General features: G+C 44.2%; 1 protein-coding gene across 1 annotated transcript; it reads left to right on the top strand.

Annotated features, from left to right (window-relative positions):
• Window positions 1-23,237: 23,237 nt before the first annotated feature.
• PUM2 (pumilio RNA binding family member 2) lies at window positions 23,238-115,745 on the top strand. Its single transcript, XM_077488834.1, has 22 exons — window positions 23,238-23,413; window positions 53,424-53,739; window positions 60,824-60,892; window positions 66,557-66,662; window positions 72,720-72,907; window positions 73,170-73,342; window positions 74,715-74,985; window positions 77,378-77,513; window positions 83,651-83,776; window positions 88,166-88,308; window positions 90,959-91,088; window positions 91,188-91,331; window positions 94,354-94,638; window positions 97,939-98,175; window positions 100,495-100,762; window positions 102,702-102,831; window positions 104,344-104,472; window positions 105,557-105,694; window positions 106,825-106,950; window positions 108,259-108,380; window positions 109,325-109,517; window positions 110,716-115,745. Exons 2-22 carry the CDS (start codon window positions 53,437-53,439, stop codon window positions 110,845-110,847), a joined length of 3,549 nt encoding a protein of 1,182 aa, XP_077344960.1. The 5' UTR covers window positions 23,238-23,413; window positions 53,424-53,436; the 3' UTR covers window positions 110,848-115,745.
• Window positions 115,746-144,179: the final 28,434 nt, after the last annotated feature.

The following is a 144,179-nucleotide window of genomic DNA, read 5'->3' as shown; positions in this document are numbered from 1 at the left end:
TATCGGCTCGCTCCTGTCTGCCTCTCCTTGCTGGCCTTCCAGACATGGTAATGGCCTGAAGGGAGATGGGAAAACCAGCAATTGGGTAGTGTATATTGTGCTGGAGGCACACACAACACCCACTAACTCCTGCAGATGGCAGATGGCTCAATTAGAGAAGAGCTATGTAGGTGGATATAACGGTGTATACTGTGGTCAGGGCACGCAGACAGCACGCACAATCTCCTGCAACTGACTGCAAGCTCTATTTAAAAAGAGCAAGATAGCTAGCTATGTAGGTGGATATAAGGGTGTATACTGTGGTCAGGGCACACAGACAGCACGCACAATCTCCTACAACTGACTGCAAGCTCTATTTAAAAAGAGCAAGATAGCTAGCTATGTAGGTGGATATAACGGTGTATACTGTGGTCAGGGCACGCAGACAGCATGCACAATCTCCTACAACTGACTGCAAGCTCTATTTAAAAAGAGCAAGATAGCTAGCTATGTAGGTGGATATAACGGTGTATACTGTGGTCAGGGCACGCAGACAGCACGCACAATCTCCAACAAATGACTGCAAGCTCTATTTACAAAGAGCAAGATAGCTAGCTATGTAGGTGGATATAATGGTGTATACTGTGGTCAGGGTATGCAGACAGCATGCACAATCTCCTACAACTGACTGCAAGCTCTTTTTAAAAAGAGCAATATAGCTAGCTATATATGTGGATATAATGGTGTATACTGTGGTCAGGGCACGCAGACAGAAGAGCAAGAACGCAAAATCGTCCGATAACGAACGGTGTATACTGTGTTGAAGGTACACAGAACACCCACTAACTCCTACAGACGCCAACACACTACACAAGGCCACCGTGCTGGCGGCCTTATATAGTGTGGGGTGTGTACTACACAGCCTAAGCTATGATTGGCCACAGGCATCCTGCCTGTGGCCAATCATGGCTCTCCTCGCTGACGGCGCTGTGATTGGCCAAGCATGCGGGGTCACAGTGCATGCTTGGCCAATCATGAGCCAGCAATGCACTGCGATGGCGCAGTGCATTGTGGGCCGTGAGCACCACACGAATTTGCCGCGAGCGGCCCATAACGTTCGGTATTTGCCAAACAGGCAAACGGCCGATGTTCGAGACGAACGTATGTTCAACTCTAACACGTAGCTCATCCCTATTTCTCTAGGTTCTTATATATTTCGATTTTCAGTATTATCTGTTTTCAACCACTAGATGGAAGCATTACATCGTTTACATAGTTTTTGATTAAGCTGTAAATTTTATTAGTATCCTAATGTTGCTTTTATTTAAATTTTTGGATTTCTTAAAGTGAAAAAATTTGCCTATAAAAAATAAAAATAAAAATAAAAAAAATTGGATTTTTTTTTATTCACCTCTAAATGGCTGATGCTCCCTTGTAGTCTGCCTCCTTCAGTGCCTGGGCTCTTGATGTCACTTCCCCTCGGCGCAGGAAGGGCTCAGCTCTGCTCCCTCTTGTCAATCATCTGGGACACGTGACAGGTCCTAGATGATTTTGCGGCCAATCACAGCGCACCACGCCGCTCACGCATGCGCAGTGGGTGCCCGGCTGTGAAGCCACAGCCCGGTGCCCACAGTTACAATGCTGGTGCTGCCGATCGGAGGGGGACACGAGCGGGGTTTCGATCCCCCGCATCGCTGGACCCTGGGACAAGTAAGTGTCCAATTATTAAAAGTCAGCAGCTGCAGTATTTGTAGCTGCTGACTTTTCATTTTTGTTTTTTAACTGCTAACACCTGTTTAAGTACTCTCATTTTTATTTATATATTTACTATTTTTGTTTCCAATTTGGCCCGGTTTTCTCTCCTTTCCCCTGTCAGAAACCAGATGGGCATACTGTATAATATTTTCCTATCTGGTCTCCCTAAACATGGCCACCATGGGTATATTTAGCCATGCATATCTAAGACTTGATGTAAACATCGGGTTTAGGCGTGGTTTCGCTTCCAGCAGATGGGAGAGAAGCTTGGAGTGCAGGGGAAATGGGCACTTCTATTCCGTCCTACCTCCTATATAAAGACGATACGACAAGCTCTGACCAAACCCCTGAGGACATTCTATTAGACGAAACGCTGTGTAGGGTGGATCTCTGATGTCGCTGTAACGTGTCGACCGCGGCCATCTTTGTGGTTGGAAACAAGTGCTATCCACAACAAACTGCTGCTTCTGATATGCCTGTTTTTATTTGCTAAAATGTGAGTACCCTGGCTGTTTTTAAATAAATGTGATCCTGGTTTTAACACCATCAGGAGTTGCTTTCTTGTATTATATGCATGCACCTTTGAATTTCCATTTGGTGAGACTACAAGACCCAGCCATCTATGATCCAAGTGAAGTGGTTTTGTGGCGCTGTGGATATATCATGCTTGTTTGACCACCTGTAATTCAGTGGCCCATTTTCTTTGGTAAGAGGCCATGTGTGTTAAAGAGGAAGTAAACCCTTCCAAACAACTCTGACCTATAGGTAAGCCTAGATTAAGGCTTACCTGTAGGTCCAAGCAATATCTCCTAAACCTATATGGTTTAGGAGATATTTGCCCGAAAATGGGCACCGCTGTCTACGGCGCATGCGCCGTAGACAGCGGCGCGCAGGCGCACTAAATGCGGCAAATCCAAGAATGGATTTGCCAAATTTGTCGACTCCCGTGCGCATGCGCGGGAGTGACGTCATCGCGGCTTCGCCGTATGACAGCGGCGGAGCTGCGAGGCGCGACTCCCGTGCGCATGCGCGGGAGTGACGTCATCGCGGTTGCGCCGCTGTGATTCGTCGGAGCTGCGAGACGCCACAAGCAACATGGATGCGGCGGACTACAGGGGACAGCGGCGACTTCGCTGGCTCCTGTGTCAGGTAAGTGACACATAATGAGCTACTATGCGATGCATAGTAGTCCATTATGCTTTACCTTTGCAGGGAAAAAAAGAGGAAGTAAACCCATCAGGGTTTACTTCCTCTTTAATGTTCGTGGATACGTTTGTGCTCACCTAATTGTGTCTCTGTCTACATTGTAGGTGGATCCAGTTTTTCCCTGAACAAGGACTTTATTCTACACTCTATGAACTTTTACTTTTAATGTTATGTTACTAGCACTGCATACATATATCTTTTATACCTTATGTTAATAGGTTATAATTGTGTGGTTTTTTTTTTTTTGTTTGGTTTTGTTGTTTTTTTGTTTTTTTTTATCTTTTTTTTTATTTTCAATTCAAGCCTGGGTATGCCCCATAGGCTTTGTTGATGTAATCTTATCTTCAAAAGCTTAATAAAAAGAATAACAAATAAAAAAGGGTGCTGTATGGAAGGGAAAGCTGACAAACTGCATAGTTAGAGATTAGGGTCAGGTATAGTTACATAGTTAGGTTGAAAAAAATACACAAATCCATCTAGTTCAACCAAAAAAGAAAAGAAAATGTCATACAATCCCATATACACAATCCTATACCCACAGTTGATCCAGAGGAATGTGAAAAACCCCAGCAAAGCATGATGAATTTGTTACAGCAGGGGAAAAAATTCCTTCCTGATCCCCCGAGAGGCAATCGGATTTTGTACTGAACTGGACATAACCAGCTCTGGAGGGAGTCTATTCCACATGTTCACAGCTCTGTGAAGAAAATTGGAGAAATCCTTTCCTCTAGGCGTAAAGAGTACCCTCTTGTCCTCTGTGATTGCCTTAAAGTGAATAACTCAACACCAAGTTCACTATATGGACCCCTTATGTACAATATTTACACAAGTTGATCATATCCCCCCTTAACCTCCTCTTCTCAAGAGAGAATAAATTCAGTTCCTCTAATCTATCCTCATAGCTGAGCTCTTCCATGCCTCTTATCAGTTTGATTGCCCTTCTCTGCACTTTCTCCAGTTCCCTGATATCCTTTTTGTGAACTGGTGCCCAAAACTGAACTGTGTATTCCAAATGAGGACTAATTTGTATAAGAGCAAAATTCTCTCTCTCTCTCTCTCTCTCTCTCTCTCTCTCTCTCTCTCTCTCTCTCTGCAGTCCATAACTCTTTTAAAGAGGAAGTAAACACTGATGGGTGTTACTTCCTTTTTGTTCCCCTGCAAAGTAAAAGCATAATCTGCTAGTATGCATAAGTGACACTTACCTGCAAACGAAGCCTGCGCTGTCCTCGCTGGAGGCCGCATCTCCACCCCTCTTTCTTCCAGGGCCTCGGACTTCAGCTCTGTGACTGGCCCTAGTCGCATGAGGTCACTCAGTGAAACGGCATGGGCGGCCGCTTCTTCACAACGCATGCGCTGATTACACCATCGGCGCAGTGTACAGCAAATATCTCCTAAACATTGCATGTTTAGGAGATATTTATAGTACCTATAGGCTATAGGTACAACCGTCACAGAGGTTTACAACCTCTTTAATACAAGAAAGGACTTTGCTCGCTTTGGAAACCGCAGCTTGGCATTGCATGCTATTATTAAGCTTATGATCTACCAAAACACCCAGATCCTTCTCCACTATGGATTTCCTCAGTAGTACTCCCCCTAGTATGTATGATGCATGCATAGTCTTAGCCCCTAAGTGCATAACTTTACATTTATCTACATTAAACCTCATCTGTAGTGATGAGCTTGATGTTTTTGGTTGAACATAAGTTCGACTCAAACATCAGGTGTTCGCACATTCACAGAACAGCGAACATTATGGAGTGTTCACTGCAAATTTGTGCGCCACAGAACGCCCCATAATGCACTGCGAGATCACAGTGCATTGCTGTATGATGATTGGCCACCTGACCTGCATGCTTTGGCCAATCACAGCACTCTCTGCTAAGAGAGCTGTAATTGGCCAAAGGCAGGGTACCTTTGGGCAATCATGGCTCAGGGGGGACTACATCCCTGCCCCACACTATATAAGGCAGCTTACACGGTGGCCCTGTATAGTGTTGTTGGCGTGGACAGAGAGATAGCTTGAGTTACATTAAGCAGGCAGGTTATTTGGTTAGTGCCAGTGTATTTGATATAAATATATCTCTCTCTATCTATCTATCTATCTATCTATCTATCTATCTATCTATACACACACAATCTAGTGTATCTATATATATATATATATATATATATATATATATATATACACATATACACACAGTCATATATATATATATATATATATATATATATTTATATTTAGCATAGCCTATAAATGCAGTGTTTATATATTCAGTCGGTTCAGGCAGTGTATTAATATATATATATATATTTCAGTGGTGTACTGTTTCTAATACACTTCAAGCGATGTCTTAATAAATATATATATGCCCACCACACATCAGTGCTCTTCCACCCTCACAGCATGGTGGAGTGGAGGTCATGTGCTTCCTGTCATCGGTGGAGCTCCACTCTACAGCCAGACCCCGTTGCTTCAATGTCGGAGGTGCGTCAGGGAGCAGTGAGATGACATCTCTCACTGCCTGCCCCGCATCACCGCTCTCCTGCCCTCACTAAATGGACCAGTGCTGCCAGCCTGCCACCAATGCAGTGGCAATGCATATTTGATGGCACTGGCTGGCATGGTATGTTACAATCCACATCGGTTGGCAAGTGACAATGCACATCTGGTGCCAGGTGACGTGGCCAGTGACAACCCACATCTAGTGGCAGGTGATGTGGCAAGTGACAATCTGCAAATGGTGGCAGAAGACGTGACAAGTGACAATTGGCAAATGGTGGCAGGTGACGTGGCAAGTAACAATCTGCAAATGGTGGCAGGTGATGTGTCAAGTGACAATCCACATCTGGCAGAGTATATATATATATATATATATATATATATATATATAGTGATATTTGGGGGTTCTTTAGCTTCTGTGTAGAGCACACCAGTGAGCAGAGTCCACGCCAGTCATGCCATTTAAGGGCATGTTGCCCCCACAGGGGTATCAGCTTTCCACAGCAAACACTGTAAGTTGAACAGAAAATACCAAGACACCTGACTCTCTTGAGCAGCACTGCTGCTCAGGCTTATGCTTCAGCCCTCTCGGCTCTATAGCAGAGTTCCTGTGCACTCTGCACCTCAGCACTCTTCCAGCTTCCTTGCTGTTCCAGCCCACAGGTTTGGACCCTCTGTCTGCTCTGATAGACAGAACTGTGCAGACATGCACACTTCTCCCTTGCTTGCCTGGACTCCTCGGGAGGGTGGAGCCCAGAACCCTGGTATTGGCTCTGTTATATGCCCAGGACCCAGCTGCTCAACCAGCCAGACTCCTGGCTGTTCCAAAAACCCGGTCCCAGGATTGGAGATTCCGTCCCACCCATAACGCTATGGAATCTCCGGGCTCCAGGTCCCCAACTGGATTTTTGTAAACAATGAACAAACTGAAAAGCCAGTTTCCTCCCAAACAAACAACTCCCCTGGAGCCCCTCAACCTGCTTGGTTGAGAACCCTGCATCCTTCTGCTGGTGGGGTACAACACTACCACAATATATATATACTCTGCATCCAGTGTAGCTTCACTTCAGGCGGTGTACACAGTATCTAATACAGTATGTACAGTTTCTACTACACTTCTGGTGGTGTACACAGTATAAAATACAGTGCAGCCGTAGTACAGTTGCTAATACAGTGCAGGCGGTGTACACAGTATCTAATACAGTGTGTACAGTTTCTACTACACTTCTTGTGGTGTACACAGTACACAATGCAGTGCAGCCGTAGTACAGTCTCTACTACTTTTCTGGTGGTGTACACAGTATCAAATACAGTGTGTACAGTTTCTACTACACTTCTTGTGGTGTGCACAATACACAATACAGTGCAGCCGTAGTATGGTTTCTAACACTTCTCCAGTGGTCTACACAGTATCTAATAAAGTGTATACAATTTCTACTACACTTCCGGTGGTGTACACAGTACACAATACAGTGCAGCCATAGTACAGTTGCTAATACAGTGCAAGCAATGTACACAGTGTCTAATACAGTGTGTACAGTTTCTAGTACCCTTCTTGTGGTGTACACAGCACACAATACAGTGCAGCTGTAGTACAGTTTCTACCACTTTTCTGGTAGTCTACACAGTATCGAATACAGTGTGTACAATTTCTACTACACTTCTGGTGGTGTACACAATACATTGCAGCCATAGCACATTTGCTACTAATTTTCTGGTGGTGTACACAGCATCTAATACAGCGTGTACAGTTTCTACTACACTTCTGGTGGTGTACACAGTATCTAATACATTGTAGTGTGGTGTTGCAAAACAAAATATACATCATGTCCAGAAGGCCACCTAGGAAAGGCAGACGCTCACAGTCCACTAAAAGAGGGCAAGCAGCCTCTGTGTCTACAGTCAACAGTGCTGGTCGTGGATGTGGTGCATCCCCTGCAGGTGGCCGTGGGGTACGTTTGTCCTTTTTTTCTGCTGCTGGCCATGTTATTGAGCCAGAACATGCAGAAGAGCTGGTGGCGTGGATAACAAAGCCATCCTCATCCTCCTCATCCTCTGTCACCCAGGCTCAAAGTAGTTTGCCTTCCAACGCAGCTTCCAAAGCAGCGTATTCCACCAGCTCCTTGTCCACAGTCACTCCTTGCGTAGCCCCACCATCATGCACGGAGGAGTCCCCAGAATTATTCGACCACAGTGTTGGATACATGCTGTTGGAGGATGCGCATTGATTTGAAGGCTCAGATGTTGGTTACCAGGTTGAGGAAGGGAGTAACGTGAGCAAAAGAAAAAGGGGGTGCCCAAGAAGGACAAGAAACTGGCAGTCATGTTCCCCCAGCTGCAGCATACTGCCAAGTTTGCTCCAGTGATGAGGAGGGAGGGGATGGTGAGGTCACCCACTGTACTTGGGTGCCTAAGAGAAGAGATGGAGCAGGAGGAGGAGGCATGACTCCAACGAGGCAGGATGTCCTCTAGGGGGCAGCTTAAGGGCAGCCACCCTATTGCATCACACCGCAGAGCTCTGCAAGTGCAGGGCACTGCTGACTCCACGCTGACTTATAAAAGTTCCTTGGTGTGGGCTTTTTCGACACTTGTACAGCAGATTGCACCATTGCTGTTTGCAACCTATGTCTGAAGCGGATCAAGCGTGGCCAGAACAGCAGCCGCTTGGGCACCACATGCTTGACCAGACATATGACGACCTGCCATGCAGTCCATTGGCAACAGCCCTTGAAAGACCCACATCAAAGAAAAAGGTGGACTACTCCTTGCTCCTCATCTGGGATCTCCAATCCCACTATACCTCCAGTCCTCTCAAAAACCTTCACTAAGAGCAATGAAGGTATAGCAATAGGTGTCCCAAGTATTTGCAGTCAATCTACTAGAACTACACCACCATCTGATTTTAGCAGGCAAATTTCCCTACCCCCGTTGCTGAACCGTAAAAATAAATTTGGTCTCAGCCATCCACATGCTCAGCATCTAAATGCTAACTTTTATTAAATTACTAATTACTAATTAAATTACTATCACTGCAACTGCTGCCTTTTCACCTGGTAGACTCTGCCCCTTTTGTGAATTCATTTACCTCAGTGGCAGGTTCCAAAACACCATTTCTTTTCACGGAAGCCCATTCCGGCTTACTACCGGCATGTGGAAGGCAATGTTTTGGCCTCGTTGGACAGGGCGGTCAGCAGTAAGGTGCATATTACCGCTCTTGGTCCAGCAGGCTTGGGCAGAGATGTTACCTTTCCTTCACAGCGCACTGGGTAACTCTGCTGGCAGCTGGGAAGGATGCAGGACAGGGTTCAATATTGTTGGAGCTTTTTCCCCCACCACGCCTTCAACATGCTAGTGGTGATTCTGCCACAGCTCTCTCCTCCACCCCCTCCTCTTCTTCTTCCTCTGTGGCCTTTTGCAGATTTGTCCTCTGAACCAGCGGTGCTCCGTAAGCGTTTAAGGGGCTACGCAAGCAGTCAGGCAAAAAGATACCATGCAGTGCTTGAGTTGGTCTGCTTTGGTTATCAGTGCATGGATTAATTTGTCTCAATTTACCAACCTAATAATTTTCTACATTCCTCCCTAGACCTCCTGCTCTCTGGTTCCCTTGCCACCTCTTCCCATGCTCTCCTCCAGGACTTCTCCTGAGCCTCTCCCATCCACTGGAACTCCCTACCTCATTCTGTCCAACTAAAACTCTTCTCTTCAGAGAAGCCTATCCTGCCTCCACCTAACAACTGTACTTCTAATTTCTCTATCAGCTCATCCCCCACAGTTATTACCTTTTGTATCACTTGACCTTCCCTCCTAGATTTCAAGTGCTAGCAGGGCTCTCTGATTTCTCCTGGATTGTATTGTAACTGTATTGTCTGCCCCCATGTTGTAAAGCACTGCACAAACTGTTAGCATTATACAAATCCTGTATAAGGCTGGGTTCACACCGCAGCACGGATCAGCTCACAGCGGGGGGTCTGGTACGTCCCTGTTCACCATTTCAGGTCCGATTTCAGCATACATTTTTGGCTGAATTCGGACCTGAAACAGACCAGAAGATGCACAGGACAGCATTTTTGCACCGGAGCCGCTCCGGAGATGTGTGAACTGGCTCCATAGAGAGCCAGTCACGATCTGCTGACAAATGCGAACTGGATGCAGGGAAACCCCCATCCAATTCGCAATAGTGTGAATCCAGCCTAATAATAATAATACTATTATTAAGCACATGCCGATTTACATTGGCACAATGGCATGGCAGGCAAAAAGGCGTACCCATACGTCCCTTTGAAATTCCTGCCTAGCGGGCCCGCAAACTCGATGATCGCTGGCGGCTCGCAATTGCGGTGAGGAAGATGTAAACAAGGCATTTCCCTGTTCTGCCTAGCAACATGACAGGTATCTACTCTAATGATCTCTGTCATGTTGTAGTGAGCCCACCCCCTCCCCCCACACACACACATTTAGAACACACTGAGGGAACACACTTAACCCCTTGATCGCCCCCTAGTATGTAACCCCTTCCCTGCCAGTGACATTTATACAGTAATCGGTGGCTATTTTTAGCTCTGACCGCTGTATAAATGTCAATGGTCCCAAAAAGTGTCCGATCTGTCCAGCGAAATGCTGCAGTCATGATAAAAATCGCAGATTGCTGCCATTGCTAGTAAAAGAAAACAATTATAATAAAAATGCCATAAATCTATCCCCTTCTTTGCAGACGCTATAACTTTTGCCCAAACCAATCAATATACACGTATTTTTTTATTTTTTTATTTTTTTTAACAAAAATATGTAGGAGAATGCAAATCGGCCTAAAGTGTAGAAGAAATGTTTGTTTTTTCATATTTTTTGGGGATATTTATTATATCAAAATTGACGCTCTTTTTTTGTTTATAGCGCAAAAAATAAAAACGCAGAGGTGATCAAATACCACTAAAAGAAAGATCTATTGGTAGGAAAAAAGGATGTCAATTTTGTTTGGGTAAAACGTCTCACGATGGTGAAAGTTTCAGCTAAAGCGAAGCAGTGCCGAATCGCAAAAAATGGTCAGGAAGGGGGTAAATCCTCCCGGGGCTGAAGTGGTTATAATAATAATAATAATAATCCTGTATCACATCAGCACTCTTGATAGTGAAGCATTATTATAGAATAATAATATTCCTGTGTAACATCAGGAATGGTGAGAGTAAGCATTAAAAAAATATGAAAATAATAATAATCATAATGGTACTATTAACCACTTGCTGACTGTCCCATAGCAGTTTTACAGGTGATACAGGGTGGCCGTGCTGCACAGAATCACATATATGGCTTTGTTTCTCATAAAATATGTGCAGGAACTCAACCATGACCCCCCCCCCCCCCTACAATTAATGCGAATAAATACGTGCTTCATTAATAAAAATAATAAATTAATATAATGGTGCTCTACCACGAAAATGAGACCTAAAAATTAATTGGAATAAAAATACGTGAAAAATTAATTAGTGATAAAACAAAGTGAATATAAATACAAATTACAAAAAATATCTAGTGAATAGATAAATCTCTGGTGAATAAATAAGTTCATACAGGACATACAATGATCAGTAATTAATAATAAAAAATAATAAAAAATAAAAGTCCATAGAAAAGTCCCAACTAATTCAAAGTGCAAATAAGTTCATGAGGCGTCCAGTGCAGATTAGAAACAAACAGCAATGGAAAAAAGTGCTATGAAAACCGAGGAATTACCGCCACCAATAGCTATTCTGGCAGCTTACCGGAATAATAGATCCCTATTACATGGGACCATAAAGCGCATGGATATGTTATCGGGATGAACCCTCTAGGCAGAAAACCTCTCTCTCCCAATGTGCAGGAAATATGAGCCGCAATGGATCAGTCCATATAGAAAGTCCATATAGAAAGACAAAGGAATACTCACATAGTGTAAAAATCCTTGGAGTGACAAAACGCGTAGGGCGGAACGGCGTGCTGACATCACTGTGTTCTACGCCAGTCCCGGAACTACAGGCGGTAGCCGAGAGCCGGCCGACTCGCTCATTTTATTCGTTGTTTACTGACGGAACATGTGAGTTCATATGTATTGCTTTTAATACAATAAATTATAAGGGGGTTTTACGCTATGCGAGTATTCCTTTCTATATGGACTGATCCATTGCAGCTCATATTTCCTGCACATTGGGAGAGAGAGGTTTCCTGCCTAGAGGGTTCATCCCGATAACATATCCATGCGCTTTATGGTCCCATGTAATAGGGATCTATTGTTTCGGTAAGCCAATCGGTGTTTGTTTCCAATCTGCACTGGACTCCTCATGAACTTATTTGCACTTTGAATTCGTTGGGACTTTTCTATGGACTTTTATTTGTAATTATTTTTATTATTAATTACTGATCATTGTATGTCCTGTATGAACTTATTTATTCACCAGATATTTATCTATTCATTAGATATTTTTAGTAATTTGTACCTATATTCAATTATTTTTTATTATTAAATACTGATCATTGTATGTCCTGTATGAACTTATTTATTCACCAGATATTTATCCATTCACTAGATATTTTTAGTAATTTGTATTTATATTCACTTTGTTTTATCACCAATTTATTTTTCACTTATTTTTATTTCAAATAATTTTTAGGTCTAATTTTTGTGGTAGAGCACCATTAAATTCATTTATTATTTCTATTAATGAAGCATGTATTTTTTCATTTTATTTAGCGCAGCTCTTTATGGTATAGAGTTTGTTGTGTCGTAGTATAATGATTTGAGCTGCTGCTCACTGGGGTTTTTTTTTTTAGAGTAGCGCAGTTTTGTTTTTTTACCTTTAATTGGTCAAATTTAAATAACAGTGGGAGGGTCTTAAAGGGGCATTAAATACCAGGCGTGCATTAAGTTCAGGGGGGGGGGGTCACACAGAGCGCAGAGCTCAGCCTTCTTCCACAGATGATTACCTCTGCAGTCCCCATCCACATCTCACTTTCACCTCTCTTCAGCTCTGACCTCTGCATGCTACCCCCCTCCACTGCCCCCATGCCCCCCCTTAAAAGCTCCACCATCTTCCACATGTCTTACTTTTATTACTGTATGTAAAAAATATATATATAAATAAATATCTGAAAAGCATGGCATGCATTTGTATTCAGCCCCTTTACTCTGATACCCCTAACTAAAATCTAGTGGAACTAATTGCCTTCAGAAGTCACTTGATTAGTAAATAGAGTCCCCCTGTGTGTAATTTAATCTCAGTATAAATACAGCTGTTCTGTGAAGCCCTCATAGGTTTGTTAGAGAACCTTAGTGAACAAACAGCACCATGAAGGCCAAGGAACACACCAGACAGGTCAGGGATAAGTTTGTGGAGAAGTTTAAAGCAGGGTTGGGTTATAAAAAAATATCTCAAGGTTTGAACATCTCATTGAGCACTGTTTATTCCATCATCCGAAAATGGAAAGAGTATGGCACAACTGTAAACCTACCAAGACATGGCCATCCACCTAAACTGACAGGCCAGGCAAAGAAAGCATTATATAGAGAAGCAGCCAAGAGACCCATGGTAACGCTGGAGGAGCTGCAGAGATCCACAGCTCAGTGGAAGAATCTGTCCACAGAACAATTTTATTGAGCGGCAAGAAGAAAGCCATTGTTGAAAAACAAGCCATGCCAATCAGGTGGGAGAATCTGTCCACAGGACAACTATTAGTCGTGCACTCTACAAATTTGCCCTTTGTGGAAGAGTAGCAAGAAGAAAGCCATTGTTGAAAGAAAGCCATAAGAAGTCCTGTTTGCAGTTTGCGAGAAGCCATGTGGGGTACACAGCAAATATGTAGAAGAAGGTGCTCTGATCAAATGAGACCAAAATGTTACTTTTTGGCCTAAAAGCAAAACACTATGTGTGGCGGAAAAATAACACTGCACATCACCCTGAATACACCATCCCCACTGTGAAACATGGTGGTGGCAGCATCATGTTGTGGGGATGCTTTTCTTCAGCAGGGACGGGGAAGCTGGTCAGAGTTGGTAGTGTCAGAAACCATGAAATCAGACCAAGACAAAAGTACAGTTAAATCACACTTGTTTAATAGGAGCAGGGAGAATAGATGTAACAAGGGCTACTCCAGACCCTATTAACCCTAAATCACCCAAGAGGTCTTAGGACTATTACATGATGGTACCTATATCTTCATTATGCCTTTTCTGAGGCCAACGCTTTCACACTTGTTTAATAATAAAAGTAACTAGAACAAATGTAGTCAAAACATAGCCAGAGTTCAGGAACCCGGAATGGATAGTCAGACAAGCCAAACATCAGGGAGCCAGAGATGAGCGTAGTAAAACAGCAAGCAGGATCTGGAACCAGAAGGGATGACAGCCAAGCAAGTCTTTTAACAGGAATGCAGGCGATCGCCTCTGTGATGTTGACAAAGGCGAAGGCAGAGATCTTCTGGACTGAACGGCTTAAGTAGGCAGGGCTGATGAGCAGGATATCATCAATAGCTGAGTAAGACCCCTTTCACACCCAGGGCGTTTTGCAGGCATTATAGCATTAGAAATAGCTCCTGCAATCCGCCCTCAAACTGCTGCTTCATTCCCCGAGGGCTTTCACACTGGAGCAGTGCACTGGCAGGATGTCAGGAAAAGTCCTGCCAGCAGCTTCTTTGGAGCGGTGAAGGAGCGGTGTGTTTACTGCTCCTCCACTGCTGCTCCCCATTTAAATCAATGCATTACCGCCGGCAAAACGCCGCTATTGTGGCGTATTGCGGGCGGTTTTAACCCTTTCTCAGCTGCTAGCGGGGGGTAAAAGTGCCCTGGACTGAAATGCGCTGCAAATCCGACAGTAAAACGCTGCGTTTTACCGCCGACGCTATGGGCGGCTTGGTGTGAAAGCCGTCTAACTGTGGAGAGATAGGAGCTGGAAATTAGGCGACAGCTGAGCGGGCAGCTCAGAGAAGGAAGGGCTGAGCCCAGCCCTGACAGATAGGATGGTGACAAATACAGGACAAACTTAGAAGAAAACCTGCAAAAGACTTGACTGGGGTGGAGGTCCACCTTTCAGAAGGACAACGACCCTAAACATACAACCAGAGCTACAACAGAACATGGTGATGTGTTTTGCGTACGAAGGGAAAACGTAGAGGCTAAGAGCCAATAGCTTTGGTCTTCTAATTTGATCTGAGCATGCGTGGCACTTTGTCCGTTGGAATTCTCTACAAACGATCAGAAAAAGTCTGATTGGATTTTTTTAGTCAGAAAATTTTAGATCCTGCTCTCAATTTTTTGCCGTCTGAAAAAGTCCAATAGAGCCCACACACAATCGGATTTTCCGACAATATAATCCGATCAGACCTTTTCCGTCTGAATTTCTGACCATGTGTACAGGGCATTAGTATGGCCCAGTCAAAGTCCAGACCTAAATCCAATTTAGAATCTGTGGCAAGACTTGAAAATTGCTGTTCACAGATGCTCTCCATCCAATCTGACAGATCTTTTGCTTAATTGCAAAGAAAAATGGGCAAAAATGTCGCTCTCTAGATGTGCAAAGCTGGTACAGATACCCAAAAAGACTTGCAGCTGTATTGACTCAGGGGGGGCTGAATACAAATGCACGCCACACTTTTCACATATACATACATATATATATATATATATATATATATATATATATATATATATATATATATATATATATATATATTTATTTAAAAAACATTTATCATTTTCCTTCCACTTCACAATGATGTGCCACATAAAATCCCAATAAAATACATTTACGTTTTTGGTTGTAAGATGACAAAATGTGGAAAAATTTCAAAGGGGTATGAATATTTTTTCAAGGCACTGTATGTAGCGGAATACATATTGACCTAAATTGATGAAGAAATTTGATTTTTGATTTTTTTTTTTTATTGGATATGTTTTATAGCAGAAAGTAAAAAAAAAATAGTTTTGTTTCAAAATTGTCACTCTTTTATTGTTTATAGCGCAAAAAATAGAAACTGCAGAGGTGATCAAATGCCACCAAAAGAAAGCTCTATTTCTGGGTAAAAAGAGGATGTCAATTTTATTTGAGTACACTTCGCGTGACCATGAAATTGTCAGTTAAATAATAGCAAAATATGTATCGCAAAATGTATAGCAAAAAATGGCCTGGTCATGAAGGAGGGTAAATCTTCCGGTGCTGAAGTAGATAATCATGTGTCACATCAGAACTAGTGAGCATGAAGTATAATAATAGTAATAATAATAATAATAATAATGTGTTACATCAGCACTGGTGAGCATGATGTATAATAATAATAATGTGTTACATCAGCACTAGTGAGCATGAAGTATAATAATAATAATGTTTTACATCAGCACTGGTGAGAGTAAGGCCCCTTTCACACATGCGGACATTATGTCCGTATTTCATCCATCCGTTTGCGGATGAAATACGGACATACATGCATTCCTATGGGATAGCGGGTGTCTGCGGATAAACATCCGCAGACACCCGCTATCGTCCGCCTTCGCTATTGTCCGATTCTGCAGACGGAGGAAAATCCTATTTTTCTATCCGTCTGCAGAGCGGATCGGATGAACACGGACAGACGGTCCGTGCTCATCCGATCCCCCATAGAGGAGAGCTCACAGGGCGGTCCTTGCACAGTGTGCAGAGACCACCCTGTCCGCCGTCGGCTCAGCGGGGACAACGGAGCGATCCCCGCTCAGCAAGCGCATCATCACGGGGCGGATCATTACTGATCCGTCCCGTTTGAAAGGAGCCTAAAGCATAAAACAAATAATAAAATATAAAAGTAATAATAGTAACAGGTAGGGATGAGCTGTGGCGGCCTTGTGTAGTGTGTTGGCGTCTGTAGGAGTTAGTGGGTGTTCTCTGTGTACCTTCAACACAGTATACACCGTTCGTTATCGGCCGATTTTGTGTTCTTGCTCTTCTGTAATTGACCTGTTAGCAATCTGCAGGAGTTTGTGGGTGTTGTTCTGCGTACCCTGACCGCAGTATACACCATTATATCCACCTATATAGCTAGCTATATTGCTCTCTTAATAAAGCTTGCAGTCAGTTGTAGGAGATTGTGCGTGTTGTCTGCGTGCCCTGAGCGCACTATACACCATTATATCCACCTATATAGTTAGCTATATTGCTCTTCTGTAATAGAGCTTGCAGTCAGTTGTAGGAGATTGTGCGTGTTGTCTGCGTGCCCTGACCGCACTATACACCATTATATCCACCTATATAGCTAGATATATTGCTCTTCTGTAATAGAGCTTGCAGTCAGTTGTAGGAGATTGTGCGTGTTGTCTGCTTGCCCTGATCGCACTATACACTATTATATCCACCTATATAGCTCTTCTCTAATTGAGCCATCTGCAGGAGGTAGTGGGTGTTGTGTGCCTCCAGCACAATATACACTACCCAATTGCTGGTTTTCCCATCTCCCTTCAGGCTATTACCATGTCTGGAAGGCCAACAGGGAGAGGCAGACAGGCGCGAGCCAATAAAAGAGGGCAAGCAGGCTCTGTGTCTAGAGACAACAGTGCTGGTCGTGGACACAGTGCATTGTCATCATCAGCACGTGGCCATGGGGCACGCTTGTCCTTCTTTTCGGCAGCTGAACGTGTTGAGCCGCATCATGCCGAAGACTTGGTAGAGTGGATGACCAAGCCCTCTTCATCCCCCTCATCCTCTCTCACCCAGGCTCAGGGTACTAGCAAAGCAGCTGCCAACGCATCGTCTTCCCTCATCTCAATGTCATCATCAGTGACTCCTTCCCTAGACCCACCACATCCTCCTGAGGAGTCCCCTGAGCACAGTGTTGGGTACATGCTCCAGGAGGATTTCCAGTGTTTTGTAGGCTCTGATGATGATACTCAGCTAGAGGAAGGCAGTAGCGTGAGCGCAGACAGAGGGGATGCTCAAGAAGGACAGCAATCTGGCAGTCATGTTCCACAAGCTGCAGCATACTGCCAGGTTTGCTCCAGCGATGAAGAGGGAGGGGATGATGAGGGCACTGAGTCCATGTGGGTGCCTGGTAGGAGAGAGGAGGAGGAGGCACATGTCCAACGAGGCGGGATGCCCTCCGGGGGCCAGCTTAGGGGCAGCACACCGACTGAATCACACCACAGAGCTCTGCCTGTGCAGGGCGCTGCCTCTGCGCGTTATTCTAAAAGTTCTTTGGTGTGGGCCTTTTTTGAGACGAGTGCATCAGATTGCACCGCTGCTATTTGCAACATATGTCTCAAGCGTATCTCGCGTGGCCAAAACATCAGCCACTTGGGCACCACATGCTTGACCAGACATATGTTGACCTGCCTTGCAGCTCGTTGGCAAGCGTACCTAAAAAGACCCACACCAAAGAACAAAGCGGACCTCTCCTTGCTCCTCATCAGCTGGGATCTCCAACCCCACTAGACCTTCAGTCCTCTCTGAAACCTGCTGAGAGGAATGAAGGTGTAGAATTAGGTCACAGCCAAGTGCTTCCGGGCACTCTGCTAGCAGTACACCCACGTCCGATTACAGCAGGCAAATTTCCCTGCCCCAGCTGCTGGACCATCAAAAGAAGTTCACTCCCAGCCATCCACATGCCCAGCGGTTGAATGCTAGCTTGGCTAAATGGCTAGCACTTCAACTGCTGCCTTTTCAGTTGGTAGACTCGGCCCCCTTCTGTGAGTTTGTACAATGTGCGGTTCCTCAGTGGCAGGCCCCAAACGCCACTTTTTCTCACGGAAGGCGTTTCCGGCTCTCTACCGGCATGTGGAAGGCAATGTCCTTGCCTCGCTGGACAGGGCGGTCAGCGGTAAGGTGCAAATTACCGCTGACTCATGGTCCAGCAGGCATGGACAGGGACGTTACCTGTCTTTCACGGCCCATTGGGTCACTCTTCTGGCAGCTAGGAAGGATGCAGGACAAGGTGCAGTAGTGTTGGAGGTTGTTCCGCCACCACGCCTCCAAAATGCTACTACTGGTTGTGACACACCTCTCTCCTCCACCCCCTCCTCTTCTTCTTCCTCCATGGCCTCTTCCAGTGCTCTGTCCTCAGAACCAGTGGTGCTCCGTAGGCATTCAAGGGGCTACGCAAGTACGCAGGCAAAACGATGCCATGCCATGGTTGCGCTGGTTTGTTTGGGGGACAGGAGCCACACTGGGGCAGATATTTTGTCAGCTCTGCCGGGGCAGGCCGAGAGGTGGTTGACGCCACGCCAGCTTAAGCCAGTAATGGTGGTTTGCGACAATGGCACCAACCTTCTCTCCACCAGGGACAACTGACCCATGTGCCCTGTGTGGCTCACGTCCTTAACCTGGTGGTGCAGCGGTTCTTGGGCAGGTACCCGGGCTTACAGGATGTCCTGAAGCAGGCCAGGAAAGTCTGTGTGCATTTCCGCCAATCATTTAATGCCTGTGCTCGGCTGGCTGAGCTCCAAAAGGAATTGAACCTGCCCAAGAACCGCCTTATATGTGACATGCCCACCAGGTGGAACTCAACGTTGGCCATGCTGCAGCGGCTGCACACACAGCAGAGGGCCATCAATGAGTACCTGTGCGACTATGGCACCAGGACAGGGTCAGGGGAGCTTGGTTTTTTCTCACCACGCCAGTGGGGCATGATCAGGGATGCATGCACTGTCCTGTCACCGTTTGAGGAGGCCACAAGGATGGTGAGCAGTGACAGTGCATGCATCAGTGACACTGTACCTCTTGTCCACCTGTTGGTGCATACGCTGCATGGAATAATGGACAGGGCACTTGAGGCAGAACAGAGGCAGGAAGAGGAGGACTTCCTTGCCTCTCAAGGCCCCCTTTATCCAGACAGTGTTCCTGCTGTCCCACCGATCACACAGGAAGAGGAGGAGGAGGAGGATGATTGTGTCAGCATGGAGGTGGAGGCTGGCACTCAGCATCAGCAGTCTTGTAGGGATGATTTACAGTCCCAAGAAACCTGTGGACTTGTACGTGGCTGGGAGGAAGTAGCTGCGGATCATGTTGTCCTTAGTGACCCAGAGGACTCCGAACCGAATGCCTCAGCTAACCTACGCTGCATGGCCTCCCTGATCCTGCAAAGCCTGCGGAAGGATCCTCGTATTCTTTGGATCAAGGAGAGGGACCATTACTGGCTGGCCACTCTCCTTGATCCACGGTACAAGGGTAAGAATGCCGACCTTATCTTGCCATCGCAGAGGGAGCAGAGGATGAGACATCTCCGGGAGGCCTTGCAGAAAGGTCTGTGCAACGCGTTCCCAGAGACTGGGAGATTACAAACTCCTGGTCCTGGACAACGTGTTGCTGAGGCAACGGTCAGAAGGAGTGGTGGAGAAGGTGGCCGTCTGACCGATGCGTTCAGACAATTTTTTAGTCCGCAGCCCCAAGGTATGATCGGTTCCAGCAACCATTGCCAGCATCTGATTTACATGGTGCAGGAATACCTAGGGGCAAGGTCAGACTTGGACACCTTTCCCACTGAAAATCCTCTGGCTTACTGGGTCTTCAGGATGGATCACTGGCCAGAGCTTGCACAGTATGCAATTGAGCTACTGGCCTGTCCCGCATCCAGCGTTCTTTTGGAACGCACCTTCAGTGCTGCTGGTGGCTTTGTTAGCGATCACAGGGTGTGCCTGTCCACCAACTCGGTTGATCGACTGACCTTCATAAAGATGAATCAGTCTTGGATCACCCACAGCTACCAAGCACCTGAAGCTGATGTAACCGAATAATTTTTTTTTTAAATATCACATCCCTTCAAGACTGCCTATGCTGATGCTGAGTGACTGTCCTGTTATGTTGATTGTCTATCCTCTTCCTCCTCCGCTGATATGTTGGAAGAACATTTTTGGTTCTGGGTGATGCCACCAGCCCAATTTTTCAGCCCCTGTTTAACAGGGGCATTTAATTAAAATTTTTGATGCAATGCTTTGCAGCAGGGCTCATTCCTGCACTGCAACTAGAGTATATGGGAGAGGTTGCAGTGTCGTTGCACCAGCACCAGTGCCAGCAGCCCAATTTTTATGCCCCTGTTTAACAGGGGCGTTTAATTACAATTTTTGATGCAATGCTTTGCAGCAGGGCTCATTCCTGCACTACAACTAGAGTATATGGGAGAGGTTGCAGCGTCATGGCACCAGCACCAGTGCCTAAGGACCAATTTTTCAGCCCCTGTTTAACAGGGGCATGTAATTACAATTCTTGATATAATATTTCACAGCAGTGCCCATTCCTGTGCCCACCCAGAGTAACTGTGAGGACTTATAGTGTTGTGGCACCAGCACCATAACCACCAAAGGTCAATTTTTCTACCACTGTTCAACAATGGCATGTAATTACAATTCTTGATATAATTGTTCACAACAGGGCACTCCAGCGCCCACCAAGAGTCACTTTGAGGGCTTACAATGTTGTGGCACACCAACACCTTGTTCCGCCATTTCTGCAGAGCATATAGGGCAGGCCCCTACTTTCAAACATCCAACTTACAAATGTCTCCTACTTGCAAACGGAAGGAGACAACAGGAAGTGAGATGAAAAAAGACGGACAGCAAAACAAATTATACAGGGGTGATAACCCTTCCCTATGTTTTCCAAAAAGCTTAAAAATAGATTTTTTGACTGGAGCTACACTTTAAAAATGTACCAGTTCAAAATTACAAACAGATTCTACTTAACACAACAAACCTACACAGTCCCTGTCTTGTTTGCACCGCCTGTATACTGCTGTTCTGAGTATATAGGGCCTGGGGGCCCCACGTCTTTCCTTTTTTTAATATGGGTACGGAGTTCCCCTTAATATCCGTACAAGACCCAAAGGGGCTGGTAATGGGCAGGGGGGGCTACCCATGCCATTTTTCTCAATGATTTTCATCCATATTGTCGGAACCAGATATTACATTAAAAACGCAAGCAGTTTTAAATGACTTTTTTCCGTTAAATGTAATTTTGTGCAGGGACTGTTCTAAACACAGGAAACATGTGGCACTTCACAGGCATACTATAGACACCCCCCAGGCACGATATTTAAAGGAATATTTCACTTTTTTTTCACTTTAATCGTCATTAAAATCAGTGCTCCTGCCAAAACGGACATTTTTGAAAAAATTTTAGGCATTGACCCATGTCCCCTGGGGCAGGAGCCAGGTCCCCAAACCCTTTTTAGGACAGTAACTTGCATATTAGCCACTAAAATTAGCACTTTTTATTTCGAACATTCGAGTCCCATAGACTTCAATGGGGTTCTAAAGTTCGTACGAATTTTCGGTCCGTTCGAAAGTTCTGGTGCGAACCAAACCGGGGGGGGTGTTCTGCTCATCCCTAATGACAGGTCATCGCTGGTGAGAGTAATTCAAAGATGGAAGGAGGAGTAATGCCCCTACACATGATCCAAAAATCGGAAGACAGATCATCCAACTTTTCTAGCTTACTAGTCACAAGTAGAAATTGAATAGGTTATTAAAATCGTGAAAATTCTCGTATGACAGAAAAAAATGGGGAGTGATGTCACATGTTGCAGTGTATTTGTATTGTATTTTCGGACGACAACTGTACTGACCAAAAGAACATTTTTCTTGCTTGTGCGATCGAATAATATCAGATGAACTGTCATGATCGGCTCTTGAAAGCTCTGTACTAACGATCTAATTATAGTATAATCGAATCAAAAGTGGTAATTTTTTTAAGTAATAATAATAATAAAATATAAAGTAGTAATAATAATAATGACAGGTCATAGATGGTGAGAATAATGCCGCGTACACGCCACCGGACTTTCTGGCAGACTAGGTCCGACAGTCTTCCCGACGGACATTCGGCTGAGTTCCGACGGAGTTTCCGAATGAACGGACTTGGCCATACACGAACAGACTGAGTCCGTTCATGAACGTGATGACGTAAACGGGACTAAACAAGGAAGTGTAATAGCCAGTAGCCAATAGCTTCCCTTGCGTCGTATTTGGTCTGTCGGACCAGCATACAGACTAACGGTTTTCTCGATTTTAGTCTGTTGGAATTGAGTCTGTCGGATAGAATTGAAACATGTTCTATTTCTAGGTCTGTTGGATTTTTTTTTCTCTAAAAACGATTGGATTAGCCCACACACGATCGTATTGTCTGATGGACTAATCCCTTCGGACCTAGCCTGCCGGAAAGTCCGGTCGTGTGTGCGGCATAAGGCTTCATGTACTCGGGATGTTTTTACAACCTCTCCTGAATGATTTAACTTGACATAAATTAACCAATGTTTAAAACGTCAGTTTTGCCGTTTACATGCCGCGTTTAGCTGCGTTTTACTGCGATTGCTTTTAGAAGCGTTTTTTTAAAATGGGCAATAACGAAAAACGCCTATAAACGTAACCGCTTTTAGTCACATTTGGCGTCTCAAACGTGGACATTTTTGTGTTTTTTTTTGCTTTCAAAGAAACGCTATTATGCAGAGATGCACTGAGTGGAGCAATAATAATCATCATTGTGTGTGGTCGGTGCTAGTGAGAGTGGATCAGACATGAAGAGATAGAATATTAGTGTTAGGTAGGTATGTGTGAGGTCAGTGGTTGTGATGTATGACATGCACAGTATATTGTACTATATTAATAATGATTATAATAATAATATTGTATTATAATAATAGAGTCGCGTGTGCGATGATCGCTGGTGAGGAGGGCAAAGAATGATGGGCGGGTCGGTCAGGGTAACAGTGGGCGGGGCAGAGGAAGTGCCAGACCGGATGTGGCTGTGTTGGTTCACGGCGTCGTAGTAAGGGGAAAGAGGAGGGGTCAGGTGGGGGCCGGCCCCGCCCTCTCTCGCTCTCCCATGCTGCACTGCGCCCCAGGAGGAGGAGGGGGAGAAGGAAGAGCGGCGGTAGTAGTGTTGGAGGTGGTTGTCGGGCCGCCTGTCCTCGCCATGTTGCAGTAAGTTGGGGCCTACAGCCTCCAGTCTCCGTCTATGAGGCCCGAGCCCGCGTCTGCAGCGGTCACCGATCCCGGCGGTGAGTAAGGACGAACAGGGGATTTAGGCCCGAGGTTGGGGGAGGGTAGAGTTAGTACAGGCCGCACTGGACCGGAAAGGGGGGCACACAGGATCCGGCGTGTGTGTTTGAAGGGGTGATGTTTACATTGGTGTGTCTCTGTGTACTACAAGCAACAATGTGTGTGGTCAGAGGGGTGGGTCGGGGCCTTTATATTGTGTGGAGGGGAATGGCGTGTGTGTAGGGAGGAGAGGGATCGGTCATGCCCCGCACACACGCTCAGAAAATCGGACGACAGATCGTCAGAATTTTCTCACTTAAGCCCCGTGCACACGATCAGATTTTTGTCTTCAGATTTACCAAAACCATGTAGTGCAAGGGGTCTGCCTGATTGCATACAGATTAAGGTTTGACTTCATATTATCATATGGTTTTGGTAAATCTGAAGACGAAAATCGGGGCCTCGCTAGTCGCAAGTAGAAATTGAATGAGTTACTAAAGTCACAAATTCTCGTACAACAGGGGAAAAAAAAGGGAAGTGATGTCACGTGTTGTAGTGTATGTGTATTGTATTTTCAGACGACAACTGTACTGACCCAAAGAAAAATTTTTATGCTTGTTCGATCGACTAATATTAGATGCACTGTTGTGGTTGGCTCTCAAGCTCTGTACTAACAATCCGATGATCGCGCCAAAAGCTGTCATATTTCGCTCGATTTTTCAGATCATGTGTAGGGAGGAGATGGATTAGTAAGTACGTGCAGGGAGGAGAGGGATCGGCGGCGGCGCCGTGCAGGGAGGAGAGGGATCGGTATGTGTGTAAGCTCACCCGTGCCATCGGAGACCTGGAGAGGGAATCTGCCAGCGCTGGACAATGATCATAGAGCTTTCCGGGACCAGATGGTCCCCAGTCATCTCTAACTGTCGGAGGCTCGGGTGCGACGTTATGATGTCATGTCTGGGCCGCGGAAGTAAACAAAGCCCAGATCTCGGCTGTAAACAAAGAGGTCTGTCTCCTTTTTCTATCTCAATCTTTCCAGCCTGGTTGAATGATGTGTTTTATAGACCCCACATCTCTCTATAAAGAGGACCTGTCACACACTATCCCTATTACAGGGAATGTTTACGTTCCTTGTAATGGGAGTAAAAGTGATCAAAAAATGTAATTGAAAGTGTAAAAATTAGAAAAATTTAAATAAAATAAACAATTTTAAAAAAGTAAAGTGCCACAGTCCCCGCATGCTCGCACCCGTAAGTCCCACCCACACATTTAAATGCTGTTCAAATCACACATGTCAGGTATCGCCACGTGCGTTAGAGCAAGAGCAACAATTCTAACCTCTGTAACTAAACTGGTGTCCTGTGTAAAATAAATAAAAAAAAAAAAAAGAAATGAAAAAGGTCGCCTTTGGAAATGTTTAGGTACTAAAATTTGGCGCCATTCCACAATGTGCGCAACTTTAAAGCGTGAAATGTTAGGTATCTATTTACTCAGCATAACATCGTCTTTCACATTATACAGTGGAACCTTGGATTACGAGCTTAATCCATTCCAGGAGAACGCTTGCAATCCAAAGCACTTGCATATCAAAGCGAGTTTCCCCATAGAAGTCAATGGAAACTAAGATAATGTGTTCCACACTGACTTCTATTGCATTTCAATACAGCATGTGGCCAGAGCTGGGGGCCCGTCGGAGAGACTCAGAAATAATCGGGGACCGATCGGATGCACTCGGGAATCGCGTGTCACCGGTGTCCCCGCACATCTGGCCAAATACTGTGCCAAAGTACTGTGCACACCGCAGAGGCTTGAATCCTGCTCATTTTGCGAGACAGCACTTGCAAACCGAGTCAGGATTTAAAAAAAAAAATTGCTTGTATTGCGAAATGCTCGTTAAACGCGCTACTCGTAATCTGAGGTTCCACTGTACAAAAATTGGGCTAACTTTACTGCTTTGTTTTTTAATTAATGCTGTTTTTTCCCCAAAAATGTCTGCCATTTTATTCGCTAGGGTGTCTGCTAAAAAAGTATGTAATGTTTGGGGGGATTCTGAGTAATTTTATAGAACAAAAAGATGATTTTTACATGTAGGAGAGATGTGCCAGAATAGGCCCGGTATGGAAGTGGTTAAATATTAAAAAGTGCAGAAATACTTTGAAGACCCTTCGTATTTAAATTGCCATTGTTTCTGAAAATACTAGTTGCTACTTGCTTGGCTGTCTTAAATGATCTCTGGTTTTACTTTGGGCATTGTCTGAAATAGTTTGGCGAAGTGACATAAAGTGGAACGTCACTTAAGCCTTGGTTCACACTTCTGCGATCTCAGAGATCTCATGTGATTCGGACCCTCACTGCAGGTGCCGATCACATGAGAAGTCTGAGATGTGAGTTCAGCCTTGCACTTGTATGGCTGAACTCATTATATTCGCACAGAAAATAGTGCAGGGACTTGTTTTTCCCACACTAGAATCTGATTGCATGGGTGTTCTCACCTATGCGATCCGATTTCTGTGCGAGTTCACACTGCGATCTGTGAACTAAACTGGGGGTGTCACTAACTCTGTCATTTACACCCGCAGTGGTTCGCAGTAGTCAGTGTGAACTGCCTGCAGGAGAGGAGTGATGTGGGAACCAGTGCTGGAATCGCACTGGTTCCCGCATCGCACTAGTGTGAACCCAAGCTGAAAGTGTTTTTTGAAGTGGGTATCTTTTTCTGAGCAGTGCCTGCTGCCACTTTGACATTTCTTGCCTAGATGACAAGTCACATGTCCCAGTAGGCTGCAGGACCAGTCTGCAAGCATAAAGCCCCATACACACTGTCAGATTATCTGCTGAGTTTTTCCTTCAGATTTACCAAAACCATGTAGTAGAAGGGCCTGCCTGATTGCATACACATTGAAACTCCTAAGGTTTGTCCTCCATATTATATGGTTTTGGTAAATCTGAAGGAAAAACTCATCAGAAAATCTGATAGTGTGTATGGGGCTTAAGGCGTCTTGCATATGCACAGTGGGAGCCTGTCTGTTTATTAAGCCTGGGTTCACACAGATTGCGGGTTAGAACTCGTACGAGTTGAGCTGAACTCGTACAATTTCAAACCCGCATGTCAGTCCGACTTTGGGAGCGACTTCAGAGACATCTGTGTGGTTTCCTGCACAGATGTCTATTTAAATCGCCCCTGATGTCGCCAAGAGTAGTGCAGGAACTGCTTTTGGGAATTGGTGCGGTGCCCCGAAGTAATAGCTACTGATTAGACATGCCAAATCGCCCCAATGTGAACGTGGGCTAAAAGTTAGCAGCTACAATATTTACAGCTGCTGGCTTTGAATTTTTTGAACAATGACTGTAGTTCCTCTTTATCAAATCCCTTGGATCAGTAACCAAGCAGGCTATTGGCATTTTTAGGAGCATTCACCAATGGCAGCAGCCTCCATGATTCCCATAATCTACAGGTGAATCTTTCCCTGTAGCTGCATTCACATCTCAATGTAGCATGAATGCACATATTTTCAAACTTTTTATTTTTTTGGGGCTACCCTACATGCTAGGGGTGCAACGGATCGCCACCGGTCCGTGATCTGAACGGGTCACCCCGTTTGGAACCAAGCTCCTCGGAGCTCTCCGCAGTCTCGGCCTTAGGAAAGGCTGTGGCTTCGGCCTAGCTCCGAAGCAGCGGCCATCTTTCTACACCCAGGCAGTTTTACAATGTGATCGCTCTGCCAAATGACGGAGCGATCACTTGTAAACCGGCGTCGTGTCATGGCGCCGGTTCCTCTCTCCCCTCTCTGTACTGACCTGTACAGTGGAGGGGAGAGATCGGATTGAAGCAGCGCTTTGGGCTGCATCTGTAGTGACCACAGTGCTGCTCTGTGACAGCCATCCCTCCATGCCCTGCCAATACTCTGCAGTGCCCTGCCGATACCCAGCCATACTCAGCCAATATTACAGTGGGCACTATATGATGGTGTAATTTTCACAGGTTTTTGCAAATTCAGTTATTTGCTGATCCGATCCGCTGCACCCCTACTATATGCGCTTTAATCATGCATTTTGTTGGGTGTAAAAACGTGTGTCTGCTGGGTCCTATTTAGGAGTCCGTTCCTAAAGCCTAGGAGTTCACTGCTGTCTTTGCTTGTCTTTAGATCCCCAACGCTACCATCTTGACTGCGGGAAGTGCCATTAAAGCGGAACTGAAGTTCCACTGTAACAAACAGCAAGCAGGCAGACTTTTATTGCACAGGAGACATGCACTGTTTGTTTTGTAATTGCCCCTACCTGCTTGTTCGCTGTCTTCTCTGGCACTTTAAACAGAGCTCTGCCAGTCTGAATGCCAGGATGACTGGCTCTTGCTTATGTGCAAGAGTGACATCCTCATGCACCAGCCAATGAGGGCTGAAAACTGGCACACGGAATAACATACGTGAAGGAACTTTGGAAAGGCAAGTTTAACTCCTTTAGTACTTTTAATAATGAATGGCACCGCAAATTTTATCCTATTTATGTTTTGCGTATGATGTGAACACATGGGAAAACTCCTTCTTTTGTGTACATTTGTGTATTGCTTAGATGTAAATGGAACCAGAGTGGCCAGGAAGGTTTTTAAAGGGGCATTTATTAAGCAAATTAGGGACAAATGTAGATGGAAATTAGGCTGCTTGTCAGCGAAGTTAATGCAACAGTTTTTGTTTTCAGTGTATTTGTGTTTCCTGTGAATGGCTGATCACTGCTCATCTTGACTCAGTTTTGTTCTGTGAGGGCGTATATATCAGTGACTGCAATATTCCCACTTCTTACCTGTCAGCTTTGCCCATCTGTCTGCCAGCGGATTCATAACTTTAGGGGTGCATATGACATTGGCAGTTCCTCCTGCCTCTTGCTGGCCGGCTCTGTGCATCCAAACTCAGCATCCATATCTGCGCAGCCATACCCAGTATAACCATCTAGACTCTTTGACTCTGGCCAAAATAAGAATCGCAATTTTTTTGCTTAGAATAAAAAGATCACGATTCTCGCGACATAATTTTTTTTCACATTATACAAAAAAAAAGGGATAACTTTACTGGTTAGTTTCTTTTTTTTTTTTTATTCATTAAAGTAATTTTTTTTACAAAAAAATGGCATTTGAAAGACCGCTGCGCAAATACAGTGTGACATAAAATATTTCAACAACCACCACTTTATTCTCTAGGGTGTCTACTAAAAACAATATATAATGTTTGGGGTTTCTAAGTAATTTTCTAGCCAAAAAAAAAGATTTTAACTTGAAACCAACGAATGTCAGAAAAAGGATTAAGGGTCCTTTCACACGGGGCGGATCAGTTCTGATCCGCCCCGTGGATATCCGTTTGCTCAGCGGGGGTCACTCCGTCGATCCCCGCTGAGCAGGGAGATGACCGGTCCGTCTCTGCACACTGCGCAGGGACGGATCTGTCACAGCGCCGCTCTCCCCTATGGGAGATCGGATGACGACGGACCGCAGTGCCCGTCGTCACCCGATCCGATCCGCAGACGGATGGAAAAATAGCTTTTTCCTCCGTTACACTTTTTCGGATCGGAGCGGGTCGGATGTCAGCGGACATGTCACCGCTGACATCCGACGCTCCATAGACCTCTATGGAGCACCCGTTCAGGTCCGCCTGAAAAACTGACAGGCGGGCCTGAACGGGACGTCAGTGTGAAAGAGGCCTAAGTGATTAAACTTTTTTCACTTGCACACAAAGTATTCCATTGACAAAATGTTACAATGTTTATAATTAAGTTCAACCAATAAGGAATGTTTTGATTTTTGGCAGACTGCCTGTTTTTTTCCTTCCTTACTTTTGATGGCTGTGGCTTCAGAAGAGCAGAGAGAATTTTTTGCATAGAAAGAATTTGGAAACACTTTAGTCAAGATCGTGATAACGATTCTTGACGATTAATTGTACAGCTCTACCATCTAGGCAGAGAAGAAAAGCCTGCCGGTGAAATATGGATATGTGTTGAATGGGTACAGAAAATGCTGTCAAATTTTGCATGCGTGTTTGTGACAGAAAAATGAATGTTACTACGGCAGGATTTAGAGCAAGCAATCGGCTCACCTCTAAAAGCAATCCAAGCAGCTTTTTAGCTGCTTGATCGCTTTTACAAGTAGCGAGAGGGAATCCCCCCCCCCCGCCTTCCGCTAGCTGATCATAGAGGCAGCCAAAGACTGGAAACAGGAAGCGATGAGTATACATCACTTCTGGGGCAGTGCCATTTTTTAAAATGTAAAGCATTTGATCATGCCTACCTACCTGTCTTGGTGTTTTTAATGCTTTAAAGGGAAGAGGATAGATCTGGGGTCTTATTGACCCCAGATCTCTACATAAAGTACCTGTCAGTCACAGGGGATGTTTACATTTCTTGTGACAAAAATAAGTGATAAAAAAAAAAAGTTAAAGTGTAAAAACGAAAAATAGATTTTAAAGCACCCCCATCCCTTCGTGCCTGCCTACAAAGGCGAGCATGTGTGTAGGTTCCTCATGCACGCAAACAGCGATCGTACCCCACATGTGAGGTATCGCCACAAACATCAGATCACGGGCAGTAATTATAGCACTATAGCTCCTGTGTAAATCTAAAGCAGTAACCTGTAAAGGCTTTTAAAGGGTCCGCTATGGATATTAAAAATTACAATATTTGTTGCGGTTGCATGGGCGTCCTCAATTTTAAAGCGCGACATGATTGGTATCTATTTACTCAGCATAACATTATCTTTCATATTTCACCAAAAAAAAAAATGGATCATGTATTTATTTTTTGCATTAAAATTCAAAGTGTATTTTCTACTCCAAATATTGTATGACATAAAAAATTGCAACGCCCATCATTTTATTCTCTAAGGGGTTCTACTTAATTTTCTAGCAAAAAAAAATAATTTAAAATATAAGTTGCCATAAAGTCCCTTTCATTTTTAAAAACCTCAGACATTTCTAAAAGCACCTATGTCTAATAGATCTAATCCCTTGGACAAGTAGTTTCACACACCTGAAACTAATTATGTCATGGTCAGCCTTGTTTTTCAGGAAAGTCCTTTTATCATGCTAAATACCTGGGTGAGAAGCCTTTTGATGGAAGCTGGTACTCAACACCGCTGTGGGCAAGCTAGCTGCCCTGAAACAATTCTTTATCCTAACAGTTGGATTAGATGGCAGCTTCCATCAAAGGCTTCTTGGACAAATATTTATCTTTATTGTAGAGCAACTTTATCACTTTTGGCCAAGCAAGTGCATGGTCAGATCTGTGCAACTGTGACAATGTGACACCCCTGCCAAGGCCTTTGGAGGACTAAAGAAAACTTCGCCCTGCAATCGCATGCATGATTAGATTTTCTATTCTACCAGAATGATGTGGGAGCAGACAACCATGAACATTAGACCACCTTATCTGTGTACATAGAGACATTCTACACCAGGACTTGTACCAGTGTGTACTTTATTCTGGTATGCTGTTGTCTGTCTTTGCTGGGTGGGGGCCTCGTGTCTAATGCTGGTGAAGGGAAAGTATTTGCTCTGTGTTTTTGTCTATTTACCATGTTTTAAGTGTAGAGGCTGTTCAGTGTGTTTTTATTTTTTTGAGTACCCGTATCTGCTGTAATTTTGTTTTTCACGTTTTTTAGCCCTGGTTTACATTGCAGTGATTTGACTTGTCAAATCGGTGGCTATTGCCGGTAGGGGCTCCGTCCGAATAGGAGCGCCACATTTGTGGCACCGCAGATTCCCAAAAAGTAGTTTCTGCACTACTTTTGGTGACTTTGGGGTGCAATTTCAATAAACATCTGTGTATAAACCCGCACAGATGTCTCTGAAATTGCCCCTGAAGTTCGGACTTGCGTGCGGGAATGAAATCGCGAGAGTCACTTGTTTTACAGGCCCTCATATGAGTCTAATGCAAGGTTAACATAATTCTTCATTTTTACTCTATTTGAAAATCGTGCAAGAAATGCATAGATGGGTTTTCATAAAGCAAAGCTTCACCCAAAGGGGAAGCTCCGCTTGTCCCCAGCCCTTACCACTGCCATATTTTGATATTTGGCACCTTTTGGGGGGAGGGGGAGCGGTTACCTGGTTTTGATAAATACACACTCCCACTTCTGGATCATTTTACGCCTCTTCCCCCACACTCTTCTGGAACACTTCACAAGTCCCAGAAGACTTCACCCATTCACAAAGCGCAGCACACTTGGAATCCAGCTATGAAGCTGCAAGACTTCACTGCTGTTTACCCTTAGTCAAGATGGCGGCACCAGCACCTGATAGCCAATTGAAGAATAGACTGGGCTGAGGACACCACTGGACAGGTAAGTGACCTAACATTAAAAGTCAGCAGCTGCAGTATGTGTATTTGCTGACTTATAATTTTTTTGAGGTGGGGAGCTTGTAGCTCCTATTTAAAGAGGTTCTTCACCCCAGAGAATAAAACTGTAGCTGCTGACTTTAATAAGAGAACACTCACTGATCCAGGGATCCAGCACCATGCTCATTTGGAGCTGGTTCTTTGTCGGTCTTTGGGTCCCTGGTACCGGCATGTTTACTGTGGGAAGCCGGTGGTTACTCCTTGTGGCTTCACAGCCAGTTTTCCACTGCATGTGTGAGCCACTGTGGACTTTGAATGGTCCCACAGCATCCTGTGATGTGTCCCAGAAGGCTGCAGACAAAGTGTGTGTGTGTGTGGGGGGGGGGGGGGTGCTAGGTGATCCAGGTGGGAGCAGGTACCTATCAAAACTAGATACCTACACCCCAAAATAAATCTTAATATATCAGGTGGGGGAGGAAGACATAACAGTTCCTTTAGGCTGAAGTTCTGCTTTAGTCAACATCGGAGCTGACTACTAAAACGTGTATCTAAACCCAATACAAATTTTTTACTGCTTGCCAGACCTTCAGTTTATTAGCTGCACTGAAGTGTTACTAAACCCACAACAGTAAAATCAGTCTGTTTTATATATCGAGAACCATATTAGAGAAAGTATAGGCATGAACCTAAATCGACTGAAGTTGGCTGAGCATTCTTGTTTATACCAGAGAGAGACCCCATCAGAATAGCTAGAGGAAGGGGGGCTATAACTACCTTTTTGGTGGTCCATGTCTTGGAATACAGCTGCTTCCCAGCCAGATGGGCCAATACCTGTTCTGCCCCCTTTGCACTTCATGGTTTTCCAGGGGAGCAGGCATTCCACACCCAGAAGTTAGAGTTGCCACCTCATCCCTTTAAAAACCCGAACACCTTTTGAATTACACAGGTTCTGAGGCCAATTAAATGCAGACAAGGCACCAAGTGAGTTTAATTACAACCTTAATCGGCCACAGAACCTGTGTAATTAATGTGTTCGGGTTTAAAGGGATGAGGTGGCAACCATACGAGAAGTGTGAAATGGTTGTAGCAGATGGAGAACAGCAAAGCAAGGGAAGTTTCCAGACGCATGCCACCAGAAAGGTAAGCTTTATTGCCTCTTTTAGTATGTGTACTTTTGAATACAAGTGACCATCAGAATTCACTAAGCAGAACCTATGGAGCCGACTGAGCTTTTTAGTAGTCTAAAAACACGTTGTGTCCTAGGATGAAAATGTTGATCCTCCATAGACTAGAGGAGTGAATCTTCTCAACCTAGGATAGAAGGCATGGCCATGTGAAAATAAAGTCTAACACAGCCACCACATCTAAGAACTAGTAGGCTACAATATAACATTTTTGATCATTGGTTTAGATGAGTGTTTCTCAAGTACCCAGGTCATGTTTTTAGGTTTTCCCTCAGATGAAACGGCAGTGGTAATTACTAAAGCAGTGAAACTGATCAAATCTCTTGTGCAAAATAATGGAACACAACCAGTTTGGGGTACTTGAGGACTGGAGTTGAGAAACATTGGTTTAGATGCCCTTTAAAGTCATAGTAAAAAACCTCTAACCGACAAGGCTTTGCTACTGGTTTCGCTGTACTGGCCCACTGCGAGTATCACGTGATCACTGACCAATCACAGCAGATCACATGACAATTTTAAACAATAGATAGCTGGTTTCCAGGTATCATAAATACCCTATGTATGTGTGTGTGTGCATAGAGATGTATATCTCTATCTCTGAGCTTACCTTCTTTTAATCTGGTCATGTGGTTCAGCAGCTCCAGCTTCCATGTATAAGGGAGCGCTCAACAATGGCTGCCCCACCCTCGCTGACACAGGGTAGCTGTAGCTCCCGGATCACATAACCAGGCAGAATTAAAGGTAAGCAAACTATTGTATGCCGGGGTAGCTAGGAGGGGGGAAGTGGAAGTCTTGTCTTCCACTTGAAATGTATTGGGGTTTTTCGGTACCTCAGTATTTTATTTTAGCTAGTTGAGTAGCTAATGTCTGGATTTATTGGTGGCAGACATCGGTCTAGTGTCTTCTCTTCCCATTCAGAGTAATTAGCTGTTTATAGAATTCCTGACACTCCAAGTCTTGTAAAGCTTTTGTCCTGAGCAGTTTTATTCACATTCTCTGAGCTCAGAATAGCTCACAAAGGGAGCTCGGGTGGGGGATTGTTTTTCCCAAAGACCGACAGGCTGATTTAATGTGGTCTTTTCTCTTAACTAAACTCTACTCCCTTTGCTTTCCCAAAGCATATTTATTCTAGCTCGTAGGCCAGACAAATTGCTTTTTTTTTTTTTTTTTTTTTTTTTTAACCTTAAAGTGGTGTTGCCACCAAAAATATAACCTAACTCGTATGTGCATCAAATGGTCTTCTTAAAATTAATTGGATAATAAAAAAATTTTTACTTACCTATTTCTTGCGGTTGCTAGGTGGTCCCACGAAATCTGCCTCTTCCATTGCCCGGGCTAAGAACGTCACTTCCCTCGGCAGCCCGGCTCGCTGAGGCTCCTGGGAGAAGTATGACACCATTTCCCAGGATGCCTTGGGCATCACCGAGGGCTACAATCGCGTTATTTCGAGACCGGAAGTGACGCGATTGCATGTGTAATTTGGCGCGGGACTTCCGTCGACAACAACCGTTGTCATGGCAACCGGAGCAGAAGACGGCGCTCGATATAGCGCTTACTGCGCATGCGCGAGATTTAATCGAACGGGCGGTGCATGCTGGTCTTTTATCAGCGCACTCTCCCGGAAGAGGATGCCTGTGGGCTTCACATGCTCACAGGCAAAATGACAACCGTCAGGAGACGGTTTTATAAAATCGTTTTGAATAACAAAACAACATGCTGCTGGATGTACAAAAGGAAAAAGTAAGTGTTAGATTTCATTTTAATAAGGATTGCCGGTATGCCAAAAAAAAAAAAAGGATCAAGACAGTGGAATCCCACTTTAATGCAGTGAGTGCAAGGTAAAACAGAATTTAACTTTATAACCACTTTAACTTTTATCTTGGTTTTTGTATGTTCAAACTTTTTTTTTTGAACATTATCAGTTATCTTTGAATTATCGTCATAAGACTTGTGGGCTATTGCGTAACACTAAACATTCTGAAGAGACTTTTATTAACTTGTGGGTGTAAACAAGACCCCTCAGCCCCCACCTTCCTTTTTAAAGGATAAACGCTTCAAGCCCATTCAGCTTTGTGAAGTCTTTACTAGGGCTTACCATCTGCCAGTTAGGGCTGAATGCGTAGACCAGGGGTCTCAAACTGGTGGCCCTCCAGCTGTTGCAAAACTACAAGTCCCATCATGTCTCTACTTGTGGGAGTCATGCTTGTAGCAGTCAGCCTTGCAATGCCTCATGGGATTTGTAGTTTTGAAACAGCTGGAGGGCTGCCAGTTTAAGACCGTAGACTGAGATCGGTCGATTTTGCTTCAACCCCAGTGACGGTCGGCTATTATATACAGGTGGACGTGGCTGCTTGATGTACCAACAAGAGACTATATATCTGATAAGATGCAGTCACTGTTTGGCAGATAATTCACCATACATAGCTCAAATTTTGTCTATTTCCTGTTGAATCTGCAGAAATATAAACTAGGTGTGGCCAAACAAGTACCGCCCTGATCAACAAAAGTTGAGTTGTATGATGCTTGCAGAAGCACCCACAGCTTGTGTTTGAGCCCGTTTAGCAGGAATCGGACAATGTTTGTGCCAGGGTGGATTTGATTTAAATCAAGTCGATTTAAATCACTAGTAAAAAAGCTTTATTTACATCAACTCTATTTATTTAAATCATATTTTTTAAAGAGCAACTGTCATCCTCTGACCCACTGTTGACTCACCGACAGTCCCATTCACTTTAATGGGACGGCTGGTGATGCGGCAGCAGGTGAGTGGATGCCCGCTAACAGGTGCTGCCATTATGGACCTTTTCGTAGTTAGAATCTTTAATATTTGCAAACAAAATTTAGGTTTCCTATTTAGAATAATAAGCTATCGGGTTAGTAAAACAACAATATCAGAACTTTTTTAATTATACATTTTGTAGTGTACATAGATTTACAAAACAATGGGATAAAGGAATATTCCTGAACTCTGTTTTATCTCGGGGTTACTGTGAAATTGTGTGAATGGATGGCACAGTGGTGTAGTGGTTGGCACACTCAGCAGTAAAAATGGTCGCTGGTTCTAATCCCAACCACGGTACTACCTGCCTGGAGTTTGAATGTTCTGCATTTTGTGAGTTTCCTCTGGGTACTCTGGTTTTCTCCCACACTCCAAAGACATGCTAGTGTATGAATGTGTTAGGGACCTTTAGATTGTAAGCTCCTTGAGGGTAGGGACCGATGTAAATGTACAATGTATATGTAAAGTGCTGCGTAAATTGACAGCGTGTTATAAGTACCTTTTATTATAATAATAATGCATCAATGCAGTGCATGTTAGCTTGCAGAACTTGTTGGATTCATCGAATGAGTTTACCAAGAATGAAACTATTGCTGAATATACAGCCTCATGCTACATAACGAAGCTCCATTTTATGCTGAATAAACTAAATTATTAATGTATCCTAAATAGAAAACTTTTTTTTTTTTTTAACTCCAAAAACATTTTTATTAAATTTGATAAAAAGCAAAAAAAAAATTTTTAATTTTTTTTTTTTTTTATATCCACCTTGGTTTGCGTTGTCTGTGGCTAGTCTTATGCACGCCATGCATAGGTCAAATAAAATTCCCAACTAATTTTCTTTTGAAAATCATACATTTTGTGATCCGATGGTGCCACCATTGATTTTGAAAATTGACCAACCATGCCTTCAATCTTCTTTTTCTTTCCAAACTGTTATTTTCTTTCTCGGGCGCATTTTTTTATTTTTTTTTTCAATTTTATAATTCTGGCAGGATTCTCACATCATTGATTGGAAATTCGTTTTTCTGAAAATTTTCAACATGCCCGATCACTCAAATTTGATAGCTGCACGAAAATCGCCTGTTGCTGCCGCCCACTAATGGTGTGAAATTCAAAAGCAAATTCTTAGTTACGATTTTCCTAAGAAAATTCTTTTGAAACTTGACCCACCTGTTTAGTTTAGACTTTTGGATAATATCTGCTGATTGAGCAAAAATTTGAGCTGTGGGTGAACCTTCAAGCATCATCCATCTTAATTTGACTGTTATTAGAGGGGAAAAATAGGCACTACCTTTTGATTTTCTTTCCGGCATCTATGATCTATTTACTTTGCAGCTCTATATCACAAATTCATTGTGAAGAGTGATTTGTTCCTTATCTTGGTGGGACATAGTATCAGTCATTATTAGACTTCTGGCTTCACTAAACAATCATGTGCCTTCACAGAAACTTGCATGTGACCTGGAGGACAGACGATGGGTAGCCCATCGCTTTGCTGTTTGAGTCCCTTTTAAAATTTGAACTCCAGAAAGTGTTTGCATTCCACTAGCCATGCATGCTGGAGAAAGCAAACACAGATAAAAAATCCCAACTGTTACACAAGTCTGGGACCAGCTGTTTGCCAACCATAAGCATCAATGCTGGTAAGATCCCTGTGGCTTCATAGCTGTGATCTGGTTGTGCTTGGGATCATTCAACACCTTGAGGACAGCAGTGCTGTACATAGCTATGGAATGTTAGGTCTCCCTCTGTCAGCTGTTTTGCTGATGGTGTGATTGTTGAGGCTGAAGTTGCCGTCTGCAGAGTATCTGCATCATTTCCTCCCCATCTGGCAGCGTGTGCAGGCGGAGACGTCATATCTGAGGGGTCGTGATCCTGGTGATTCAGCGTACAAACTATTTTTACAAGTCTGGTAAAAAAAGGAACTGTCCTTGGAATTTGTCTTGCTCCTACCTGTAGTGAGTGTCCTGTGGGCTACACTTGTGTAAATCAACCTGGTGTCAATGTTGTGTTTATTTTTTTTTTTTATTTTTTTTTTTATCAGCCCTTGTTCAGGGTGGGTGGGTTTGGTGAGATCAGGGGTTCAATCAGACCCCTGACATCTCCCCTTTTGAGACAGAGGGGACTGAAGATAGAGATTCCCAAGAGACAGATGCTCCTCCTCTACATTCATAAACTGAGACATCGTAAATACAGGTTACAATGTTTCAGTTATAAATGGATAGCGTCAGTGGTCACTGACTCTGCATTCGGAAAAGGAATGAGCAGGTAAATTACATTTACTGTCTCCTTCCTCCGCTCTCCATCCTGACAGATCGGGTGGGGGGGGGGGGGCAGGAGAGTGTGAGGACCATACGGGGGAACTGGTGGGGGACCCAGACAGGGTGATGACCATACGGGGGAGCTGGAGGGGGACCCGGAGAGGGTGAGGACCATACGGGGAACCCGGAGAGGGTGAGGACCATACGGGGGACCCGGAGAGGGTGAGGACCATACGGGGGACCCACTGCACCGATCACCTGTGAGGCTGCCCGGCCCTCCCTGCTATGCTGAGGATGCCTGGCCTCATACAGCAAGTATCAAATCAAGCTTCAGAGCATTTGCACGAGTACCCATACTCGTGTTGGTACTGTATCCCTATCAGTGCAGCCCTACTGATAATGAGGTGTGGATAACAGCAAGGAAAGGAGCGATATTACTTGTCTGGCAGCAGTGTGGGCTTTAGTTGAAGTATGTAATTTACTATAGCTGCCAGCTAGTCTCTTCCCCTGCAGCAGGCAGAGCTGGTACTTAACTCTGCCCCCTGTCCACCTCACTGCTGGCTACCTATGTCTGTCCCTCTATCATCCAGCTCCAGCATCCCCAGGCTCTTGCTGGAGTCTTCACTGTTTAGGAAGCTAAGATCCAGCCTGTCTGTGCCCAGGTTAGTCTTGTCTCTGGGGAAGAAGCTTCCTCTTTGGAGATCACAGGTGAAAATGGTGCCTGGAGACTTCTGCCTCAAAGCAAAGGCTTTCTGCATTGTTGGAATAGGATAAGTAGTAGTCTGTTGCTTCTTGGGCCCAGTGTTCAAGGGTCACAGTAAAGATCTGGGGGGGCCTAACCTCTTGAAGACCGTTGGCCACTTAAGTGATTTGCTAACCGATTGTGGGCCACAATGAATTATGGGGTACAAATGTAAACAAGCCCTTACTGTCCTCAGGCCCCTGTAAGGCTGCTTTCACACTGATGTGCTGTGGTTTTATCCGCACCGTGGGTGCTGCGCAGTGTACCTGTGGTTTACATGCGCGATAGCTGGTCTTTGCCATAGATGTCTACTACATCTTGCAGATGTGGTGCACTTTCTGAAAGTGCACTGAACCTGCAGGATATAAGAAGTCTATGGCTCATTGCAGCTAACTTGCATGCTGCGCTGCACCCACTATGTGGGTAAACCCCACATCATATCGGTGTGAAAGCAGTTTAATGACCCTTTTTTAAAAGTGCTTATGGCCAATGCAAAATTTTATGTGTAATATACTGACCTGTTCTGCTGGCATCACTCTCCTAAGCTGCTAGGAAGGTCACAGGCGAAGTGTCACTGTCACTAGGCAGATCGGGGAGATGTTTACATTGGCATCTCCCCGTTCTTCAGCTCTGTGACACGTTTACAGGTATCCCAGCGGCGAGTTGAGTCCATGCGCGACCACAGCGGGAAATTGAAAGTAACGTACGGGTATGTTACTTTGCCCAGTCGTGCCATTCTGCTGACGTATATTTGCTGACAACGGTCGGCAAGTGGTTAAAAAAATCAGTTTAGGGGGGAAAATCTGCACAAATATGGATCTTAGAAAAACCAGTATATATAATATTTACCGTATATACTCGAGTATAGGCCGACCCGAATATAAGCCGAGGCCCCCAATTTACCCCCAAAAAAACTGGCAAACTTATTGACTCGTGTATAAGCCGAGGGTGAGACATGCCTGTCCATCCCTGTGTGTGTGTCCGTCCATCCCTGTGTGTCCGTCCATCCCTGTGTGTCCGTCCATCCATCCCTGTGTGTGTGTGTGTCCATCCATCCATCCATCCCTGTGTGTGTGTGTCTCCATCCATCCATCCATCCATCCCTGTGTGTGTGTGTCTCCATCCATCCATCCATCCATCCATCCCTGTGTGTGTGTGTCTCCATCCATCCATCCATCCATCCATCCCTGTGTGTGTGTGTCTCCATCCATCCATCCATCCATCCATCCATCCCTGTGTGTGTGTGTCTCCATCCATCCATCCATCCATCCATCCATCCCTGTGTGTGTGTGTCTCCATCCATCCATCCATCCATCCCTGTGTGTGTGTGTCTCCATCCATCCATCCATCCATCCCTGTGTGTGTGTGTCTCCATCCATCCATCCATCCATCCATCCCTGTGTGTGTGTGTCTCCATCCATCCATCCATCCATCCATCCCTGTGTGTGTGTGTCTCCATCCATCCATCCATCCATCCATCCCTGTGTGTGTGTGTCTCCATCCGTGTGTGTGTGTGTGTGTGTGTGTGTCCAGCCTACCTGTGTCCCGAGCCTTTGTCCCGAGCCTCCGTCCCGTGTCGTGCCTTGCCTTCGTCCCGTCCCGTCCCGTCCTGTCCCGTGCCGTGCCTTGCCTTGCCTCCGTCCCGTGCCCTCTTCGTCGGCGGCCATTGTAAAATTCAAAAGCCGCGCCTCCTCCTTCGCCTGTGATAGGCGGAACACTGAATTTCCCAGCAGCCTGTGTTCCGCCTATCACGGACGTCGTATCATCCTCGTCCGTAGTACGAGGATGAGAAGATGCCCGTGATAGGCGGAACACAGGCTGCTGGGAAATTCAGTGTTCCGCCTATCACAGGCGAAGGCGGAGCCGGAGGCGCGGCTTTTGAATCATAGAATGGCCGCTGTCTGTCTGCTCGACACGCTGATCGAGCGGGCAGACAGCGATGACTCGAGTATAAGCCGAGGGGGGCACTTTCAGCCTCAAAAAAGAGGCTGAAAATCTCGGCTTATACTCGAGTATATACGGTACATTCTGCCAGTGTACAGTAGCGTGAGTGTGACTAGTTTATCTTGTGTGATGTCAAGTCAATGTAACCTTCAGACAAACTTATTAGATGCATTCTTGGCGTAAACCACACAAGTGACTCCTACACCAAACAAGATAACCTGGAGATATTTTATACAGTGTTCCAGGTGCAAACCTTGATGTACAATGCTGAAACGGTACAACAACATTGCTCTTTCAAAGCAATACTAAAATTTTTGACAATACTAAAATGGGACCAGATAAATACTAGGGACAGAGATCCGTGACCTGGGGTTGTTGGAATGAGGTGGTCTTGAGAGCATTAAGCACAGGCTGTCTTCCTCCCTCTACCCTCTCTATAGGCAAAAAACATAGCTTATCCTGGCACTTGTGTTTATGTTCCTGCTAGCCAAAGATTTGGGCCTCTTGTATTTCTTGGAAACCTGTGTGCTTTGGAATATCACTTCTAATGCTAAAGGGCCTTTCCTATTAAGAGGCCTATTCATACCAGCAGGTTTAGACTGCTTTGCCCAATGCAGTCCACGTGCAAGAGCAAGTACAAAAAAAGTAGAATAGAATATATTGCATTTTAAATTAACCTGCTGTAGCGCTTTGCAGCGTGTTCCTGAGCAGGGCAATAATTTTTGAAGGGAAAAAAAGTAACACATTGCAGCGAATATAAAAAAAATATACACCTATGTGTGCGCCCTATGCATACACTAACCCATTTACTGTGGTGTGAATGAGCCCTAATCTTGTTTCATTCAATAGAATTTTAAATCGGTACCCTTCCAATTACCTGCAACTCAAAGGGCAAAGAATGGCATGCGATTTGAACAGGAATGCGGTACGATTCTTGTCTGACTCGCATGCGGTTCCCCCAACTGTGTGTATGTATGTATGTATGTATGTATGTATCATCCAGTGGGCAGTTTATTTGCCCAGTCGGCAGATCTTTTTAGGTCGAGAGCCAGGTCCTACTCTACAGAAAATACTGACCTAGTTCAGTGGACGTTGTGCTTTCTTTATAATGGAGTAGGACTAGGTGTTTCTCATTTTTGTGGTGGTGTGGGACTGGGTTCTCTTGCAGGCTTCCAGTTCAGTGGACATTGCATTTGGCTCCTGCAGGCTCCTAGCTCAGCGGTCATTGCATTTTCTGTACAGTGGAGTAGGACTGGGCTCTCCTGCAGGCCCCTATATTAGAGAACCTTGTATTTGCTGTACAGTGGAGTAGGACTGGGCTCTCCTACTGGTTCCTAGATTGGAGAACCTTGTATTTGCTGTACAGCGGAGTAGGACTGGGCTCTCCTGCAGGCTCCTATATTAGAGAACCTTGTATTTGCTGTACAGTGGAGTAGGACTGGGCTCTCCTACTGGTTCCTAGATTAGAGAACCTTGTATTTGCTGTACAGTGGAGTAGGACTGGGCTCTCCTGCAGGCCCCTATATTAGAGAACCTTGTATTTGCTGTACAGTGGAGTAGGACTGGGCTCTCCTACTGGTTCCTAGATTGGAGAACCTTGTATTTGCTGTACAGCGGAGTAGGACTGGGCTCTCCTGCAGGCTCCTATATTAGAGAACCTTGTATTTGCTGTACAGTGGAGTAGGACTGGGCTCTCCTGCAGGCCCCTATATTAGAGAACCTTGTATTTGCTGTACAGTGGAGTAGGACTGGGCTCTCCTGCAGGCCCCTATATTAGAGAACCTTGTATTTGCTGTACAGTGGAGTAGGACTGGGCTCTCCTACTGGTTCCTAGATTGGAGAACCTTGTATTTGCTGTACAGCGGAGTAGGACTGGGCTCTCCTGCAGGCTCCTATATTAGAGAACCTTGTATTTGCTGTACAGTGGAGTAGGACTGGGCTCTCCTACTGGTTCCTAGATTAGAGAACCTTGTATTTGCTGTACAGTGGAGTAGGACTGGGCTCTCCTGCTGGCTCCTAGATTGGAGAACCTTGTATTTGCTGTACAGTGGAGTAGGACTGGGCTCTCCTGCAAGCTCCTAGCTCAGCGGACATTTAATTTGCTCCGTGAAGTAGGACTGGGCTCACCATACATATTTAGGAATGGGCCAATAAAGAGCCTGCTTTCCTAGGGTGGTATAATCATACTATGTGAACAAGGAGGGAGCTGTCCTGTACTTTGTCAGGTGTATGCAAGTAAAATATACAGCCTATATGTTGTATTTATGGGATGTAGTCACCCTTTGATCCTGGAACCTAGACACCACCCAGTGTGTATTTTCACAGGAGGTGAATGAAAACAAATTGGAGCCTGTCTGTATTAACTAACTTCATGATCCCAGCACTTTTTTTTCCCTTGTTCTAATGTACAGTGATACCCCTCTACTACATGAACTGTTGGGCTTCTTGCACAATGCTGTCTAAAAACTCAGCCCCCCCCCCCTTTTTTTTCTTGATCTAAACAATGCCCATTGTGTTCAGTGTGCCTGTACACACAGGCACGTAAACATTGGCCGTATATAGATGAGTGAAAAAAAAGAAACAGAAATCTGAGTTTCCGGTCAGTATTTTACACGCATATGCTCGGAAAATGTTTGTTATTTAAAGAGGTTAAAATTCCGTTCTGAGAGCTAGAATTTATTTTATTGCACTGTACTCGCAAAATAAACGCATGACATTTTGGCCAGGAATACTAATATTCAAGCATCAGTACCATGTGTGAGTACCCTTAGTCCTGGTTCGCACCTGTGTGACAAGTCGAACACCATTTGCAGCAATTGGGACCATTCAAATGGTTGTGGCCCAAAGATTCTTGCACTATTTCTGCAAAGCCGTGAACATGTGAAGCATTTGAAGTCACACTGGTGTCAACCAGGACTTCTAGATCATGGCTTTACCACTATCTGAACGGTGAACTGAACCTTCTTGATGCTCTTTGTGCAGTATGGTAAATGAGAGAACGGTTCTTTCTTCAGACTCTGAGGCTGATTTCATGAAAACTGAAGCTAAGGGGTTGAGAGGACAATGATGTGCAAGGCTGGAGGACTGAATTGATCAGATCTTCTAGTATGTGCAGATGCACACTGCAAGTTAAAGGAGTTTAGGGTACAGTATTTAAAAAAAAAAAAATATATATATATATATATATATGTATGTATGTGTCACATGAGCTTTGGTTGCTCAGTTCCCAGTCTCCTCTGAGTAGAGAGCGGTGACTGTCAACTGCTCTCTGCTCTGCCCCTCCAGTGTTCATTGGAGAGGAAGCGGGTGCAGCTGGCTTCATCTCTCAGCTCCATGCTGAGAGCCAGAGCCAGCTGTCAATTAGGCAGCTGGGGTGGATCCTTCCAGAGCCTGGAGCTGTTCTGTGACATCAGATAACAGCGGGCTTTAGCCCAAGATCATGAGTCATAGGAAAGCAAAAGTGCGTGTAACATCTGTGACCTTGAAGAGAACTATGACCAAAAAATGTTTTGGAGAAGATTTTGCTGCTTCTCATTTAGTAAAAAGTGTATTTATGGAAACAAAACTCTCTTTGCATGAAAGTGGTAGTGAATTTGTTACATTTGTGTGTTTTTATTTTTATCCAAGTCTCCTGCAGCTTTATGCACCAGATACCGGCACATTATGATACTTTCCTATTAACCACTTCAATACCGGGCTTATTCTGGCACTTCTCTCTTACATGTAAAAATCATAATTTTTCTATTTTTTGCTAGAAAATGACTCAGAACCCCTAAACATTGTATATATATGTGTTTTTTTTTTTTTTTTTTTTTTTTTTTTTTGCAGACGCCCATAAAATTCCGCTCATTGCAACTTATTTGTGCAATTTTTCAAACGCCTTTTTTTTTCCCAGGAAAAACCCCCCAATAAACAGTTTCATGAATTAAATAACAAAACGGTAAAGTTAGCCCAAATTTTTTGTATAACGTGAAAGATGTTACGCCAAATAAATAGATAACTAACATGTCATGCTTTAAAATTGCGCACACTCATAGGATGGCACCAAACTTCGGTACTTAAAAATCTCAATAGGTGACGCTTTGAAATTTCTTACAGGTTACCAGTTTAGCGTTACAGAGGAGGTCTAGTGCTAGAATTGTTGCACACGCTCTAACGCACATGGCGATACCTCACATGTGTGGTTTAAACGTTTACATATGTGGGCGCGACTTACATGTGCGTTTGCTTCTGAACACGAGCTATTGGGGACAGGGGCGTTATTAAATTTTTTTTTTTTTTTTAATTTAGCTTTTTTTTTATTTAGCTTTTTTTTTTTACTTATGTTTTTTTATCACTTTTATTCCTATTACAAGGAATGTAATCATCCCTTGTAATAGGAGTAGTGTGTGACAGGTCCTCTTTATGGAGAGATGCGGGCTAATAGCCCGCATCTCTCCACCAGGCTGGAAAGCATGAGGTTGAGAAAAAAATTCACAGATCTCATGCTGACAGCCACGATCGCGGCTTTGTTTACTTCCGGGAACCTGAGCGTGACGTCAACATTGCGCCCTGACCTCCAGTCATAGAGATGACTGGTGACCATCTGGTCACCAGAAATCTCTATCGTCATCTGGCACCGGGCCGATTCTTTCTCCGCACCCCCGATGGCACGGGAGAGCCCGGAGAAGCACCAGATGGCGGGAGGGGGGGATGTCCCCTTCCGTCTTCTATAAGAACAATCAAGTGGCAAAACTGCTGCTATGATCATTCTTATTGTACACAGAATTTCCGGCTTGAAAAAATTATATCTGAATGATGCCTGTAGCTGCAGGCATTCAGATATCCTCACTCAATGACGTCATATGACGCCCTAAGGCAGTGATGGCAAACCTTGGCACCCCAGATGTTTTGGAACTACATTTCCCATGATGCTCATCTACACTGCAGAGTGCATGAGGATCATGGGAAATGTAGTTCCAAAACATCTGGGGTGCCAAGGTTCGCCATCACTGCCCTAAGGTATTGAAGTGGTTAAAGAAAGCCCTCCAGTCCTGCACTCTTAGTACAGGGGTGCTTCCATTTTTACCTAATCTTCCAGCTTTGCTTCGTTCTGCTGAAATGGCCGGGCTGCAATGACGTCAACGCACAGACGCCGGCTCTCTGCTCACTGAAGATCGAGACCTGAGTGATCAGTAGTGTTTGATCTCAGTCCTAGAGACAGCGGGGGACTGATGCTGCACCCACCTAGGTAAGTATGATTGTTATTTTGAAATCCCACGCTTCTCTTTGTAGATGAATATTCAAATTCTTGGCATAAGCCCTCTTGTGATTGGTTCCAGCTGCCACTTCCCTAGGTCAGGTTAAAGAGATGTAAATGCTTGTTGTGGGCAGCGGTCCATCCTTTTTCTTTCCTGCTCAGTTTCTAAAGCCAGTGATAATGCCAGATGCCAATGATTGCATCAATAACACTCTGCACAAGGAAACCATGTATTAGAAAGCTGTGCTGGGACTTTTGTTTGTTTCAGAACGCAGCCCAAAAATAGCTCGTCAGTGATTGCCCTTGGGGCGATTGTTATTAAAACCACAGGGCCTAACATGTTGTGTAGGCAAACCCTGCCTCTACCTTATTCATGTGCAGATTAACCCTACGTCTACCTTTCATGTGCAGATACAAGACACCAGTGGTTGGTGCATCTCATTGTTGTGTACAAAAAAAATCAAATGCTTGTTATTATTAAAGTATATGTAAACCATAACAAGGAATTTTTTATTTTTGTCTATTTTATACTATTTAAAGTTGATCCTAAGAGATATACACAGCAGCCCTGTGCACTTTGCTTATCACAGGAGTCTTGGCAGCCCTGCCCAGTTCACCTTTGTTAACCACTTGCCTACAGGGCACTTACACCTCCTTCCTGCCCAGGCCAAATTTCAGTGCTGTCACATTTTGAACAACAATTGAGGATGTCCTCCCAAGTGCACACCCCTGGGGCATGCTCTGTAACTACTGTGTAGTTTATCAGTGCAGCCTTATCCGGGAAGAAGAAAAATTGACTATTTGCAAAATTTTCTAACAAACTAAAACTTTTTATTTTTTTTTGCTTAGCAAAAAATTAAAAACCACCAAAAGTCTAGAAAAAAAATAAAAATTTGATATGGGTACAGTGTTGCATCATGACCGCGCAATTGTCATTCAAAGTGTGACAGCTGAAAATTGGCCTGGGCAGGAAGGGGGTGAAGGTCAGCTGTTCGGCACCACACTTCGATTTATCCAGGCTGTGGAAGATGCTTACTCGACTCCTGCCAGCTATAACAGCCGACTGTTTTAGCTTTTTGCATTAAGCTGTTGCCAGTGAATTGTATCGTGATGCACATTCCACGATCGGTTGGCTTCAAAAGTATGCAAGGGTGACATTAGGCATCTGAAAGGCCCCGATTTATTCTTATAAAGAGCCTTTCACCTGCAGGGTACTATCACATAGAAGCTTATCAGCCCCCTGCGTTAGTAGTAAAGTAAAAACTTTATTCTTAAAAAAAAAAAAAAAAAAAAAAAAAAAAAAAATTACATTTATTATACAGGGTTTATATAGCGCCAACAGGTTTCGCATCCCTTTGCAAAATTAAAGGGAAATAGTACAGTTACAATACAATAAAATACAAACCGGTTAAGGGTGGTCTGCTCATAAGGGGTTACAGTCTAATGGGGTGGGGCAAGTGGTACAGATGGTTGTAACTGTGGGGGTTGAGCTGATGGAAGTGATGAGATTAGTTGGGGGCGTGATAGGCTTTCCTGAAGAGAGCGTAGGAAATGGCCAGACAGATTAAGGTAGAGAGTTCCTGAGGAGGGGAGAGGTTCTGGAGAAGTCCTGAAGAAAAGAGCGTGGGAGGAGGAGACTACAAGGAAGCTTGAGAGCAGGAGGTCTTGGTGAAAGTGGAGAGAATGGTTTGGGTGATATTTGGAGACAAGATTGTTGATCTAGCTTGGGGCAGAGTTGTGAATGGCTTTTTAGGTTAGTATTTTGAGTTTAATTCGCTGGGTGATCCTAAGCCAGTGGAGGGATTGGCAGAGAAGGGGAGGCAGACATGCACAATGTGCGCATTGGGTTTACAAGCGTAAACAAAAATTAAATTTTCATCATATTGGATATTGCCGTGCACACCGGAGTGGGCACAATATTTCTATGGTCATTCACTGTTAACTCAAAATTGATGACGATTAAAACCCAACTGCACATTAAATATCCCTTAAAATTGTTTGTGCTGTTGTTAACTGTATATAGCCTCAGCTACATACAGTATACAGCGCTGCGTTCCGCCAGTGGGATGAAAACATCAGTCCTGCTCCCAGAACAAAATAGAGCTGAGCTGCTCATCCATTTTACAGGGAGCTTTGTATTCTATGGAGCAGATACAAAGCTTCCTCTGGCTGAGGCAGAATCAGAGATAGCGTTGTATTCATTCATAGATTACAAAGCTTCCTGTGAATGGCCAATCAGCACTCTGTCTGACTTGACTTTGTTCTGGGAGTGGAATGGGAAATTCTTGTTCTCCTGCCAGAACACAGCTCTCTATACTGTGTAGCTGAGGCTACTTATAGCTAATACCGGCACACCCAGCAAATGCGTCTGTTAGTACAAAAAAATAGTTTGTTAGGGCACTTGGCAGCTTGGCACAAACAAACAATTTAAAAAGTACGTTAAATATGGATTGGGCTTGTAAAATGTTGCTTCTGGACAATTTTGAGTAATGCCGTTTTTTTGCGGTTTGCTGGGTAGGCACAATTTTAGGGTTGACATGTTTGATATCTATTTACTCTGCGTAATTTATACTTTACTGAAAAATCAGGTATTGTGCTTGTGTGCGAGTTGAGTGTATTTTTTATAAAAAATATAGGTTTAATAAGTAGTTGCATTTAATGTTGTGGCATAAAAAATTACAACTACCACTGTTTTAGGCTAGTTGCCTGCTTTCATGATGATCAAAATATGATGATTTTAAAGCAGGGTTCCACCCATAAATGGAACTTCCGCTGTTCGGATCCGAATCCCCCCCCCCCCCCCACACTTTTTGGTGGCACATTTCAGGAGGGGGGAGCAGATGCTTGTCAAATCCAGGTATTTTCTCCCACTTCTGGGGAAAATCGCTGCGATCTACGCATTGTCCATAGAATACCCCCACGCTGTCTTCTGGGAGACTCACAGGTCCCAGAGGACATTGCGACTCGCTCATGTGCAGTAGGGAACCAGACGTGAATCTGAACGTCCTTACTGCTTCAGGTGCCGACATTGCGGGATCCCTGGACAGGTAAGGCTCCTTATATTAAAAGTCAGCAGTGACAGTATTTATTTATTTTTTTTCGCTGGCGCAACTCCGCTTTAAGTAATCTTTTGGTCTAAAATGTGTGCTTCAAAACGTTTCTGGGGGGTAGAGAGGATTGGCATCAACAGTGAAAGGGTTAAAGTAATTTTAGTAGCTTTCTTGCAGGACTGGGTAATGCACCGGAATACAATGTTTCTCTGTGGAATGGCACATCTGGCTAAATCGGCAGAGGGGTTAAACTGGCACAAAGCGGGAGGGTTAACACAGTTTACATTCTCCGCCATGCCTTGGGAGGTTATGTTGCTGAATGGAACTGATATAAAGGAATTCTTTCCTATATCTGACATTTTTAGGTGCTGATAACATCTGGCTTAGATTGATGGCATGTAGGGAGTGGAATTCCAATATCCCTTCACCGGGGCATGTAATGACTCATGTAACCGGGCATCCATGCTGATATTCAGCGTCGTACTTCTCTCTGCATTGTTCTCCTCTCCTGTGAACTAGTCCCTGCAAGACTGGAACACGGCTTTGTCTTCTCTCACTTGGGTCTTTTCCAGCCAGTCTGCGGCTTCACGCTTTACTTCCTCTTTCCAACATAATGGATGCTGAAATGATGTTCTGCAGCACTGTTCTATGTCACCAAACACAGTTACAAAGTCCTTTGCAATAAATCATGTTAAATTCTAGATAGATGTTCGTTTTTTTTTTGTTTGTTTCCTGACTGTTGGTTCTTGTATATAAAACATTTGGATGAATGAACGTTTTTCTAAAGGGCTTGTTGTCTGCTTTGACTGTGTAACCAAGTCGACAATCTAAAATACTGTGTGTATACAGCGATCACAACCTACCTGCTTAGAGAATTTGTTCCTCTTTCTTGTTCATTGATGGTTGGGACATACTGCTATCTATAGGAGTATAACCCAGTCATAATAGAGAGAGCCATGTCCACCAATGAGCTCAGAGAAAGGGATTCTCTTTCATTCATTGAAGGACACAGCCCGGTAAGTCATTTTTGACCATAAGGTTTTGTGGTGCTATAATAACCTACAGTCAAGATTCCTTATCAGGTTGTGTCCTTCAGGGAACTCAGAGAAAATGAGTGCAAAAATCCAATTTTATTGTGAGCAAAATATTTTGAATTTTTATATTTTTAGTGCTGGCACTGGGTGCAACTACAGTGCTGTGGTAGTTCATTGAAAACTACATTCCGACATCTGCAAAGGCTGCCGCAGCATGTCATTTCCCCATTTACAGAGCGCAGTGAATAAGTGACATGGCTGGGTGGGCGAAGCCCCGCACGGGTTCTTCTAAAAAAAATAAAAAAAAATAATAATTGATAGCTAGCAGATGTGGAAGAACCCACTAGCTGGCATAGCAGGGATCAGAACGTGCGGGGGCTGGTGCATTCATTAAATGTTACACCCCGAATATGGGTGTAACATGTTATGAAAAGGTGAACTTATCCTTTAAAGTGGAGGTCCACCCTAAAAAAAAAAAAAAAAAAAAAAAAAAAAGCAGCATTAATATTCTTAAAAAATTATATAAAAAATTTTTTTTTTTTAAATATTTACCTGTCCAGAAATCCCTGTTGCTAGGCAGTCTTCCTAATCTGCTTTCTTCCTGCTCCTTGGTGATCTTCGGTCTTCTCCCCTCCTCCGCGATGTCTTCTGGGTAATGGGGCGTGATGTGTACTCAAACACAGCGCGTCCCATTCACAAAGCGCCCCGCAACTCGCGCATGCTCAGTAGGAAACGGGCAGTGAAGCCGCAAGGCTCCACTGCCTGTTTCCCTTAGTTGGAATGACAGCGCTTGGAACCAAGAGCCGAGGGACATGTCAGCCTTTGCAGCCAACATCGCGGACGCCCTGGAAAGGTAAGTCTCCTTATTAAAAGTCAGCAGCTACTTTCGTTTCAGCTGCTGACTTTAAAAAAAAAAAATAATAATTTTGGGCTGAAACACAGCTTTTAAGCAAAAAAATAAATAAATGCATATATTTTTGCAAAGGAAGAAAGAGCATTGCACCCACGATCAGCAGATCTCCTGCAGACACTGCCTCCATGTTGCCTGCTCTATACCTCCATACAGGCAGACAGTTACAAAACTGGAGGAAGTGTCAGTTAAGTACAAGGGCGCTCATCAGTCGCCTCGCATTTTATTGAGAACTACAGACTGCCACCATTACAGGTGAGACTTGTAGTTCATTCATTCAGATTGTGAATGAATGACAGCTTTGTGGCCACAGCCCCACACAGCTGCCCTGTTTTTTGAAATGTGACGCTGGGCGCAGGGAGCGGATCCCCGGTCTGCTGTTAGGGAATATCAATGTTGCGCTGAGAAGCTAAGTGCTGCTGGTCAGGAATCTGGCCAGATTATGGCGTTCTTGTCAGGATTTCTGCAGTCTGGATTGGCTCTGTGGCATCGGCCAACAGCGGCCCCACTGTTACCCAAGTCTGGGTCACAGGAGTGCAGAACGAAGTATACGGCTGTGATCCACAGGGGAAGTATGGCCAAAAAAGCATTGGCCATAATTTTCCTGTAACGTTTATACATAATGTTGTGCAGAGGGATTTAAAAACTGTAAATTAACTTTATTTCTAGGTGCAGGTGGTCATTAATGTAATAGAAACAATATCTGTGTCCTGTATAGGCACTTATCACAGTTATCATGAAGAGCTAAATTTGAAGTAACCTTTACATAACCAGCTATAAATAAGGATGAGGATCATATTAACTTGGGTGTTAAGATGTATAGATGGGAAGGAGGCAAACAAACAACAAACTTGTTCATTTCAGATTTTCATGTGGGGTTGAATAGTGCTGCACCTTTCTCTTGAATTATAAAAAAAAGTTTTTTTTTTCTAAAAAAAAAAAAAAAAAGCTCAAAATGTGACTGCGAGAAGTGTGTTGTAATGATGGGGATGTGTTTTGGGCTCGGTTCACACTGATTCGACTGGAGATCCCAAGTCGCATAACATGTCAAATTTTAGTGTTTCCCTATGAGAGCCATCTTAACTGATACTGCGCAAGTCACTTTAGAAAAAATTCCTGCGCTACTTTGGTCTGACTTGGGTGCCATTTCAGCCCTTGTAAATGGCATCCAAATTGGAAGGAAGTCACAGGCAAAGTCCTCTCAGCAGTGTGAAGTGAACCAAGCCATAAAGTGGTTGTAAACCCTTACATGGCACTTTTACCTACAGGTAAGCCTATAATTTAGCCTATACCTAGTTTTTGACGGGTACCTGCTCCCATTTCTGCTTGAGGTGGCTTGAGCTGAAGTTCTCCTCTCCCCCTCCCTGCAATCTTCTGGGACACGTCACAGGTCCTAGAAGATTGCCCGACCATTGAGGACGCGCAGTGTGACTCACCTGTCTGTAATGCCACCAGCTCTCACAGCCAGGTGCCCACACTTGGAATGCTGGCACCAGGGAGAGGCGAGGGCGAGAAGCAAGGGCTCGGGCTGCTGCATTGCTGGATCGTAGGACAAGTGAGTGTGTTTATTAAAAGTCAGCAGCTACAAAAAGTGTAGCTGCTGACTTTTTTAATAAACACAAAACGTCTGGAACTCTGCGTTTTGAAAGGCCCCCCCCCCCCCTTAACAATAACATATTATTCTTGCCTGCTCAGTGCAGTGGTTTTGATGTCGCCCGCCGACACACATCTGGCCCCTCCTACCTGCCGGTTGCCCCCACATCAAGCGGCTTGCTATGGCCCCCCCCCCCCCCAAGTCCATTGAGGCGCCGAGTTGTGGCTCACCCTGCCCCCTCTCCTCCTCATTGCCTCACTGACTTTGACAGCCAATGGCACCCGCTGCTGTCAGCCAATGAGGAAGGAGAGTACCCGGACTTCGTGGCTCTTGAGCAACATTGCTGGATCGAGATGGGGGTCTGCTGCACACAGAAGGCTTCTTATCTTAATGCATAGAATGCTAGTGCCAGTATTTTTCGGACTGGACAGTCGGTGGATTCAGATATACTAGGACTGCTGTGACCTTTCTCCATAGAATCTTCCTGACATTCACTATTCATCTTTTACTTTTACTAGGTTGTAGTATTTATGTTGGTTCAAGTGATTTTTTTTTTTTTTTCAAGCCACCTTTTAAACAATGTGCAGAAAACATACCCTGTAGACTAATTGACAATTCTTGTTTGTTTTTTTTTGTTTTTTGTCCGGAATTTCTTCTTTTCCCTTGGTATATAGCCTCTCTAAAGGGAAATATCAGTGGGTTCCTCCGAAGGTTTCTGAGGGTTACTCAGCAGTGGCTGACCATGTCGGAAGAGAGACTTCTGCTTCCACACAGAGAGAAAAGGTCTCCTCTGTAGCAATCTGGCAGGGCACAGGCTGGTCAACTCTGGCTTAAAAAAAAAAAACACATAGGACTTATTTGCTCATCTTCTGCTTTGATGCTGGAATGTATTCAGCTTATAGAATGGATGTATTGGGTTTTAAGCTTTTTATTACGTTTACTTTTTTTGCTAATTTTGGCTTTTGTGTTTTTTGCAGGTGCCTATGTGGAATGAACACTCCATGTGTCGTAGGCATGAATGAAGTGGCTTGGCAAGAGACCAGAGGAATAATGCATGCAAGCAATGGGCAGGATGCACTTGGGATGGTCCCCTCTGGAGGAACAGCGTCAGGGCCCATTGGAAACCATCCACATGCCATTCCTCCCGGTGCTTCCAACGCACAGGTGCCTTTGAGCGGCCGCTCTCAGGATGATGCCACAGTGGGATATTTCTTCCAAAGACAAGCGGGTGAACATGTGAATGGCTACACTAACAAGCACCGATGGCCAACAGGAGATAGCATGGATGCTTCGGTATGTAGTCTGGGGTGTCCCCTACTTGAAATAACAGGTTCTTATTAGCTCATTGCTAAGTTTTGAATTATCTTTCTAAAGGTTACCTGGTCTATTCTCTCACTCTGTAAAAAAAAAAAATGCCATTGAAAGCTTTTTGATATGATGTTGCTGAGGAACAAGCCACAACTATCAGGACTTTAGCATTACTGAAGCCATCCTGTTATTTCAGTCCTCCCAGTTCTGTTCCTGCACTACAGAACGTCTAGTCCTTATGCTGTGGAGATGAGGGGGAAAGGGTGGAATCCATCAGTGGATAAAAGGGCAGGATGGGCTTATTTTTGCAGTTTCAGTCAAGTAAAAGGCTTGTGGTGTTCTTTCACAAATGAAAATTAGATGCAAAGTTTTCAGCATCTGACATGCTTCTGATTGTGACAGATTTCTTGGTGCCCTGCTGTGTGCTACGGTTCCTTCCTCTGGTCCCTACAATGCTATTGTATCCTGTTCTTAAGTAAGGGTGAGCTGATGAAACCACAGAGTGCAGCAGAAAAGTCTGCATCCAGCACTCTCGGAAATTTGCAGTATGCTAAAGATTATTTGGCGAGCCTTGCTTCTTAACCAGCTATTACTACAGGTAACCAATGTATTCTTTGCATAGAAGACCTTTTTTCTTTTATAAAAAAAAAAAAAACGGCAAACAAGGTCTGCTTTAACTACTTAGTCCTAGCACAGTTTTAAATCGGACTGGGAACAAGTGCTTTTTAACCACTTGATCTCTTTGGTTAAACATTCCTGTCAATGTTAACAGCCCAACTACAGCTAAACTTCTCAACTTAATCTCATCTTTTGACCTAACACAATGGACGCATACTTTCAGTCACTCAAATGGTAATACCTAGGGCCATCTTTAAGGCAGGGCAAAAGGGGCAGCTGCCCTGGGCCCTGTCATTGTTGTGGGGCCCAAAGCAGCTGCCTCATACTTGCCAACTATCCCAGTTTAAATTCCCTCGTCCCTTGAAGTTTTAGTCCTGTGCTGTGTCCTGATATCTCGGTGTGAAGTGCTTCTACTAATGCTGCCCAGCTCTGCCGTATTGTGTACAGATGACTCACCTGCAGACCCTGTGTTTACATGTAAATACCCGGCATTCATATGTAAATGGTGGCTGCATTACTAAGTAAATAGCTGCGGCCAGTGAGCCGTAATGTGCGCTGTAACCTCTAGCAACCAGTCAGTAAGCAGTAATGATATGCTGTAACTGCTGGCAACCAATCACAATCGCTGCCTGATCTCATACAGTAAACTGTTTGTTTTTAAGTCTAGCCGCTATTTATTGTATGTCTCAGAGCAGGCGGAGAGTGACATTTTATGGGGGAGGGGGTGCCCAAGAAAAATTTTGCCCAGGGTCCAATCAATGTTAGACAGCTCTGGTAATATCCTTGACCTTGTGTTCTCCCATCTCTACAACATTGGCAACCTCACAAACACCCCCTTTCCTCTCTCTGATCACAACCTCATTGGTTTCGCTGTGTCCTTGCCTCCAACCACCCATCCCTCCAAGCAGCAAACAATTACTTGTAGGAACCTTCGCCACTTTAACCCTTCTCTTTTCTATTCTGCTACTGACCACCTATATGACATGCTCTCCCCTGTCCTGACCTGGCCACCTCTGTCTACAACCGTTCACTCTCATCATCACTAGATGCACTTGCTCCTCTAACCACACACAGAATCAGGCCCCGACCGTTACAACCCTGGCAAACTGACGACACTAGAAATCTCATGAGACATTGTCATGCTCTTGAACAACTGTGGCGTAAAACCAAATGCCTGCAAGACTTCACCCTACATAAATCTGCCCTCCTAAAATACAATTCATGCCTCCATGCTGCCAAACAAGCCTACTTTGTCTCTCTTATTAATACTTTGTCATCCAGTCCCCATTGGCTCTTCTCAAACTTTTTGACTCTCTGCTTCTTCCCCCGCCCCCTCTACCCACAAATTCATTCAGTGCCCAAGAGATTGCCGATCACTTCAAAGATGAGATTGATGCAATTCATGAGGACACTTCCACTGTGCGTACATCTTCCCTACCCAACATACCTGGCCTAACAGCACATTCAACACTCTCCTCTTTTGAATTGGCTACTACTGAAGAGGTTACAAAACTTTTCTCAGATGCCAACCTAACCAATTGTCCCTTTTGGATCCTGTTCCCTCGCAACTACTACGGTCACTCTCTTCTTCTATCCTATGCTCCCTCACTCTACGATCTCTCCCTGTCTAGTGGCACCTTCGCCTCCCATCTAAAACGTGCGCAGATCACTCCCATACTTAAAAATCCCTCACTCGACCCCACCAATCTAAACAACTTAAGACCCATCTCAATGTTCCCATTCACCTCTAAACTTCTAGAATGCTTAGTTTACAACTGTCTTGGCTCCTATCTCAGTGAAAATAACCACCTTGAGCCATTACAGTCTGGTTTTCACTCGCACTCCACGGAAACTGCCTTACTTAAACTCACTAGCGATTTACTAACTGCTAAAACCAACAGCCAGTACTCCATATTCCTACTACTTGACCTCTCTGCGGCCTTTGATACTGTTGACCACCTCCGACCTCCAAGATTCTGCTCTATCCTGGTTCTATGGCTATCTATCACAGGGCACCTTCAGTATAACCTACAACTGTCTCCTCCTCTCCATTGCCCCTTCTCTCCTCTCTATCTACACCACCTCCCTTGGTCACTTGATAACCACCCGCGGCTTCTAATACCACTTATATGCCGATGACACCCAAATCTATCTGTCTACTCCACACCTCTCTACCTTAAACTAAATCTCTCTAAAACTGAGCTATTAATATTCCCCTCCCCCGGCCAGTGTCCCCATCCATGAATTTTTCATCAAAATCAACAATGCAACCATGTCCCTCCCCTCACGCCAGGGTACTAGGTGTAATCCTAGACTCTGACTTGTCATTTCAGCCCCAGGTCCAATAGTCAAAAGTTTGTAGAATTCACCGCCGTAACATCTCTAAAATGGTCCCTTTTTAACAAATGAAACCACCAAGCTCCTCATTCACTCCCTTGTTCTCTCGCCTTGACTATTGCAACTCCCTTCTCATTGGCCTGCCTCTCTATAGGCTATCCCCCATTCAGTCGATCATGAATGCTGCTGCCAGACTTATCCACCTTACCAACAGCTCAGTGTATGCCACCCTCTCCTCCAATCCCTACACTGGCTCCCAATCGCCCAGTGAATTAAATTCAAAATACTCAGCACAATACAAAGCCATTCACAACTCTGCCCCGAGCTATATCGCCAATCTTGTCTCCAAATATCACCCAAATCGTCCTCTCCGCTCTTCAAGATCTCCTCACAAGCTCTCTCGTCTCCTGCTCCCATGTTCGTCTCCAGGATTTCTCCTGAGCCTCTCCCATCCTCTGGAACTCGCTACCTCCACTGGTCTGGCTATCCCCTACTCCTGCTACCCTCAGGCGATCCCTGAAAACTCATCTCTTCAGGAAAGCCTATCACGTCACCAACTAATCTTCTACCACTTCCATCAGCTCATTCTGAATGAGGGGGGAGAGAGGCCACTGGCACGGGGAAACAACAACGCCAGTGGCCCACTTTACCACCAGATGAAAGCCCAGTTTGTCCTTAAAAAAAAAAAGCAGTATTATCTACCTGGATGCACAAAGTCGTTGTAATCTGTATGGTTTTACTAACACATGTCAAAATCGTGCTTATGCATTTAGTGTTGTTTTTTTAGCCTTGGGCATGAATGGGGTTAAAGTAATTTTTTTTTATGGATGGAGTGGAGAGGGATTAGAACCCCTGTCAGCATTTAGGGGCAATTCACAGACGTGCACTAAAATGTATGGTAAATGAAAGTACATTTCCTTCCATTTTAGTTGTGTTTTAACGCATGCTGACATCTGTTGACATACATGCTCAACGTTTGTTGTGTGAATAGAACACATTGCAAATTGTTTTCAGATGTCCTTCCATTGATCTGCATTTTACAGCAGCACTAAAACGCAGATCAACACGCTGTCAGTTGGCCCTCATTTCTCTCGCTGCCCTGTTTTAGGATTAACCATCTCTATTTGTCCTGTTTGCCATGAACATCTAAAGTGAAAGTAAAGAAAATCCCAGAATTTGGGTTGTCCCCAGAAAAGTAATAGAGGGGAAATCTTCCAATGGAGACACTAGATTCTCTTAATTTGCAGGGATTTCTTGTTGGGCAATGGGACAAGAAGTGAAGGGAAATTTCCCCAGTGGGACACAGGTGGCAAAAAATAAAATAAACTGATGGTTTATAACCCTCTTACTCTATCCAAAATGGAGGGGGGATGGAAGAGAGATTTTGTCTATAGTATAATCATTTAATCAAACATGATTGTATGTCCACCGCTAAATAGTGGTGGTAATCCAAAATATGTAAAAAGCCAAGATGAAATCGAAAACTTAAAGCCCTCCACCGCCAGTTGAAAACACACTCACCAAGGTGACCTAACCAAAATATAGTGCGTTTTGTGTATATATGCATTGGGTCTGACCAGAGGGTCGGGTCCCTGGCCTTCTGGCCTAAATTGGGGTAGCTCTAGCTCAGGTCAGTTTTTCAGGAGAGCACCGGTGGTATCCCCTCCCGCCACCTGTGAGGGCAATCAAGGGGCTGAACAGCCAATTATGATCGGTGAAGGGAATCGCTGGCTGAAAAAAAAATATCTGAATGATGAGCATCATTCAGATATCACCAACTGAAAGCCCAGGATGTCATGTGACGTTCAACGGTATGGAAGTGGTTAAAAACAAAACAGAGTACCTTTTTTGTTATATTTTGTGAAGTGCTATGGGCATATTAAGTGCTGTTTAATGCTCAGGATTGTTGCATTAGAAGCATGCTGAAATATACCAGTCACGTGAAAGTGCTTTAAAAATGGTCAGGCTTTAGCTATTGAGCTCCGTAAAATACACTTCATTCCAAAGTGAAATGTAAACTAGAGTTTACAGCTCCATCTGCTGGCTGTATGAAAGAATTAAAAATATTTATATGAAATATTTAATCTTTATCTCACAATTTTTTTATTTTTTTTATTCTTGTACTATTGTCAACAGGAAAAGGAAATCCCTGAGGCAAATTCTCTTGGACAGTTGCTCCCAAGACAGATTTCCCCTTTGGAAGGTTTCCATTCTATTTTTGTCCTATAAAAACACTTTTTTTTTTTTTTTTTTTTTTATTCTGAATCTCTCCACTATAAACAGGACAAAACCCCACTGAGGGTCTAACCCTTCCCCAGTATATCAAAGAAAATATTTTTTTTCCTGACAATAACAGGGATTTTTCTGATCCGATGCATTGAGAGTTGTGCTGTTATACCAGGAGTAGCTGTGGGGAAACTAAATCTCATGCCTCTGGGAGTCAGTCTCGGTGCCTCATGAGACTTGTAGTTCCGTGGCAGCTAGAGTGCCGAGGTGATCAACCTGCGTTGTATAGATAGTCCAAACCCCATTGACTTCGAATCGCTGTAGAAGGGTCTTCGGACTATTGCGGTACCCAATGATACAAAAATTCTTAAAGGGAATAACATTTATTAGAAAATATACAAAAACTATTTAATCAAAAATTCACAATATAAACGCACAACACAGTATTTTACAAACCGAAGACATAAAATTCTGGGTAGTGTCCCCCAAAGTGAGCTTGGGGGTATGATGTAGGTATAGACGTGGCCTCGACTAGTTTTGCGGCTAACGCCACTTCCTCAGGAGGCGTCCACCTATAAACATTTGAAGAGAAATATGGGTAGACAAATCAAAAAAAAATACATGATTAAACAGAAATACAGAACAAAGAAATGCGTTAGGAGTATTTAAGTTTTGAGCAACTTATCGACAAACCCAAAGTAGAGTAACAGACGGCAAACAATGTGACACCCGCGCAAGGGGTGTTCCCCTTGGGGGCGAGCATCGGGCGTGTATTATAATGCAGGTTCGATTCTAGGGAAACGAATAGAATGGATAAACATATGTCGGGGGGTCCTTTAAGGGGCTAGTATAAAAAAAAACTGTGCATGCGCAGTTTATTTGCATGCGCATCGAGGAGAGCCAGACCTAGAGACTTCAGACACCCAAGCGTGCGCTCGGGCACCTGGCTTCTGGACTGGGGGCTTAAATGTCTACCCATATTTCTCTTCAAATGTTTAAGTGGATGCTTCTTGAGGAAGCAGCATTTGCCGCGAAACTAGTCGAGGCCACGTTTATACCTGCATCATACCAGCTCACTTTGGGGGACTCTACCCATAATTGTAGGTCTTCATTTTGTAAAATACTGTGTTGGGCGTGTGTATTGTGAATTTTTGGTTGTTTTTGTATATTTTCTAATAAATAATGTTCCCTTTTTTAAGATTTTTTGTATTATTGGGTTCTGCAATAGTCCTAAGACCCTTCTAGGGTGATTTGGAGTAGCCCCTATTGTACCTACTCGTCCTTCCTCATCCTCAATTGAATTTTCAGGATGATGGTACCTATACTCTCAGTATACTTATTTTTGAGGCTAACCTGTTCTTTTATAGATAGTTGTAGGAAGTGAGGGCTTTTGTGTTTCTTTACTACTGATACAAATGGGGAAATTCCATCTTTCTTGGCAATCCTCTTTCAGAAAGGCTGCTGGTAACAAACACTGGTCTGCTTAGGTATAGTTTGGGGAACGATTTCCATTCAATGCTTGCTGAAGAGGCACAGAATGAAATTTTATTTATTTTTATTTTTTTGTGAAAAGCTGTTTATCGGGTTTCTGTAGTATTTCTGAAATGTCCTGCTTTCTGTTAAATCACTAAAACCACCCTAATTTTCCTGAAGTGACTAAGTGGCACCATAGAGGTGAAATCATACTGGATTCTCTTGTTTCACAAGCTACCTCTTCCATCCCTTTTGAGCGGCGGACCTCGCACATCTGACACCTGTGGACCACCTCCTACCCCTTTGTCATGTGTCTTCTTTAATTGAGGGGCCAAGTGGGGGCTTAGGCTTGTTTATCCTGTGAGTGTATAGAGACGTCCTGGATAGAATTACAGCCCTGTTTTCTCATTTCTAGGTGAGGTCTGCCGATGAGTTGAATCATGGTTTCCAGGCTCTGGCTTTGGAATCTCGAGGAATGGGAGAGGTGAGTGCTCTGTGTATGAATGTCAGCTGGGGCTGCTAATGGCTCTGCTGTCTTCACGTTTTTTTGTTTTGCTTTTTTATTTTTTTGTGTCTTGTGTTTCAGTGTATAAACGTGTCCTTTTTTTTTTTTTATACAAAAAAAAAATACATTGTGCCCTCTGCTGACAAAACATCAAATTATGCACACCCTATGAGCCTATTGTGGATACAATTGCATGTGATTCGCACTGCATTGCTGTGCAGATCACATGCGATGTCTGTGTAATGCAAATTCAGCCGTGAAGTTTTTGTATAACTGATCTCTCGTTGCATTTGCATGAAAATGCGGCAGGAACCTACTTTTTCCCACACTGGTATAAAATCACATGGGTGTTCACACAATCCAATTCTTGTCCGAATTCAGTTTCCACTGTGAACCGATATAGGGGTGTTATTCACTTTGTATTGACACCTGCAGCAGTTTGCAGAGGGCAATGGGAACTGCCTGCAAGGGAGATGCGATGCGGAAACCCGCAGTGGAATCCCGCTGGTTCCCGCATCACAGTAGTGTGAACCGGGGCTAAATGATCAAAATTGGTGGTATAAGCAGCATATCCTCAAAATATATAGAACGAATAATGAAACCAATGCAAACAATTCATAAAATATAGCCCAGAACAAGAGGTTATGTTGTAAACCTGAGATTTGATCTACCACACACCTCTGCTTCATATCAACCTTAGGAAAATGGTTCATTGTTATTATAGGAAGGTCACAATGTGCCTACAACGATGTCCAAATGTAAACTACCAACAGTGGCAGGGACAACCCAGACCTCCTCCTAATTTCCTGATAAATGCCAGCAAGAGCATGTACTCAAAGGGAGATAAAGGAATGCTTGGTACCAAAACGCCGTGCCATCATCTTAGGAAAGCAGCCTTGATGTATTGACCACTATTCATAGGAAGGTCAAACTGCCCTTTTGATGAGTGCAGATGGGCTTTGGCGAGATATGGGAATTTATGTGTGCGGTAGTGCTCAGTCTCTGGCAAAGAAAGCAACCTGAGAGCGAGGCATGCTTGCTCATAACTGTAATACGTTTTTGTTCTGCTGCCCTAACAGCATCTGAGAGACTATCAGGACTAAGACCCCTTTCACACTGAGGGAGTTTTGCAGGCACTATAGCAGTGATGGCGAACCTTAGCACTCCAGATGTTTTGGAACTACAATTCCTAGGATACTCATCTACACTGCAGAGTGCATGAGCATCATGGGAAATGTAGTTCCAAAACATCTGGGGTGCCAAGGTTAGCCATCACTGCACTATAGCATTAAAAATAGCACCTGCAGAACACCCTAAAACAGCTGCTCCATATACTCCAGTGTGAAAGCCTGAGGGCTTTCACACTGGAGCGGTGCGCTGGCAGGGAGTCCGAAAAAGTCCTGCCAGCAGCTTCTATGGAGTGGTGAACTTCCTCCCCATTGAAATCAATGGGGCAGCTCTGTGATACCGCCCCCCCTCCCCTGCTAGCGGCCGAATAGCGCCACTAAAAATAGCACCCTTTACCGCTGATGCCCTAGGCAGCTCGGTGTGAAAGGGGTCTTAATGGTTTAAGTACTTTTTTAATACTGCTTATCTGTAAGATGTCAGCATGTCATGCTCTCTCTGCCTTGCTGCTTTGCTGGAATCCATTCCCCAAAATGATCAGTTCAAAAGTCTACATCCTTTATTTTTGACGGTGAAGTCACAACCAGTGAAAGAACAGAAGCCAGAGCATTTCAGGGGCTGAAGATCTCCACTTCATCATGGCTAAAATACAAATCCATACATAATGAACTGTTCATATGGAATGCATGAATCGTATAAGTCAGGGGTGTCCAAACTTTTTTCAAAGAGGGCCAGATTTGATGAAGTGAACATGCTCGAGGGCCGACCATTTTGCCTGACATTCTTTAAACCATTAAAATTCAGTCTAAGTGTGTTCATCCGAGCACTAATACACGGCCCAACAAGAATTCTCTTGCCTTTGTGCTGTGTGTGGTGAACAGATGAGCTTGGGTGTGTTATTTGTATATACTGTATTTAATCGGCTTATACCACACACCTTAACTTTAAAAAGGAAGTCTCAGGAAAAAAAAAAAAAAATCTTACATTTTAAATAAAGACATGTGAAGCAAAATAAGGGTCAGTGCCCATCTGCAGCCCCCAGCGTATTGCCATGAATTCAGCCCCCAGCGCATTGCCATGAATTCAGCCCCCAGCGCATTGCCATGAATTCAGTCCCCCAGCGCATTGCCATGAATGCAGCCCCCCAGCGCATTGCCATGAATGCAGCCCCCCAGCGCATTGCCATGAATGCAGCCCCCCAGCGCATTGCCATGAATGCAGCCCCCCAGCGCATTGCCATGAATGCAGCCCCCCAGCGCATTGCCATGAATGCAGCCCCCCAGCGCATTGCCATGAATGCAGCCCCCCAGCGCATTGCCATGAATGCAGCCCCCCAGCGCATTGCCATGAATGCAGCCCCCCAGCGCATTGCCATGAATGCAGCCCCCCAGCGCATTGCCATGAATGCAGCCCCCCAGCGCATTGCCATGAATGCAGCCCCCCAGCGCATTGCCATGAATGCAGCCCCCCAGCGCATTGCCATGAATGCAGCCCCCCAGCGCATTGCCATGAATGCAGCCCCCCAGCGCATTGCCATGAATGCAGCCCCCCAGCGCATTGCCATGAATGCAGCCCCCCAGCGCATTGCCATGAATGCAGCCCCCCAGCGCATTGCCATGAATGCAGCCCCCCAGCGCATTGCCATGAATGCAGCCCCCCAGCGCATTGCCATGAATGCAGCCCCCCAGCGCATTGCCATGAATGCAGCCCCCCAGCGCATTGCCATGAATGCAGCCCCCCAGCGCATTGCCATGAATGCAGCCCCCCAGCGCATTGCCATGAATGCAGCCCCCCAGCGCATTGCCATGAATGCAGCCCCCCAGCGCATTGCCATGAATGCAGCCCCCCAGCGCATTGCCATGAATGCAGCCCCCCAGCGCATTGCCATCAGTGCAGCCTGATTCATGTCCCTCTGCAGCATTCGGGGAGACAGGGAGGGGGGCGGGACGAGCACCGACAGACATACAGGAGAAACTCCTGTTTCTATCGACGGCCTCTTTAATTGAAAGTCCCGCCTCCTGTGATGGACAAAACGGTTGTCCAATGGCAGCACAGGACGGGAATTCCTTTTACACAGGACGCTGTCCTGTATCCACGGCACTCATCCTGCCCCCTCCATGGCAGCCAGCATATCTATCTTTTGTGGCCCCCGGCGATCGGGGATTCGTTGGGGGCCACAAAAGATAGATATGTGAACATGACCAGACGGGCCGTCCGAAACCGGAACGCAGGCCGCGATTGGCCCGCGGGCCGGACTTTGGACATGCCTGGTATAAGTTGAAAACTTTTTTTTTTTTAACACAATTTAGAAAGATAAGTAATAAGACAATTAAGTTTATTTACTAAAGGCAAATCCATTTTGCACTACAAGTGCACTTTGTAGTGCAGTCGCTGTAAATCTGAGGGGAATATCAAAATGAGGGGAAGCTCTGCTTATTTCTATCATCCAATCATGTACAAGCAAAAATGCTGTTCATTTTCCTTGCATGTCCCCCCTCAGATTTATAGCGACTGCACTTCCAAGTGTACTTGTAGTGCAAATTGGATTTGCCTTTAGTAAATAAACCCCATTGTTTCATATAAGTTATAAAAAAAAAGAGGCTATTTTGTATGAATTTTCCTAAACTCTAAATTGTATGTATAAAGCAGAAAAAAATGGACATTGCAGTTTGTTTGAGGCTGTGTAGCTGCAGACTGGTCAGTGTGCCCATGCTGACTTATATCCACAGCTAAAAGCCTACAATGGGCATGCAAGCATCAGAACTGGCCCATGGAGCAATGGAAGAGGGTAGCCTGGTCTGAATCACAATTTTTTGCGTCATGTGGATGGCCAGGTATGTGTGCATCACTTGCCCTCGGGAATATATGGCACCGGGATGCAGTGTGGGAAGAAGACAAGCCAGTGGAGGCAGCGTGATGTTTTGGCCAATGTTCTGCTTGGAAACCTTGGATCCTGTCATTGTGGATGTTACTTTGACATGTACCACCTACCTAAACATTGTTGGAGACAAAGTATACTTCTTTGTGGAAACTGTATTCCTGATGGAAGTGGCCTCTCTCAGCAAGATAATGTGCCCTTTTACACTGCAAAAATGGTTCAGTAAAGGTTTTGGAGAACATGATGAGTTTAAGGTGTTGACTTGGCCTCCAAATTCTCCAGATCTCAGTTTAATAAAACATCTGTGGGACGTGCTGGAAAATCAAGTCTGATCCACAGAGGCCTAATTTCACAACTTGCAGGACATATAGGATCTGCTACTGACAGCTTGGTGCCAGATACGGCAGCATACCTTCAGAGGTTCAGTGGTGCCCATACCACTATGGGTTAGGGCTGTTTTGGAGACAAAACACTATTCAGTATTAGGAGGGTATTCATTGATCGAGGTGTGTTTGTATTACATACACACACTAATATTGTCAAAAGTATTGTGACACTGGGCTTTACACGCATATAGACTTTAATAGCATCTTAATCGGTAGGGTTCAATATTGAGTTGGTCCACCCACTTAAGCTAGAACAGCTTTAACTCTTCTGGGAAGGCTGTCCGCAAGGTTTAGGAGTGTGTCTATGGGAATGTTTAACCGTTCTTCCAGAGGTGCATTTGTGTGGTCAGGCACTGATGGTCAAGAAGGCCTGGCTCCCAGTCTCTGCTCTAATTCATCCCAAAGGTGTTCTATTGGGTTGAGCTCAGGACTCTGCAGGCCAGTCATGTTCCTCCACCCCAAACTCGCGTATCCATGTCTTTTTATGGACCTTGCTTCATTTAAACACCACGGCCTACCTGAGTATTGTTGCTGACCATGTCCATCCCTTTATGACTACAGTGTACACATCTTCTGATGGCTACTTCCAGCAGGATAATGCACCATGTCACAAAGCTCAAATCATCTCACCACTGGTTTCTTGAACATGACAATGAGGTCACTGTACTCCAATGGCCTCCACAGTCACCAGATCTCATCCAATAGAACACCTTTGGGATGTGGTGGAAAGGGAGGTTCGCATCATGGATGTGCAGCCGACAAATGTGCAGCAACTGCATGATGCTATCATGTCAATCTGAGGAATGTTTCCAACGCCTTGTCGTATCTATGCAATGAAGAACTAAGGCAGTACTGAAGGCAAAAGGGCAACATTTTGTGGGACTTTACTGAAGCGCATGTGAATACGTCTCCATCCCTAAATCAGTAGCTCCTTCAAAGTCCCACATATATTTTGTTTAGATCGTGCTTTATTTTTTGTGTACACGTAAACATCTCAAACCAGGCGTGTCCCACTCCTATGGCACTATCCCCCCCCCACTTTGTGTTTTCTGAGTGGCCGAGATCCATTTGCCAAAAACTACTACCAACTTCCATTTGAAGAAAGCCAAGCTTCAAGTCCTGCACCTTCTCTTTATTTCACTCCATTGCCAGAATCTGACATGGAGTGAGGTCAAAGTAAAATAAATGAATAACTCTTTATTATGTGTGTTTTTTTTTTTTTTGTGTATCACAATGTATATTTTCTTTTATTAGTTGTTACCAGCAAAAAAGTTTTGGGAGCCGGATGACCCCTCTAAAGATGGCCAGAAAGGGATGTTCCTAGCAGATGAATGGCGGGAGAATGCTTGGGGGGCGTCTCGTAAGTTCTTAACTTTCAAATTATTTTATAGTTTACATTCAACTTTTCATTTAGAATTGAATATATATATATATATATATATATATATATATATATATATATATATATATATATATATATATATATATATATATATATATATATATATATATATATATATTTTTTTTTTTTTTTAATGTGAATGCTTTATCCCTTTCTTACCCTCTCTTCATAAGTGGAGTTAACGCATGTGTCAAGGGGGAAGAAATGTAGTAGATCTGTGGAATACATGTACATTTCCCTGTGTTTTTATCCTGGTAAAATTGCTGCAAACCCAGAAAAAGAACTGTTTGTGCTTCAGAGATAGTGTGCTCGACCGTCTTCTCTTACATTAACCACACAGCTCTGAATTCCTCAGCTCAGTGTCAGCCCTGCCTACTTAATTTCTAATGACTTACAAAGAACACCGACATTTCCTTATCTCCTCCTCCCTACTCATCTCCTAACCCTCCAGCCCTCCTTCATAACACCTTGAGCACAGGAAGTTATCAGCTCACAAGAATTCTGGCCAAATCAATGAGTTTTTTTTTCTTTTATCAAACTATTACTACAAAACAATTTCATTGGTATGTTTAATATACATGTTGCATTCTGGCCATACAATCCACTTTAGATTTACCAAATCTTTTGTAATCTGAGGACCTTCATAATCTAACGGATCTATCCAATCCATCTATATGCAATCAGACGGGTTCTTGCACTAAATAAGTGTTTGTACAATCTTTTAGATCTACAATCAGATTGTAACTCGTGTTGAGCTTTAGATTTACTCAAAAATCCTCCTTTTGTGATCAGATCTCTATCAGTTGAGAAAATTTTTTGTCTTGGGTGCACTATTGTCACCAGTGTAATTGTATATTAATGGATGTTGACTTCTGATTTCCAGCCCTGTGGGTACTGAGATTGCTATATCACAATTGCCTTGATTAGTCACAGTTCAGTATACATTTTATCTGGTTCTTGATTCACCCCCTTCTACAAGCAGCTTGTATTCTAAAATGTGGATATAATTTAGAGTGGACCTGGCCCAGACTATGTGCATTTCAGAGCTGGCTTCAGGCCAGGTTTACACTATACTACATGACAGTAGTATGACTTTCATCCTACTTTGCTCTGTGACATCAGTCCTACATTGGTCCTACATCCATCCGACTTTCATGAACAGGATACTACTTTGATCCGACTTTTTAGATAGTTTTGATTGGTCAAAGGACAAGTTTTACTAACACAATGGGAGGGGCTACAGCAGGGGGCAGGAAATAACACAATGTTGGATGCCAAAGTCGAATGGTTAGGACAAGGATCCCACTTTGATCCTACTTCAATGATAGTCAATGGGCTGAAGTAGGGTCAAAGTCGGGCCAAAGTAGTACAGGGAGCATTTTCAAAGTCGGGCCAACTTGTGTCGGACCAGTTAAGATGGCTCCCATAGGGAAACATTGATTTTCTCACATCATGCGACATGAGCTCCCAATGTCGGAGCATTTGTTGTACCAGTGTGAACCCGGCCTCAATCCATTTCTAGCCGTTTACAAACACCTGCTGGTTGTTCACATTAGATGGTTGGTAGGCTGCTAAGGTCTGTTGTCATTTTGAAGATTAATTTCTCAACAGTAGATACAGAGATGAATGGGGACTTGTTTGAAAGTGCTTGTTAAGAATATGTAAGAAATGTAGTATCCATGATCTAACCAAGGGTTCTCTTTAGTCCCCATTCACACTTGAGTGGTAGCGTATGTTAAGCAATTGTGAGACTACAACTGTTTTGTACAGGAGCTTCTTTGGGGCAGAATATTTGTTTTTCAGCCCTATAGACCTATTATGGGAGCACGTTACACCCTAAATATGGGTGTAACATAACTTGCTCCCAGAGGTGAACTTTTCCTTTTAAGACAGTGGTCTCCAAACTGCAGCCCTTCGCTTGCTTTTATCTGGCCCTTTTGGGCACTTTTCCTGCCACTGATGCACTACACACTATTCCTCCCACTGACACAGAGGCATAATTCCTGTTACTAACATCAACAGGGCACTATTTCTCCCATTGACACCAATGGTGGTGCACTATTCCTTCCACTGACACTAACAGTGGGGCATTATTCCTCCTGCTGACACCAAAGATGCGTGGCCAGCCCCCAGGTCTACAGGACGGTACACTGGCCCTTTGTTTATAAAGTATGGACACCCCTCTTTTTAAAGTAAGCCTGTTAAGAATTCACTAATGTAGGAATGCTGAATGGCAACAGCACTTGGAATTATGTAATGGGCAGTTATGACCGGGTGGATGATATACTGTCCACCATAAAAATTATATATGACCTATAAATGAGTTTTTTTAATTTTTTGCACAGCTTTGGCACCAAGTATGCTTTCCAGCAGAAAATAGGGCATAGTATGTGGCAAAGCTTACAAAACTTCAATATGACCTTCTTAGTTTGAAGGGGTAGGGAGCCAGAAAACATTTTCTCGTTAGTGACTGGTTCTCTTTATTGGTATTTAATGAATAACTGGGTTATCTATTATTAGTGAAACAACATTGTGGGTCCAGGTTCTTATCTCTGCAAATGATCAGATATAATCCAGTACAAACATCTTTGTGAGTCGTTCGTGTGGAAGTATGGAAGTAGACGGGGCAATAGCATACCGGGGAAGGTCTTCTAGGGCCACCAAAGCTTATCTTCCCTGCAGAAGAAAAATCTTACAGAATTTCAGGTTACTTGTTAACCATGAATATTGAACAAAGTAACCATCCACTTCTTAAGCACTGATCAGAGTAGATAGTCATTCACTGGCAATCAGTGTGACCACTCAGACTTGTAGCGCCTGTCACATTGGGTACATTATCTGCATAATACAGAGCCAAGCTTATCTTGGTATGTAAGGGTCAGCATGTGACCGAGGTACTCAATACTGAAGTCTACTTTTCATACATGTGCTTGAAAAGGCTTTTTAGTATCAACATTAACTTGCCCTCAATACAAAGCACAAATTCCAGGGAGGAAAGCCTGTCATTTATTCATCAATTTATTTCTTCATTTTTAAGACTGAGACCCCTTTCACACTGAGGCGCTTTCACGCTAAAAAAAAAAAGTGCATGAAAACCTATTTCCATTAAAATCAATGAATGCTTTCACACTGGGGCAGTGAGCTGGCAGGGCAGTGAAAAAACACCCCTCTCCATTGAAATTAATGGAAAGCTCTTCAAAAGCGCTCAAATGTTTTACTGGCAATTTTTTTAGAAACGCCTCGGTGTGAAAGGGGCCTGAGGGTCTCCTTTCCTAGTCCTGGGACATTTACCTTTTAAAACAGGAAGTGAGGGTAAATTTTCCCAGCAAGGACAATACAATTAATATCTGATCAAGGTTCTTGTTCTCCACTCAAGAAAAAAAAGATTTCAATATAAGCACATAAATTGCAGTAGCTTTTCAATTCTAGAATATTTCTTTGTTTTACTGGTAGCTTTCAAAAATGTTGCCTTTTCTTAGTTGTACATTCTAAGGGCCGGTTCACACAGCGAGGCGCGGCGAGGCGTCTCCGACTTGCCTCGCCGCGACCTGCGTGGACCTCAGCGGCGACTTGCAGAGGACTTCTGTATAGAAGTCAATGCAAGTCGCCCCCGAAGTCGCCCAGAATTAGTACAGGAACCTTTTTTCTGAGACGGAGCGACTCGAGTCGCTCCTCTCAGAACGGTTCCATTGTACAGAACGGGGGCGACTTGCGGGAGCGAGGCGAGGCGAGCCGTGTCGCCTCGCATCGCCTCGCTGTGTGAACCGGCCCTAAGAATGAAGTGCAACTTGGAGCACCCCCAACTTTCCAGAAAGCTGCACAAGATCCAATGGGGAAAGCTTTTTGAAGCTGGCACAGAGCAGTCCGTTATGGTAATGTTGGCATATGCATGAATGGGTGGTTGTCTTTTAGATTATAAGCTTTTATCAGCCGCCTTTAGTCTTCTTGCATTGTAACTGTACGGTCTCCCTTTATTTGTAAAATGGTGTACAAGCTGTTGACACTGAATTCTGTATAATACCACAGTACAGTCCAATACAAGTGTTTTTTGAGACCTTACCACTGCTGCCATCTAGTGGTACAGTGATGTAATGTACTAGAAGCCATCAAGGCATATGTTTTAACCTTGTATTATATTGGTACTCTGGACATACTTGTGGTTGCCATACATGATATTTTTGCTAATACCAAATTGTATGTGTAATTTTCGAATCAATTTTTTTTCTTAAAGCGGTTCTGCACCTAAAACAAAAAATATTAAAAGCCAGCAGCTACTAATATTGCCACAAAATTGACACTTACCTGTCCCAGGGTCCAGCGATGTCGGCAGCATCTGCGGGGGGGTCTGCGGCGGTCTGTCCCTGAAGTGGGTGCAGATACCTGGATTATCCAGGTAACTGCACCCCCCTCCCCCCTGAAAGGTGCCGATTGTGGCACCGAAGGGGGGGAGGAATCAGATTAGTGGAACTTCCCCTTTAGGGGGGGGGGGGGGGCGGCATCTGCGGGGGTCTGCGGTGGTCTGTCCCTGAAGTGGGTGCAGATACCTGGATTATCCAGGTTACTGCACCCCCCTCCCCCCTGAAAGGTGCCGATTGTGGCACCGAAGGGGGGTAGGAATCAGATTAGTGGAACTTCCCCTTTAGGGTGAAGAACCACTTTAATTTTCCCCACATGTAGCTTGTATTATGTCACTAAAGTAATACGTATACTTTAGGGTCAGGTAGATCATGCATATTCTTGTTTAGGAGATCCTGACAAAGCTACAGTTTGCCTCACCCTTTATGTACTGGGTATACTTGAATTCTTATCTTTTACTGGGTTCCACCTCTTTCATTTTCAATTGGCAGTCATTGTGTATGATTGCATAGACCTTTATTTTTGCATTGGTAGTAGATTTTAAGTGTTTTGTGTGTGCCCCTAATAAAACTAAAATATATGGCCATAACTAGGGTTGCAAAGATACTAGTACTTTTAGGCTCTGTTCTTTGAGCTGTCAGTGGGTCTCCCTGCTGTTAAACATTGCGGGCTGTTTTTTTTGTTTTGTTTTTTATTAACCTCTCTCAGCCCTGAAACACAAAAATAAAAAACATTTTTGTATATTTGTTCATCTTCAGATCAGACGGATGAACAAATGTTCCTCAGTTTAAATGCTTAATAACCCTTAATTTACTCTAATTGGCCTTAAAGTGGTTGTATAGTATTTTTTTTTAACTTTTACCTATAGGTAAGCCTAGAATAAGGCTTACATGTAGGTAAAAAAAATCTCCTAAACCTGTACGGTTTGAGAGATTCCCCTCGCAATGCAGCTGCGCATGCGCACAGGTGATTCTCGGCTGAAAGTCCCGCAGATCCTGCCGGAAAAATCTCCCACGTGCATCCGCAGGAGTGACAATATTGCGGCTCTGGCCACTCAAAGCGCCGGAGCCGCGATATTTCAGTGGGTTTACTCCCGCTTTAACTTCCTATTCTCCTCCATTTAATTATTATTTTCCTGCTTTTTTTTATTCTTTTGTTCGTCTATTTTATAAACAATATTAACCTTTTTTTTGTTTGCTTTGTTAATAATTTTACACATTTTAACACATATTTACACATTGAAAAAGCACTAAATTAAAAAAAAAACGATTTCATTTGTAAATTACTTGTCAATGCTTTGTACCATTGTCGACAGCTGAAGTTAAAAAAACAAAAAAAAAAAAAAAAAAAAAACAGTTGCAGTTGGTATCGGTGAGTACAAAAAAAAAAAAAAGGATCAGTGCTTGTACTCCATTATTAAAAAAAAAATAAAAAATGGTATCGGTGCATCCCTAGTCGTAACCTTCTTCCTTGTGAGATGGAGAGGAACTATCATGGGGGGAGTGTGTTTAAATGTTTTATGGGTTAGCGTTTTCTGTAATATGAATTTTGGTTTGTTCATGTGCATTTAAATCCCAAGATCTCAAAGTTTAAAATTGAAGAATGCTAATCAGTCCAATGTACTATCAAAAAAATGTATTGCCATTTTTTGTATTTTAGACCACTCCATGTCCCAGCCAATCATGGTACAGCGAAGACCTGGGCAAGGCTTCCAAGGGAACCATGATGTGAACTCGGTACTCTCACCCAGGTCAGAAAGTGGTGGTCTGGGAGTAAGCATGGTGGAGTATGTTCTGAGCTCCTCGCCTGCCGACAAACTTGACCCAAGATTTCGGAAAGGAGCCTATGTAAGTGTCAGTTTCCTACTACACCTTAAGGTAGTAATTGTGCTGTTCATAGTAGCCAATATGAGTCCTGCTGTTTTCACATGATGAGTGAAGATATTCACCATTTCTGTGCTAGACCATCTTAATTTAAAAACAAAGACTTTAATGTGCTGTATAACCATATTTTGAGATGCCCTCTAAATGTAGTTGTGACTAGAGTGAAACCTCTAATTGTAATAGCAATACCTGGAAAGCAGAAGCTGAATTTTTTTGCCCTCTGTAGGGTGCTAGAGATTGTGATTTGGATGGATCAGAGAAAGGGGAACAGAAAGCAAAGGCATCTCCATTTGAAGAGGAAAAGAAGCGAGATATGATATCTGCTGATGGTGATGAGGTTTCAAAGCTGAATGGCCGAGGACTTCCAAATGGCATTGACGCTGACTGTAAAGACTTCAAGTAAGTGCGGAAAAGGTCAAAAGGGTTCTTTTACCCCTAATTATGATTTTATTGTTGTAGATTTAAAGTGTTGCTAAACCCAGGACCCTGCCTTCACTATATCTGGTCTCCCCCAGTACACAGCATGGAAATGCAATTCTTTTAGTAAATATAAACAGCTAAATACCTTTTCTCATCAGCATTATGTAGCAGTCTTGTGACTTCTATCAGTGCCTGGTTAATACTTGTAGGAGGAGTTTTCATTCTCTTCTGTTTTATGAGGCTGTAGGACCCCCTGACCCTCTGGACAGTGCTGATTGGCTCTGTGCTGATCACATGCACCCTCTAAAGAGGGGGGGAAAACACTCTAGCAATGCACACCAAACTGAGCATGTGCCGAGGGCCTCCTAATGCTCTGTACAATCAGGAGATTAATTGGGGAAAGTGGAAGAAGGGGAGAATCAGAAAGACGGCCTTTTCCACTTCCACTATACGCAGGATTAAACCCTTTGGTTCCACAGTGAGTGTAATGAGCATGATTTATTGCATATACACGCTTTTTTTTCACTGTTGTGGGTTTAGTAACACATAAAGGGGAAACAAGCTGGTTGCCCATGACTTGTTCTATGAAAGGCCATTTAGATCATTATGGGGGCTGTAAAGATGAGACTGGCTCTGTTAGTGTTGCCAATCTTAAAATGTATAAAGTCCTTTATTAAAAATTACCTATGGTGGCTGCATTCCTTTTTTTTCTTTTTTTTTTTTTTTTTTTTTTTATATATATTCCATTTACATGAGTTTGAAATGCTGTCTATGTCCGGAGCAGCGCAGAGCTGTAGTCGGGCAAGCCTGTGTTAGTAAATGGCGATGCAGCGGCTATGCATATTCCCCCACATATCTGAGTTTGACAGGTTCGCAGGGACATGTGCACAGCTGTGGATGTACTCTGATGTGCAGGCAAGTTAGTGCAGTCATTGGGTCCCTGTTGACTAACACAAGTGGCCTGCATGCAGCCACATATTGCTCCAGACACAACCAGTTCTTCAAATAGTATAGGCCTCTACCCTGTGTAAAGGAGGCCTTTTTTTCTAATACCCTAACCCTAGCGCAATTCGAAAGGAGAATGCAAAAGTGCCAGTGTTACCAGTTGAGCAGTGCCTTAGATTGTACAGCTGTGGTCTGCCAGTCCATTTCTAGAGCATATCAAAGCATCTGTTATATCTCTTGCATTCAAAATGTATCTCAACCCCAGAATATAAATGTAAGCTGATGATCGATTTAGTCCTGGCTGTGTATAGGTTCTCATATACTGTATATGTTCCTGTCATGGAAATGTTTAATACACAGAAATTGAGCCAAGTCTTTAATTTGTGCCTGTCCTCCCTCTGCACAGTCGTACTCCAGGAAGCCGCCAAGCTTCTCCCACTGAGATAGCTGAGAGAATTGGCCCGAACCACAATGTCACAGATGGACTAGGACAGCTTTCCAACCAAATGGTCAACAAGCCCCTGACAGATGAGTTTGCAACCCCTGAAAGTCAGAACCTGGATGGGATGGAGCAAGTCGGCCTGGATTCTTTGCAGTTTGACTACCCTGGCAATCCCTTACCGATGGACTCTGCCGGAGCTGGTGTTGGACTATTTGATTATGGAACCCAGCAGCAGGTTAGTCAATTGATTAATTTTTGGGCAGTTAACTTTCTGAACACTAAGGCCGCGTACACACGGGCGGACTGTTCGCCCAACTAAGTTCGTCAGACAATCCGACAAACAGTCCGTTCAAAATTTGCATGAACGGACTTGACCACACACGAGCAGACAGTCCGCTGAAAGCGTGCGCGATGACGTGAACGGCACGTACGACGGGGCGAGAAATTCGACGTCCAATACACTGCAATGCAACCTTCGCCGTGTAAATCCTTTCTGAGCATGCGCCAAACTTAGTCTGTCGAACTAGCCTACACACGAGCGGACTGTCCGCTGAAACCAAGTTTGGACGGACTGTCTTACGGAAATTCCGTAAGACTTTGTTCGTCAGACTGTCCGCTGAAACAGTCCGCTGAAGCCCACACACGAGCGGATTGTCCGCTGAAACACTGTTCAGCGGACTAAGTTGGGCGAACAGTCCGCCCGTGTGTACGCAGCCTTAGAGACCTATCTTAAGGATCGTTGGTAGACAGCTTTTGAGAGCAATCGCGACAATCCATGCAAAGTTATCCGATGGGACAAACGCAAAAAATGTTCTCATTCGATGTCAGATCGTACGATTTTCCTTTAATCAGCACAGTTGTCGTCCGAAAATACTATAAAAATGCACTACAACACATTACATCACTTCCAAATTTTTATTCTGTCTAAAGAAAATTTTGTAACTTTAGTAAATGCTTCATTTTAGATATGAGCTTAGCATGCCAAAAAAAGATCATTTGTTGATAATCTTTGTGTGTACCGGGCATTAATGACTTCCAGGCGAGGTCTTTTCTGGCACTTTTTGTTTACATGTAACGATCAGTATTTTTTGCTTGAAAAATTACTTAGAACCCCCAAACTATATATATATATATATATATATATATATATATATATATATATATATATATATATATATATATATAATATAGTTTTTTTTGGGGGGTTCTATATACGCCCAAGCTATATATATATTTATATTATTTTTTATTTTTTTTAACCCGGGTCCCTTGAGAAAAAATTGTTTTTTGCAATTTTTTTGTCGCATGGTATTTACGCAGCGTTTTTTCAAAACTCATTTTTGGGGGGGGGGGGGGGGGGGAATGAGGAAGCAGGAAACACAATACATAAACCATTTTTTTTGTAAAATATAAGATATGCCAAGTGGATTCTTTTACAACCTGGTGACTGTTTCTACAGGGGTCTTTTAAACTTTTTAAGCAAAGGGACAGTTTACTGTCATTCAAACTTTAGGGGGGCCGAGCTGTGGCCATTGGAAGTAGAAAATGCCCTAGAATCAGTGGGAGTAAACGATGCCCCATCTTTAATGTCAGTGAGAGGAATTGTGTCCCATCATCGGTGTAATTTGGTGGGAAGAATCATGCCTCATCATTGGTGTCACTGGGAGGAGCTGTGCTCCATCGTTTGTCATTGGGAGGAATTGTGCCCCTTCGTTGGGGTCAGCGGGGGGGGGCTAGTTTGCCCCAAGGTTTGTGTCAGAGGATGAAATGTTTTCCCAAGGGCCACAAAAAAGAAAGCAAAGGGGCGCAGTTTGGAGACCACTGGTCTAAAAGATCTAGCATGACTCCCCTGTGCTCAACTGAATGTAGTGCCATGCAGATCACATTGCATTGCATTCTTTCCTGGCCTTGATGGCCAGGAAAGCTGTCAACGGGAACCTGAAAGTAATGTCCTATGTCACGTCCGGGTCAACAACAAGAAAAGGAGGCAAGCAGACGTGTGTTTGCTCTCCGCCCTCCCCTCGACCTAGTGACACTCGCTGTGCTGGGCCTGCAGATGGGCAAATGTGGAGCCCCGGGATACATGGGTTGGGGGGCAGCACAGGTTGTTTGGAGCATTTGGCTGGCAGCCCAGGTGCCAGGATGAAATTTCTTGTTGTCATGGCGACCTGGAGTCCTGTTTGTTGAGCCCTGATCCAACGAATAGTTGCAGCCTTAGCTTGTTCGATCTAGGCCATGCCCCCAATGCATTGGGGACGTGGTCTAGACAGAGTGAGCTGATGCTGCTACTGTTTGTGTGATGTATGACTTGGCATGGTGTGCAGTCACCAGAATATTTTCTATGCTTCTATTGGCAGTTTGTCATTGTTTTGACACCCTAAGATCTGATTTTGCAAGTCTGTGGAATGGAAATGTATAACTGATTTGAGAACCCCAAAAGGTCTTCCAGACCACCACATCTCTTTTGATACTTTGTGATTTAACATTGCATAAATGGCTATCACTTCATATAGGAGGCACTTGCATCCTATAGATGGATCTGCCAGCAGATGTTTTGTCTATTGAACTGCATTGCCCCATGTAAACTGACTTCTGTCTTAAGTACATGTATTTTTTTCTTCCCATAGCTCTTCCAGAGACAAAATGCTTTTGCAGTGCAACAATTAAATGCAGCCCAGCAGCAGCAGCAACAACAACAACAGCAGCAGCAGCAACAGCAGCAGCAGCAGTACGCCCTAGCAGCAGCCCAACAATCTCATATCGGTAGGTGAAGCATCTCCTGGATTGTGTCTATTACCACGTGCCTTATGTTGCTTCTTTTGCAGATTTAATACCCTTTTTGATTTTATTATAAAGACGTACTAATGTTTTCTGATGCTGTCTGTATCAGTGGATGTAAACTAGCATTGTCTGTGAAGGATAACGTGAAGAAGTAACTGGGTACTAGAAGGTGAATCCACCACCTCTTGCTTTCTCCCATATCAGGTCTGCATTTAGCAGATTACATCCAGTGTATTATGATAGTGCCTTCACCCATCACACTGATGCTTCAGAAAATAGAGGTATTTACTTTCAGGTAGCATGACGTATTAAACAGATGTACAACCTGTCTGGTTTTTACTTCTCTCTGAGAAGCTGTTAGAAATTTCCCTTCAGTTAGTGGTTGTAAACCCCATTCATGAACCTTGACCTAAGCGCACATAGTGTTTACTTATCTCTTTCCAAAGCTCTAAGTGCCGTTTTGCTCTTGTGCTCCATTCCTCTGTTATCAGCATGAGTCACGTCTGACAAGTTCTCAAACACGAGATAACAGTTGAAACTTTGTGCCAGGGAGCTTAGAGGATGATGAGCACTAAGCTTGTCTGTTCAGAGTACAGATCTGCGTTTGCCTTCCTTCCACAGCCTATGTGGAGGAGGTTTGTGCCTTTCAGCCAATCAGCTCTCACATAGTGTATGCCCAGACTCCCCTCCCACGGCGAGGTTATATACAGTTAAAACGTATATAGGAGGATTTGTTAGATTGAGGGTAAAACGCCAACAGACTCTATGCAAAAATACAAATGCTTTTTTTTTCCCCCCTCGTCTTTTAGTAGAATGAGATAAGGAGAGGACCTTGTCAGCATTTTATTGGTGTCTTTCCCTGTTGGAAATTTTTCTTCACTTCCTATCGGATTCAATTATTTTCACCAGCACAGTGAGTGAGGAAAAAATCTGTAATGGAGCTCCAGACACCAAAAATAATCTGACTGGGTTACCTTTCTTGTCCTATCCAAAAAGTTTAAAGGACGTGTTGGAGTATGGAGGAATAGGAGTAAAAGCAGTTGACGTGTGAAGGAACATGCTCCTGTTAACCCTATATTTCCATACATAAGCATCTCAAAGGGACATCCATGACAGCTGCTTAGATATTTTCTTACATTCACCAACCAGCTCCTCTCTTAGCCATTTTGTTACGCTACCTTTAGGAGAGTACTAGGCATTACATATTATGTAAAACAGAACTTTGCAGTTCCGCCCAAGGGGCGGTCCTTTAGGTAACAACCCTCCAGCCTGCCATGCAGTCGTCAGTTTTATTTTGCCTAGTGAAGGAGAAGGACCTAGGAACCCTGACGGGCCCATAGATCCGTCTTTTTTTTTTTTTTCCTGCAGAAGCTTGGCTTTTTTTTTCGCAAGATGATAGATCCTGTGATCTGCTATCAACAGCGGCTGAGTGACAGGCTGGATACCCTTATCCTTGTAGTCACCCCAGCCTGGTCATCGAGCGTGTGCAGGTCGCAGCTCAGCGCTAGGCCGGCCACGACGAAACCTCAGCTCCAGAGGTGGTCGTGAAATTTTATGCTCTGGGGCACACACATGACCGGGCTACTGATGTCTGCATCAGTGTGACGGGCCAGCAGCCACCCTGTACTGATCAGAGAGTGGGTCTGTAATGGAATGTCTCCCAGCTCTTCAGGAATGGTAAGTACAGCTCTCCCTGCCTCGGTGGCGCTGACCAGCTGGGCATTCCCTTGGAGGTCGATTCGGGGGTCTCTCACCTCCCTCTCTTCTCTCCCTATCTTGAAGATTCAGGAGCCAGCAGATCCCTCTGCTGATGTAGCGGCCCATTTTGGGTCCCGTAAGCCAGCTCGTTCACCTAAGGTGTTCCCGTATCTGACTTATTTGGACAAGTTCATTTACAAGGAATGGGGTCGCCCGCAACTGACCTTTTTGGCCCCCAAATACATGGCGGTGAGTTACCCTTTTGAGGAGAGCCTTCTCAAAAAGTGGTCGGCTCCTCCGGTCGTGGGCCCCCCCCAGTATCCAGGTTAAACAAAGTAACCATGATCCTGGTAGAGGGGACTCCTGCATTTAAGGATCCCACGGACAGGAAGGCCGAGACAGTGGCTCGTTCCTTGTTTACGGTTGTGGAGTCAGCCATAAGATCAGTACTGGCATCCACCCTTGTCACACTGAGTGGGCAAAATTGTTGCACCGCGAATTGGGAGAACGGGCTTCTCCTGTCTACGTGGAACTAGCAGACCAGTTAGTGCAAGGCCTTAAGTACGTTTGTGACGCAGCCCTGGATACTCTTCCTCTATTATCCAAGGCTTCAGTGTCAGCAGTGGTGCTGAGGTGCCTGATTTGGTTGAAATGCTGGTCTGCTGACCAGGCATCCAAAAAAGCCCTGACAGTTCTTCCTTTCCTTGGCGACCGGCTCTTTGGAGCCTCCTTGGATGACATTATTAAGAATGCCACAGGTGGTAAGAGTACGTTACTCCCACAGGCTAGGAAGGCTAAGGAGCCACGTCGTAGGCAAGGGCCCTCTTTTTCTGCTCACAAACGGCTTTTTTGTCCGCCCGGAGCTTCAGCTAAACGTCCCCAGCCCGACAGGATGTCCACAGAAGGACAGAAACGTCCCTGGAACTGAAAGCCTAACAAGCCTGTGAACAAAAGTGCTACCGCATGAAGGTTTGCCTTCGGGAGTTTGCAGCCCGGTGGTCCTCTCAACGAATAGAGTTTCTCTCTTGGCCGCAAAACAGATTCTTCCCCTCCAGCATACCCATTCTCCCAGCTCGCTGGGAGCCCCTCTTAGGGGCAGTAAGGGACCTGCTGAATTGCGGGGTGATTGTACTGGTTCCAGAATCGGAATGTTTCCAGGGGTTCTACTCAAACCTGTTTGTAGTTCCCAAGAAGGAAGGGGTACGTTCAATCTTGGATCTAAAAGTCCTCAATCACTTTGTGAAAGTGCAGAGGTTCAGAATGGAATCGGTTTGCTCAGTAGTCGCTGCACTCCAAGGGGACTCCCTGGCCATCCAGGATGCATACCTGCACATACCCATATACCTCCAGCATCACAAGTTTCTGTGGTTTGCGGTCGGAGAAGCCCACTACCAATTTGTGGCTCTCCCTTTTGGTTTGGCATCAGCCCCGAGTCTTTACCAAGGTATTGGCTCCAGTTTTGGCGTTGCTGCGGCAACGTGGGATTGCGATTGTGGGGACGATCTCCCCCTGAGAGCATCTTCCACCTCAGAATTAGAAGAGGATGTGGTTATCACCATGCAGACCCTGCAAGAATTTGGGTGGCTGTTAAACCTAAAGAAGTCGGTGGTAGTACCGACCCAGCATTTGGAGTACCTAGGCTTGCTGCTGGACTCCAGGGAAGCGAGGGTTTTTCTCCCTTCAGACAAGCTGCAGACTCTCAGAGCCGCGGTAAAACTGCTGATGAACCGCAAGTGTTCGTTGCTTCGCTTCTGCATGCGAGTCCTGGGACTCGTGGCTTCCTTCAAGGCAGTACCGTATGCCCAGATCCACACCAGAATTCTGCAGTAGGAGATTTTGACAAAGTGGGACAAATCTCCGTTGTCCCTGGATCGACAGATCCAGGTGAGCCATTTAGTCAGAGATTCCCTGATCTGGAGGTCCCCGGTGCTTCAGTCCGGGAAATCGTTTCTACCTCCTGAAATGGACAAAGATCACAACGGACGCCAGCCTATCCGGCTGGGGTGGAGTGATGGGGGTTCAGTCGGGTCAGGGCCTCTGGTCAACGGAGGAATCCAAGTTGCTGATCAATCTGCTCGAGCTAAGAGCGATCAGGCTATGCCTCTCCACATGGTCGATGAGACTGCAAGGGCGTCCGATCAGGATCCAGTCAGACAATGCCACTGCGGTGGCATATGTCCATTACCAAGGAGGAACAAGAAGCTCAGCCGCCGCACGGGAGGTCACTCACATACTTCGGTGGGCAGAGTGCCATGTACCGGCCTTGATGGCCATTTACATTCCGGGTGTGGAGAACTGGCAGGCGGACTATCTAAGTCGCCAGATGCTGGAACTGGGGTCTGTCGGACTCTGATCCCCACTATGTTGAGCATGGAAATTTTTTTCTAGGAAGATATATCATCGTACCTGGAAGGCTTACATCTCCATGTGTGAGGAGAAAGGATGGCATCCGTGCTCCTTCTCTATATCCAGGATCCTGCTGTTCCTTCAGCAAGGAGTAGACCAGAAATTGGCGTTAAGCACCATTAAAGGACAAATATCAACCTTGGCTGTCTTTTTGTTTTTTTTCTTTTTCAGCGACCCTCTGGTGTCTCACTCACTAGTGCATACCTTTGTTCAAGGGGTGCAACATGTAGACCCTCCGGTGCGTCCACCGTTACCCCCATGGGATCTGAGCCTGGTGTTATTGGCGCTTCACATCAGCTAGGAGTGTTTTGGAACTGGCGGCCTTGTCCTGCAAGTTGCCCTATCTGGTTATTCACAAGGATAAGGTAGTGTTGTGTCCGCAACCGTCTTTTCTGCCCAAGGTGGTCTCGGAGTTTCACATCAATGAGGACGTTGTGTTACCATCTCTGTGTCCTAAGCCGACACATCCTAAGGAGGTGGCCCTTCACGCTCTGGACGTGGTTCGGGCTCTGAAGGTGTATTTGTCTGCTACGGCTCCTTTCCGGAAGTCAGACTCACTGTTTGTTTGTTTCGGTGGCTGGTCCAAAGAAAGGCATGGCGGTCTCGTCGGCCACCATTTCCAGGTGGATCAGACCGATTGTAGTACAAGCCTACGCCTTGAAGGGGCAGGTGCCCCCCTTTCCGGTCATGGCCCACTCCACAAGGACAAGTGGAACGTCTTGGGCCTTCCGACACCAAGCGTATGACGCTCAAACGTGTAAAGCGACGACCTGATTGTCTGTCCACACGTTTACCAAGTTCTACAAGGTAGACATCCGTGCATCGGCTGATGCCTGTTTTGGCCGCAAAGTTTTGCAGGCGGCTGTATAGTTGCAATTGTGTGTGCAATATTTTCCCTTTTCCTGGTTTTTGGGTAAAAGCGCAGTAAATTTAAGTTAATGCACTGTTGCATTAGTTTCTGCAGTTTTTGGTGCAATTGTGGGTAGTCCATCCTGTTAAGGGTACCCTGGTTTTTGTGGTGTTTTTTTTTTTCCACGCACTGCTGTTTTTGTGGTTAAAGTTACTTTAGTTCCCACTTGCCATGGTGGATGAAGTTTTTATGCTCTTTTCCCACCCATTGTTTGGCACTGCTTGGGGACGTCCCAAAGGCTAAGAGAGGAGCTGTGTCGGTCGATGAATATATAAGAAAATAGGATTTTTTTTGTACTCGCCGTAAAATCCTTTTCTCTGTAATTCACCGACCGACAAACACCCGCCCCTCCTGTTTTTTTTTCTCTACGTTATGCTGCTTGTTGACGTACTGAGGCTGCATAGTAGGCTGGAGGGTTGTTGCCTAACTGGAAAGGTCTGTGTTTTACATAACATGTAATGCCTACTATTCTCCTAAAGGTTAGCGTAATAACCCAATGGCTAAGAGAGGAGCTGTGTCGGTCGGTGAATTACAGAGAGTTCAAAAAAATACTATATTTTCATTTCCTACTTTAGCTTGGAGCTGCTTGGGGTCTTAAAGTGGAAGGTCAACTTTTCACCTTCTTCCTACAGGTAAGCTTATAATTAGGCTTACCTGTTGGTGGGTACGGTGAATATCTCCTAAACTTGTTCTGTTTTTAGGAGATATTCACACAAGATGCTGCCAGTGATGTCACTGGTGCATGCGTTCTGAAGTGACGGCATAATCGGGCCATATCTTCATAGCTCCGTGCTGGGGCTCCCACTTATTTTTGTGACTGTTTACTACCGCTTTAACCGCAAGTTTTCTGTGGCAGCAGTTTTACAAGTCTGTGTCCTCCCTGGAAAACCCCAATACCACAGAGGAGCAACAGGCTGTGGTGTATGGATGGGAAAACAGAGGTGGTTATTATTCATCAGTTTTCTGTTAATGTGTGTTTTATTAGAAACTTTGAATGTATGTTGTCTTGAGGTGAAAGCACATCTGATAAAGGAATGTTTTTCTAGTTGAACAATCTTTGTGTGAATGTCATGCCCTATTTCATAATGGTTTTTCTTTATTGCAGCCGGTATGTTTTCAGCAGGTCTAGCTCCAGCTGCCTTTATGCCAAACCCTTATATCATCAGCACGGCTCACCCTGGCACAGATCCATACACCGCGGCTGGCCTCGCTGCTGCAGCAACATTGGCAGGTATGTCCAGGGTTGCTGACCAGAGTCTTTGAAAGAGAAAATATTTTAAAACCGCTGCCGTTTTTTTTCCAATTGAAGAAATGTTGCAGAAGTGACTACCGATAGTGAGTTTAGGTGACATTTTTACTTGGTTTACTTGCAGAAGCAAAGCAAGTGACATTCAGTTCATTATCTGAGATCCCCAGATACTGTGTCCAACCCCTGCACTGCCATTCTGATTTGACCACACAGCTCACATTACATTCAGAATAGAACCGGTAAAGTGCTGGCTCTAAATCTGAAGTTCCAGATATCTGGAGTGGCATGCTGTAGTGTGGCAACAATCGAGAGTCTGGTAGAGCCTTAACCACTTGCCGACTGCAATATGTAAATATACATTGCAGCTTGCAAGTGGTTTACCGGGGCAATGGCTGGAAGCTATTAGCTATAACCTTCTTCTTTTTTTTTTTTTGTTTTTTTAAATTTAGGGTCTCTGCTAAAAAATATAGATAGATAGTTATAGTAAAATAACATTTTGGGGTTCTAGGTAATTTTCTAGCAAAAATACAGATTTTTACTTGTAAACATAAAAAGTGCCAGGAAAGGCTTCATCGGCAAGTGGTTAAAAGGGTGGCATGCAAGGATGAGCACCAAAACATGAAAATGGTTCCAGGGATAGGTTTTACGTTAAATAAAAATGATCAAGTGTACATTGTTAACTCATATTGGGGACTATGCAAGAAAATCAGCCCCTGCCCCCCCCCCCCCCATCCCCAACAGGAATAAGATAGATTGTGCATGTGTAATCTGAAGTGGCTAACCCTTAGATTTCATTCTTAAAGTGGAGGTCCACCCTAAAGTGGACCTTCCGCTCATTGGAATCCCCACCCCCCCCCTCCGGTGCCACAATTGGCACCTTTCAGGGGGCAGGGGGGGGGCAGGTACCTGTACAGTACAGGTATCTGCACCCACTTCCGGCATAGCTATCTGCGGAAAGGGGCGTAGATTCTGCAGAATCTACGCCCCTTTCCGAAAGTCCCCCGCTGCCTGCTGGGAAACGCACAGATCCCAGAGGCAGCAGGTCCATCCTTATTGCGCAGCGCGACTCGCGCTTTAAAGCGGAGTTCCACTCACTTTTGAGAAGCGGTCTTAAGTGAAAGACCACCTCTCCACCCCTCGTTTTTGGATATTTAAAACCTCAACCCCCCCCCCCCCCCTCTTCTATAGTACCTTTTTTGGAAATGCTGAGTATTTCTGATCCAGCCGGGGGCCGAGGATGTCGCATCCTCTTCTGCGGTGAGCCCCCTGTTGTCTGCTGGGACCTGTGTGTGTCCCAGAAGACAAGCTGGCCTTTCACTTAGCGCTGCGCGATTTGTGTATGTGCCGTCGGAAGCCGCAAGGGTCCACTGCTGGTTTCCCTTAGTTGGCATTGGATGGATCAGCCTGGGGTGGGGGGCGCATCGCAGGCTTACTGGACAGGTAAGTGTCCTTACTAAAAGTCAGCAGCTAGTTTTAAAGTGTATTTTTCGCGGCTGGTACACCGATTTAATTACTGTTAGGTTGCCTTCACTTTTCTTTAGCCTTACTCAGCAGCATATACTTCCAATTACAAAGGAACAGCAAGTGAATGCTGGAGATTAAAGTAAACGTGTAGCTTTGCTTGAAACCTGTAATTCTAAGTAGTGAAACAGATCTGAGAAACGCCTACAGTATTTGAGTAGTAAATTGGTTATCAAAATGAGTGCAAGAATTCAGTAGCTTCGGTTATAGTTTTCTACCATTGTCTTGGACCGTTCCTAATATTTCAATGTAAAGTAGTTGTGAAAATGATTAAAAGATTTCTCGGACTGTAAGTGTGCTTTAGTCTGAGAAGTAGTATTAGAAGTAGGGTAAATAGCCTATATATAAGTGCGAAGCTTGCATCGTTCATTGTGGTATATAAAAATGCCCTTGTATGCTCAGCAAAAGCAGCACTGAGTGCTTAGTTCCATTTTCATCCTTCCAAAAAATGTCAAGGTGCTGCTGCTTTTGAATTAATTGACATTAGTGCCGTCTACTGCCTTCCTGAACACATTATGTGGTCTTTGTGCTTTTAAACTATTACTAAACCAAGAACCTGCATTCACTAGATCTGGTCTCCCACAGTACACAGAACATGGAAATGCAATCATTTTAGTATATCTAAACTGCTAAATAACTTTTCTCATTGGCAGTATATAGCAGTCTTGTAACTTCTAACAGTGTCTGGTTAAAGCTTGTAGGAGGAGGTTTCATTTTCCTCTGACTGTCCTATGAGGTTCAATTGACCCCTGGCTTTCTACCTGGACAGTGCTGATTGGCCCTGTGCTGATCACATGCACTCTCCCAAGCGAAAAACTCTAGCATTACAAACCTAACTGAGCACGTACAGAAGGTTTGGCTGCTGAATGACCAGGCCATTTTTTGCAATACGGCACTGCGTCGCTTTAACTGACAATTGCGCAGACGTGCGACGCTGCACCCAAACAAAATTGACGTCCTTTTTTCCCCCAGAAATGGAGCTTTCTTTTGGGGGTATTTGATCGCCTCTGCAGTTTTTATTTTTTTGCACTAGAACTCCTTAAGGACCGCCTCCTGCACATATACGGTGGCAGAATGGCACGGAAGTGGCCAGCTGTGGGTCGGGAGCACAGCGTCCTGAGCTCCGACCCAAGAAATAAAAACTGCAGATCAAATACACCAAAAGAAAGCTCTATTTGTGGGGAAAAAAAGGACGCCAATTTTGTTTGGGAGCCACGTCGCACGACCGTGCAATTGTCAGTTAAAGCGACGCAGTGCCGAATTGCAAAAAGGGGCTTGGTCCTTTGGCTGCAAATTGGTCCGGGGCTTAAGTGGATAAACCCAAAAAAGCGTCTATTTTGATTTGGGGGCGGGGGGCACGATTTTGTACTTTTTGCTATAATATCCATTTTATTTTATTTTTATTTTTATATTAAAGCGCAAATTTTTTTCTCCGTTTTAGGCCAATATATATTCTTCTACATATTTTTGGTAAAGCAAAATCGCAATAAGTGTATATCGATTGGTTTGCGCAAAAGTTAGTGCCTACAAAATATGGGATAGATTTATAGCATTTTTTTTTACTAGTAATGGCAGCAATCTGCGACATTGTCGGACACATTTTTGGGACCATTGCCATTTTTACAGCGATCAGTGCTATAGAAATGCACTGATTACTGTAAAAATGTCACTGGCAGGGAAGGGGTTAACACTACGGGGCGATTAAGGGGTTAACTGTGTTCCCTGTTCTGCTTCTCGTGCCCGCGATCTCTCCTGGCTGGTGGTCATCAGCATTGGCACCCCCGCAGTGCATATACTTCGTTTACAGAGCTCAGATCTGAGATCACGTGACCCACCACCTCACTCCTCTCGCATGAGCACTGCAGCGGACAGGGCCGATTAATCCCCTGCTGACGTCATTCAGGAGGAGAGAAGAGGCTCATCCCTCTGCTGCTGTCAATGCGAGAGAGGAGAAAGACGACACGGCATATGATCACATATCTGCACTCTAAACAAGGTATATAGCTGCTTTTATTTTTTTTATTTTTTTAATAAAGCAGTCACAGGGGGACATTAGATCCATCAACCAAGAGGAAAATGGAAATTGTACCCTAATTTGAGGAGGGGAGGGGGTGGACACAGAGTAGGGCTATGGATAACGGAGGCACGTAAACTGATCCCATTGTCAGGGCTCAGCGGCAGGATCAGCTTGTTTTTTTTAGGTGATACATGGGACCAAATTACACAGCATGTTTTATAGTAGAAAGTAATAAATATTATTTTTTAAATATTTTAGTTCTCTCGTTTTATATAATAAAAAAAAAAAAAACAGTGGTGATCAAATACCACCAAAAGAGAGCTCTATCTGTTTGAGAATATATATATATATCATTTGGGTAAAGCATTGCATGACCCCGCAATCACCAGTTAAAGTAGCGCAGTGCTGAATAGCAATAAATGGCCTGGTTATGAATGGGGGGGGGGGGGACCTTCCAGAGCTGAAGTGGGTGAAGCTGCATTCCAGGTATGGAATCAATGTAAGCCAATATAAGAGAAAGGGAAAGGCTGGTTGTATATCAACACAGCCAGTGTTTACATTTGTGATCACTATGATTGGATCACAAGGTACAGGGCCACTCTAATTGGCTCCTTTCGTTATCCCTTTGATCTGTGCTGAATAAATACAGCTTGATGATGGGCATTTAAAGGTCACATTACGCATGCATGTTTTCTGCAGCACCATTTATATCCTTGATTGCACTGCTGTGTGCATTTGACAGTATACATTTTTAAAAGTGAAAGGTCTGTGCAGTGTTTGCCATAAATTATGTTTTATTACTTGCACTAATGAACCTTTTTGGACCTTTCTAGGCCCTACAGTTGTCCCTCCACAATATTACGGCGTACCGTGGGGAGTGTATCCAGCTGGATTATTTCAGCAACAAGCAGCAGCTGCATCTGCTGCCAACAGCAACCAGCAGGCAGCAACACAGGCATCCCAGGGACAACAGCAGGTGAGTAAAATGAACATGGCACATGTGATTTTAAATTGTTTATCCACTTAAAAATAATATGGTGTAGGTTTGAGTCTGAGCCTGGGTTTACACTGCTTCGGTGTTAGACGACACATGTATTTCACACAGGAATCACAGCACATTCCCATGCGGCTTACATGCAGTGTCTCTGGGGTGTGAGTTGAGCCATGGATTTGTATGGCACAAATCGTACCGCAGTCGCAATTGGGGCAGGACTTTTTTTTTTTTTGTCAGCAGAATCGGATCATGCGATTCACACCCATGCGATCTGATTCTACAAATCGTGCTGCGTTTTAAAATCTGATTGCGTGTTTCATTAGCTTAACATTTACTCTGCAATTGGTTTGCATGGTTGGGTTGCGATTTTAGATGCGGTGCCAAATTCGCAGTGCATCTAGTGTGAACCCAGGCTTAGAAGCTGAATCACCTGTAGGCTGCTTTTTTTTTAACCACTTCCCATCCAGGCCAATTCTGAAATTTCTCTCCTACATGTAAAATTCATAATTTTTTGCTAGAAAATTACATAGAACCCCCAAACGTTGTATATGTTTTTTTAGCAAAGACCCTAGAGAATACAATGGCGGTTGTTTTATCTTGCACGGTATTTGCGCAGCAATTTTTCGAACATGTTTTTTGTCAGAAAAAAAAGTTTCATGCGTAAAAAAAAAAACAGTAAAGTTAGCCCAATTTAAATAGATACCCAACATGTCACGCTTCAAAATTGCACGCGCTCGTGGAATGGCGCCAAACTTTGGTATTTAAAAATCCCCAATACGCGACTCTTTAAAAATTTTTACTGGTTACATGTTTTGCGTTACAGAGGAGGGCTAGTGCTAGAGTTATTGCTCTCGCTAACATTCGCGGCGATACCTCACAAGTGTAGTTTGCACACTGTTTTCATATGTGGGCGGGACTTACATATGCGTTCGCTTCTACGCACAAGCTCACGGGGACAGGGGCGCTTTAATTTTTTTTTTTTTTATTGTTAATTTTACTTTTATTTTTTTAGTTTGACACTTAAAAAAAAAAAATGTGATTACTTTTATTCCTATTACAAGGAATGTAAACATCCCTTGTAATAGAAATATGGCACGATCGGACCTATTTACAGTGAGATATGGGGTCAATAAGACCCCACATCTCACCTCTAGGCTGGGAAGCCTAAAATAACTAAATAAAAAAAAAACGATCCTGGCTTCCTAGCCAAATCGGCGCCGTTATTTTGAATGCAGAGGCTGGGCGTGACGTCATAACATCGCGCCCGGCCTCCGAACGATCATAGAGACTCCAGGGATGATCTGGTCCGCCGGAAATCTCCTATGGTATTATCTGGGGGCCGGCGGATCCTTTGACCGACTCGGTAGAAGCACCGGAGTGTGGCGGGAGGGGGGTCCCCCCCTCCCGTAACAACGATCAATCGGTGGAACAGCCGCTATGATCATTCTTATGGTGTAGGGAATCGCCGGCTGAAAACGCTGATATCTGAATGATGTCTGTGGCCTCAGGCATCATTCAGATATAACCACTGAAACGCGAGGCCGTCCCTGGACGTCCTACCTGCGCGAAGTGGTTAATAGGGAAGAAAAGCTCTGCAAGTAAACATTTTAAAGAAGAATTTTAAGTATGGATATTTTATACATGGATGCATTGGTCAAGCTAACTATACAATAGGGTTGCCAACTCGTTCCTTTAAAACAGAACACATAATAATTGCACAGGTTCTGTGGCTGTCTAAGGTGGTAATTAAACTCTGTGCCTTATCTGCAATAAATAAATTGGCCTCAGAACCATCATCATGTCATATGTGTTCTGTTTTAAAGGTATGAGGCGGCAACCCTACTTATATAACCATATACTATATTCATATACCATACTTGGCTGATGTCCAGACGATACCACCAAGGCCACCTCTTTACATCATCCAATCTGAAAACACTTTACATCATTTCAGAAAATGAAAAGCATTCTCTCATTGACGTCCATGCCAATCGGCCGACCTCCCATGGTAAAAATGCAGCAGAGCATCTGCTCAGCAAGGGACCCAGAAGCAAGTGGAGATCACTGGAGTAGCAGCATCTACTTCAGTGATTTCCTGGTTGGTCCAAGCTGGGCTATGTATATATAATTTCAATCCTTACGGGAAATTCTTCTTTAAAATGTCACCACTAGATGGAGCTGTTATTTTCTGTGCAATATCCCAGCCTCCCAGCTGAACCACAAACTTTACAGAGAGTGCTTTGTTTTCATGGAGTCCGCTTTGTCAAAGACTTTTCATTGACGGAAGGAAGAGTAATATACAAACTCACTATAGTACCACAATGTGGATGGCAGGATTTGCATATATAACAAGCAAATTTGGCAGCCCCATGCACATATACAATTACAAAAGATGAATACTGTAGTCTCAAGGTTTTTTAACAAAGCAACACACAGATGGACTATTAAACTGATAAAATGATTCAGGACCTGCGCCTGTTGTTCCCAAGGTACTAGAAGTTTACTTCTAGGCTTCTGTGGGGCCAAACCCTAAGCGACTAGGGATGGAGGTATGGTTTCCTGTTACCAGCATTGATGGATTCAATTTGTGCATTTACTCGATATGTAAGGATTGAGTACATTTTCATTGCAGGTTATGCGCTCTGCCACAAACCAGAGACCACTAACTCCAAACCAGGGACAGCAAGGACAACAGAATGACAATCTAGCTGCTGCTAATTCTGCCCTGGCCTTCGGGCAGGGCCTGGCCACCAGTATGTCAGGTACTGTTTAGTATTTTAGTGCAACACTTTTTTTTTTATTTATTTATTTTTTTTTTTTTTGTAGTGGCGCTGTGTGCTAATATAGTACATGTTTTTCAGGCTATCAAGTCCTCACCCCTACTGCCTATTATGATCAGAATGGTGCTTTGGTGGTTGGCCCGGGAGCGAGGGCTGGACTGGCAGCCCAAGTGCGTTTGGTGGCATCCACCCCAGTTCTCATCAGTCCTGCAGCAGCACAAGCTGGTATGTAACAAGTCGTTTTGTGTGGATGTTATCTATAGCTGCTTTACTGTTGTGATCCCAATTCTATTTACTAATAATGTTAGAATATGTACTTTAAAGAAACCCCCCCCCCCCCCCTTTTTTTTTTTTCCCAATTTTGAAATGCAGTATTAAGACTTTTTAACCATTTCCAGAGGTGGTGCTGTTCAAGTTTATTATAATTTTAGATGACGTATAATTAAGTTGTTATTCTAAAGGAATGTTTCTCAACTGCATTACTTTAACTGACAATTGCGTCACCGTGCGACGCTGTACCAAATTAAAATGTCGCACCCCCCACACACAAATAGAGCTTTCTTATTTGATTTGATCACAACTGCGATTTTATTTTTTGTGCTATAAACAAAAGGCAGACCATTTTGAATAAAATAAAATCTTTTTTGCCCTTTTTAAGTCAAATGCCTTCATAAATTTAGGCCAAAATGTACTCTGCTACATGTCTTTGGGGGGAAAAAAATCCCAAAAAGCGCATATCGATTGGTTTGTGAAAAAGTTATAGCATCTACGAACTGTGGGATATATATGGGAATTTGTATTTATTTACATATTTTTATACTAGTAAAGGTGGAGATCAGCAAATTATTATACCAGGACTGCGATATTGTGGCAAACAGTTGGACACTAACTGACACTTAATGCATTTTTTGTTCATTCTTTTAAATATACCTATGTCCACTAAATGATTTATCGGCCATTACATGATGGCACTATTGTTTGCGCTCACGGCCTAATGGTTGCCTTTCGTAAATGGGTTCGGCCGAGTTTTTGTATAGCGTATGTCCTGCATAAAAAATCCATCACTTCCCCCCTGTCAGAACAGAGCTCTGCCTTGTTTTACATAGGCAGAGCTCTGTTCTGTGTTTTCCCGACCATTGGTGGGTGCCAGTGGACATCCATTCGCTAGCACCCACTGATCAGCTTCTTCTGTGACAGATCACAGCAGAAGCTTTGTGTGCATGCGCCCCCTACCCAGAAGTTCAGAATAATGTATGTATGTTTCTGCGCAGTGTCGCCACCCTGTAGCAGTGAATCTGCTATGAGGCGGTCGGCAAGTGGTTAAAGAAACTTGCAGGACTCACAGGTATTTATGAAATGTCTACACGCACCAATATCCTTTTACATTTAGGGCCAGTTCACACCACAGTCCAGTGCGTTCTTTTCTGCATCAAAAATGCATGGAAAGTAGGTTATATGGTTTCCAATGGCATAATTCAGACCAGTGCTTGCAGTTCCATAAAAAAAAACCATGATGCTTTTTTCCTGCACTGGACTGTACTGGAACGCTGTAAAATGCATCAAAAATGCACTGGAACACACGTGTCCTTATTTAAAGTTAAGAAAAGGGGGGGGGCCCGACGCACTGGAATGTATCAAAAATGCGTCAAGCATGCTGAAAAGCATCTGTAACTCATCCGGACTGAACTTCTATGGTGTGAACTGGCCCTTACCGTTAAGGCCGCAGTGCGACAAGCATTGGTGTCAATCTGCTGCTGGGATGTTTGCGATGAGCCTAAGCCAGCAATCCTGTAACCATATTGGTGACCAGTGATGCAGCTGTTCACACCTAACCAAAAATTCAAGGGATTACATGCGATTAGGGACAGATGAGTGGTAGATGGCAAACACCCACTACACTCGCTGTAGATTTTTGCTGAATCTTGCTGCACTATGCACCTAATCAGTCATCTGAATAATGCCTAACGCTTCCACTTGTGCCTGCCTGTTAAAGCCATGAGAATCTTATAAACCACAGTTTGTTAATCTGGAAAACGTTCTTGGAAATGTTTGGTTTTTGCACGCTTTTGTTCCTAGTATATTAGTAAGCATTCGGTGCTTCCTTCTTGGCCGAACAGCACGTTTATTACACCTAATGCAGCTTAGTCAGAATAAATGCTTATGGACAGCCCAAGCCTTAAAGAGGAAGTAAACCCTGATGGTATGCATTGTATAGTAGTCCATTATGTGTCACTTACCTGACACAGGAGCCAGCAAAGTCACCGCTGTCCCCTGCAGTCCGGCGCATCCATCTTCTTGGTGGGTCTCGCGTGCGCACGGGAGCCGCCACTCGCGGCATATCGCTGTTGACCGTGGCACGCTCAGTGCGCCTGCGCGCCGCTGTTTACGGCACAGCGGTGCCTGTCTTTCGGCAAATATCTTCTAAACTGTGTAGGTTTAGGAGATATTTCTTGGACCTACAGGTAAGCCTTAATCTAAGCTTACCTGTAGGTCAAAGTGTGTTGTAAGGGTTTACAACCACTTTAAAAGCCTTAGAAGTACAGCCAAAGCGGGTAGTCGCCAGCTCTCTGCTTAGGATGCTCTGAGAACCGAGCTATTGGCAGTGTTTGATCACTCAGTTTTCAACCTTCTAGCTGGTGGGGGGCAGATGCAGCATCCACCTAGGCAAGTATGACTCCGGAAAAAAAATAAACTCCCAGATTTCTTTTATAGGAGTGTCTATTATAGTATAAACATCAGAGCTGCATCTGCTGACCTGTTTGTGAAGGTGCAAACTCCAAGCATTTCTCTTCACCAATTTGTAAGGTACTGACCTGAAACAAGTATGTGTGTATCAGGAGTCCCAACACTTCACTACAGCATACTTCAGGTCAGCGACTTACCAGTTTAGTTAATGCAAGAATGACTGACAGCCCTGGAACCAAGTTTATTTCAGCAATTATTTGAAATATACTTGCACATGGCCAGAAAAGCACCATACATTTTTCACAGCAGTCATTTGACAAGGGTGCTAGTCAGTTTATGCTAGTATGTCATCTAGTTGCAAGCCTTGAGATATGTTAAATGTTACAGGCTATCAGTGGTGGGGTTTATATACAGATATATACCTCTCATAGATGCTTATGTATTTTATATGTATAATATACATTGCATATGCATTCTAAAACAGGTTTAAAAAGGTTTTAAGTTATAAAAAGTAAAATTGCCACACAAACCACTTTTTAAATGTATTTTTTTTTTTCTCCAGCTGCAGCAGTATCGGCAGCTAATAACAACAGCCTTACAGCAGCCGCAAATGGTATCTTCCGCCCTATGGCTCCTCAGCAGCAACAGCCACAGCAGCAGTCGCAGCCAAACACCAACCTCCATTCCAGTTCATTTTATGGGAATAACTCTCTGACCAACAATTCCCAGAGCAGTTCTTTATTTTCACATGGCCCGGGGCAACCTGGAAACACTTCGCTGGGATTCGGCAGCAGTAGCTCTCTGGGAGCCGCCATTGGCTCGGCCTTTGGAGGCTTTGGATCATCAGGTAGGTCACACACTGAACGCCTTTCATTCCCGATCTTTCAAAAAATGTCTTGCTGCAGAAAGGAGAGGCCAGGCACAGCACCCATTCCTTGTAAACAATGAACTGACTTAAAACCTTGGCTACTCTGATTTGGTGACAATCCATGCATTTTCCTGTTGGGGGGGGTAGAGAAATCACTGCATCGCGTTTACCCAGGCAAGTTAGAAGATTTCAGCCATTTTTGTAGGATGCACTTACACTGGGCACGTGTAAACTGAACCGTGCGATCCCCGCTGATCTGCTATCTCCCTGGACTATAAGCTAGTTCTCCCAGGCATACGTATATATCATTACCTGGGCCAACCAGACCACTGTGATCCGCTCCTTCTATGCTCAGTGATCTATGGCGATTTCTGTGCTAAAGCATGGTTTGCCATCGCACTGAATTGAATCTTATCGCACCACAAGTGAACCTGAACCATCCCCGGGACCACCTCTACCAAGTGGCTAGCCCTTATAGCCCTGATTATTGCATTAAGTTTTCTTTTCATGCTTTTCAATACTTCCCCCGATACTTTTAATAGCTCCCCACTTTACATGATGCGTTTCATTCAAAAATGCACCGAATCTCAGAGCATGCTTCAAATGTTCTCAGAGTGCCTTGTGCTGTAGTCCCCAACCCACTGGCATCCACAGGGTTAACTAGAAAGCTGTCCTGTCCCATGGACTTCAAAAAGTATTCAGTAAAAAAAAAAAATAGCTTTTTCATTTAAAAACAGCAACGTAGTTTAAAATCTGAAAATAATGGTGTTTTGAGCCCACACTACTAGCTGTTTCAAGCCTAACATGTTCCACCCTATCTTTTTTTTTTTTTTTTTTTTTCAACCAAGCGAGTATGTATGTATGTCAAAAAAATTTCAGATTATGTGAAGTACTTTTTTTAAGCGGTACACCTTTTACAGCAATAGTTTCTTCATAAATGTGCTCTAATCAATAATGAGGGCCTTATTTGTTTTTTGCACACAGGGGAACATCATTTAATTGTATAATCTCAAAGTATTTGCTTGCACGTAGTTATAGAAATATTTCTGCCAGTGTGACATTTTTTGTTACATTTGTGTGTAGTTCTTTGACATAAAATTCTTAATCCATTTTAATTCCAGGCTTTAACTGTTAAATGTACACGAGTCCCCAGTTAACCCCAGTACATGAGTCCACAGTTTTAGACCAGCTTCACATCTGCACAGGCACTATAATGTGAATGTGTTTTGGGGGTGCTTCTATTCCCCAAAATATGCAGTAAATACACAGGATCTTCAGTGCATCAAAAAGCATATATCTGAACTCATGCACTGTGTGTTGCAGTGCATCGAATCTTTTTTTATTTTTTAATATAGCTTAAAGGCTCACTGTGGACCCATTAAAAATAAACGCAGGTACCACATGTTGACAAATTGGGCAACATGCATGCATTGGTTTACCGGATCTGCTGCAATATCACCTACAGCATTCCCTGCTGGTACAGTCTAGTGTTGCCACAAAAATCAAATTAAGAGAAAATGGAATGTAATGGGGGAGCCATTTTATACCTATAGTTGGTTCCTAATGCACATCTGCCAGGTGTGTTACTGTATGGATGTTACCCAACATAATTCATTTAATTCTTCAGTCTGAGGAAGCCAGATGTGTGTTTTTTTTCTTTTTTATGATGATGCATCCATAATATTACAATTAAGTTACTTATGATGTTGCCATGTTGACTGTACCCTGCATTCCCTCTAATGGTGAATTCTAGTACTGTAATCCAGTATTTAGACTAAAATTATCTTCTTTCTATTAGGGCTTAGTGTTCTTACTTTGGATAAAGGAGACTTGTTGAAGCTGAAATCCAGGAATTCAGCTACTTTGTAAAAAGTGCAGGCATACTATGAGTTAAGTCCAACCAGTGCCTACCACCTCCAGAACTTATCTGTTATTTACATCTGACAAGTTTTTTGGCACTCCAGGAGGAGACAGTGGACCTCTGAGAGGAGACAAGCTCATGGAGCAGCTAGATCCCACATCCCCCCCACGCTGTGTCCATTCATGGAAGCCTATGTATTTTGTGACTGCATTCACAGAATACAAAGGGTTCTGTGATTGAGCAGGAGGGGGGCAGGGACTGGCGTAGCCGCTGCAGCGACTCTAAACTTGAGGCGTCACATGCACACTGGACGTTTTTACAGCTGCTGTTTTTGGCTTTAGGCGTGTTTTTTGTTTTGTTTTCCCTGCAGCCACTAAACTCCCAAGTATATTGTCCATGCACACATAGGCTGTTATCAGCAGTTTTTGGCAGGGACGTGAAAAACCCCCCAGAACTAGCGTTTTTGAGCCATAAGCTTTTGTGGGAGTATAATTTTGTTAAAAAATGCTCCTGCAAAAATTATGACACTCATTCTACAGCTAACACTACTAGCTTTTTTTTTTTTTTTAATAACATCCAGTGTGCAAGAGGCCTGAAGATACTAAGACCAGAGCATCCAGCATTGGAACTATCTTGCTGTGCTGGGGCACAGAGGTAAGTCCAGGAGGTGGCATGCACCTCATTGGACTTAACAAGAAGTGGAGAAAAAATAAACATCCATGCATACTCAATTAGGTGGTTGAAGTATGGATCTGATGCTGCAGCTGTCCCCTGCTGGCTCTACACCGAGAACTGAGCTACCAAAGACTGCTGATCATTCAGTTCTCGGTCTTCAGCGGGTACCCAAATTCTGGGAAGCATTTTGACACCCACTCAAATGGGGCACACCTTCTTAATGTCATTGAAGCCAACCATTAAGGAAAGGGCATGTTCTAGTTGCTACTAGGAAAGTCATATGAGACTGCTTAGGGGGGCTCTTAATCATATCTGGTCTGGTGCAAACCCCGCTGGGAAGGTATGTAGGTATATATGGGGGGGGGGGGGGGTAGCAAATGGTCTGGTTAGAAAATCTTGTCTAGTTCTCATGTCTCTTCTCCAATGCCATAGGTGTTTGGGGCACTTGGCTCTTCACTTTTTAATAGGTTAGATATAACAGGCTGGTTTATGAATTGTTCCACAAGATAAGTGCAAGTTGGAATGTGTATCAGATCCTTTATTAGGCTTTGACACATTCTGAACTTTTTGGTACATCTTGTTATATAAATACCTGTTTGTGCTCATATTCCTTTCTTTTTTTTTTTTTTTTTTTCTAATTGCTTGTTTGTTTTCATAATGTGTTTCCCAGAAGTGAGTTTGAGATGTCCTTTTTTTCGATCACTGTGTTTTAATTGGTTTTTGTTTGTCTTATTTTTATTCAGTTGGCAATTCCACGGGTAGTAGTGGCTCAAGGAGAGATTCCTTGTCTGCTAGCTCAGACTTGTACAAAAGGTCTAGCAGCAGCCTGGCACCCATAGGGCAGCCCTTTTACAATAGCCTGGGCTTCTCATCCTCTCCGAGTCCAATAGGCATGCCTCTTCCAAGCCAAACGCCAGGACATTCACTAACACCACCACCATCCCTCCCATCACACGGATCTTCATCCAGTTTGCATTTAGGTAAAGCAAAAAAAAGTTTATATTTGTGTAGTTTTGTGGCTGTGTGTGTTCTGATTTGAATGTAATTTTTTAATTGTCCTAGATTCATGTAAACTTTCCATTTGTCACGTAATGTTCTTTTGGAACAAATATTTTCGTATATGAGAAGGTACTGTAGTAGGTATGGGTGTGACTACATAAGCTAGTACTGAGAGCAGGCAGAGGCCATGGGAATCTTGTCAGCTAGCTTCCCATTTATATCACTGGATTTCAGTTTTCCAGATACCACCCACCTCTCTGCCTGTCCATGTTCATCACCTTCTTCCTCTGATATTACATTACCAAGTTTTCACATGTACCCCCTGCATCCACTCCTAGGATTGGGCTGTCCCAACACTCCTAACCATACCCACACGTCTCTTGCCTGAGTTTCTACACCCCTTTCTGTCCATGTTCTTTTCCATGTTACCGCATTGCTGATGACCTTTTCTTCTCTTCTACTCCCTGATTTGTTTCTCTCGCACATGCCCCACTCTGATATTCCTCTCCTCTGTTCCTGTCACACATGTTGGTAAGTAATATGCCTGTCGACTGTCCTCCTACTCCCTTTGGCGTGGCTCATTTCATGGGCATGTGGACTGTGCAAGCGTCTCATGGATAGCGATGCCCCCTGCTTCTCTTCAGTGAGGAAATGTACTTGATTTTTGTAAGTGAGCCTAGCATGATGGGTATATGTTAGCCACTGTTTTTCCCTTTTAAGAAATACTACATGCTTTCCCAAGGTGAACCTCGGACTGCACAGCAACCATTGTATTGCCTGGATGAGTAAAGGCAATAAAGAGAGTGATGCCTTCCTGTATCCATGGATCCATCATGTGTGCAGTGAACACGAGCATACTGCTGCTGGTTATTCAGCTGCCTCACAGCCACATACCGCCACCCTTATAAACAAGACGCACCTGCGTGCTACTTGCGCAATGATCAAAGCAGTTGTCCCTAGATTAAACTTTTCACATTAAAGTGGTTGTAATCCTAAGACATGAAATATGAACAAAGCATATCCCTCTGTAGTGTGTGTACTTGTCTCAATCCAGAGCACTAAGGGGTTGATTTACTAAAACTGGAGAGTGCAAAATCTGGTTCAGCTGTACATGGTAGCCAATCGGCTTCCAACTTCAGCTTGTTCAATTAAGCTTTGACAAAAACTAGAAGTTGATTGGTTTCTCTGCAGAACTGCACCAGATTTGGCTCGCTCCAGTTTTAGTAAATCGACCCCTTTTGTTTGCTGCTTCGTCCCTCTATCTGCATGAATCTCTTCTGACAAGTTTTCCTGACTCCAAGGGAAAAATGGTAACACGGGAGGGATCTCCAGCTCATTGACGGGTTGCTGTGAGCTGTGTGAAGGAGCTTGTGTCCCTTCATCCAATCGGCCACTAGGGCTCTCCTTACTGAGCTCTGTAGTGTAACTTCAGCCATTTGCCCCCTTTTTTCAGAACTCTCAGACAAGCTTTAAAATTCAGCACTTGAAAAGATATAGAGACAAAAGGGCTGAAGATAGACCGATACAACTTATGTAGTAGATTGTTTCATCTTTGCATCACCTAATGCCAGTCACTTCACTGGGTATATGTGAGGGTTTACAACCACTTTTAATGTACTTTGAGCTCTAGATATAGTAATTAGCAGGGCAACCCTGAGATCAGAAGACTATTTCAAGGGTTCCTCTCTGTTTTAAAGGGGCTGGTCTAGAATTGTAAGTACAATTACAAGGTAACCATTCCCCGCAACTCATAGCGGACTATGGGCTATTCTAAACTACGGTCAAAAAACGCAAAGAATGAAGCCCATCTCCAGCATTTGGCGTGTGGCCTACAACAGGATAATCTTTTTATGCAGAATGCATTTCCAGAAATCAACCCCTGCTCCAACTGCATATGTTGAAAACAGATTTATATGCTTCAGTATAGGCACTCCCATGACTTGTGACAAAAAAAAGCTGTGCATGCCCTGCAAATTGAAGCACAACACTGACCTACTACAACACTGACAAGCACTACCCCGAATCATGCAATGATACCAAGTGGCACATGCTGGAGCTATGACTTTGGTATCAAGTCTATAATTTAGAAGAGGCATATAGCAAGTTCTGTTTAGTTTGATACTGAAGTTTCTTATTAATGGCCTATATAGTACAATGTTTATTAGCTACTCATTTGCCGAATGCCTAGAACCACACATCATGGATTTCTCTGGAAGAATGCTTTTAACAAATATTTTATCCTTTGCTGTTTATCAGAGTTTAACATGCGGAAACTAATGAAATATTGCTTATTCTTTCAGGCGGGCTGACCAATGGCAGCGGGCGCTATATATCTGCTGCCCCTGGAGCCGAGGCCAAGTACCGCAGTGCTGCTAGCACATCTAGCTTCTTCAGCTCCAGCAGCCAGCTTTTTCCACCCTCCCGTTTGCGATACAGCCGATCTGACATCATGCCCTCTGGGCGCAGCAGACTGCTAGAAGATTTCCGCAACAACCGCTTCCCCAATTTACAGCTCAGGGATCTGATTGGGCATATTGTTGAGTTTTCCCAAGACCAGCATGGCTCCAGGTGGGTCTATATATATGTGCCATTTACAGCAAGATTAGACCAGTGCCTAGTGAAGACATTAATATAAACATAGGGGGTGATCATGCACTCGCCGCATTTTAAAAGGATTGTAAAATGGGAAGAGATCCCTGGTAATATAAATAGATAATGGTCCTCTGCTGTTTATTATTACTGGTCAGGGAATTTAAAGCTGTGCTATATCTCATTTAACCAGTTGTGGACCTTGGACTTGCTGCACAGGCTCCCCCTCACAGGATTTGATTGACAGCCGGAGCCAATTGCTGTTTCTACATAGCTAGCCATTTTAAAGCAAAGCAATTGTAGAATAAAATGGTATATTTTATCTACAGTAAAACACTTTGTTTAGGGATAATAATGTTTCTGTACCATTGGTCTATCAAAGCAATATTTGAACTTTTGCTAGGAAATTGCTTTAAAAAAAAAAAAACAAACATGTCAAGGCCTAAAATTGTCCACTCCTATGAAATCGCAATAAAAAAAAAAACCTGTGGTACCTAAAATTTTCTAAAGGTGATGCTTTAAAACCTTTAGAGTTAACCATGAAACCTTCAGTGCCCCATAAAAGTCATCAGGCAGCTCTAGAAGCCATTTGCCAGCTGCTTCTCTTCTGTAACTCCTTTCATACCATGGTGTTTATAAATGCACCTTTGTAGACAGGGTTAAATGAACACAGATCAAGGTAGAAATAAAGTATTTTTTTTTGTTCAGTTTTTTAGCCTATGGATTACAAAAAGAAAATTTATTTTTTGCAAGACAATATGACACTAAAGTCTTTGTTTCTTCCCTTCATAATAACTTTTTCAGCAACATGCTGTCATTTAGTTTTTGATGGAGGGGTGCATACTGTCTGCCATCCACAAAAGGCTACAGAATTGTTATGGAGGTGACATCGTTGACAAGAGCAATGTCTTGTCATTGGTGAGTCTTGCCAATGGTGACATTTTCGTAAACATTCTGTAGTCTTCTGTGGATGTCAGCTGCACCCCTCCTCCTTTTAGGAACTCAGCAAGGGCACATTGCTTCTGTTTGGAATCTATTATTTACCTGAAAATTGTGTCTTGGTAAATGTTCATAACCTGGGGTGCTACTGGCCATTTCTAATTAACACAAAACAAGAGACTTACCTGGGTGATTTTAGTGCTTGTTGTGGAGCAGGCCTGTGAAGGACAATTGACTTTCTACATTTTAGTGCTGTATGTTCATTCCAGCACGACCCATTTTCGCCCATATGTTTACTGCAATTTGTAGCATGGTCCTTAGTTTTTCTCCTTTTTCAGCCTGCTGCCACAAATGCTGTCATGAATCAAATCTAAGAAACTTCCCGTAATTGAACAAACAACTGAACGAGAACAACATTTTTGTGCAGGGATTTTAATAGTTATGGCATTCTGAAGGGGTCTTGGGTGTCTTTAAAGGAGACGTCCAGCCAAAGCTCATTTGGCTGGACTTCTCCTGTGGATCACAGGAGTGCAGTTAGTTTTTCACTCCTGTGACCCGTTTTCAGCAGAGAGTGAAAGTCGGCTCTCTGCTAACATCACGGATGTCGGTCCGGGCACCGCGTCGTCACAACAAAGTCTGGATCTGCCAGGTGCCTGGACTAACACCCGGCTCAGCCTGTGACAGTGGAATAAAGTGATGCCAGATAATAGCTGTGTATTAAGGACACTGGGAAGTTTGAAACAATGCATTGATTCACCTTGCTGTTTCCACTATTTTCCGCCTTGTCAAAGACAAGAAGTAATTTATCTTCTGGCCATTCTGTCTCTTGCTGAAGGATCCTGTGTCTTATCTCAGTTATTGGTGTCTGGTATGACAGTAAAAGCCATGAGCTAGAAGTGGTTTCCAGATGTAACAGAAAAGATGTTTGAGTGAGCGCACACATATATACCATATTCATAACATTTTATTTGACCTCCAGGTTCATTCAGCAGAAGCTGGAAAGGGCCACTCCAGCAGAACGCCAGGTAGTGTTTGGGGAAATCCTCCAGGCTGCCTATCAGCTGATGACAGATGTCTTTGGAAATTATGTCATCCAAAAGTTTTTTGAGGTAAGTCATTTTCCATGGTTTTTAAAGCATTGTGATGTGTTTTTTTTGTTATCCTTTGAGTACCATTCAGAACTGTTTTGGTATTAGTGAACATGTTTTCACAAGGCCAGTTGTGGAAACACACCTTCCTGAGCCCAGTAGGCTTCAAATTAATTTACATCTGGACAAGGACGATCCTTCTAGTATCGAATGGGTAGACTGAATGTGCCCAAATTGATCAATCAACTTGGGTACAACCAGCCTTACAGATTTTACTTGCGATTATTGCTAGCAGCTATTATAGCCACTAACACTGATCGCTGTGTTCTCCTGGCGGGAACGGCTTCCCCTGCCAGGAGAGCACCTTGGCTCCGCAGAGGGGATTCCCCCATCAACACTGAAATTTCAAATGGCAACACAGGGTGCCAGCTAAGTGTAGCATCAATTGGTTTATTACTGACAAAAATATAAAGATTTATATTTCTGTGAGTTTGCATTTTGCTTTTTAATCATAATAAACCCATTGATGCTGCACTAAGCTGGTACCCCCTTGGGTTTCTTTCTGTAAATTCAGATATTCATTCCTATCTCAGGTGGAGCTGCCTACTGAAGTACAACACCCTTCCTTTGGGATTTTTATGAGCTACTTATGCTCCACATGTGTATCACCCACATTTGTCTAGGGGGGTAGAGGCTAACGTATGTGGATGGTGCATTAGCATTTGTCCGCACCAACATTTAATTTATTGTTTCCCCATCAACATTGACTCAACTTGATGGGAGAATCGGGTGATTTTCTTTCTTGCAAGAATAACGCTCCATCTACGGGTGGAATTGCAATATAGTAAAGCCAGCCAAAGTTTTTCCAAGTTTTGATTAGAGTGGGGGAAGGCTTAAAACTTCTTTTGAAGTTTTAATGGTGTCTAGGGGGGAGTGGGGGTTGATTGCTGCTCTGAATGTTTTTCAACAAAAAGTGAGTGAGTATATTTTGTCTATGGACTACTCTCCTTTGCACATAGTTTGGAAGTTAAAGGGGTTGTAAACCCTCATGTTTTTTCAACTTAATGCATCAAGGTGAAAAAACTTCTGATAGTGACCGGCCCACCAGCCCCCCACGTTTTACTCACCTGACCCCCTTCGTTCCCTCGGTGGAGACGCACTGTTCCTCTCTGCCTGGGGTTCTCAGTTCTTGATTGGATAGATAGCAGCGCAGTCATTGGCTCCTGCTGCTGTCAATCAAATTGAATGGGGTGGGGCAGAACCCTACATTCTGTGTCTATAGATGCAAATGCTGAACTCGGGAGTGCACTTGCAAGGTAAACCCCCAGGAGAATGGTTCTCCTAGGGGGGTTATACGATGTGCGGAGGAGCTGATGGCACCACCAAGGTGCCTGAAGAGGATGATCAGGGCCACTCAAACTGCACAGTGGAGGTAAGTATGACATGTTTAAAAAAAGCAAGAAAAAAAGCTTTACAACCACTTTAAGCATGCTTAAGTCAAATCCAGTATCAGCATCTAAACTTTTCTTTCAGTTTGGCAGCATGGATCAGAAGTTGGCACTGGCAACACGAATACGCGGACATGTACTTCCTTTGGCTTTACAGATGTACGGGTGCCGTGTTATTCAGAAAGCACTGGAATCCATATCTCCGGATCAGCAGGTATGTTTTTTTGCCTTCATCACTTAGACTACTTTCACACTGAGGCAATTTACAGACTTTTTAGCGGTAAAAATAGCACCCGCAAAACGCATCTCCTGTGTGAAAGCCAGTGCTTTCACACTGAAGCGGTGCGCTTGCGGGACGTTAAAAGTCCTGCAATTAGCATCTTTGGGGCGCTTTAGGAGCGGTGTATAAAATCAATGAGCAGCGCTGCCAAAGCGCTTTGGCCATACACGGGCACTATTAGCCCCTTAATCGGCCACTAAAACGACGATAAAGCACTGATAAAAATAGTGGCACTTTACAGTCGACGCCCCTTACCGCCCCAGTGTGAAAGTGCCCTTAGAATTAAATTTGGCAACCTTCATTGAATACGCAATTTTATTTGAACAAACTTTAAAAAATTTGTATTATTGAAGGTGCACATTTACTAAATTGTCAAGGGTGCAATTGCAGACGGGTCACCGTGTCTCCTTAAAGGATAACTGCTAAGAGAAGCCACTCTCCTTCTGAAGTTGGTCATTGCTTGACTCGTGCTGATCTTGTAGCTTTAGGTCACTAACACAGATTAAGTATGCAGATGGAGTTTTGATTTTAATGGCTGCATGCTTGTTATGGGTCACAATGAATTTGCAGTGACAGCCCTTGCATTTCTCTCCTTTGAATTTGGCAAAGTGTAAAGCTAAGCACATCTTATCTCATTAGTATGACTAGGGCTAGGTTCACACCATCATGTTTCCTTCAACATTTGTGCGGACACAGCAGCTCATTCATTTGAATGGACAGCTGTACCTGCAGGAAATCTCAGGAAATGGGTCCCTGCGTCTTTTCAAAATGGCTGCCGCACTGAAACCACATGGTGCTTTTTAACCATGCAGTATCATGCACATGAATACGTCTGCAAAAGAGCGGCTTATTTTGTCCGCAGGTGCGGGAACGTGTGCGATTTAAACGCTGTCTTGCAACAGTGTGAACCCAAGGTAAATTATACCCCTAAAAGAGTCTGAGATTGATCAGCACGTCTAGCATCATGAAGCTGAATGAAGTCTTTAGTGAGTAATTTTCTTTCTTTTATTTTTTGCAGAGTGAGATGGTGAGGGAGCTGGATGGACATGTACTGAAGTGTGTAAAAGATCAGAACGGAAACCATGTGGTACAAAAATGTATTGAATGTGTGCAGCCACAGGCTCTCCAGTTCATCATTGATGCCTTCAAAGGACAGGTGGGTTTGTATACATGTTGGTGTATAAACTTCCAGTTGGGTTGAGAACAATCTCTTCAAAGTAGGAAGCAAAACGGTTTTAAGCAATAACGTTCATATTAATTCCCTGGATAAACTTGCATATAGCACAGTTCTAGCAGAGCAGGTATCCAGCTCACATGTGCTGTTGTCCTTCAACACCTCTGTTGGCAGGAACAGTAAAGGCAGCTCATCCTTGCAGTGACAACCCCTCCTCTGTGCGGCAGATGAAACTGCTTTTCAGCAAAGGAAAGTTGGTCCCCTTGTTTTTTTTTTGTACGGTCATGAATACATAAAAAAATTTTTTATGAGAATTGGAGGTGCATACAGACTATAACAGCTGACCCTCCTTATGAAAATGCTAATTGACTGGCTTTTCAGCTGAGTTGTTTTTTTTATTATTATTATTATTACATTCTGGCAAAAAAGACAAGACTAGATTTGTATTGCGGTGTAGTTTTTTTACTTTTATTAAGACTGATAAAAATAAGGCCTGCTTTGTAGCTAAACTTTGGGAAAATTGAAAACTGCCACTGCAGTGGGTCGCCCACCCCCCTCCCCACTACAAGGATTAAATATTTGTAATTGTTTTGGATACCATTTTATAAGCAGATTCACCTTAACCCTTCCTCCCCCAGCCGCTTGGCTTTTCACTGCATTGCTCTGGGCTGTGAGTGGGCCTTTGGGGGCCTCCCTTACAGTGCAGGACTGTTGGTTGCATGTGATGATGGCTTCAGATGCATAGAGAGCCAAAATAAGCAGCTTCAGGAGGATGGTCACACGGAGAGGAGAACCTGCCGGAGTGAAGGATAAGGGTATAAAACTATTTAATAGTACCTTAGACAAAAATGAGCATTTAACGGGGGAGCCTCACTGCAAGGCTAGTTTTGAATTTTTCCCAAAGTCTGGCTTCACACAGCGCAATTTAAAGTGCTGCATTAATGTGAGCGGGCCCTTAAGAATATTGAATGAAAAAGATCAGGATAACTAAAAAAGTAGCATTTTCAGTAGGCAGTCTTCACTTAAGTCAATTGTGATTTCACTGTGGCTTTGGACAGTTTCTGATTGTGTTTGTGTGTTTTTTTTTTTTTTTTTTTTTTTTTATCTATCAGGTGTATGTACTCTCCACCCACCCCTATGGCTGCAGAGTAATACAGCGCATACTGGAGCATTGCACTGTGGAACAGACTATGCCTATTCTGGAGGAGTTACATCAAAGCACAGAGCAGCTAGTGCAGGTAAAACTTCATTAACCTAAAGGAAGATCCTGGTACTTTTATTCCTTTATTTTCAGAGATAAATATTTAAAATGGTATGCCTATTAGCATAATTAGAGGACCTATGCTATGAAGGGTGTGCCCTAAAAAGGCAAGTGTACAGAAAATAACTTGTCACTAGTATTCTTTGTAGGCTCCCTTAAGCTGATTTTTTTTTCCTCACTACTGAATAATGCCTTGGGGGGGGGGGGGGCAGGGGTGTGCTTCCTCATGTCAGTCCCCCCCAACCCCCACCCCACCCCCCATGACTACTGGGATATAGCTCAAGAAGCAGCAGGAGTGCTGTCAGAAGCACAGATTGAATGAAGCAGGGAGATGCCTGCACCTACAGTACACTTACACTGCAGATTAAAGGCTTCCCAACATAAACTTGTACCTCTATACACTAGTGATGCACCAAAACATAGCAATTTGTCAAAGTAAAATATGCCCCTAATGGCACCGAAAACGCGCACTATTTTACTGTGCTTCTGTGTTTTTCATAGGTCATGTGACTCAAAAATGCATCAAAAAATTAAGGGCTGCATTATTGATGTGTTCTTGCTGTGTTTTCGATGCATTTCAGTGGGAAGGTACGATTTTGGTGCATTTTTTTTTTTTTTTCTGACCAAAAATGCAGCAAAAAAGATTAACACCACAGAGGCACAATGGACCAGTACTTTTGACATACGTAGAATTTAAAGTGATTTATCTTTCTTGCGCTAAAGGTACTGATTATTAGATTTAGGATATTAAATAAAAAGTTGAATATAATACAATTGTATTAAAAAATATATATATATATTTTTTTTAAAAACTGATTTTCGGCTAAGTGCATCCTGAATTTTCAGTTTCGGCATCAAAATTTCCATTAGGGGCACCTCTACTATACACCCACTCAGAGTTGGTTTTAATGCCACCAGTTTTGTAATATGATTTGAGAATCTCGCTGCCAAGAGCGCAGGTTCTTAAAGTGGTGGTGGAAAGAACAAACTGAATTAGGCACATTTGTCCCTAATGTACCAAAACTGGATTGCCGGAATTAAAAGCAGGTAGTTCTTAGGGAAAATTGACATTAACGCTTTATTGAATTCCTCCATTCATGTTTGATGGATTGAGTCATGCTTGGGTCTGAGGTCACCTGAAACCCTATCAACTGCTTGACCTCACACTCCATCTCCTGGCTTTTTGAGTATACGTAATGTAAGAGTGAGAGCATAGTTGTTGGTGCACACCAACTGCAAAGAATTGCATATTTATCTGTTTTTATGGTTTGCTTTCTTCCTACAGGATCAGTATGGTAATTATGTCATTCAGCATGTATTGGAACATGGCCGAACTGAAGACAAGAGCAAGATTGTTTCTGAGATAAGAGGAAAGGTTTTAGCCCTCAGTCAGCACAAATTTGCAAGGTAAATGGTCTATGGTCTTAATGTCTGTTACTTCCCACCTGTAAATATAGTCTATTGATTGTGTCTTCATGAACAGTTACTTATTTACTTGACAGACAAGTTATCTCTGCAGGCTTTTTCTATTTTACAAATGAATGCACCTGCTTTTTTTTTTTTTTGTGGCAAATGTGGATTTTAGGAAAATGATGGCCTTGTCTTCTCTAATAAATCGGACTACAGAATTTTGCTTTTTTTTCCCCGGAGTGTTATTGAGCTCTTCTCTTTTGTGCTGCCCCAACTGTTTGTGCCTTAAATGGTTAGTTGGAAATAAAGGTGTGTTTGGAGCAGGTTTTAGCCCCAATTCACACTTATGCAAATTCTATGCAGATCAGATGCAATCCGAAAAGGATAGATTCGCATGTCAATTAAAAAAAAGCGTTATTTCCAGTGAGGGCTGTTCACATATATGCAGTGTGAATTTCATCTGGGTCTTAAAAAGGTCCTACGTGAGTTAGATGCAGTGCCAATTTCAGTTCCATAGACTACTAAGGGACCAGATTGAAATCACAGTCCAGTGTTCATCACTGCAAAAAACTTTTGCCTAGATTTTATAGAAAATAGAATCGCAGATGTGACCAATCCCCTCATAAATTTGCATAGAAAGTAATTTGCAATGCAAACTCGCACCATTTACCTCTTTAAGTTTGCACCAAATTTGCGGCGCAGAAGTGTGAACCAGGGCTTGAGGCTATACTTGATTGTCATCCTTTGTCACATTGTCCTATAGCATAACACAATGCAATTTGCAATGGTATTCTGTTTGCCATATCCGTCAGATGTCTGCTTTTAGCAATTTACTGTGCTTATTGTAATGAAGCTGATCTAAATGCATTGAGTACAACTGTGTGCATCTGTTCACCAAATCTTCTCTCTTACATGAATCTGTGTCTTCCTTTTCTACTTAGCAATGTTGTAGAGAAGTGCGTCTCCCATTCGTCCCGTACGGAGAGGGCTTTGCTCATTGATGAGGTCTGCTGCCAGAATGACGGTCCTCACAGTGCCTTATACACCATGATGAAGGACCAGTATGCAAACTACGTGGTGCAGAAGATGATTGACATGGCTGAGCCCGCTCAGCGCAAAATCATCATGCATAAGGTAAAGCTTACTTGCCTAGATTGTAAAATTAAAAGTGCCCACAGACATGGAGGGCAAGACTGATGGCCGCACAACAAAGTGCATTCAGCCCAGTGAAATACATGTTTATGGCTGTGAAGAGAGGAGCAGATAATCTGTTCTAGCTTGCATTGGGAGAAAGAATAGTGATTGGACGTGACTTTCAAACCGTTCTTGTTTCCCCTTGAGAGGCTGTCTGCTGGTACCAAAACCTTGACATTTTTATGTCTTCTGATTAAACAGCCAGGTTGGAAGGCACTACTTGTGTGTTCTATCTGACGTCAAATAAAACCAATACACACAAACCTAAGACAGGTGGTCCTTTTTTAGTATATTCTTATAATACAGGATTTTTATAGCACCAACAGTTTACGGAGCACGTTATAAAAAGTTTTCAGCGATCACCTAAAGGCAGACAGACTAAAAGATAGCTGGACAGATAGGGGTAGGGAGTTCAAAAGGATTGGAAGGGGCTCTGGAGAAATTCTGAAGGTGAGGATGGGAGGAGAGAGCTAGAGAGCAATCGGTTCTGGGGGAAAGCTGAGAGGACAGTTTGGGTGATATTTTGAGACAAGGTTGTTGGACAGTTAATGTTGTTAAATTCATTCACTGGGCAAGTGGAGGCCAGTTTAAGGATTAGCAGAGGGGGTCGGCGGACACTAAGGTTGATAAAGTGAATAAATCTGACAGACGTTCATGATAGACTGGGGAGAGTTGCAATAGTCAAGGAGATGTATAACAACTGAGTGATTAAAGCCAGCCATAGATGGTTTGGTTCTCAGCCACTTAAACAATTATCTGACCAGATTCAAACCTTCTATAGGCAGGTTGATTGTACCCAAGTCAGTCCATTGATCGACTTGGGTATAACCAGCATGTTGGATTTGTAGTATGTGATTATTGCCAGCGGCTATAGCTGCTAGCAATAATCATTATGTTCTCCTGGCTGGGATGGCTTACTGCCCCCCACCCCACCCTGGGAGAACACAATAGCTCAGCGGGAGGGATTCCCCCATCAACAATGTCTGTTTATGGGGCAATCAAGAAAAATCTGTCTGCTTTTAGTAGTGTTATTCCTGAACATTACTTGTGATTAGTATTGAGTTGTATTGCATGACATAATTCTTGTATTTTACAAACCATTTTATCTAGTTTTTTTTTTTTTTTTATTCCTTTTAAGATTCGACCACACATCACCACACTGCGTAAATATACCTACGGGAAACACATACTGGCCAAGCTGGAGAAGTATTACATGAAGACTAGCACTGACCTGGGGCCAATGGTAGGGCCCTCTAATGGAATGCTGTAGTGGACGAGGAGGAAGGAAGAATAAAATACCGATATTCATCACACCTCTCAACCTTTACAAGAAGCTATCAAACCTTTCCACTTCGCTTCCTATAAGAAGAGCAGATGTGTATCGCACTATTTATTATTTTCCCCACTTGAAATCTCACTGTGGCTCCGGGTGTACATTTTGGGCCTGCCTCCAGCTTCAGTGGAAGACTCACCCAACTGCCTGTTAGTTTAAAAAAAAAAAATAATAAAAAAAAAAACAGGGCCTGTAAATGATGTAATTGTATCAAGCTGTCACATATTTTGTAAATTTTTACCTTGTAAAGTTCCTGTAAAAAGTGGTAGTTTTTAAAAGGGAAAAGTACAGTATTTTAATACGCTGGTTTGCCAGTTGGGTTAGTCTCCCACGAGCATGGAGTATCTGCTTGTAAATAGAGTATGAGTCTTATTTTGTTTTGTTAATTATCAATTTCTTTACAGGTGATCAAAATACATGGGCACATTTTATAGATAGACTGTGTGCTAGTTTACTGGAGATGGCAGTCTAGTTTTGTGATGATAGAGGCCTATCAGTCCACTGGGCAGTAGCAGCTTAGGCTAATGCATGGTTGGACATGACACTATTTGACTAAAGCCATGTTTTATGATGTAATGAGAGAGGCTGTGAGGGGATGGTCAGTAGGGGTTTAGAAATTGGTCAGTATCCCCCATTCGCTGTTGCAGGAATCTTCCCTGTTGGCTGTCGTTTTCAGACAGTTGTAGCACATGCGGTGGCTTGAATACTCAAGTAGTGAGTTCATGGTTGACACTTTTCCACCCATCATCTCCTTTGATTTTTAAATCAACTTTGGGTGGTGCCAACAGGGCCACTCACGACTCAATTTTTAGCCAATTCAACCTGATTGTCAGATATTCAAGCTGTGTATGGCCGGTTTAAGACTAGTGTATGGTTATATGTGGACTGGTGTGACTGGAGCCATGTTGTATGACCTAAAATTTGTATGAGACCTAACTGTCCAAAATACACAAATGATATCTGCAAGACAGCCATTTTGTTACAGGGTGATGACAGTGCCCAAATGTATGGTAAGGCTTTCTGTTGCGGTTACTGCTGTTGTCAAGATTACATTTTAGTCTTTTTATGCAAAGGACACCCTTAACCGAAACCTGTGCTTTGCCCATTAAAGACAAGGCAATACCACATCCCCAACATACCTACTTATCCTTTGCTCCCCAGTCACCTTGTTCAATGTTGGGAGCCAAAGTAAACTGCCATTACTTTGGGTATACAGAAACTTGACTGGAAATGTGATAGCTTTGTGCCAATAGCCCTGGGTAAGATACAACTTTTAAAATTTGTAGCTTAAACAGGGCTTTTGCTTCCAGAGGCAGAACAAGGCAGTGTGGGAGTGAAAGGAAAGTACCTATATACTGCTGGGGAGAGGGGGATTAGGGTGAACATATTTCTTTGCCCTGAATGGCAAAGTAAAGGTTCACTTTAGATCCTGATTTCTTGGGTCAAGATGAGCGACTTCTTTTTCATTTGTCTGCTCTACATCACATCAGCATCATAGGATTTGAAGCCCAGGAAAAGATAAATGGACTTACTGTATCTCAGGCACACTGTAAGGGCTTATCTTTTAGAGAGACTTGAGTATAATACACAAGTATCTCCCATAGTTTGTCTACATGATTAAACTAGTGTTTGTTTTTTTGTTTTTTTCTGACAACCTTGTAAGGTGTACGCACCTGCAAATTTTTTTTTTCTGTGCCGCCAGTTGAGTTGGATGAGTTTTTCAGACAGTCAATGGGACGTATGAAATCTAATGAGCAACACCTCTGAAAGGAGAACTGGTGAGAACATCACAGCCCCATCGCAAGGTCATATTCATGATGCAAAGATACATGTGCTATGTTTTTTTTTTTTTTGTTTGTTTGCATAATGAGTGTGAGATTTCTTGCACATCATATTTTTTACTTGCCCCTGCCTATCAGGAACAACACAGACTAACAGCAAGATTTTGCTGAGATCAAGATCCTTGACCCTATATGAGTTATGAATCATTCCCATAAAAACCTTTTGTAAAAAGTGTGGGAAGGAAATAAAATCTCTGCCAGCCAGTTAGCAACAAGGGATTACATCAACTGTAGAAATCATGGGAGTTCTTTCCAGCCAGACTAGACGAGGGGGAGCAGCGGCACACATTTCTCTGTGAAGGTGACTTGTACATGTGTCCCCTTGTGTTTTTGACCCAAACTACTGAAGTCCTAATTGTAGCTTTTTTCTATTTCATGTTTAAAATCGAGCTGCATGAAACAATGGTGTTTGTTTATTGTCCCCTTATACTGCTCTTGCTCTATTCCTATATGAATCTCCATGACAGCATGCTTCGATCTGGACCTTAAACAGTCCAGATCTCCAGTGGTCCCAAGTGTACCCCATTTACAATGCTAATGATCCCTGAGAAGATTGGACCACTGTGCTTTGGGCATGGGGGCAACTAGAGGCGTTGACCATTGCTTCCACCGAGCACAGTGGCTTGCATAGGAATAGGGCAGAAGTAGCACAATAAAGATGTACAAATGCTTTCATTTTATGTAGCTGATTTATTTAAAAAAAAAAAAAAAAAGTAAAGCCTACATCTGGGCTCTACAATGTTTCAGGGGGTTTCTTTGCATCTGAGCAGAATGTGTCTAATATTAAGTACTTAACATTTTGTGGAGCTTAGGAAGAAATGAGACAAGTCATTTTGGTCTTTGGTAGACTTTGGAGATGTGGGTAAGGATGTAGATTTCCTGTCTGACCCAGTTAAGCCCTCGTTCACATTTGATTGACTTGCCATGCGATTTGCTGTGTCAAATCGCATGACAAGTCGCATCCTATTGCTGGCAATTGCACTTTTCAAATTGGTGTGACACCGACTTTGCGGTGATGCATCAATTTGGAAAAGTAGTACATGTTGGATAAGGCTGCACAGATCTCTTCAAAGTCACACTGACTTTCGGCTTTGAAATCGTACAATCTCAGATGAAGTCGCACGATTTCAAAGCTGCATTCAGTGTTAACATGGGCTGTACCTTGTTCATATAATGGCTTGGATATACGCATCATAGACCATTTGCATCACAGATGGGTTATGAGCCCTTCTTATCTACAGTAAGGACAGTAGGTGGTGCTATTTTTATTTTGCTGATGCCTACAACACCAGTGAATTTTGAACGATTCTAAAGAATGAGGCGATCAATTTATTTTTGTTAATCACCGTATAGGCAAATGGGTTTTAGTGTGCAAATCATGCTGTTACACCCCTCCCCCCATTTTTGTATGCAACGGAGGCTTTGGTGGATTCCTCTGGTGTGGTTCATTACAACCTCAGGCTGCTTTATTAATTCTCAAACTAGCAAATAAAATAAAAAATTAAATTGTAACCTGTCTGTAGACAGCTCCATTTTTGTTTCTCTAGCACATAGTTGAGCACTGACAATGAATGCTTTCCTCTGCAGTGGTAGTAAAGTCAATGTATCGTTATGTATTTTTATTTTCCTTTGCATATAACAGTGTGTGACTTCTTCTTTTTTCTTTTTTTTTTTTTAATTAGTCGCTAAGTGTTTTTTTTTTTTTATTTGCTGTCATTAGCCAAAACACGTAGTTTGTTAGAAAAAAAAGAAAATTCCTATGGTAGCTTGACATTTACGCATGACAAAACCGCTGATAAAAAAAATATATATAAATATATAAATATATATATACATATAAATATATTCGAATTGCTTTACGTTTGTAATTTTCTCTGTTTATAGAAGTATATGCTTTGTATTGTACAAGTGTAACTAATGAGTAGTTGACCGTTTACAGTTTCATTGTTTACTACAAGCCTTGCTCATTTTGTAGTTGATTGTACAGGTGTACATTTGTAAACCTTTTGGCTGTACATGTCACTGTGTCACCTCCCCACTGTCTGGGGAGGGGCAAAAAATAATAATTTCAGTGTACATTTGGGTCTCTTCTATATTGCCTTGGCATATAGTGTTGTATAATGTAAATTTATTTTCTCTGAATCAAGTTTGGTTATTTTTTCTTTTTTTTTTTTTTTTAACCGGTCTTTATACAGCTTCATAAAATATAAATATATAAATACCAGCTATCCTATTTATCTACCGGTGGAAAATGTGTTCTTGTTTATACATCATGGCTCTAACGTGTTATTAGAATGCAGTACATTGTGCATAGTAACAATAAAACGATTGACTGGGGAATTTACACGTACAGGATGGCCATAATGTGAAATTGAATGTATGTAGCCAGTGTAGATCAAGGTCTTGTAAAAATCAATTGGTGACTTAAAGTGGCCATTTATTTCTTAGTGTAACTGATCAGAAAAAAATAAAAAAAATTCCCCATGCACACAAGTGAGGTGGAAAGAGGAATAAACCTCCCCCGCTAAGACATTGTATTCTGACAGTGGGACTCCTCCACTGTCAGATTGTGACCTCCATACATGCTTCAGAAGTCAGCCGCCTTTATATGAAGTAAATTAAAATTTGATTTGCTCTAAATTCCACTGTGACTTTAAAAAAATAAAAATGTCCTTGACCTACACTGTCCCTGAATATTTCTATTTTATTTATGACCACTCTGTATGTGTATGTACCCCCCTAGTAATGTCTTGTAAGTGAACAAGCCAGTGATTTGCGTTTTGTATAGGAAAGTACTGTATTATTTTTTTGTCTCCTGCTTGAAAAACCAAGAGGACGTGTAAATTATTGTCAATTTTGGTGAACATACAGCATTGTAACAATAACCTATAGATGATGTACATTTACAAGCGGCCTTATGTACATTTCCCAAGGATCTTTTTAAAGGCAGAATTGTGACCACATGTGTATAATTAAAACACTTTTTAATCCTTTCGTCTGTAGTAGCTTTCTTGGGTAATGTCTTGGTATTAAGGAGCAGCTGAAGTCACTGGTGTGCAGGCTCAATAAGTGATGGGCAATTATAGCCCACTGGAGTTTATTAAACACCAGCGCGCACCATAACCAACATATACAGCAAACTGCAGCACACTCCATGCCCAGTCTACACCGCAAACCGCAGCACACTCCATGCCCAGTTTACACCGCAAACCGCAGCACACTCCATGCCCTGTGTACACCACAAACCGCAGCACACTCCATGCCCTGTGTACACCACAAACTGCAGCACACTCCATGCCCTGTGTACACCACAAACCGCAGCACACTCCATGCCCAGTGTACACTACAAACCGCAGCACACTCCATGCCCAGTGTACCCAAAGCTATATTACCATTTTAATTTAACCCTGTGCTATCCACTTACTCTATTGGAACCTATTGTGCACTCACTTTACATGAACTTTTTTTTTAAATGCTTTTAATGAATAAATTCCTGATATGTCACAATATACAGCCGTATCTTTTAGCAATAAAAAGCAGTCACTAAGCTCCAGGTCAGTGACTTTGCCTAGGCTGAGATTTCATCTGCTGCAGGTCAAAGGTAGGTTTTCTTCAATCCCCCCCTCCCTTAGCACCCTGATGAAGCCCTAATATTAAGGCTGCCATATACAGTGCCTTGAAAAAGTATTCATACCCCCTGAAATTTTCCACATTTTGTCATGTTACAACCAAAACGTAAATGTGTTTTATTGGGTTTTTATGTGATAGACCAACACAAAGTGACACATCATTGTGAAGTAGAAGGAAAATGATAAATGGTTTTCAATTTTCTCCAATCACCTTTCAGGACAACCTTGGTGGGAGTACAGCTCCGACCATTTTCCAGGATATACATGCAGTCTTTAAATACCTCCTCTTCCACCATGGCCTCAGTTGTGTTTCCTCCACCAAGGTGGATGTGCATGCTGGAACCAGGGGGGCTGCGCTCCCTCCAAGGTGCAGGGTAAAGGGCTTGCCTCTAGTGTTTTTTCTGCTTGTAGTACAGGGGACCATCCCGGTGCGAGTGGAGGGTGTTCCGGAGTCCCCTGTCTCCCAGCTCAGTGGAGCAGTGGCCAGTAGGAGGTTGAGGCGTCTGTGTGCCCGGAGCCCGAGGTATGGTAGCAGGCGGCTCTGCACCGTCCGGCATTATATTCCTCATTGTCAGGTTCTGGGTCCTGGAGGGCGGGTGATGTCACGACCAGTGATGTGGCTTCCTGTGTGAGCGTGGTCACAAGTGGTTCAGGTCGCTCGGAACGCAGAGGCCAAGGGGGCAGGTCCATCGGCTGATGCTTCCGCTTCTGGCCATCCCCCCCGCTGCGCTCTCTGCTAAGATGGACGAGAGACCGTCAGCAAAGGTGGAAACGGGCACCCCAGGCACCAGTCGGGCCCAGGTAAGAGGGTCACAGTGGTGCCTGTCTTCTTCCCCTTATGGGCTCATGTTGTGACTGTGTTCCATGTAGGAAGCCTGTTACTGCAGGGTCAGTTTACCTCTCTGACCCTGCTGTTGGAGGTTTGCTATAAATTGGTTTCAACACTAAGGGGCATCTCCCTTTTCTTCCTATTGCTGGTGGTGGTCTGTGTGTTTTGAAGCACTAAAAGGCAGGAAGATGTTCAGCTTTTTAGTGAGATGCATGTTGCTCTCGTTTCAGGGAAAACGAAACGCGAGGAAATGCCCTCCATGCAAGAATCCTCTCAGAGACTCTTGGCAAAAGGCTATGTGCAGATCCTGCATTAAGGATCTTGTCGAAGAGGAAACATCCCAGCAATATAAAGACTCTTTTTCCTCAGTACGTGAACTCACTGAGTTCAATCAAATCATTGCTGATCCAGCCAGCAGGCCAAGTTGAAACCCAGCAACCACCATCTAGTCCTAGGGCATCTACCTCTAGGTCTGTAGAGGTTGTAGACTCAGAGGATGAGGGGGCAAGTACTCTTCCCTCCCTCGGGGATTCGGATGATGAAGAGCAAGATGATAGCCAGAGCTCTAGGTACAAATTGTCTTTAGAAGATGTGGATGACCTTTTGAAAGAGATTTACACGACCCTCGATATTCAAGAGGAGAGAGTGCAATTGTCTGTTCACGATAGAATGGACCAGGGTCTGGATGACACCAAGCATGGGTTGTTCCCAGTCCATATAGTTCTATCGGACACGGTCAAAGAATGGAAGGACTCTGAAAGAGGCCCCTTCCTGTCCAAAACCCTCAAGAGACTGTTCCCCCTTTGAAGACAGTCTGAAGTGGGGAATAAAAAGCCTGCGCCTGGAATGCCGCTTTTTTACAAGTGTCTCGTCGCACAGACCTGGCCTTTGAGGACATGGGGGTGCTGAAGCATGCGATGTATAAAAGGGCAGACTTCCTCTTGAAAAAGGCCTGGGATTCCATGTCGCCCAGCCCCAAACCAGCTATGGCTTCCTAGGTGGTGGCAAGAAATCTAGAATGCTGGGTGGAAAAACTGAAGTCATGTGGAGGTGGGGATGCCACGAAAAGATCATTTAGAATCCTTTCCGTTTAATTCTAAAAGCAGTAAAATACATGGCCGTTGCTGAATTCAGCCACATGCGCTGTCTGGCTAAAAGTTTGGGTGGGCGACACAGCCTTAAATTGTGTGGCCTACCCTTCTCAGGATCTTCTTTTTGGTCCTGACCTGGAAACAATCTTGGATACGACAGCTGACAAGAAAAAAGCTTTCCCTGCCAAAAAGAAACAACTAAAAATAATTTTTGTGCTGTTCAACAGCCCCGTTAGAGTAAGGAAGATACCGTTGCGCCTCTCAAAAGGGTAAGGGTAGAGGAGGAGTTCTCTTTAGATCTCCCCCAGACCAGCCCCCCCCAGAACAAGTGACAGTCTTGTTCCAGTAGGGGGAAGATAGTCTCTGCCTTTCTCCTACAATGGAACAGAACATCTTCAAGCCTGTTCATAAGGAATGTTATCTCTCAGGGATACAGTCTGGAGTTTTCAGAGCCACCCCCCCCCCCCCCCCCCCCCTCCAAGCAGGTTTTACATTACAGCTCTTCCAAGGGATTGAGACAAAGCTTCAGCAATGATGAACCTATTACAGGATCTGATTCAACAAGAAGTTATCCAGGTCCCAAAACATCAGGAGGGCCGAGGCTTCTTTTTCTACTTTTTTTTTTTGGTGAAAAAGCCTTCGGGGAAGTTTTGATTGATCCCGAACCTAAAAATCTTAAACAGAGCAATTCGGTCCAAACATTTCCGCATGAACACAATCCATTTAATGACAAACTTGACTCCAGACTGTTTCATGGCATCCCTAGATTTACTTACATGTCCCAATTGCTCAGGCTTCCCAATGTTTTCTCCAATTGGGTCATCGGTTTGGCATCTTCAGTTCAAAGCTCTGCCTCTCGGACTCTCGTCTTCCCCCACAAATAATGGCAGAAGCCCTGGAGCCTCTGAAGTTGAGAGGAATTTCTGTCATTCCATATCTGGACGACCTGTTCTTTGCAGACTCCAAGGAGCAAGTGGTGACAAATCTCCAGATATCACGGATACACCTCAGGGACCTAGGGTAACTCCTCAACCTGGAGAAGTCAAATCTAGAACCAAGTCAAGAAATGTTTCTTGGTTATACAATAAATTCTAACTCCAGAAAGTTTTCTTACCACAGGTGAAGTTGGCGAAGACCTTTTCTGCAGTAAAACAAATTTAAACTTCTTGCAATCTCAATCCAATCGGCCATGGCAGTATTAGGACTTCTCACTGCATCAGTTCCAGCCATACAGTGGGCTAGATTTCATTCCAGACCACTCCAGCTGAATATCTTACAGACATGGTCGCATCAGGTTCCACTGGAGAAGCAGATCAGACTTACCTCTAAGGTAAAACGAGCACTCTGGTGGTGGAGGGACTCGGCCAGCCTGGTGAAAGTTCTTTTCTCTAGACAAGCATCCTGGGGCTGGGGAACCCACCTGGATGATCTAACCTCTCGTGGGGGTTTGGTCCAAGACAGAAGTCAGACAGTTGTCAAACAGGTGCGAACTAAAGGCCATCTTTCTAGGCCTCCTGGCTTTTCAACAGGCAGTGAAGGGACATCATATTCAGGTCCTTTCAGACAATATGACCACCGTAGTATACGTGCAGGAGATTTTATGGAACTAGCTAGTCATCTACTTTCCTGGGCAAAACAAACTGTGGCCTCCCTCCTTGGCTGTTCACCTAACGGGTTTTCAAAATCTGCTAGCAGACCTACTCAGCAGGAGGAGAGTGGTGGAAGCAGAGTGGAGCCTGAATCAAGAAGTTTTCTTAATGATCTCAAATACTTGGGGGGCAACCCCAAGTAGACCTACTTGCCAGCCAACAGAACTCTAAGGCTCAGACTCAGGAATTCTTTTCCCTTTACCGAAGACCAGGCCGTAAGCATAGGTGCTCTTGCACATCTGTGGCATTGCCAACTGTGCTATAACCCCCACCCCAACTGCTTGGCTTCTGAGGAAGATCTCCTAAAATCCAAAGGTTTATCCGATAAACTAGTTAAAACCCTACTTTGCAGTAGAAAGGCGGTGACTCTGGCCATATACCCAAAGGTCTGGAAGAAATGTAATTCCTATTGTACCTCTAAAAGCTTTCAGGTAAAAAGCGTTGTATGAGTCCTTGAATTTCTCCATGATGGAATGGTAAAGGGACTGGCAGCCAGCACCCTAAAAACCCAGGTGGCGGCTCTTTCAGTTTATTTTGAAAAGACTCCATCCAGAGAAGTTTTAATTTCGAGATTCTTCAGGGCACTAGCATGAAATAGGCCGGTGCCCCTCAAAAATTTTCCCAGCTGGGACTTATCTATTGTTTTAGAGGGTCTCACGGGGGCTTCGTTTGTACCCTTACAGGAAGCATCCTTAAAAAATTTAGTTTTGAAAACAATCTTCTTAGCGGCTATTACCTCGGCAAGAAGAGTCCGTGAGCTCCAGGCTCTGCCAGTCACGGAACCTTTTCTCAAAGTTTTTCCAGCCCGAGTGGTTCTTCAGACAGACCCAGGTTTCCTGCCCAAAGTTTCTTCAAATTTTCATAATTTTGCCCATTTTCTCCTCAGCTCTTGCCAATATAGGAGAAGAAGCTTTCCACACTTTGGATGTGAGGAGATGCCTGCTTCACTTTTTATCAATCACTAAGGAATTTAGAAAATCAAACGCCCGCTTTGAGATTTTCTCAGGCTCACGTAAAGGGAAGAAAGATTCTAAGAGCGCACTAGGCAGATGGCTTAGATGGGCAATTGCGGAGGCTTATAAAGCTAAAGTAGAAATACCCCCCTCAGGTACTGTTGCTCATTCCACAAGATCAACGGCAGTTTCCTGGGCCGGTGCTACGCCTGATACTTGGTCCAACTACTCAACATTTCTCTGATATTATAGGTTGGACCTGCTGTCCACTGCAGATCAAGCCTTCGGCAGAAAGGTACTGCAGGCAGTAGTCCCACCCTAGGGTAAGTTTCTCGCTTATCCTCTCCAAGGTTGCCCTGAAAGGCGATTGGAGAAAGGCCTAGTTAGACTTACCAGTGATATTTCTAAGAGCCTTTCAGGACAACCGCTATTTCCCTCCCTTTGTGTCTTAAAAGTGGTTTAAGTATTTATCATGGTGGTGTTTGGTTTTCTGTGTTTTGTTATCCAGTATGTCAAGACCACAATAACTGAGGCCATGGTGGAAGAGTAGGGATTCAAAGGCTGCATGTGTTTCCTGGAAAATGGGCGGAGCTGCGCTCTCTCCAAGAGTGTCCTGAAAGGCTCTTAGAAATACCGTCATCGGCAAGTCTAGCTAGGCATTTTTTTTAAAATAAATATCTGAAAAGTGTGGTGTGCATTTGTATTCAGCCCCCCGAGTCAATACTTTGTAGAACCACCTTTCACTGCACTTACAGCTGCATGTCTTTTTGGTGATGTCAGTTTTACGCATCTAAAGTAAAATCATCACACGTAGCCCCCCTGCTCCTTTCTTTACTACATTCTGCCCAATCTGGCTTTGTTCCAGGACGCTCAGCCACTCTAAACATACGTAAGGTTTTAATGGTACTAGAACACCAAAACACACCCCATTCAAGATGTCGCTATTATATCACTGGATGCCGAAAAAGCCTTTGACAACGTTAGTTTGTCCTGGCTGTTCAGTGTAATGGAACAACTCGGCTTCTCGGGTCCAATCGTGCAATTTTTACAACAAAATGTATGCATCGCCAATTGCACGTCTTGTCACTCCTGACTTCGTCTCGGACTCGATACCCTTAACAAAGGGAACGAGACAGGGATGCCCCCTATCCCCCTTACTCTTCAATATCGCCATTAAGCCCCTATTCAGAATACTCAACTCGCACGAGGGGATCAGTGGCATCACCATGGGTAACCAAGTTCTACACTCCTCTCTATTCGCAGACAACATACTGTTATTCTCCACCCACTTTCTCACAGACTTTGACAGACTCAGAACTTTTTATGGCCTTTTGGCTAAGCTCTGGCTTTCGCATACATTTTGATAAAAGCAAAATTCTAAAGCTCCACCCACAGTTGTCTGCTAAATGGAGACTTTGGCAACTCAATATATCACATACCTAGACATTCGTATAGGACGTGAGCCTCTATATGTACTCAATTATCCCCCATTAATAACGAAAATTATTAAGGAGTTGGAAGCATGGGCGACTCTTCCCCTCTCGCTCTTTGGGAGATGTCACCTTTTTAAAATGGTGTCATTTGCACGCTTACTCTACCCAATGCAGACCATACCTGTTTTATTAAAACATTCTGATGTACAAAAATTCCATAGGGCATTAACTACTTTTATATGGTCCCGCAAAGAGCCACAAAAACCGATGCCACCCAAAGTCTGAGGGTAGGGCGGGTCTACCGAATATTCGTTTCTATAGTCGCTCATGCCTACTTAGACAGGGCTAGACTGGCTAAATGAAAAGTATAAATACTGCAATATTTTACTCAAAGGTGCTTTGACCTCCCCACACACCATCAGCCATCCTCCACTCCAATCCTAACACTCTACCACCTCACCTCAAATCAAATGTACTCATCAGAGATAGATTCACCGCTTGAAGAGAGGTACGGAAACTACTGGGATTACCATCAAGTGTCTCACGCTATCTACCAATCCAAGGTAACCCTACATTTCTCCCATCCACTCTCCCGAAAGCATTTGATCAATGGCAAACCGAGGGCCTCACGAAAGTAACCTCAATATACCAGGACGAACCTGGCAAGTTCAAACCATTCCAAGGCCTGTCGAAGGAATTTTCTTTGCCACCGACACACACCTTCTTATATCACCAATTAACTGATTAAGTTCTTATGGATCTAAATCCGATCCCTTCCAACAGTCCTTCATTGACACTGTGCTTCAGAGAAATTATTATTCCATCTCCAGTCTTTACTCCTATCTTATTCAACACCAATCAGAAAAATACCACCTCAAACCATTCCGAAAATGGTCTAACCTATTCGGTGACAATGAACTGAGTCCTTGAGGGATACAGACCCGTCTGCAAACTTATATCAGAAACGTGGCATGAAATACAATTTAAGATCATGCACAGAGCCTACTACCTATTCCGCATCAACAAAGCGGACCCAACTCAAGTGCAATGCCCCTGGTGCTCCCTACCTCGCCCCACATTGCTACACCGTTTCTGGGACTCTGTACTTGTCCACATCTGCAAAATCAAAAAACACGGATTCCGAAGGATCGTTTACTATGTTTATTTGGCTACACACTACCAGCATCCTCTTCAACTGCATTGGGTCCCCTAAATATTCCACAATGTTCCCATCTATGTCTCTTGGTTGCTCGCAGGACTATTATGTCCCACTGGATTTCACCAACACCACCCATTCTACCGGCAGTGCAAAGAGCTAGGCTGTCGCTCTTCTACTTAGTGGACACCATTACACTGAACTTTCGTTCTACATCACGCTTCTTCACGAGATGGCGTAAATATATAGAGGCCACATTAACCCAGAAAGTCTTAAAAGAAGTCATGCAACCATTCCGCTGTACCGACTGGTATCTTAAAAGAGATCTCACCAATTCACTGGGCAACCTCAAAGTATCCAATCTCTCCGACCCCTCTACCTTTCGACCACCATAGGACATCCACTGACTCCTGCAGCTCTTGGACATCCATGACTCTCTTATATCTAAAACTAGTAACTCCCACAGTTATTATTGTTACGGCTAGGCCAATATCTTAGATCACCAGTCATTTATATCCAAACCATGCTTCCACTCCTGAAGGTATTATGGTATAAGTTATCACTTATGTATGTATCACTTTGCTTTAACATTTTTGTATAGGTAAATATGACTTACTTGTTCCAATTCCCAACCCCCCCCCACTCAGAACTTCACCTCCTCTGTTGAATTGAATACACATATATATATATATATATATATATATATATATATATATATAACTGTTTTAGAGCTATTGTACTCTATATAATTGTACTATGAAAATCCCCCCAAAAAAAGAATACACTCACCAGTGCTGCATTGGAAGCAGGATTTCATATGATGGTGTCATCTGTGAACCAGCACCTAATTTCAGGAACTAGGTGCTGACCCCAGATGATGCTTAACCACTTGCCGACTGCGCTATATCCGAACGACAGCTGCAGTGCAGTCGTCAATTTCTGGGAGGGCATCTATTGAGATCCTCCCAGAGCCATGCACATCAAGCATGCTCTGATCACTGTGTCCTCAGCTGATTCCATGTAAAGAAATGCTGGTTATCAGTATTTCCTTTCGTCAGCACTGTCTCTGTATGGAGGAAAGGAAAGCCAATGACTGACAACACAGTGATTATCCGTAAAACCTTATCAGTGCACATCAGCGAAGAAGAAAAATTACTTATTTGCAACATTTTATAACAAAGAAAGAAAAAGATGACTTTTTGTTTTTTTTCCTATAAATTTACAAAAAAATTAAATCCATGGTGATTAAATACCACCAAAAGAAAACACTTATTTGTCTACAAAAAAAAAGATAAAACATTTGGCATGGCCGTGCAGATTGTCATTCAAAGCACTGAAAGGTGAAAATTGGCCTGGACAGGAAGGGTGGGGTGGTGAAAGTGTTCAGTATTGAAGTGGTTAAACAAATGTGGTTTGAGCAAAGAATAAAATCAGTGGTGATTAAATACCACCAAAAGAAAGCTCTTATTTGTCTAAAAAAAAAAAAAAAAGAGTTAAAACATTTTGCATGGCCTTGCAATTGTCATTGAAAGTGCAACAGCACTGAAGAAAGGTGAAAATTGGCCTGGGCAGGAAGGGAGTGAAAGTGTTCGGTATTGAAGTGGTTAAACAAATGTGATGCTGTCTTTTTGAAAAGAAAATCAAATAAAGACATAGGGAGGAGTACTCTCTGTGAGGGGCAATAACTGCATACATTTTACACAAAAAAATGTAATGCTAGGTCTTCTTGGACCATTTGTTGTGTAGTTTTTATATGTAGGTTGTGGTTTAGTAAAATGAGGCCTGCATTTTTTTCAGAAAACTCGCTTTGTGGTTTTTCTTAATAGCATAGCACTGGAAAATTGATATAAAGTGCCACAGTGGAAAAGGGTCATAGGTGGAGACAGCAACAGGCTCTTCATTTACACGTAAAAGGTCTTTACACTTATAAAGGAGTTGTCTTTTGATCAGTATTACACCTATGTCAATAAATAGTATGACGCCTGAATGTTCTGTTGATAGACCTGTTTCGGGGTTCCTGCTGAACTGGTGTTCTGACGAGAAAGGTCCCCCATCAGGTAATGTCCGCCCTATACTGCGCAGCCGCAGCGCTCGCGCAGTGCTGAGGACAAAGGAGAAGCTGAAAGTCTCAGAAGATGAACATCTGATTATCAGCTCTACACAGTGCCTGTGCACTCAATGGTACATTTTGTCACACGCTCCCGATGTTGTAAGAGGACCCCTCGCGGGCTTGCTTCGCTCACCACGCTTCGGGCACGGCCTCGCTGTGCTGAGGATATTTATATTCTAACTCTACGTCCACTTGGATGATGGGGCTTGAACCTGGACTCAGTGCGCAGGCACCATGTAGAGCTGACGATCAGCTATCCATCTTCGGAGACTTTCGGCGTCTCCTTTGTCCTCCGTACTGCGCAAGCGCAGTATAGGGCGGACACCATCCGATGGTGGACAGTTCTCGACAGGATACCGGCTGAGATTCGAGATGCCTTAGGCAACCACTGCAGGCAATCTGCAGGCAATCTTCATCACATAATTGAACTCACAAAACACTTGGCATCCACAAAAATTCATGATGAAGAGTTGAGGCAAACAATATGATGCAGTAGATGTTGGCATTTGTAGTGTTAAGGTCAATACAGGAACTAACAACGAGGAAGGAAGTTCCATCATATAAGAGGGAGGATACACCAAATTTTTATTTATTTTTTTAGATAAGAGACATACAAAACCTCTTCTTGTAATAATTCTGCCTAATAGCAATTTTTGTCATAGACTTCAGTTCCGCTTTACAACCCCAATTGCAAAAAGTCAGGACACTAAAAATCTAGATAAATACAGAATCCAATGATTTACAAATCTCACAAACCCATAATTAATTCACCACTAGAAAATTGAAATACCCCTTGAAATTTTCCACATTTTGTCATGTTACAACCAAAAACGTAAATGTATTTTATTGGGATTTTATGTGATAGACCAACACAAAGTGGCACATAATTGTGAAGTGGAAGGAAAATGTTAAATATGTAAAAAAAAGTGTGGGATGCATTTGTATTCAGCCCCCCTGAGTCAATTCTTTGCAGAACCACCTTTCACTGCAATTACAGCTGCAAGTCTTTTTGGGGCTGTCTCTACCAACTTTGCACATCTAGAGAGTGACATTTTTGTCCATTCTTCTTTATAAAATATCTTAAAGGGGTTGTAAACTTTCTTTTTTTTTCACCTTAATGCATCCTATGCATTAAGGTGAAAAAAACATCTGATAGTTACAGGCCCCCTGCTTTACTTACCTGAGCCCTCGAAAGTCCAGCGTCGAGAACGCACTGCCTTCTTGGGCCGGTCTTCTTGGCTCTTCATTGGATAGATTGATAGCAGCCCAGCCATTGGCTCGCACTGCTGTCAATCAAATCCAAATGACGCGAGCGCCAGGGGGCGGAGCCGAGTCCGGCATTCGTGTCTATGGACGCAAATGCTGGACCCGGGTGCACGTCCGCAAGGTAACCCACCTGGGAAAGCACTTCCCAGAGGGGGTTAGCTGATGCGGGCAGGAGCCGAGACAGCCACCGGGGGACCCCAGAAGATGTGGATCAGGGCCACTCTGTGAAAAACGAGCCGCACAGCGGAGGTAAGTATGACATGTTTGTTATTTTTTTTAATTACAAACCTTTAGTATCACTTTAAGCTCTGTCAGATTGGATGGAGAACGTCTGTGAACAGCAATTTTCAAGTCTAGCCACAGATTTTCAATTGGATTTAGGTCTGGACTTTGACTGGGTCATTCTAACACATGAATATACTTTAATAAAAACCATTCCATTGTAGCTCTGGCTGTATGTTTAGGGTCGTTGTCCTGCTGGAAGGTGAACTTCCACCCCAGTCTCAAGTCTTTTACAAACTTTAATGCCACGTACACACGGCCGGTTTTCCCATTGGAATAAACTGTGAAGGTTTTTCCAACGGAGTTCCAAACAGAGTTCCGCTGAAACTGTCGCGCATACACACGATCACACCAAAGTCTGATCGTTAAGAGCGCTGTGACATACAGCCTGTATGACGGGACTAAAAAACTAGTATCATACTTGCTTCAGAGCATTGTTAGTTTTTGGTCCGTCAGAACAGCATACAGACAAGTGGTTTTCCCGATAGGAATTGGTTCCGTTGGAAAAATTTAAAACATGTTCTATTTCTAGATCCATCAAAATTTTCAGAAAAAAAGTCTAATGAGGCATATACACGATCGGAATATAAGATGAAACGATTTCATCTGACTTTTTCTGTCGGACATTCCGCTCGTGTGTACACGGCATAACAGGTTTTCTTCTAAGATTGTCCTGTATTTGGCTCCATCCATCTTCCCATCACCTCTGTCCAGCTTCCCTGTCCCTGCTGATGAAAAGCATCCCCATGTTACATGGTGGGGATGGTGTGTTCAGGGTGATGTGCAGTGTTAGTTTTTCGCCACACATAGCGTTTTGCTTTTAGGCCAAAAAGTTCAATTTTGGTCTCATCTGACCAGAGCACCTTCTTCCACGTTTGCTGTGTCCCCCACATGGCCTCTCGCAAATTGCAAATGGGACTTATTATGACTTTCTTCTTGCTACTGTTCCATAAGGGCACTTTCACATGGAGCGGTGTCGGCGGTAAAGGGCTGCTATTTTTAGCAGCACTGTACAGACATTATTGCAGCATTTTTTTGGCCACTAGTGGGGCGCTTTTATCCCAGCTAGTGGCCAAAAAACGGTTAAAAGCGGCACTTTGCTGGTGCTGCCCATTGATTTCACTGGACAGGGTGCTTTAGGAGCGGTGCATACAGCGCCTCAAAGATGCTGCTCGCAAGACATATTTGAGCCTCCTGCCAGCGCACCGTGCAAGTGTGAAAGCCCTCAGGCTTTCACACTGGGGTGAAAGGAGAGGCGCTTTGTAATCGCTATTTTTAGTGCTATAAAGCGCCTCAGTGTGAAAGGGGTCTAAAGGTCAGATGTGTGAAGTGCATGACTATTAGTTATCCTGTGGACAGATTCTCCCACCTGAGCTGTGGATCTCTGCAGCTCCTCCAGAGTTACGATGGGCCTTTTGGCTGCTTCTCTGATTAATGCTCTCCTTGTCTGGCCGGTCAGTTTAGGTGGACGGCCATGTCTTGGTAGGTTTGCAGTTGTGCCATACTCTTTCCATTTTCGGATGATGGAGTGAACAATACCCCGTGTGATGTTCAAAGCTTGGAATATTTTTTCTATAATCTAACCCTGCTTTAAACTTCTCCACAACTTCATCCCTGACCTGTCTGGTGTGTTCCTTGGCCTTCATGAGGCTGTTTGTTCCCTAAGGTTCTCTAACAAACCTCTGAGGGCTTCTCAGAACAGCTGTATTTATACTGAGATTAAATTACATACAGGTGGACTCTATTAAGATTTTAGTTAGGGTTATCAGAGTAAAGGGGGCTGAATACAAATGTACGGCACACTTTTCAGATATTTATTTGTAAAACAAATGTTGAAAACCCATTTATAGTTTTCCTTCCACTTCATAATGATGTAGCACTTTGTGTTGGTCTATCACATAAAATCCCAAGAAAATAAATTTACGTTTTTGGTTGTAACATGACAACATTTGGAAAAATTTCAGGGATATGAATACTTTTTCAAGGCACTGTATCGAATGTTTAAACTGAGAAAATGTACCATTTTAATTAATAAAAAAGTAATTTTAAAATTGATGGCGACAAAAAGCTGGCAAAGTATATTGTATGTCAATATTCACCTTTATAGGTCCGTGCTTCTTAATAATATTTGCCCTGTTACACAGTTTGCTTTCACCTGTCTATTAGAGAAAAATGCTCATGGAACAAACAGAACTTACCTTTGTCTCGGTCTGCTGCACGGTGGTGGAAAATGACAGCATTTTCCATGTATGTGATGGTCACCAGAGATTGTGATGAGTTCACGTGGAGAAGAGATGAAGCCCGAGATGTCCAGACACAATTCTTCATATCCATGGAGATCCCTCAGTCACTGCCTAGAGTGCCAAATTCATCATTCACAAGGAAATATGACTTCAAACCTACCAACATTCCTATAAGAGCAATGACAAAAAAAGGATGCATGCAAATTGGATATTTCAGGTGCCAGAAACTCAAGCAAAAATACCCTTACAACTGTTTTTATTGTATAAACTATCCTTGACATGGTATGGTATTTAACCATAAAGAAAACATTTATTATGTTGCAGCTAAACAGTTTGTAGATTTGATTGTATTTTTATTTTTTTGAGACTTTCTTTCCTTTATTTTCCCCTGGTGATCTGGCCTGTAAGTCTGTTTTTTAACAGAACAAGCTGTTCTACAGATGTAGCAGTTAGAGAGTTGAGCTAAACCATGAAATCAGGCCGAGACAGAAGTGCAGTTAAATCACACTTGTTTAATAATAAAAGTCAAAAGAACAAACTTAGTCAAAACATAGCCAAAGTTCAGTAACCGGAATGGATAGTTAGCCAAGCCAGAAGTCAGGGATCAATGTAGTGGAGCAGCAAGCAGGATCTGGAGCCAGAAGGAATGTCAGCAAAGCAAGTCTTGAATAGGATCACAGGAGATAGTTTCTGTGATGTTGACCAAGGCAAAGGCAGAGATCCTCTGGACTGGAGACAGCTTAAGTAGGCAGGACTGACGAGCAGGATCATCAACAGTTAAGTAACTGTGGAGAGATGGGAGCTGGCAATCAGCCGACAGCTGAGCGGCCAGCTCAGAGAAGGAAGGGCTGAGCCCAGCCCCTGACAGGTGCTTACAATAGTCAGCTTTTATTTATTTAAAACCTTTATCCCAAAAGGAAAAAAAACCTGTTTGCTATAACTGCTTATACAGTGTTAACTTGAGTTAAACACTTAAGGACCAGGCCTATTTTTTAGATTCTGTATTTACTAGAATTATTGCTCTCGCTCTACCGATCGCAGCGATACCTCACATGTGTGGTTTGAACACCATTTTCATATTCGGGAGCGACTCACGTATGCGTTCGCTTCTGTGTGCGAGCTCAGTGGGACGGGGCGATTTAAAAAAAAAATTTCTTATTGATTTTAAGTTTTCATTTTAATTTTGACACTGTCCTTTTAAAAAAAATATTTTTGTAAAGATCCCATGTAATAGAAAAAAAGCATGACAGGACCCCTTAAATATGAGATCCGGGGTCAAAAAGACCTCAGATCTCATATTTACACTAAAATGCAATAAAAAAAAATGTCCTTTAAGTCCATTGGGTGGAAGTGACGTTTTAATGTTGCCTCTGCCCTCCAATGCTATGGAGCCGAGCGGGGGCCATCTTCCCCTCACTCGGCAGCCAGCCAAGCAAGGGAAAGGACCCAATCGTCTCCGCTGCTACCGACGACTTCAGTAAGCAGCAGAGACAACCGGAGAACGGCGGGAGGGCCCTCTCCAGCCACTGATAAAAGTGATCTCGCTGTGAATCCACTGCAGAGACCACTTTTATCCTAAAGAGAAACGCACGCCGTTCCTTAAAATACCGGGGTTATGACAGCTAGCTAGTACTAAAGGGAGGTTTACAGTCCTTGTAATAGGAATAAAAGTGATAAAAAAAAAAAAAAAAAAAGTAAAATAAAAAAATAACAATTTAAAATGCCACTGTCCTCGGTAGCTCGAGCTCGGAAGCGAACGCATATATTTGTCCCACCCACATATGTAAACGCCATTCAAGCACCACACATGTGAGGTATCACTGCGTGCGTTAGAGCGCAAGCAACAATTTTAGCACTAGACCTCCTCTGTAACTCTAAACATGTAACCTGTTAAAAAATTCACAGAGGGGCGTGGCCGAGCGGAGACCCGAGTGGACGTGCCTGGGGTGAGCTCCGCCACTAGAGCGCATACCCAGAGCCTTCCCGTCCACCGGAGCAGAACGGCCCCCACTGGAGGCCCTGGGCATACCAGGAGGAGCTGGGGCATACCTCTAGCGCGGGTGTGCTGTTCGCGGAGCTCCGGCCGCCCGGCAGGACAGTCCGAGGCTTCGGCCTACGGCGGCCATCTTGCTCCACCCGGAGGCCGAGCTCCGGCGCACTACAAAGCCCAGCGGCTGTTTCTACAACCTGCAGGTTGCCGGGGACACCCAGCCTGCCATCTAGAGCCTGAAGTCCTCCCTGAGTGGCCCTGGGATCATCCAAAACGGTCCTGGTAAGTGACGGCGGCCATCTTGGTACACCCGGAGGCCTCTCTGTTCTCTCTGGGCTCAATCCGTCCCCATCCACCCTCAGGAACACTCTAGCCAGACCACCAGAGACCCCTAAAGGGGTTATTAAGGGGGCATGTACTTTTCTCTGGCTGCATTTGCTGACAAGGCTCTGGCTTCAGAGAATTAGAGGGGCGGCCATCTTGCTACACCTCCGTGTCTTCTGGGCCCCATTCTAGACTCACTGACCCCCTGGAAATCCTGGCCGGGCACCTTCAGAATTAGACGGGATATCCTTGAGGACCAACCCCCCCTTATTACATAGGCTGCTGATACAGATCCAGAGACCCAGAAAGGTGGCCATCTTGGTTCACCCAGGCTGCTGTATGCACCCACACTCCTGAGCTCCCTCATTCTTACAAACCTGGATCTCTACATACACAGCCACCAAAGCAGCCCAACCAGATAGTGCCCACCTGGGGTCTTCGTCCGTTCAACTCCGCAGAGACACGGAACGACCATGTCTGGCTAAGGAAATGTCCAGCTGAGTCCCGTGATCGCCCGTAGCGGACAGGCTATACCTCAGACATTGCACATACCTGAACAGCATGTCCACACACAGCTCTCGATCTACTGAGTCTGTGGATCTCCAACAGGGTACAATCCAGCGATACCTGCTCCGTACGTCTCAGTCTGATCCCCGCACTCCCAGAGACAAGATGGCACCAGCGCGTAATCCAGGAAAGAGCAAACCTCCTCCTCCTACTCAGCCGACAACGGACAGCGGCGAGGAATCAGATGACCCCCCGACCCAGCACTTGGTCCTTTCAAGTGTAGCGTCCAGATCCGGCACCACTGTTGTCCCTCTTCCAGGTGCAGTTCCTGGAGCCGTGGCCCCTCCAACCTCAGGAGAATTACCTAGGTCTGAAGCCTCGACTCTTCTGGCGGCCTTCCGAGCGGAGTTTGAATCCTGGGCAGTCAAAATGGAGTCCTCACTCCACAAGGACCTTCAGGCCATCCAACAGCAGGTCTCTACCAATCAGACCGCAATCTCTACCCTAACTGATACTCAATCTGACCATGCTGCCCGCATCACGTCTCTTGAGCGGGCCTCCAAAGAACACTTGCACCGTATTCGTCAACATCAACTGCGCATAGAAGACAGGGAGAATAGGAGCCGCAGGAATAATATACGACTACAAGGCATACCGGAAGCCATGGCGGGTACAGACTTGAAACCATCTGTCACTGCCATCCTCAACCTAGTCCTGGGAAGAGAGACTATGTCCCCTATTGAGATAGACCGGGTGCACAGAGTGGGGGGGCCCAGGAGGGAACATAGTGACCGCCCACGTGACGTCCTATGCAGGGTTCACTATTTCACCCTTAAAGAAGAAATTATGCGCAAAGCGTGGCGTTTGGGCCCTGTGGACTTTGACGGTTCAACTATCCACCTATACCCAGACCTTTCTCGCAACACTCTCCACATGCGCCGAATGGTCCGTCCACTGCTAGACCTGATACGCCAAGCCGGAGCAACCTACACTTGGGGGCACCCTTTCAGCATCAAGGTGACCAGGGCCGAGCATACATTTGTACTCTCTGATCCAGATCAACTTCCAGCCTTTTTCCGCTTTTTGGAGCAAGATCCAACTAATGTACCTAACTGGCTGGACCCCCCAGACGACCGCACTAGGGTACAAATACGTGATCCCCTCCCGCAACGCCGCAGACATCCGAGGTATGCATCGCACTCTGTTGATCCTGGACCACGTCACCCTACCTCTCCGGAAGATTAAAGTAACCTCAAGAAACCTTTTGGACTTATTTCGATGCACATTGTATGACTAGCGCCATCTCAGTATTATACCTATCCCTTGTCTCCTGGACGGGCAGCATTTTTCCTTTTTTGGGGATGTTATTCTTTTTTTTGTGGTTTCTCCCATCCTTTCATCTTACTTGTTTCTCCATATACTCTGTTGGTTATGCCATGATGGGGGATGGGGTGGTAGACCGCATACTAAATACCTCAGTACAGCTGGTGCACTTAATTCACGGACCTTCTCCCTGCCCTTTGCTAGTGTATTGTGACTGGCTGGGGTTCGGGAGAGGCAATGGAACAGCGGGTTGCTCATGTTTGATCTAGTTATGTAAATGTTGAGTTCCTAATCTACTTTAATATACAGGTCTACTCTCTAGATGTTTAGCGGTAATGGCCCACCTGGATATGGGTGGAGGGGCGACTGATGGACCGGTTGGGTCCACGGTCCCTTGCTGCTATCCACGTGGGCTTCCTTAGTTATATACTCACAGTTTCTTACGCACCAGGTAGTTTCACCCTAATGCGCTCTCTGTCATATTACACGGATGGATCTCTGGCCCCCCGTTGGGGTATGTGGAAACATGTTGACAATGTTTGCTCCCTTCCCGTGAGGTGTCTCATGGACTGTTGTCTCCTCTGCGGAGGGGGGAGACGGGACTGGTGTGGAGCTATTTGCCCATGCGGACCGTCTCCCCCTTCGTGGAGGATCTGCTGTGTGTTCTGTATTAATATCTTGTTATACTAATGTGCCTCAGTGAAGTTTTACATGCCTGTCATGCTACTGGGCTCATGGCTCAGGTTCTCCGCTTCGACCCTTCACCCTCAATAGGCCGGGCACGAATAGTGCTCGTATACGTGAACTTTCACGTGGTGTCCCTTAGATTTACCTGGCTCCTTACCTGGGAGCCCTCTTTCCCCCTTTTTTTTTCACTTTTCTTTTCCCTTTTTAGTTTTTTACTAGTACACTTTCTGCTACCTTATAAGTTCCCCCTTTCCTTCTCCTACTCCCCCCCCCCCCCCCACTGTCTATAACCTGATTTTCTTATCCGCATTCCACTATGGCTCACACAGTACTATCTCGTCCTCGCTTGACGTGTTGCTCGTACAATGTAAATGGCCTCAATATTGCATCCAAGAGAGGACAAATCCTTTACCACATGCATAAACAGCAGGTCAACGTATTACTGTTACAGGAAACACATTTCCACACAAACTCCACCCCTTCCTGCTCCAACAGGTACTTTAACAGATGGTTCCACAGTACAAACCCCTCTCAGAAAACTAAAGGCGTTTCTATTGCCTTCCACAAAACGCTCCCGATTGATCTGATAGACCAGCTGTCGGATCCTCAGGGAAGGTATGTGTTCGTAAAGTTCTCCCTATGGGGCACCAAATTTACTATAGCCAACCTCTACCTACCAAACACTAACCAAATCTCGACTGCTCTGCGATACATGAAGCTCTTGTCAGAATTTGCGGAAGGTAAACTAATTATAGGCGGGGATTTTAATGCCCCCCTAGACCCGCTTTTAGACTCGTCCACCTCTCGCTCATCCATCTCCTTTACTAAGTTGAGGGCTTTTAAACGGGCTATATACGACCTCCGTCTAATCGACATCTGGCGGGTTCTATTTCCAACAAATCGGAATTATACCCATTTCTCACAGGTCCATCACTCCTATAGTCGTATCGACTACTTCCTTCTTGACCATAGCTGCTTAGATTGGTCACCTGAATGTGACATAGACTCAATGGTCTGGTCTGACCACTCGCCTATATATCTGACATTATCTATCCCTTCCACACCGGTGAGGGAATGGACATGGAGGCTGAATGATTCCCTCCTCACGAACCCTGAGTGTTCCCACAAGGTCTCGGAAACGATCTCTAATTTCTTGCTAGATCATGCCACAGACACCACCTCGCTACCCTTCCAATGGGAGGCGCTTAAAGCTGTTCTGCGAGGCCTCTTTATTCAGGTGGGAACCCGCTTGAAAAAGACTCGTTCAGCTGCAATAACCTCAGCAACACAAAAGCTTCGGGACCTTGAGACCCAGCATAAACGAGCCCCTACGCTGGTGACTTTGACAGAGGTTTCACTGGCCCGATCCCAACTCAGGGACCTATACGAGGCCTCAGCTCGTGCTTATGCGGACAGACTTGCTTTACATCAGTACCGATTTCGAGATAAATGTGGTAGGCCGTTGGCCCGCACCCTCCATCCAAGCACGCCTTCCACATTTATACCTCATATTCGGGCCCCTTCTGGAGAAATGCTTAATGAGCCCTCCAAGATATCACAAACATTCAGAGATTTCTATCAAACACTGTACAACCTACCGACCGGTATCCCATCTAGCCCATCCCACACTCCTGCGCCCGATGGCCAGTCCTATATCGAGGAAACTGAGCTCCCTATATTAGATGGCGATACTGCAGAAGAGCTAGAGAGAGTAATCACAGCAGACGAGGTAGTGGGAGCAATAGCGGCCACTCCTTCAGGTAAAAGCCCAGGACCCGACGGTTTTACCCCTAAATTCTACAAAACATTTGCTCCTCTACTGACCCCCTTTATGGCTAAGGTGTTTAACTCTCTTTTAGAAGGCTCAGCGTTTCCTCCACAAACGCTTGAAGCCCACATCGCCATTATCCCCAAACCAGACAAAGACCCTACCTTGTGTGCAAATTATAGGCCCATATCATTAATTGGAGTGGATCTGAAAATATATCCCAAAATATTAGCTACTAGAATGCAACCGCTACTCCCCCGCCTTATACATCTGGACCAGGTGGGTTTTGTAAGTGGCCGCGAGGCAAGGGATAACACCCTGAAAACCCTGCTTCTTACCGACTATGCCCGCACCCACGAAATCTCTCTATGCCTTTTGACGGTCGATTCAGAAAAGGCATTCGACCGGGTTGACTGGCAATTCCTTCGGATGTCTCTGCAACAGATAGGCCTGGGTCCCAAAATGTTATCCCGAATTATGGCCCTTTACTCCTCCCCTTCCGCTAGAATTCGGGTAAATGGTTCACTGTCACCTACATTTGCCATTAAAAATGGGACACGACAGGGCTGTCCTTTATCTCCCCTTCTATATGTCCTTGTCATGGAACACCTAGCAATAGCCTTACGCAATAACCCCAACATCTCAGGTGTATCGATAGGCCCCATTCATTCTAAGCTGGCGCTCTTCGCGGATGACTTGCTATTGTTTGTAACCCAACCCCACCTATCCTTACCACATATAATGCAGGAATTCACGAGGTTTGGCATGCTGAGCAATTTCAAAGTAAACCATACTAAATCAGAAATCCTGAACATCTCACTGTCCCAAGAGGTCCTCCGCCAGATATCCGCTAGGTACCCATTTAAAACAGGCTCTACCTCCATCTGCTACCTCGGAATCCAAATACCCACGGAAAGGTCCCATCTATTCTCTTTGAATTATGCACCCCTGCTGCTTAGAACCAAGACGGATCTCTCAAACTATGCAAAGAAATGCCTATCGTGGCTAGGCAGAGTAAATGCCCTAAAAATGGACGTAATCCCTCGGTTTCTCTATTTGTTCCAAACAATTCCCATTTCCATACCCTCCTGGTTTTTCAGCAAGCTCCGCCAACTATTCTCCTCCTTTATTTGGGGAGGGGCTCGTCCCCGGATACGCTACGAGACCTTATCACTCCCCAAGATTCGTGGTGGAGCAGGAGCCCCGGGTGCCTCCTTATATTATAGAGCAGCTGTGCTCACGCGTATACTTAACTGGTTCCATCATTCCTCCTCCAAATTATGGGTACAGATAGAGAGCCATATTAACCCAATAGATCTCTGTGCATTGCCGTGGACACCTACTGAATTCCTGAAAGGAGAGGTACCACTGAGCGACCTCACCCGACAAACCATACAAATCTGGACCCGAATGAATTCCTCCAAGACCCTATCTCCCATGCAGGGACCCATGGCTCCACTGTTTGGAACTCTGGCTTTTCCACCGGCCCTACAGGGAGCGAGTTTTGGACCTTGGTGTAAGGAGGACCACAGGCGACTTGCCCAAGTCCTACGTTCAGACCCCTCTCTGACTCATGACATTCCCTCTGACCCATCTTCTCATGCCTCTACGCACTGGCTGCAGAGACAACAGGTGATTTCCTTCATTCGCACTTTCCCATCGTTACCTAATGTACTCGCTGATTTAACAGACTTGGAGGGCATGCTGCTCCAGGCCACCCCTCCTACACATGTAGTCTCTCAATTATATTCCCTCTTACATGTGGCTTACAATCCTGACCTTCCCCCATACACACAGGCATGGGAGGAAGACCTGGGCCACTCCATCTCGCCTGTAGACTGGTAAAAGTGCTTCATACTGACCCACAAAATGTCCATAGCCTCCAATTATCAAGAAAAGGGGTTCAAGCTGTTGACCCGCTGGTACAGATGCCCTTCGACTTTGCACCGAATCAACTCGACACTTCCGGATACTTGCTGGCGTTGCTTGTCATCTAAGGGAACCTTACTTCACATTTGGTGGGCATGCCCCCCTGTGAGGAAGTTCTGGCAAAAGATCCTTGACTTGTACTGCAAACTCATGGCGACCTCCATCGCACCCTCTCCTGAGATGGCTCTGCTATCTCTGCTCCCGGGACCGCTTAAGTCAGTCAAGAAAGACGTTCTGCGTCACTTTTTGGCGGCTGCTAGAACGGTGTTGCCCAGACATTGGAAGTCAACGAGCATGCCTTCCCTGGGGGATTGGGCAATTGAAGTGGACCGAATTAATAGTTTGGAAAGAATGTTGTCACAGGAAACGGGTAGGGAGGAACAATTCTCTAAGACCTGGACCTCATGGTCGATGTTTCGATATTCCTCAGAGTTTATCTCATGGGCCACAGAGGACTCTACCAATACACCTGTGTGATCAGGGTGGAATGTATATCTTTTGATCCCTAAGCTCTTTACTGTCCTGACCCCTCTTTCCTCACTCTCTTCCCCCTTTCTTCCCTCCCCTATACAAGTTGCAGTAATACCCGATTACTTAAGTTATGACCTCTAGTCTCATTAGACCAGCATGGTGGCACATACAGAGCTTCCCCCCCAGAGTGAACGTTGCCAGAATGAACACAATAGCCCTAGTCTACCTGTAATGAGTGGGCAACACCCGCTGAGAGGATAGTGGTGCACACACACCCACTTTAACTTAGACTAATCATGGTAGGACTACAGGCTCTCTTACCATACTACCTAAATCGAAGCTCAAAACAAACACTTTAACCTCGTGACAGTTCGACACCACTGTAGTAGAGTGGATTTCTCTGTGTTTTTTTTTTTTATGTTTATGTAACAATGTAAAATGAATATGTTGGAATATTCTGTATTTTTTTTTCCCCCTCCTATCTTGCTTCTATATCTCAATAAAAATAAGATTGAATTAAAAAATTCACAGAGTCGCCTATGTATATTTTTAGGTACCGAAGTTTGGTGTCATTCTATGACTGTGAGCAATTTTAAAGCCTGACATGTTGGGTATCTATTTACTCGGCATAACATCATCTTTCACAATATACAAAAAATATGGGCTAACTTTACTGTTTTGTTATTATTTAAATCATGAAACCGTTTTTTTCCCAAAAAATTGTTGGCAAATACCATGCAGGATAAAAAGTCACGATGCCTGCCATTTTATTCCCTAGGGTGTCTGCTAAAAAAATGTATATAATGTTATGGGGTTCTGAGTAATTTTCTAGCAAAAAAAATTATGATTTTTACATGTAGGAGAGCCAGAATAGGCTCAATGTGGAACTGGTTACGGCCTATCCGACGCCCAAGCGACATTGTTTAACCACTTCCTGCAAATGGACGTAGCCATACGTCCTCGGTTTCAGTGCTTCTACCAGAGTCATGGCTGCAGCTGCAACTATGACTCCATACCTTTTTGTCATTTAGAGCAGGCAATTCTGTACTTTCTGTGTTTTTTTTTTATATTGCATTTGAGAAAGTGGTGCACAAACATCGTGTGTAGGGATGAGCCGAACAACCACCAGTTCGGTTCGCACCAGAACTTTCAAACGGACCAAAAATTCGTACGAACTTTAGAACCCCATTGAAGTCTATGGGACTCGAACGTTCAAAATTAAAAGTGCTAATTTTAATGGCTAATATGCAAGATACTGTCCTAAAAAGGGTTTGGGGACCTGGCTCCTGCCCCAGGGGACATGGGTCAATGCCTAAAATGTTTTTAAAAATGGCCGTTTTGGCGGGAGCACTGATTTTAATGACGATTAAAGTGAAAAAAAAGTGAAATATTCCTTTAAATATCATGCCTGGGGGGTGTCTATAGTATACCTGTGAAGTGTGATGTGTTTCCCGTGTTTAGAACAGTCCCTGCAAAAAATGACATTTAATGGAAATAACGTCATTTAAAACTGCTTGCGGTTTTAAAGTTATATCTGGTTCCGGCAATATGGATGAAAATCATTAAGAAAAATGGCATGGGTAGCCCCCTGCCCATTACCAGCCCCTTTGGGTCTTGTACGGATATTAAGGGGAACCCCGTACCCATATTAAAAAAAGGAAATACGTGTGGCCCCCAGGCCCTATATACTCAGAACAGCAGTATACAGGCGGTGCAAACAAGACAGGGACTGTGTAGGTTTGTTGTGTTAAGTATAATCTGTTTGTAATTTTCAACTGGTACATTTTTAAAGTGTAGCTCCAGTCAAAAAATCTATTTTAAGCTTTTTGGAAAACATAGGGAACTATTATATCAAGAATTGTAATTACATGCCCCTGTTAAACGGGGGCAGAAAAATTGGGCCTTAGGCACTGGTGCTGGTGCCACGACACTGCTACCTCTCCCATATACTCTAGTTGTAGTGCAGGAATGATCCCTGCTGCAAAGCATTGCATCAAAAATTTTAATTAAATGCCCCTGTTAAACAGGGGCAGAAAAAATGGGCCTTTGGCACTGGTGCTGGTGCCACGACACTGCAACCTCTCCCATATACTCTAGTTGTAGTGCAGGAATGAGCCCTGCTGCAAAGCATTGCATCAAAAATTGTAATTAAACGCCCCTGTTAAACAGGGGCAGAAAAATTGGGCCTTAGGCACTGGTGCTGGTGCCACGACACTGCAACCTCTCCCATATACTCTAGTTGTAGTGCAGGAATGAGCCCTGCTGCAAAGCATTGCATCAAAAATTGTAATTAAACGCCCCTGTTAAACAGGGGCAGAAAAATTGGGCCTTAGGCACTGGTGCTGGTGCCACGACACTGCAACCTCTCCCATATACTCTAGTTGTGGTGCAGGAATGAGCCCTGCTGCAAAGCATTGCATCAAAAATTGTAATTAAACGCCCCTGTTAAATGGGCAGAAAAATTGGGCTGGTGGCATTACCAAGAAACGAAAATGTTCTTCCAACATATTAGCGGAGGAGGAAGAGGATAGACAATCAACATAACAGGACAGTCACTCAGCATCAGCATAGACAGTCTTGAAGGGATGTGATATTTCAAAAAAAATTATTCGGTTACATCAGCTTCAAGTGCTTGGTAGTTGTGGGTGATCCAAGACTGATTCATCTTGATGAAGGTCAGTCGATCAACTGAGTCGGTGGACAGGCGCACCTTGTGATCGGTAACAAAGCCACCAGCAGCACTGAAGGTGCGTTCCGAAAGAACGCTGGATGCAGGACAGGCCAGTAGCTCAATTGCATACTGTGCAAGCTCTGGCCAGTGATCCATTCTCAAGACCCAGTAAGCCAGAGGATTTTCGGTGGGAAAGGTGTCCAAGTCTGACCTTGCCCCTAGGTATTCCTGCACCATGTAAATCAGAGGCTGGCGATGGTTGCTGGAACCGATCATACCTTGGGGCTGCGGACTAAAAAATTGTCTGAACGCATCGGTCAGACGGCCACCTTCTCCACCGCTCCTTCTAAACGTTGCCTCAGCAACACGTTGTCCAGGACCAGGAGTTTGTAACCTCCCAGTCTCTGGGAACGCGTTGCACAGACCTTTCTGCAAGGCCTCCCAGAGATGTCTCATCCTCTGCTCCCTCTGCGACGGCAAGATAAGGTCGGCAACCTTATCCTTGTACCGTGGATCAAGGAGAGTGGCCAGCCAGTAATGGTCCCTCTCCTTGATCCGAAGAATACGAGGATCCTTCCGCAGGCTTTACAGGATCAGGGAGGCCATGCAGCGTAGGTTAGCTGAGGCATTCAGTCCGGAGTCCTCTGGGTCACTAAGGACAACATGATCCGCAGCTACCTCCTCCCAGGCACGTACAAGTCCACGGGTTTCATGGGACTGTAAATCATCCCTACAAGACTGCTGCTGCTGCTGATGCTGAGTACCAGCCTCCACACCCATGCTGACACAATCATCCTCCTCCTCCTCCTCATCCTCTTCCTGTGTGATGGACAGCAGGAACACTGTCTGGATAAAGGGGGCCTTGAGAGGCAAGGAAGTCCTCCTTTTCCTGCCTCTGTTCTGCCTCAAGTGCCCTGTCCATTATTCCATGCAGCGTATGCTCCAAGAGGTGGACAAGAGGTACAGTGTCACTGATGCATGCACTGTCACTGCTCACCATCCTTGTGGCCTCCTCAAACGGTGACAGGACAGTGCATGCATCCCTGATCATGCCCCACTGGCGTGGTGAGAAAAAACCGAGCTCCCCTGACCCTGTCCTGGTGCCGTAGTCGCACAGGTACTCATTGATGGCCCTCTGCTGCGTGTGCAGCCGCTGCAGCATGGCCAACGTTGAGTTCCACCTGGTGGGCATGTCACATATAAGGCGGTACTTGGGCAGGTTCAACTCCTTTTGGAGCTCAGCCAGCCGAGCACAGGCATTAAATGATCGGCGGAAATGCACACAGACTTTCCTGGCCTGCTTCAGGACATCCTGTAAGCCCGGGTACCTGCCCAAGAACCGCTGCACCACCAGGTAAAGGACGTGAGCCACACAGGGCACATGGGTCAGTTGTCCCTGTCGGAGGGCGAAGAGGAGGTTGGTGCCATTGTCGCAAACCACCATTCCTGGCTTAAGCTGGCGTGGCGTCAACCACCTCTCGGCCTTCCCCTGCAGAGCTGACAAAACATCTGCCCCAGTGTGGCTCCTGTCCCCCAAACAAACCAGCGCAAGCACAGCATGGCATAGTTTTGCCTGCGTACTTGCGTAGCCCCTGGAACGCCTACGGAGCACCGCTGGTTCTGAGGACAGAGCACTGGAAGAGGCCATGGAGGAAGAAGAAGAGGAGGGGGTGGAAGAGAAAGGTGTGTCACAACCAATAGTAGCATTTTGGAGGCGTGGTGGCGGAACAACCTCCAACACTACTGCACCTTGTCCTGCATCCTTCCCAGCTGCCAGAAGAGTGACCCAATGGGCCACATGCCGGTAGAGAGCCGGAATCGCCTTCCGTGAGAAAAAGTGGCGTTTGGGGACCTGCCACTGAGGAACCGCACATTGTACAAACTCACGGAAGGGGGCCGAGTCTACCAACTGAAAAGGCAGCAGTTGAAGTGCTAGCAATTTAGCCAAGCTAGCATTCAACCGCTGGGCATGTGGATGGCTGGGAGTGAACTTCTTTCGGCGGTCCAGCAGCTGGGGCAGGGACATTTGCCTGCTATAATCTTACGTGGTTGTACTGCTAGCAGAGTGCCCGGAAGCACTTGGCTGTGACACACCTAATTCTACACCTTCATTCCTCTCAGAGCAGGTTTCAGAGAGGACTGAAGGTCTAGTGGGGTTGGAGATCCCAGCTGATGAGGAGCAAGGAGAGGTCCGCTTTGTTCTTTGGTGTGGGTCTTTGAGGTACGCTTGCCAACGAGCTGCATGGCAGGTCAACATATGTCTGGTCAAACATGTGGTTCCCAAGCGGCTGATGTTTTGGCCACGCGAGATACACTTGAGACATATGTTGCAAATAGCAGCAGTGCGATCTGATGCACTCGTCTCAAAAAAGGCCCACACCAAAGAACTTTTAGAATAACGCTCAGAGGCAGCGCCCTGCACAGGCGGAGTTCTGCAGTGTTATTCAGTCGGTGTGCTGTCCCTAAGCTGGCCCCCGGAGGGCATCCTGCCTCGTTGGACAAGTGCCTCCTCCTCCTCCTCCTCTCTCCTACCAGGCACCCATGTGGAGTCAGTGCCCTCATCATCCCCTCCCTCTTCATCGCTGGAGCAAACCTGACAGTATGCTGCAGCTTGTGGAACATGACTGCCAGATTGCTGTCCTTCTTGAGCATCCCCTCTCTCTGCGCTCACGCTACTGCCTTCCTCTAGCTGAGTATCATCATCAGAGCCTACAAAACACTGGGCATCCTCCTGGAGCATGTACCCAACACTGTGCTCAAAGAGTTCAGGAGACTCCTCAGGAGGACGTGGTGGGTCTAGGGAAGGAGTCACTGATGATGACATTGAGAGGAGGGAAGACGATGCGTTGGCAGCTGCTTTGCTAGTACCCTGAGCCTGGGTGAGAGAGGATGAGGAGGATGAAGAGGGCTTGGTCATCCACTCTACCAAGTCCTTGGCATGTTGTGGCTCAACATGTCCAGCTGCCGAAAATAAGGACAAGCGTGTCCCATGGCCATGTGCTGATGATGATGATGCACCGTGTTCACGACCAGCACTGTTGTCTCTAGACACAGAGCCTGCTTGCCCTCTTTTATCGGCTTGCGCCTGTCTGCCTCTCCTTGCTGGCCGTCCAGACA

This window comes from Lithobates pipiens, unplaced genomic scaffold, assembly GCF_037356315.1.
Source record: "Lithobates pipiens isolate NorthernLeopardFrog02 unplaced genomic scaffold, aLitPip1_a1.2 Scaffold_18, whole genome shotgun sequence".
Taxonomy (NCBI): domain Eukaryota; kingdom Metazoa; phylum Chordata; class Amphibia; order Anura; family Ranidae; genus Lithobates; species Lithobates pipiens.
This window is presented reverse-complemented; position numbering and strand designations above follow the sequence as displayed.

Bases quoted from the DNA above. Each gene is read 5' to 3' on its own strand.
- PUM2 (XM_077488834.1), top strand. From the start codon at position 53,437: ATGAACACTCCATGTGTCGTAGGCATGAATGAAGTGGCTTGGCAAGAG. The intron at 77,514-83,650 runs GTAGGTGAAGCA...TCTTTATTGCAG, and splicing joins AGCCCAACAATCTCATATCG to CCGGTATGTTTTCAGCAGGT. The intron at 105,695-106,824 runs GTGGGTTTGTAT...TTTATCTATCAG, and splicing joins TTGATGCCTTCAAAGGACAG to GTGTATGTACTCTCCACCCA.